The 119,399-nt window shown below is 29.7% G+C and overlaps 8 protein-coding genes and 4 pseudogenes across 22 annotated transcripts; 5 read left to right on the forward strand and 7 right to left on the reverse strand.

Moving 5' to 3' along the window:
- Window positions 1–5,190: 5,190 nt before the first annotated feature.
- Window positions 5,191–19,662, reverse strand: LOC145183817 (AT-rich interactive domain-containing protein 4B-like). Of its 3 annotated transcripts, none has more exons than XM_090074564.1 (19): window positions 19,521–19,662; window positions 18,399–18,509; window positions 12,198–12,266; window positions 11,786–11,873; window positions 11,580–11,659; window positions 11,436–11,492; window positions 11,298–11,338; window positions 10,987–11,086; window positions 10,811–10,861; window positions 10,663–10,727; window positions 10,475–10,578; window positions 9,997–10,173; window positions 8,962–9,056; window positions 8,449–8,543; window positions 7,792–8,334; window positions 7,543–7,633; window positions 6,932–7,445; window positions 6,070–6,834; window positions 5,191–5,988 (listed from the first exon to the last, which is right to left on the reverse strand). In XM_090074564.1, exons 1-19 carry the CDS (start codon window positions 19,521–19,523, stop codon window positions 5,816–5,818), a joined length of 3,222 nt encoding a protein of 1,073 aa, XP_089930690.1. In that variant the 5' UTR covers window positions 19,524–19,662; the 3' UTR covers window positions 5,191–5,815. The 3 variants fall into 3 exon arrangements, with proteins under 3 accessions (XP_089930690.1, XP_089930689.1, XP_089930691.1); XM_090074563.1 differs by having other exon boundaries at window positions 5,577–5,988; window positions 6,070–6,837; XM_090074565.1 differs by lacking the exons at window positions 9,997–10,173; window positions 10,475–10,578; window positions 10,663–10,727; ... (7 more) ...; window positions 18,399–18,509; window positions 19,521–19,662 and adding an exon at window positions 9,569–9,652 and having other exon boundaries at window positions 5,577–5,988; window positions 6,070–6,837.
- Window positions 19,663–19,733: 71 nt separating this feature from the next.
- Window positions 19,734–25,815, forward strand: LOC145183818 (DNA-directed RNA polymerases I and III subunit RPAC1-like). The gene is made up of 12 exons (XM_090074566.1): window positions 19,734–19,875; window positions 20,379–20,450; window positions 21,480–21,587; window positions 21,696–21,758; window positions 23,035–23,131; window positions 23,222–23,347; window positions 23,941–23,990; window positions 24,151–24,283; window positions 24,398–24,517; window positions 24,661–24,728; window positions 24,813–24,861; window positions 25,282–25,815. Exons 1-12 carry the CDS (start codon window positions 19,813–19,815, stop codon window positions 25,395–25,397), a joined length of 1,065 nt encoding a protein of 354 aa, XP_089930692.1. The 5' UTR covers window positions 19,734–19,812; the 3' UTR covers window positions 25,398–25,815.
- LOC149877074 (uncharacterized) lies at window positions 25,455–28,293 on the reverse strand. 3 transcript variants are annotated; one of them, XM_090074568.1, is made up of 4 exons: window positions 28,165–28,293; window positions 26,595–26,745; window positions 25,837–26,505; window positions 25,455–25,711 (listed from the first exon to the last, which is right to left on the reverse strand). In XM_090074568.1, exons 1-4 carry the CDS (start codon window positions 28,165–28,167, stop codon window positions 25,653–25,655), a joined length of 882 nt encoding a protein of 293 aa, XP_089930694.1. In that variant the 5' UTR covers window positions 28,168–28,293; the 3' UTR covers window positions 25,455–25,652. The 3 variants fall into 3 exon arrangements, with proteins under 3 accessions (XP_089930694.1, XP_089930693.1, XP_089930695.1); XM_090074567.1 differs by lacking the exon at window positions 28,165–28,293 and adding an exon at window positions 26,887–27,045; XM_090074569.1 differs by lacking the exon at window positions 26,595–26,745 and having other exon boundaries at window positions 28,165–28,284.
- Window positions 28,294–32,042: 3,749 nt separating this feature from the next.
- LOC149877075 (mitochondrial amidoxime reducing component 2-like) lies at window positions 32,043–34,142 on the reverse strand. Of its 2 annotated transcripts, none has more exons than XR_016448396.1 (7): window positions 33,825–34,142; window positions 33,542–33,721; window positions 33,209–33,393; window positions 32,617–32,757; window positions 32,460–32,521; window positions 32,308–32,382; window positions 32,043–32,217 (listed from the first exon to the last, which is right to left on the reverse strand). XR_016448396.1 is itself a non-coding variant. In XM_090074675.1 (7 exons), exons 1-7 carry the CDS (start codon window positions 34,013–34,015, stop codon window positions 32,094–32,096), a joined length of 948 nt encoding a protein of 315 aa, XP_089930801.1. In that variant the 5' UTR covers window positions 34,016–34,140; the 3' UTR covers window positions 32,043–32,093. The 2 variants fall into 2 exon arrangements, 1 of the variants encoding a protein (XP_089930801.1); XM_090074675.1 differs by having other exon boundaries at window positions 33,219–33,393; window positions 33,825–34,140.
- Window positions 34,143–34,450: 308 nt separating this feature from the next.
- LOC149877076 (serine/threonine-protein phosphatase 2A regulatory subunit B'' subunit gamma-like) lies at window positions 34,451–41,753 on the reverse strand. 2 transcript variants are annotated; one of them, XM_090074674.1, is made up of 21 exons: window positions 41,518–41,753; window positions 40,762–40,895; window positions 40,559–40,608; window positions 40,156–40,210; window positions 39,859–39,915; window positions 38,398–38,453; window positions 38,240–38,296; window positions 38,036–38,076; window positions 37,718–37,788; window positions 37,522–37,566; window positions 37,053–37,140; window positions 36,845–36,900; window positions 36,595–36,670; window positions 36,454–36,514; window positions 36,259–36,334; window positions 36,071–36,127; window positions 35,832–35,867; window positions 35,588–35,632; window positions 35,195–35,254; window positions 34,774–34,841; window positions 34,451–34,706 (listed from the first exon to the last, which is right to left on the reverse strand). In XM_090074674.1, exons 1-21 carry the CDS (start codon window positions 41,570–41,572, stop codon window positions 34,601–34,603), a joined length of 1,350 nt encoding a protein of 449 aa, XP_089930800.1. In that variant the 5' UTR covers window positions 41,573–41,753; the 3' UTR covers window positions 34,451–34,600. The 2 variants fall into 2 exon arrangements, 1 of the variants encoding a protein (XP_089930800.1); XR_016448395.1 differs by having other exon boundaries at window positions 34,581–34,706; window positions 36,267–36,334; window positions 41,518–41,705.
- An 11,624-nt stretch (window positions 41,754–53,377) lies between these two features.
- LOC149877077 (uncharacterized) lies at window positions 53,378–55,657 on the reverse strand. The gene is made up of 4 exons (XM_090074840.1): window positions 55,464–55,657; window positions 54,214–54,385; window positions 53,879–54,098; window positions 53,378–53,698 (listed from the first exon to the last, which is right to left on the reverse strand). Exons 1-4 carry the CDS (start codon window positions 55,576–55,578, stop codon window positions 53,492–53,494), a joined length of 714 nt encoding a protein of 237 aa, XP_089930966.1. The 5' UTR covers window positions 55,579–55,657; the 3' UTR covers window positions 53,378–53,491.
- Window positions 55,658–58,028: 2,371 nt separating this feature from the next.
- LOC149877078 (uncharacterized) lies at window positions 58,029–63,728 on the forward strand (annotated as a pseudogene).
- Window positions 60,058–60,602, reverse strand: LOC149877079 (E3 SUMO-protein ligase ZBED1-like; annotated as a pseudogene).
- An 8,420-nt stretch (window positions 63,729–72,148) lies between the features above and the next one.
- Window positions 72,149–76,755, forward strand: LOC149877080 (monoacylglycerol lipase ABHD6-like). Of its 5 annotated transcripts, none has more exons than XM_090074728.1 (6): window positions 72,149–72,244; window positions 73,565–73,838; window positions 74,241–74,346; window positions 74,594–74,791; window positions 74,903–75,000; window positions 75,761–76,754. In XM_090074728.1, the coding sequence occupies exons 2-6, from the start codon at window positions 73,677–73,679 to the stop codon at window positions 75,917–75,919; spliced, it is 723 nt and encodes a 240-aa protein (XP_089930854.1). In that variant the 5' UTR covers window positions 72,149–72,244; window positions 73,565–73,676; the 3' UTR covers window positions 75,920–76,754. The 5 variants fall into 5 exon arrangements, with proteins under 5 accessions (XP_089930854.1, XP_089930856.1, XP_089930853.1 ...); XM_090074730.1 differs by lacking the exon at window positions 72,149–72,244 and adding an exon at window positions 72,269–72,424 and having other exon boundaries at window positions 73,612–73,838; window positions 75,761–76,755; XM_090074727.1 differs by lacking the exon at window positions 72,149–72,244 and adding an exon at window positions 72,274–72,424.
- Window positions 76,756–79,909: 3,154 nt separating this feature from the next.
- Window positions 79,910–86,712, forward strand: LOC149877081 (monoacylglycerol lipase abhd6-A-like; annotated as a pseudogene). Its single transcript, XR_016448417.1, has 6 exons — window positions 79,910–80,201; window positions 80,547–80,820; window positions 81,218–81,323; window positions 81,511–81,708; window positions 81,863–81,960; window positions 86,112–86,712. The product of XR_016448417.1 is annotated as a monoacylglycerol lipase abhd6-A-like (transcript).
- A 3,200-nt stretch (window positions 86,713–89,912) lies between these two features.
- LOC149877082 (uncharacterized) lies at window positions 89,913–91,530 on the reverse strand (annotated as a pseudogene). Its single transcript, XR_016448438.1, has 3 exons — window positions 91,237–91,530; window positions 90,836–90,919; window positions 89,913–90,115 (listed from the first exon to the last, which is right to left on the reverse strand). The product of XR_016448438.1 is annotated as an uncharacterized LOC149877082 (transcript).
- An 11,245-nt stretch (window positions 91,531–102,775) lies between these two features.
- Window positions 102,776–110,002, forward strand: LOC149877083 (monoacylglycerol lipase abhd6-A-like). 3 transcript variants are annotated; one of them, XM_090074829.1, is made up of 7 exons: window positions 102,776–102,996; window positions 103,355–103,628; window positions 104,112–104,217; window positions 104,411–104,611; window positions 108,053–108,150; window positions 108,891–109,040; window positions 109,636–110,002. In XM_090074829.1, the coding sequence occupies exons 1-7, from the start codon at window positions 102,911–102,913 to the stop codon at window positions 109,714–109,716; spliced, it is 996 nt and encodes a 331-aa protein (XP_089930955.1). In that variant the 5' UTR covers window positions 102,776–102,910; the 3' UTR covers window positions 109,717–110,002. The 3 variants fall into 3 exon arrangements, with proteins under 3 accessions (XP_089930955.1, XP_089930956.1, XP_089930958.1); XM_090074830.1 differs by lacking the exon at window positions 109,636–110,002 and having other exon boundaries at window positions 108,891–109,271; XM_090074832.1 differs by lacking the exons at window positions 104,411–104,611; window positions 108,053–108,150; window positions 109,636–110,002 and having other exon boundaries at window positions 108,891–109,271.
- Window positions 110,003–119,399: the final 9,397 nt, after the last annotated feature.

A 119,399-nucleotide genomic window follows, 5' to 3' on the forward strand; every position in this document is an offset into this window, starting at 1 on the left:
ACTGCAGTTAATTTGAGATAATCAAGTTTAGTTAGTTATTATATTAAAATTATATTATTATATTATTTAGTTAGTACTATATATTAAAATTCCATTTATCGAGATATCGATGTGATATCTCTTGATAAAATACTACTATTTCGGATTGGTTTACGCACTTTGTGACTTTTTCTTGCAATATGTTGTTAATATTTGGGTATCATAGTGTATAAAAGTCAATTTCCCATAAAACTGTACTTAATGAGTTTTACTTGTCAACCGACGATATAAAACTAGCAATTGGTTCAAAAAATACAAAATGCTGTTAGCGTTTTAAGAACGATTAATGAAAGGTCTATTGCATTTAAACTAAAAGTATTTGATTCGATTGTAAGTGCTTCAAATACTTTTAGATTAAGCGCAAAAGGTCTTCCCCTATCAAATTTGTCTTTAACAATATATATATATATATATATATATATATATATATATATATATATATATATATATATATATATATATATATATATATTAATCTGAAAAGTAATAATTGTTAAGAATAATAGTAAGTAAAAATGACTAGTAATAAAAGTTTATTAGTAAAAATAGTCATTAGAACACCAGCAAAGTGTTACTATAGTAACCTAGTTAGTAAATGATGAGAACCGTCAAGATCATGGTAGTCTCAATATCAAAATGGCTATGTAGGTATGCTTCTTGCTTGATTAGTGACGAGGAAACCATAAGAAAGGAAGACACTTGTCATTGTTTTTCAAGAATTTTCTTTTTCATTTATTTTAAATATCTTATTAAACTTAAAATTTTTTGATAAATATTTATCGATTTACCGAATTATCGATCAACCGATTATTCGATATATTAGCTTATATTCATGATAAAATAAAGTTGGAGATTTTTCAAACCAAGTTCTGTTTTTTTTTTAGAAAAAAAAAAAAAGAGGGTGAACCAGTAACAAAAAAACGAAGGTTGTTTTTCCATCGTTTCTTATTGTATTCAATAAAATTTTTTTATAAGGATTAGTTATATTTGTATCTAAAGAAGAAATTGTCATCAAAAGAAGAGATTTTATGTTCTTTTTTTCCTCAAAATTTGGCTGATACCTTTTTTGTAAAGATTGGTAGCGTCTCATTGTTGAGAAAAAACAAGCGCTGGCATTCGTGACGATCGCATCAAAAAACTGATTGATTTTCTCGTGTTTTAAAGGAGTAATTAATTCTACTGACGTATTCTCTGTAGTAATGATTATGATAAATATTCGGTATGAAAACAAGCATTTATTATTCCGCATTTATCATATTTTAAGCAGTGGTCCAAAACGGCTATCAATTCATTGAAAAAGTCTCTTCAAATTTTTTTTTGTTTTCAAAAACTTTCTTAAGTAAAACTTTTTTTTCCAGCGATCTTTCAAAAATTTCTTTCGAGTTTTGATTTTTCTAATCTTTTCTGGTTTCTAACTAAAGTTACGTTAAAGATTGAGATCTAAAGCCAGTTTCTTTTTTAACTTGAGCTTACAAATTTAGAAAAAGGGTTCAAATAAAAATTTGTTAAGATGAGAGCGTAAATGCAAATGAAAAGTTAGCTAAATATGGCTTTCTTTCTTACCTTGAATTTAACCTTGCCTTGAAACCCCATCCCGTCCCCTTTTTTTTAAAGTAAACCTTAAAGCAGGGGAAGGGGGAAGGTTGAGGACTTCAGCATCACATGGGAAGTTGGGAGAAGGGGTTCAAACTATCTTTTACAAAAAATATCTGTTATGAAAAATATTTTTACCAAACAATATTGGTAACAAAAGTATCAGTAATTTCAATTATTGTTGTTTTTTCTTGCTCAATTTTGGTGACAAAACGACTAGCAAGTGCAGATCATGTTGTGCAATCATGTTGAACATTCATGTTGTGCATTCATGTTGAACAATCATTCTTCTTTTTATTGTCCATTAAAAAAAAATTAAATTTAGAAGAAAAAATTTTCAAATGTTACTGCGCAAATATAATCAACTAAGGCAACAGTACAATAGTTACATGAATAGTTATTAAAATTTCACTAAGATAGTCCAGCGATATAAAACCTTTAAGCGATTTTGCCTGTGTATAATTGGGTGTATTCTTTTCGTAAGTTTAAAAATAATAATAAAAGTCGACCCAACCATTTTTTCACATTTAAATATAAGGAATGTGAGAAATTTTTTTTTAATCCTAATGAAATTAGGTTTAGACTGATGATAAATAACGTCTTCTGTACTAGTATCTTTGTTTTCCTTCTACGCATACAGCTGTATGTTTTCTTTTAGTTAACCTCATTTGGCTTTAAGTATGGTTATAAATCTCAACAGTTTTTGTTACATACAGTGATGATTTTAATGGCATTTCTAATGATAACTTGCAAGTTGAAACTTGCATTATTACTTGGACGTAAATACGTGACGTGAATATAAAAAACTTTATTGTTACATTTCGTTGAGTGAGTGTGTTCAATTAAGTAGCACATAATGCTATCGAATGGATTAAACATACCTCAAATTTCGCTTCAACTAGGGTGTTCTAGAAAATTAATTCAGAACTGTTGTAAACATATTGAAAAATACAATACCACTGATGATCAAACTCGAAAGCTACCACCAAGAGAAACTTCAAGCATTTTTTATGGATTGTCAAGTTATTGGCATGTCTAAAAAAGATCATTTTTTTTACATTTAATAAAATAAAAACCCCATTCTGTAATATTTTGGCTTTAGGAAAATAATATTCTAGAATGACCACTCCAAAGTTCCATTTGAGACCAGTCGAGAACTTATGGAACGATAAAGGGTTAGCTTTACGAGATAAATGAGTTTTGGTGGAAAATTCAAGAAGTCTGAAATGCCACCACTATTGAACGATGTTAATGGCTTGTTAACAGTATGCCATCAAGATGTGCTGAAATGATAAAAAATAAAGACTTAACAAAGTATTAATCTTAGTTTTAATGCTTTGATGTGGACTTTAATACAGCACTATTTGCTATGATGTATATTTGTTTGATGTGCTATTCCTTTAATAACATTTCGTTGTACTATATGAAATTTTCAACAATTATAGTTATACTTCAGCTAAAGATGATTTTTTTTCTTATGACTAATGGAAATTAGCCCACAGTATCGGACAAAACATGGTGGACAAACTCAAATTTAGAACAAAAGTTGATCAAAAACTAAAAAAAACTAGTAAAACAATTGAACATTTTATTTTTCATGTAGTTTATTATGTTGTTAACAAAACTTAAAACTTTTGAATCATACTAAAAATCGCTAAAAAAATTTAAAACACGTTTTCCCTAACAAACTACATTTTTCTTTGGACAAAACAAGGTGGACATTCAAAAAATCGACTGAAAATTCAAAAAAATTCAAAAATTAACTTATTATTTTTCAAAAAACTTTAAAAGTTAACTTAATATTTGGTTGGACCTCCTTTATTTTTAATTAATTCTTTCATTCTTCGGGGCATAAACGCAATTAATGAGTCAACAATTTTCATATCAATCTCTCGCCAGGCCTTCTCGATTTGTTTAAATAGTTCCTCACTGGTCTTCACATTTGCACGCTCAATCTTATTGTCAATTATTTCCCACAAATATTCTATGGGATTCAAGTCAGGGCTTTGTGCAGGCCACTCCATTATGGTGATATTCTTGTCCTTGAACCATTGTTTTACAATTTTTGACGTATCTTTGGGATCATTGTGCTGTTGAAAAATCCATTTTATGGGCATCTCCCATTCAGCATGTAATAACATAACATCATCATTATATCTTTGTAAACAAAGCGGTCCATAATTCCATTAATTTTGTAAATAGGACCAGTTCCTAGTGCTGTGAAACATCCCCAAACCATAGCAGACGTTCCATGCTTAACACCCTTCTTGGTATATTTAGTATTATATCTGGTGTTCTTTGGTCTCCAGACTCGCTTCTTGCCGTCGCTTCCAAAAAGGTTATATTTTGATTCATCACTAAAAAGTATGTTTTTCCACTGGTCTACAGTCCAATTTTGGTGTGCTTTGGCAAACGCAAATCTTAGCTTTCCATTTTTAAAGGAAGTTATCGGTTTCTTGGCAGGCATTCGAGAAAATTTTGCTTCGTTAGCTCTTCGTCGCACAGTGCGATTAGAGATTTGTAGTTCAAGTTTTTCGGTTAATTTTGTGGATGACAAAAATGGATCTTTTTTTAAGCTCTTTAACAATTATTCGATCTAGTCTTCGTGATGTTTTTCTTGGACGTCCGCCCCGATGGTTTGTTTTATAGCAGCCACGAGATCCAAATGATTTGACAGTTTTGTTTACAGTCGATTTAGCTATATTATATTTTCTACAAATTTCAGCTTGACGTTTTCCGCTTTTAAAATCTTTAATAATATTTTCACGTAAAACACTTCCTAATTTGTCGTAAGCCATTTTAAGTAGCAATTTACCCCATATATCACGAGTTAAATCTATTTTTAGTTTAATTGAAAAAATAATTGGCCAGACATTCCAAAATCTATTTTATTATTTTAGAGTAATGTTATGATACGAGTGAAAACAAAAGAATGCGGTAAATTAAACAATTATTAATTATTAATATATTAGACAATTAAATCTTATAAAAAAAGCTTCATTTTGATTTGTCCACCTTGTTTTGTCCAAGGAAAAATGTAGTTTGTTGAGAAAAATGTTATAAATTATTTTTGTGATTCTTAGCATGATTCAAACGTTTTAAATTTTGTTAAGAACATAATAAACTATTTAAAAATTAATATGTACAATTGTTTTACTAGTTCTTTTTAGTTTTTTGATCAACTTTTGTTCTAAATTTGAGTTTGTCCACCATGTTTTGTCCGATACTGTAGCTCTTTTTTAAACTTCCCTAAAATAAAGAAATTATGTTAAATCTAATGAAGAAATTGTTAGGTGTGCTATTTCAGTGATCACCACCGTATGTGCTGAGTTATAGTTAACATAGTGCCTTGAGCTAAATGATATCTGGTAATTATATAAGCATAGGGTATCAGATACGTTAATTTCATAACTGCCCCATTTTAAAATCAAGGTCATATTGTGAAAGAGCTGTATGAAGCGTAGGCAATTAAAACACATTTTAAATAAACTTTTTATCAAATCTTCCGCAAGGGTTTACGACTCCGTCAGATTAACCATTCAAAATAAAGAAGACTAATTTAGGGCGCTGCTCGATCGTTTACATGTTACCATTTTATAAATACATTTCTCACATTTTATAAATAAATTATTTATTAAAAAGAAAGGAAAAAAGAAAAAAAAAAAAAATTCAGCTACAGCAACCGGTCACCTGGTCGCGGAGATCTTTCAAAATAATTATAGTTCTACTTTAAAACTGTTAAAACATTTTTTGGTTCCAAATTATAAAAGTCGAAAAAAGTTCGTCAAAATATTTAAAGCTTCATCAATTGGAATCAACATTTCATTTACGCAGTTTAAAAAGTTTTCTTCAAAGGAAAAAGTTTCCATTTTTACGTTTTAAACAACACAACAATAAATATATCATCCTGCCCTTCTTATAAACAGCCGGAATAATTTATAAATTTAAAAACATGGTAAAAATTTTCGAGTCGCAAAATAATTCCGCCAATAAAGAAAAAATAAAGAAATTTCCTAATGACGCAAACTTCATAAAAATAATATTTTGACCATTTCAAAACTTGATATGATAATATATTTATATTTATACAATTTTATTCACCATTATAATAACTTTTTCTAATAAACTGCTCCAAGTCGGATATTTACAAGAATTAAAAAAGAAGTCTTAACGAATATAGACTTCATACATTGTTCGAACGTCTACTGTCGATTTGACTCCGTAGTTTTCGTTTGGTTTTTCGGTCAATACTCGCGACCTCTGAACGCAGTTTGCAGTAAAGTTTACTCATTTCGTTTAAGCGGAACTGCATTAATGCGATCCTTTCAACAGAATCTTTCTTTTCTAACGCAAATGCTAAAAAAAAAAAAATTCGATTTAAAAAAAAAATGTTTGTTGACAAAACGAAGCTTTCTTATTAATATTTCGGAAACTTACCCAGATCAGACATAAAATCAATTTTATATTCAAGAACCGGTGTTCTTTTTTCCCTTTTTTCTTTAGTGGGGCTTTTTATGGAATCCTCAAAGCCTACAGAATGATTTCTTTTTCTCTTATGTCTAGATTCAACAAGTTTTTTTTTACGAAGTTTATCGCATTCTTTAGATGGCGAAGAATCTGCGAGCTTTGTCGGAGTTTCGATAGTTTCTGTTGGTGTTTCCAATTTCGGTGCATGTTCCACAATACTACAAAAGTCGTTAAGAGCGTGCGTTTCGGCCGTTCTGTCTTTTTCGGTTTCTGTATTGTTATTTTTCTTATCGATTGAAGTTTGATCATTTTGAGTAATTTCGTCCTTAACTGTTTCTTTCTTAACAAACTTTCCTTCTGGCGTTAAAGATTTTCCGCTTGAGTTGTAAGAAAGCTCAAGCGTTTCAATTATGTTAACTTTTATAACTTTATTTGAATCTTCGATCCATTTCTTTACAGAATCATCTTTCGAGGAGCCTTCTTGGTGATTGAACCGTTTAGCTTCTAATCTTTTATCAATTGGAAAACTTTTATCATATATATCCATTTCATTTGTAAGTCTATATTCTCCTTCATCAAGTTCTTCTTTTAAAGAGTCATCGTTTTTCACAGTATATTCTTCTTTTTCCCCATCTTTGCTACTAATATCACTCTCTGGACTTTGATTAGGAAATTCTTGATTCATAGCCTGTTGTCGACTGGACCGCCTACGTGTCTCAGATTTCAAAGAATTATCTACTAAAGAAAAATACTTTATTAAAGCAACCTTGAAAAAAATTAAAACAATATTTCCTTAAAGTCGCATCAATTTACAAACCGGGTGAGCACGTACCTGTCTGAAAACTTACAGCACTTTGATTTGGTTTACCGATACTCTCTTCTAAAGCATTTAACAAGATGGTGTCTTGCATCGAGTTTCTTGTCATTCTGGGTTTAACAGGACTAGGTTTAATGTCTGGTATAAAAAGCGTGTCAGACACTGGTTTTGGTCGATGTATTGATTTGATCTGATTGCCATTGATCCCCTTTTCTGGAATGCTTGTGTTGTCGTTAGACTTTTGTCGATGTGTAGACTTAGAGCTTGCACATACAGGCTTTGGAGACTCAGTATCAACAAACTGAGCTTCACTGTTATACAAAGGAGATTTTATTGAAGCACCACTGCATAGAGAGGACTTTGAGGAATCATTGGAGTAGACTGGAGACTGTTGAGGCGATTGAGGTTGCTCGAAACTTTGAGACGGTGATTTGCTAAATTTATTGATTTCAGAAAGAGGATGTTTTGCATCATTATCATTATTTAACGAAGATCGTTGCTTATACCTCAGTGGTGGCTCTTTTGCAATCTGGAAAGTACAAACATGAAAGTGAACAAGTGACAAAGAAACAAACTCCGCCTCTAGAACACAGAAATAAAAAAAGGACGAAATAGCAAATACTAACTTTTGATAGTGGTGCAGGGGGTGTTGCATGGCGCTTTTTACTAGGTGCACTCAAACCAGCAATTCTTTCATCTTTTACCCATTCATCATACCTAAGTTTAAAATAACTTCAGATCTTAACACGTTTTACAATTAAATAACAATGTAACTCAAATGGTTTATTCAAAAAAAGAACTTTGACAATTATCTTTGCTTAAAAAATTTAGTACAAAATGCAGCTTCTACTTATAAATTATTTGAAAATCTTTACCTATGATTCCAATTGTTATAATGAATGTAATAAACTACTTCATCATTTTCTTCTTTATCAACTTCCAAAATTTTAGCATTATACAGGCGTTGATTTTTCCCACTACCATAATGGACAGAAATTCTTGTCCCAGCCTTATACTTGCTATTGATTCCATTGCAATGCCTACTTTCAGTTTCCTCACTCGTAATAGAACTGTCAGGGCTATTTACAACATCCACATCTTCACCTTCAAGTTTTATATCAAGTTCATTTTGAGATGATATAGTTCTGTTGCCTGCATCTATATCATCAACAACTGAATCAGTTGGCATTGTTTTCTTTGTTTCAGATGAGAGTTCTGGTGGCTTTTCAAGAATGCGACATAAACGACTTGATCTTCTTCTATCTGGTTCAGAATCGCTCTCTGAAATTATTGATGGATTGTCCGCTTCATCTTTCACAGGACTTGAGCGTTTTAATCGAGACTTTGACTGTTTTGGTGAGCTACAGGGAGAGGACTTTGGAAATACATTTAAATGCTCTTCATATGCTCGCAAGTATCTAAAAAAAAAAATCCCTCAAATAATGAGCTTCGTTTATCTGACACTTATAAAATTGGTTATTAAAATAACTATAAACAAACAGAAATCTAACAGATTAAAGAAACCACATTACTTTTTGTACAAATTTTTCATATTAATACAGGTTGTTGCATTAAAATTTCTTAAACCAAGCTTAGAATAAATAATTTTCCATTGTTGGTTAGCTATCTATAAAAAAAATAAAAAATATTTGAAACAAAAATTGATAATGAAATATACAAACATTGTAGATCAAAGTAAAAAAATACTTTTTCACAGATTGTTTACCTACTTTATATAAAAATTTTTTAGTTTTTTTATATAAAAATATATAATAATTATGTTTTTTTGTTATGAGGATAAAAACATGTTAAATGCTCTATATTTAAATAGAAAACTGTGAATAAAAAAACCATTTCTTTTAGTTAAAAGTTGTGGTTTGAAGTGCACACCCTGTCACTATAAAAGTAGTTGTTTGAGTCTATAGAGACAAATTCACCATTAGCCACCTCAGAAAAGTAATTTAGGTACAAACTTAAAGATTTCGCTTTAAAGTAATCAACTTTAAGAAAAACAACTGAAGAACAAAGAAAAAATCACTTCCTACTTCTTCCAAACTACCATGTTGTGTTACTAATTCGAACATCTTGTGTAAATCTACAACCTGACTGTTCAGAGTCGGCTGTTTTATGATTGGTGTACCTAAATATTGCAATAAAATCCAAATTTAGTCAAAAGTTATCTCTAAAAGAAAAACAAACAAAAAAATATCTTCATAGCTAAACAGTAATAACATAGAAATAGTATTCAAACTTTATAAGTTTTTTTTCAGTTATAGGGTACAAAGTAAATCTTAAGGGTAGCTTATATGATGCAAGATATTACTAAAAAAAGCTAAACTTCATAACTTAAAGATAATCTAACTGCAGTAATAAAAAAAAAAGCAAATATTTGCCTACTGAAAATTTTTTTTTTTAAAAAAAAAAGAAAAAAAAAAGGATTTAATGTCAAGGTATTTTCTAGCATTTGTAATTAATTATTACAGAATTAACTCATTGGAGCAACAATTGGTATTATAACAACAGCTGCTGGCACTAAATTCTCTTATTCAGAAATAAACAGTAAAACTTCTGCCATAGGAAACACTCTCAGAACAAAATAATGTAATACTTTCTTTTAACAACTATTTCAGAATGTTGCATTGCTTAACCTACCCCTTTAAAATTTTATTTAAATTTGAACCAATCAACCAATTTATTTGTTCAGCTACCAATATTGCCTGAAAGATCATTGAAAGATTATTTTATGAAAATCAGTTGTTGGTCCTAACCCCAAACTCTTGGGAAACCACCAGCTCTTGTTGTCAAGTTGCCCAAATGTTAACTAATATTGAAAAAAAGCTCAGTATGAACTTCCTTGAAATTGAGATTTTGAGTTGAAGTATACGAAAAATCAGGCATTATATGTCCAGGGCTTGTTTAAGAGCTTAACAAATAAATATTTTATGACCTTTATTTTGCATTAAACACTCTTGTTACAAATAAAAATGCTTATTAATAATAAGTAATCTAAGGGAGTAATTAAAACTAAGACCCTTCAATTACAAACAAGCAAAGAAAAAATATTAACATTAAAAAAATACCATTTCGTTCCATGAATGAGTACAAGTTCTCTAAAAAAACCTTTGTCTCTGATGACACTGTCTGAGGCAAAGAAATTTCATCATCAGAACTCTCTTCCTTTTCATCAATAGTATCTAAAACATTCCAACCTTTTGGTAGCTCCCCAAGATCATGGTATGAAAGAGCCTTCTCAATTGCTATTATCAAAGTTTAAAAACTTTCTTTGATTAAAATGTCAATCAACACAGATACTAAATATTATTGATGCAATTGAGCTTTTTGATTAGTGTCTTTATGACATTTTGCTAACTTCATAAACTAGCATAATATAACAAAATTACCAATCAAAAAACTAAAACTCAAAACAACTTTTCTGAAAAAGAAAGAAAAAAAAAAAAATTAAAAAAAGATGTGAATGGATATGAGGATTTATATGTTTAACAAAGTCTCTATGACCTTTGAAAGTGCAAAACTACTTTTGGCATCAATTTAACATACCTGATCGAAGAATAGGATCAACTTTAGTATCTCCTTTTAAAAAACTATAAAGAGGATCTTTTTCTTTGGAGAACTCAACAATGTCTTCTTTTTTAACATGAAATCTAAAACAGTTAAAAGTTTTTTTTATTTACTATTTACTTGATTATTAAAATCAAAAAGTGTTTTATTACAAAAGTAGAACTTACTTTTTGCCATCTTTGAATGATTGAACATACACTTGATTTTCTGTGTTATTATAATGCTTCAAACCCTACAACACAATAATATTTGTCACAATTTTTTAGCAAAGTATATGTTTATAATTAGAACCAAACAAATTGTTTTCATTCTCACCAATGCCGGAAACCAACTCTTCTTTCTTTCACCTTGTTCAATGCATACAACCTAAATTACCCAATTAAAAACAATGTTAGGAGCAGACGGCCTTAAAGAAAACGGATTGAAAAATTCTGCAGAATAATTGCTAAAAATCAAAACTTTAAAAAAAAAAACAACCAAAAAACCTTCACCTTTCCCAGAAACACTTTATTATTTTCATTTACTTTTTTATCGTGGCACCATTTTATCTTTAACTCATCACTCTCTGAGTCTTCTTCATCAATACTGCAACTAAAGGATTCATTAAGTTACTTGAAATTGTTTTGTTGCCATGGAACAAATATTACATTGCAATAACAACAAAAAACGAAACAACTGATATAGTTTATTTTTTGCATTCTCCAGAATGCAAAAAACACAAATAAAATTGGTTAAACAGTTTACTGCTCATTTTAAAATCTTTTTTTTAAGCTAAAGTACTGAAGAGTAAAAATCTGCTTACTTGAGTTGAGATCTCCTCCGTTTTCTTCTTTTATCTGCTGACTAAAATATAGAAAGTGATACCATTAAATAATTGTTTGTAATCTTTCACTTTTTTAAATTTAAAATTCTATAAATTAAAAGCAAAGGACTATATTACCATGACTACCATTGAAGAGAAGTTTTCTGGGTCAGTTAAAGGCAAATTATCCAAGTTCTAGTTAAAAAAAATTTCATCATAACATTAATTATTGAAGAGAAAAAAAAAAAAAAAAAAAAAATTAAAAGTTTTACAAACAGGAACCTCATGTTCATTGAAATGTTTCTCTCCCATGACACAAACATTAGTTCTTCGAAGAGTTCGTTCATCTCCATCATCGAATACTAAGAAAATTCAAACAACAAAAATTTTTTTTACAAATGTAGATAGATGCATATTGACTACTTTCCTGACATTTTAAAGCACGCTTTTAAAATGAAAAAGACAAATGTGAAGATAAAATAACTTACCAACAGTATACCAACTGTGATCATTTATTTTCTGTATAGTAGCTTCTTTCTTCTCATCGCCAACCAGAATTTGGACAACAGCATTTAACTACATCAAACAAAGATGTTAGTTATGATATTATTTTATCAGATCTATTTTAAAATGTATATGATGTATAATATTTAATTTACTTAATTGGACTTCTAAAACTGTCTTCAACAGTAATTATGCTAAGTTATTCATTTCCTTATAAATTATACATAATTTATCATTAAGTTAGTAACATAATAAATTTAAAACTGAAAATCAAACAGAAATGAGATTTATCTACATGTGATCTTAAAAGATCCCCTTCAAAATAAAATCCCCTTCATAAAAAAAATAATAGTTTTAAAATAAATAATAAAACTAATAGTTTGAAAAAGATATTACCTTCAATGGGCCATTGATAGCATCATCATGAACAATTGCAGAGCTCAATCCGAGATCTTTAAACTGAACCTAAAACAAAATTCATACTTTGTTTTAAAAATGTATAGCAAATTTTGAGCTTTTTACAAAGTGATTTTATACATCAAATATGGCTGCCTGCAATATGTAATAAATATGGATTAAATTAGTGGTTTTATGAAAAAAGTAAAATTTTAAAGTTTGATGGAGTAGGAGGGTCATTTCAGCAATTTGTTTGGAACAGCGTAAAATCTTGTGAACTAGTCATCTTAAATGCTAAAAACTTTCTCTTAGCATCAAATGGGTGCAAAACTTATGTTAGACTTATCAACACAGATGATATTAATCTAAGGTGGGCCTTAATAGCTGATAAAATAGAAGAAGCAAAAGCCATTGCAAATATTACCAAAATGCATTTCTAGCAAATATGTTAATGCATATCTAGCAAGTATGTTAATACATTTCTGGCAAGTATTTCTGGCAAGTAATGGAAAGTGTTTGGTTTTAAAATTCTCTAATATTTTGTAATGGGGTCGCAGAACAATTTTAAAATTTATATATTAGTAAGAAAAATTTACTTATCTAAGATATTTTTTTCCTATATTAAACTCCCGGCTCCTCAAAACATTTGCGAGGAATATGAAAGTACATACTCCTAGATATTGAGTTGTATTAAATAGAGTTAATAAAACAAAAGCTTTGACCATATTTTATTTTTTTAGTTTAACTTTTTATCAAAAAATGTAAGATATAAAAATTTTAAATTTGTTTAAAGTTTTTAATAGTTATTCTACCTCTGATTGCTGTTCAGTGTGCAATTGCTGAAAATGAGCACTTTAACAGATTTTGGAGTCAAGAAACCCTATGAAATCATTTAGAGAAGAGGCTAAGTAGCCCCAGATACTTAACATATAACTGAAACCAAGGAAGTTATTTAATCTTAAGTACCACAAAAACATTGATTTAACAAAGCTATGGCATATGCAAAATATTTGTCCCAATGCACCAAAAAAATTTGTTGGGAGTGCAAAATATTGTTTAGTACCATCAGAAGTACTATGTATCATCATTATGTTTGATTCACATGATACTGTATCTAATTTTTATTTATACTTTTAATGTTTTATTAATTTGTGATCAAATTCAATTTACAACAATCATTAAAAATTATTTTCTTTGTTATTGCTTTAATACTTTTACTTAAACAGTTATTTGTAAATGAGGTATGATCAGGTAGTACCGGAGATATGTTTGAAGGGTACCTCCAGATAACTTTTCACATAATGAAAACTTACAACTTTTCACATTAAGAAATTTATAAAGTGATGAAGCATAGTTTTATAAGTGAACAATTTATATGTATGGCTAAGACTACATTCAACTTGAATATTGTGTTTTGTCATTTTTTTAAAATTTAGTTAACTTAGAAAGCGGCATTCACTTATAAACAACAAAATTTCATGTTTGCTATTTTTCAATTTGTTTTCAATTAGTAAATGGCTAATATATCTATATTACTCTAAACGATGAGAGTTTGAAAATGCATCCCTAGATAATATGCTGACCTTGCATAACAGAAAACTGAGTGGGGACCTTTTTGAAAGGAAAAAAAAAAAAAAAAAGGTCAAAAACCTAATTCTTAAAATTTTGAACACAGATTACATTACATTTGACAAAGATTAAACTTAATGTTTCGCATATTCATGACTTTTATAGTCCTGCAACCCTGAATCTGAAAATATTACCATAGTCCTGAGGGATTAGGCACAAAAACTGTGTTAAAATTATTTGTATCACAGATTATGATCACTGGAATGTCTGTGTGGCTTTATGTAAATTACATTATTATTGAAATATGTACCCATTGGTAAAAGAAAGAATTGAAATTATGTATAAAGATTGTGTCCAGGGCAACCCTTAAATTTTGAAAGTTGTTGATTTTCTTACATAAACTATTTTAAGTTTTGTACTTTTGTTAAATACCTATCATTGTTTATTTGTTTTTAATTCAATAAATGTGTATTTCAACTTTCATTAAAACAGCTTTTTCACTTTATTTTCTGTTTGAATATGGGTAATAGCTCAATTATTTTTAAGTGTTTGGGGCTACCCACCTCTCCCCTAAAATATTTCAAATTAAACAGAAATCCTTGAGTTTAAAAGTTTATCATAAACTCACTGAACTAAATTAGATAGAAAACTTCTGATGTAGCAATCATTCTTATTTTCATTAACCAAAAACGAAAAAAAAAATCAAGCATTTTCATTTAACAAAAATTAAATAAAAACATTTTTAAAGGCATTTTTAAAAAATGGAAATGAAGTAACAACTTATATTTAATGCAAAAAAACGAAATAAAAATGAAAAAGTTTTTTTTTTTCAAAAATTTAGGAACAATAGTTAAAGATTATCTTCATACTATTTGGGATACCGCATGTAGTACTTACAAATAAGCAAGAGGTCCAAAGTATTATTTTCAAACTTACTTTGCGGTAATTTTAGCTAAACCTAAACAAAACATTTCAAAGACATAAGTAGGGCCAGAAAATGACGGTAAAAAAAAAAAAGAAAAAGAAAATCACAAATAGCACAGCAACAAAATGCTACAGTCTTATTAAGAATTCTTAAGAATGTGGTTTTCTTTTTTTTTTACCACAATTTTCTATTAAAGTCATACTTGAAATACTTGCTAAATCAATATTCATTTGTTATATTAGGTTTTAAGCCTTGCTGTAAAAATTTTTGATACATACTAATTATGTCTCTTTACATCTGCTCTGCTTAGAGTAACACTGTATTCAGTTGCTTAGTTTTTTAACGCGTACGAGTCAGTGACTGCACTGCTCTAAAACTGTATAGTAGCTTCAGTATGTGAAACGAAATAAAAACAAAATAAAAATGATATCTTTTTTTGAGACTGAAACAAAATAGAAATTGAAACTAAAATTCAAAAATGAAATAAAAATGAAAACTAAAATTAGCTACAAAATGAAAATGAAACTAAAACTAAAATGAGATAAGCAAAAGCACAATAAAAACAAAACTGATTGAAAATCATAAAAGAAAGTTATCACTTGTAGCAATTGTAGTAATTATTTTCTCCATTTTTTTTTAAAGAAGTCTTAAATAGTTAAGATAAACTCACAAAAAAAAAGAATTTGAAAGCGATCTTTTTGTATTATATAATGATGTAACTTAGGTTTTAAATTAAAAATATTTATATATAAATAACTACTTTATAAAAATATTAACTTATACATAACTTTTAACATGAAAAAATGTTACAATTTTACAACACTTCCACACATTGGTGCTACATGACCCAGATATTTGGAACCAGGGTTGACTATGAATACAATATACTCCTCTTTTCTTGTAATATATTGTGGATTTTTTCTCTTGCCAAATGGTTTTATCCTTCCTTCCGACAAAACAAAGTCCTTCAACTGCTGATGATCCTTTTCCTGAATTTTGCTTCTATCCACCATTTTTGATGAATTTTCTTTAGTTATGAGTCTTGGAGAACTGTGTTTACAAGTAAAGAGGCTGATTGATCTGAAAGCCTAGCTCCATCACATGCTTGAACTAGATTGAGTAAATGAATTTGTTATCCAGAGCTTGATGTTAATGGTTCAGAAATTTCTGAAGTAGCAGATTCCTGTACAGCAGTTATGATACTTAAGTTCACAAAAATTCATCCTTGGTTTTCAATTTCACTAAATGTCACCAGAAACAAATATCTTTTCAAGTGTCTTAATAGCTTAACCTTTTTGATAATCTGGACATTTCTTTTGGTTTTTCTTAAAAAATTCTTAAAGGATTAAGGTAACATTACTTATTTAGGACATGTACAAACATGACCTGAAACTACTTCTAAGTGTTGTAGGTCAAAACTATTATACATAATGACTTGATCAAAAAAATCCAAAGAGAAACTTCTAGATCTACTCAAAAATGTTTTAATTTTTGGTTGCCATCTATTTCCTCAAAAAACATCTTTTGGTACTACAAGCATTTTTGATTTTGAAAAAAAAAAATTTCACTCCACCCTATTGCGCAGCACCAATAGGAAGAGCCTACAAAAAAATAATCTTGGTGATAGCCCATCAAACGCTTCCAATCAATGAGAGAAAAGCAAACAATTTTGATTAACAATTTTAATGAAAGAAAACATAAAGTTGAAACAATCAAAAGTAAAAAAACTGTGACATTCCTGTAAATTTAAGAATGAATAAGGTATTCTGGTGATACTTGATAATAAAATGAGAGGAAATGGCAAAAGTAGCATGCAGTACAAACAATGAGTGTATTATGTAAAGATGCGCAGAATATCCAAGTACTAATAATTCAAAGACATTTTTTAGGTAAAGAATTAAATGAGATCAATAAAGAAAGGTTTAATGATGGGTTTATGACAATGAAATTATTAATTTTAACATTTTAATTGATATTTAAAGAGTTTTTTTTTAAAAAAAAAAACAATGTTTTTATATAGAACTACTCCAGTGCAAAATATTATTTCTTATCATATAGATATCACGTAACATGAGAAATACATAGCAATATTAAAACAATTAATAATACAACAGAAATCCCTTGAATATCCAAACTTCAAAAAAATTATCGCATTAAGCCATATATTAGTGCTAAGCACTTATCACATTAGCGCAAGCACTTATCGCATTAAGCCATATATTAGAGCTAACTGATTAATGGCACTTAACTATGATTTTTCAAATGTTCATTTTGATTCAATTACTTAAGTGATGTTTCTGAGGTGGAAAACTTTTTATTTGATAAATATGTGATATTTTTCAAAAAGAATGCAATAATTTATTAACTATACAATAAATATTGCATGGGCTCATAAGCAATATGCAAAATCCAAGCAATTAAAATCTTACATGATAGGATACTCATGAAATTATTTACTGAGCAATGTCTTTTTTTTTTTTTTTAAATAATTCAATTGCTATGTGATATCCATAGGATTATTAGGTGTAATACCCCATTCACACCAAAAATAAAACTTGTTTTAATCGTGGTTATTTAAACTTGTGACGCCTTTTTCCGTTCACACTGCTTTTTAAAACCATGTTTCAAATAAATGAGTTTAAAAAAACGGTAGCTAAATAAAACACCGTTCTAAAAGCCACTGTAATTAAAACTTGGTTTTGTTGGTGTGAATGGGGTATAAGATAGCAATAGGAAGTCGATTGTCTGATCTCTACATCTGATGAGTGGCTCCATATACCCATAAAGTTGAATTTGTTTATAAATTATGACAAAACAGATAAGCCAATTACTATGGATAAGAATTACAAAACTTAAACTTTAACGTTTTGTTCCTATAATGTCTTTGCCACCAATTGACTCAGTTATTCATGCAAATAATTCAAAAAAAGATGTAAAATTTTTTTTTGGCAAAAAAAAGATTTAATTTTTTTTTTTAAACTGTGTTAAATTCTTCCCATTCAAACTTTTAAAATTTATTTAAATTTGAATTTTGAATTAGAGTATAAAAAAATTTCAAATGAAAATAATTTCATGTTTGACATGAAATTTCAAATGCTCGACATGAAATTTCTAATGTTTGACATAAAATATAAAAATGAAAACTTAAATTTCAACTTCAGATTTTTTTTATAGAAAAAAGAAAGAAAAAAGATAAACATTCATATACCACACTTTAGGAAACAGGCAAAGACTTCACTCATAGGCAAATAAAAACACTTAAAATAGGTTTTTTTTTAGTTCATTTGGTTTTATGCAAATAAAAACTATTATTTCTGGTATTTTTTCTTAACTAAGGATTAGTTACCTACTTGTTCTAAGATAACAAACTTTTTTCCTGACAGTAGTGTAGGTTAAGTTATTTTGAGTACTTATTTAAAATTCAAACTTTCAAATTCAGTAAAGCTAAAAAATTGCTAAACTTTAGGGTAAGTTTTAACCAAAGACTACACGGTATACAAAAAAATTCTTTAAGCAGCTTCAAAATTTATAGTAAAATTACAGTAAAAAAAATTAGTTCTAATGTAAATACACAGATACATACATAAATTTCACTTGAAAACCTAAAAAAGTGGTATATTTTAACAAAATACATTAACAAGAAAAAAAATGACAAAAGCATTATAAAAAAACAGAAAATTTTACAACTAAAATCAAAAACTCCTTACTTTGCACTTGACATTTTTCTTCATTGATTTGATGGTTGCTTCACAAAAAGCACCTTTAAATTTTGCACTTACAGGAGTACCTACTTCCAAAAATGCTGGAACATCATTTGCCTAAAGATTTTTGAAAGCTTCTTTAATGAGTTATTAACTGATTTTAGTTTTTCAATAAATCCAAATATTTCAATAACTATATGCACAGTATGATTTGGTATACAAATGTGAGTATTTTTTAATATACAAATTTAAGCAAAATAAAATATTGGAAGCACAAATACTGAAAGTTGGCAATATTAAATTTTTTTTTGTTTAAATGTTATTAAAACCTGGTCTTTCTTCTTAATTGCAACCTTAAACTGAAACTGAAAAATAATTTTGAAAATTTCCTGAAAAAACCACACTTTTAAATGACTACAGTATGTTAAACCTTATATTACTTTAAAAATTACCATATTTTTAGAAACAATAAATGACTTTTTGATTTAATAAAATTTCATTTTTTATGTCACATTTATATTAAATGTAATAAAATTGTTACTAGCAAATTTAAAAGAAAACCATAAAATTATTAATACACATTAACACACATGCAGCCTACTTTCTGAGACCTAAGAAGTAATGATTTAAATAATTAGTAATAGAACAATCATAAATATGAGTTGAACATCTCATGTTGATTGATTTATATGTGCATATCTATGTATTTATGTATGTATGTATGTATGTATGTATGTATGTATGTATGTATGTATGTATGTATATATGTATGTATGTATGTATGTATGTATGTATGTATGTATGTATGTATGTATGTATGTATGTATGTATGTATGTATGTATGTATGTATGTATGTATGTATGTATGTACTATCTTTTTAGCAAAATAACTTTTTAAACTAAATATATTCATGAAGGCTTCTTTAATATTTTGATTTTAAGAAGAATAAGTGTGCCTTTTACTTTATTCTATTTTAAATTATAAAAGAAATTGCATAAATATACATAAAAAAAGTACTTAAAAAAAGTTATTAATTCAATAGTGATAATGAATTAACACATTAACAAAATGTATGTCAATTTAAATCGAAATACTAATAATAAACTATTTCTAAACGTTTAACATACCATTTTAACGAACAAGTATACTCTTTTTAAACAAAGAAATAGCTAATAACAATAAATATATATTATAATTTGTTTACAAGCTAATTTTCCAGATCATGTTTTTTTAGTCTGATCCATCAACAACTACCTTTTCTATCCTCTTGTTTTACTTCTGAAGCAAAGTTATGATTGGCTGAGTTAACTTAGTGTCCATTTCTGAGGAATAAATTTGGTGAACTGAGTACTAATATAATCGCCACAATCTTGGATTAAAACGGCACTAATTAAATGCATAAATCTACAGAAAACCAAAATGAATCCCCTAATTGAAGATATTAGAAATAAAGTTAAATTAGAAGAATTTTCCGTCATTAACGTAATAGGTTTTTTTGATTTTGATCTCTATGATAATTATACTAATTTATTGTACTAATTTATTGGTGTTTACTAAAGTTTTTTTTATTATAAATTAAACTTAAAAAACTGCACTCAAAAAGTTAGCTAAGTACATCATTTTTAATACATGCAGAAGTTAACCATAAACCTAGCAAATTATGAATTTAAAATAATGATATGAACGGCTATACTAAAATAACGCTAAAGAACTTATCTCTTGATAATTTCTCAAAAATTCTCACTAGTAACTATCCACACCAACTAGAGACTTGGTAAAAAAGCATCTAAAATAATAATAAAAAAACAACATCTTTAGATTTGCTAGATTTAATTAAGCTAAAATAATTTGTTTTTATTTTTAAATGCTAATACTACTTTATTAATTATTTAAATATAATTAATGTTTTAAATTTATTGTTCAAATTATGATGGACATTTCATACTTTACACAAAAATATTCATTTGAATGCATCATTTTTTTAGACAGCTGGTTCTGCTTTTCCTGGAAACTATTCTGAATATGATGACTCATGGAATTTTGATAAATTCAAAAAGGTATTTTTTTAGTAATTGTCAAATTTTATTTTTTCAATAATTCATTTTGTATTAGTGTTAAAAACTGTCCATCATGTAGGGACCCATTTAAAACCAGCAGGTTTTATGTATGAAAGTAATCAAAGTATTTGTATTATTAATATTGTGCAAAAGCCAATCTGTCTTAGTGGTTTGTGTAACAGTATCTGCTGTCCCACAAGCAAAGAAAACACCAATACTTTGTGTAACCCAGCTCATGACCAATCAAGATTACAATGACTTTTTAATTTGCACAGATGGCTCAACTGTTCTCATTGTAAAGAGTGCATTTCATATTTCTCTTTATGTTTTTGTATTTTTCTTGCATTAATGCAGAATAAGCAACAGGTACTGATGGAAAAGCATTGCAATTTTGAAGAAGTACAGCCTTGATGCAGGACATAGATGTATTATGTTTGTCTGCAGCACATAAGAAGAACCCATGAATGTTTTTCTGATGAATGACTATGTTGTTTTTCTCATATCATCAGGAGTTTATGCCTACTTTAATTCCATTCATAAAGCTCATTTATTACTTTATTGAAATTGCTCTAAAATAAATTTGAGTATAAAAACTTCAAAATAATAACAATCAAAAGAGAATACAAGTAGTCATAGTCATAGCAGTTAAAAATTAATACTAATTAAATGCATTTTGAACTTTAGTGCTGATTTTGAATCTGATATTTGTTTTTTGTTTTTTTTTGATAAGTGCCAGCCAAAAATGAACGTTAGATTTAGAATCAGTGTTATCAATTCATTTCAGAACAGCTAATGGCTTTTTTGGATTTTTTTTTTAAGTGTTCCACTGTATTATCATTATATGATACTATCATGTATAGTCATCTTAAAAGCCTATTATTTTGTTAATATCTTCATATTAAACTTCATTTTGATCAATTATCTGACACTTTTTTTTCCTCACTAAATTATGCAGAAATGTATTCATATTATTTAACTAAGTCTAATAATAGTTTAGTTGTCATTTTCTAATTTGTTCCTTTTAAATAGAACTTTAGAGTGGAAGTTGTTAAACTTAACCAAAATGAAATGGAGTTTGATATGATTGGAATTGATGCCTCAATTGCAAATGCATTTAGAAGAATACTGATTGCTGAGGTTCTATGATCTTTTTTTCTTTGTAAAACATTTAGAATGTTTGTGATTCCCCTGAGAATTTTTCACTCTTTTTGTTATGCTACACAATGGAAGCCTTTTTTTGTAAAGGTTCCAACAATGGCGATTGAAAAGGTTTTTATATTCAACAATACTACCATTGTTCAAGATGAGGTATGTTAATTTTTATTCTCTTAAATATTTTGATTTTAATGCATCAAGTATCAGGTATCAAAAATTACAATACATTGTAGTACTTGTGACTTAATAAAGTAATTTTAATAAAACCATTAAAAATATTTTATAATCTTTAGAACAAGTTTCTCATTTTATTTAAGTTGTTGGCTTTATTTTGATATGATAACAGCTTTTTTGTTATTCAATTTCTCTTTGTTAGCACATGAGCATTGACCTTCCTTCATATAGATTTTCTTATTTAATTTCTAAAAACATTTTTTTTTTGTGTTCTTTTTTTGTGTTATTAAACAAAATAATAGCGGTTTATTTTTATATACAGTTTGTACTTCATGTATTGGTTCTATATTTTCATGTTAATCATGTTTGTCCTTTTTTTTTCTCTATTATTTATTTTCTCTACAAAAAACTTTGTTTTTTGTCTTAATTATACAGTTCTATTCACTTTTATATACTTTTTTTTTGTTTTATTTTGTTATCCACACTTTATTTTAATTTTTTTCTGTCATCCACACTAATCTATGTTTTTAATATTAATCTTATGTTTGCTATTTTTTTATCTTTATTTTTTTTGGTTGATTTTTTTGTCTTTGCATTATATTGGATGAGTTAAGTTTTTAAATTTCAAGCAAGCAGAGTAAATTTTAACTGCTTTAATCATATGCCATTTAGAAGCATGTGAGAGGTGAGCCATATAGAAACAGGTGAGAGAGGTTACAAGTGTTAAGTACAGTTACCTTTAAAGAAATTGAAAAAATGTATTTAAGAACCAACATCTATCAGATGATGTAAATATCATGGTGGTCAACTTTTAAAAAAAAGTATTTAAGAACCATCATCTTTCAGATGTGGTAAATATCATGGTGGTCAACTTTTAAAAAATTTAAGAAACAAAATCTATCAAATTTTTTTAACTTTTATGGTGGTCAACTTTACAAAACATTTTTTCTGAATTTGACCAATATCTAGCTAGAATCTTAGTCAGAAGATACCATCCTGTAATTAAATTTCTTTAGTTATTTCAAAACCTGCGTATTTTAGAGGATACACAGCTGGTTCTCACACACCTTAGTAATAGTTTATCTTAAAACTGTGAAGTTTTTCTTAAAACTGTTTCACATTATTCAATTTAAAAAGTTGTTGGCATTTGTAACAGGGTAATAAAATGTGATAGCAAAGTTTGATAAAATGATAACAAAACTTTATACTTTAAAGTTTTTGATTTTTTCAATAAAAACATTCTCTGTATTTGTAGATTTTGGCACATAGGCTTGGTTTAATTCCAATATTTGCTGATCCACGTGAATTCAACTTCCCTCCAGCTAAGCTTGAAGATGAATCTAAACTCACAGGTTGAAATTTATTGTTTTTATGATCATAATAAAATTTGAATGTCAAGGGTTACAGTTATCATTTATAATTATCAATTATAATTTCTGTAGATGAAGAACGATTAGCTGCAGATGAGAATCTTCACCTTGTTTTTGAACTTAAGATAAAATGTTCTAAAAATCCGAAAGCACCAATTGAAGCCACAGATCCTGATGTTCTCTACCTAAATAATAAAGGTATATCTCAACTTGACCTCATTTTAATCAAGTATTAGAATTTTTTTTTTAAACTGCTGAGTAGTACCAAAAAAAATTTTAAAAATCATTAGCATCATAAAGTGTAACCTCAATGTGTAACTATGTATATTTGTGTATATTTATGCATATTTATGCATATTTATGCATATTTATGTATATTATGTCTATTTATGTGTACTTATGTGTATTTATGTGTATTTATGTATATTTTTGTATATTTAAGTGTGAATCCTTTAAGGGTACTTATTAGTACCAAAAGTGTTTTTGTTTTTATTTCCATAAATTTTTTATGATTTCTTTTTGTTAGTCCATTGACGGACATTGCGTCTATAGTCGTCAAAGCAAAGTTCATTATGTGGCATGACGGCAATAGCCGCAACCTAATTAAAGGTGCTGAATTAATCAAAATTAAGTTTAAGCAGAAAAAGTAAAACTATACTTCTAATATTCTAAAAATTACAAAAATATATAGTGTTAATTTCCGAACTTCGTTTGTTCCTACTGTCCGTCAATGTGTTAAAATAATTCATTAAATTTTCTACCTATATAGTTGTTTTATTTTCCATGTTTAGTAATGACCAAGCACATGAAATGGATTCCTATTGGTAAACAAGCAGAAAAAGTACAAGCCATTGTTTAGTTTCCCATTTTACTTTTGTTATGAGCAATACAGTTTTAGTTTTTCTACTAATAATTTATTTGTATAGGTATATACTTACAGATAGAATTTGTTCACATTTTTTAATTTTTTTTTTTTTTTTTAATTTTTATTTTAAATTCAGTTTGGTTCAAACATTGTTCGTCCGGTATTTGATGATATCTTAATAGCTAAGCTACGTCCTGGGCAAGAGCTTGATATTCGAATGCATTGTGTTAAAGGTATTGGTAAAGACCATGCAAAGTTCAGTCCGGTTGGTACGTGCGCAACCCATTCTATGACCATTGATTTTCACATTCCTTTATTTTCTTTTCAAATAAAAATAATAAGAATATTTTTTGAAACAAAAAAAAATGTCAATCTTTTCTTAGCTACTGCTTCGTATCGCTTATTACCACAAATCACGATTCTTCAACCTGTGATTGGTGAATTGGCTGAAACTCTCGCTAAATGCTTTTCTAAAGGAGTTATCAAAACTATCAATGATAATGGTATTTTAGTAATTTTATTTGTTTTTAACGGTAAGTTATTGTCATTTTCATTTCTGGACTGTAAACTGGATCCTTTTCAATAAAAAGCTTATGCTTGTATAACGTAGACTTTTACTTAAGGAACTTTTGAATGCGCTCTTTAGGAATTATAAAAGCCATTGTTGCTAACCCCAGAAAAGATTCAGGAATGCGGGAAATATATCGAAATGAAGTGAGTTTTTTGATTAATTGACTTTTTCATTTTTAGCGGAATTTTTTTAAAATTTTGGGTCATAAATTTTGAATAACATTTTAGACTTTGAAAAAAATCGTGAAGCTGGAAAAAGTTCGCAACCATTTTATTTGTAAGTCTTTTTACGTACTCTTCTATCCTAAACAATTGAATAAATTTCAAATGAATTTGCTATTAAAAATTTTCACGTATATTTTAAAAAAATAAGATTTCTGACGTAATTTTTAGCTCAGAATTTAACAAAATACTTCAGCTTTATTCCTTAATCATTGTTTTGACAATTCAGAAGAAAAATTCAGATTTCTTACTATTTCTTACTATTTCTTACTATTCAGATTTCTTACTATTTCTTACTATTTCTTACTATTCAGATTTCTTACTATTTCTTACTATTTCTTACTATTCAGATTTCTTACTAGTCTTTTAGAAGCATGTAACAGTAAAAATGTAAGAGGATATCGATTTCTGGGAAGAAAATATCATACATTTAAAAAATTCCACTTTTTAAAATATTTTTTGATTGTGCTATTAGATTCCGTTGAATCCACCGGCGCCCTACCTCCCGATATATTAGTTGAAGAAGCTATAAAAATACTACACGCCAAGTGTCGACTATATATTCAGCAGTTGAGAAAAAGCCACCAATAAAATTTGATGAAAGATTTGAAATCACCAATAAGGTTTGACGAAAGCTTTAAAAAACGCTTTTGATTTTTAAAAGAATTATATTCTTGATACAAATAAGTTTTAACAGTTTTAATGAGATGTCCTAATCGCTTCATGCAATAACTCAGATCAAACGATCTACAACGAGTTTTTGATGTTTTAACGCAGTTTTTCTTCGACAGAAGGCATTTGGATTTTTTCTTTGAGATATGACGCTCGTGTTACAAAACAGACATTTTAGACTTCCCAGAGATTTTTCGCGGAGATTTGCGTTCGTTGAATACGCGGAGATTCATCTAAAAGAAATAATTGGAAAAGAGCTTTTTTACGTTTCTGTATTATTGCTTTAAAGTAAAGTTTTTTTTCAGTTATATTTGCTTTCGTAAGTAGCCTATTAAAATGGGTACAATTTTATTTTTACCTTTGACTTGAGAATCAGAGTGAATTGTGTTATATTGGTACTGTTTTGCCGTTTGATCAAATCGTACAAGTTGAGGTGATTTTAAAGTGTGCGTCAAATTATTAGGAGAGGAATTTATTGACTCTAAATCGTTTTCTGTCGACACTGCGCTTTTTTTACCGTTTGTTGTAATTGTTACATCTACATTAGAAAACGTTGGCCCTGTTTCATTTCTTTTATGTTGTGAGTTTTGGGTCTCATTTAATATCGTGAGTGATTGATTTTCTGTTGAGGTTTTTTTTAGTTCCAACTCTTTACTCGTAGCATCCGGACTTATTGAACGTTTTTCTATTTCTGTGTAGCTTTTCATTAAGTTGACAATATCCTCTACAGGGTTCTTAAGTAAACTACTGCTTAACGAGTCTTCTGCTAGTTTTTCTTTTAAGGTCTCAAACTTAGATTTTATATACGCTGTAATTTTTTGATGTTGTAACAGAGAGTCTTCGAGATGCTTATTGTCAGCTTTCCAAATCTTGGCTTGCTTTTCATACAGTTTAATGCTATCATTTAAGTGCATGTTTTCAACTTCCAACCTATGAAGTTCTCCTCTTAAAATGGCGTTTGCGTGTTGGCACGCATGAAGTTCATCAGTAACGTTCATGTTCAACTCTTGTGAGCGGCTCAATTCACCTAAAAATAAAAAAAAGAAGCGTTTTATACAATTCTTAACTAAGAAAGTAAAATACTCAAGAGAAAAGGGTTTTTTTTTATAAAAAAACCTGTTAAAACGTAGTTAGACTGCTGGCATTGTCTTAGATCAGCAACTAAGTTTGAATACGAATCTTCTAAAAACCTAAGTTCCTCTTGAAATAAATTGTCCGTGTGCGGCTTTGGACTCCCCGGCTGAGGGCTTAATCTTGGACTCGATACCTACAGGATGCAAGGTGATCGGAACAATAAATTTTGTCAAAGAAAACTTACTGAAACATGATTACATTTTTGTAAGGAATTTTTCTTTACACAACAAAATCGCAATATGAAACAAGATTTTACTTAATGAAAATTTCGTACCTTTTTGAAGGAGAACATCTTCGAGCTCTTGTTTGCTGGCAATTTTTGTCTGAATTTTGGCAGAAATTATTTTTACTCGAGGTAAAATTTCTTATCGATTTTTTTTTTTCTTTTTTTTTTTTTAAAGTAACTTGATGTTCAAGAAATATGACAGATTTAAGTAAATACAACATCGCATCTAAGCAATGTAATATATAAGCCTCATGCTAACTTTGTAATCTGTACAAAAACTAAACTATAAATAAATAAGGTATTTATTAAAGTATTCGAAGAATGTTCAGAGAAGGTCTACATTCTCAATATCCTGTAAAAGATTTTAAAATTTCTTTTTAAAATTCACTCGCTTTAAATTTATATTCTTTAAAAACTTTAGATTCGTTAGATTTTTTTATATAAAACGTCTTTAGTTACTACAAAATATAATGCTTTGCTTAAGGTTTTTCGAAGTAAAATTCTGTGTTGGCGTTTTTTATTACAATTCATTTTTTTTAATAACTAATTAATACAGCCTACAATAATATGATCATCGCATCCTTACACCATCGCAATATTCCAACGCAAATAACATTTCAGAAATATTTGACTTTGTACTAAATTTAATAGATTTTCCCAGAAAGTTCGAACCTTGAATTTTATTGAATTAACAAAGAAAACTTGGATATTTGACGCGTAGAAAAAACAAAAACTTTGTCAAAAATAGGAAGTTTGTGTTGATTTTACTTTAACCTCTTCTTTTTTTTTTTTTTTTTTTTTTTTTTTACTCATTCCTAGCCAAAAAAAAAAAATATTGCGTTACTCATACCCTTTTGTCAAATTTACACATTTTTTTAAGCTAGGGATTTTCTTTTATATAGCTTCGTTTAGGTTCTTCAGAAACTCGTACGAAACAGGTTTGTACCTAAAACTCAATAAAATTTAAGGAGCCTTAAAGATAACTAAAAAAAAGCTAGGAAATAACATGTAAAAATAGTTTCCGATTGATTGCCTTTTCGGTTAAAATCAGCATTATTATACATATATACAGAAGGTGTATAAATCATGAATTTCTACAAGCTGCATCGCAATCTGGATCAAATTAGACAAAAAAAGTAGGTGCTACAAGGTGCTAGGTAAGGTGCTACAAGGTGCCAGGTAAGGCTGAAAGGTTAAATAAATTTCTTGGTTCTTCTTTTAAGTATTTTTTTTCATTTTCAATTTCTTTTCCGGCAATGAAAATAGCGTATAGTTATTGATTTTTTTAATTTCTCTCAAAAGTAGAAGTAACATTTAAATTCTCACCATATATGAAGGACTCTGATTTTTCTCTGGAATAACTTTGAAGTGTTTGGTTGATGTCGTTTGATTAGCCGAAATGTTTGAATTTTGTCAACAAAATACAAACATCTCGGCTAATCAAACAGCATTAATGATGAAATAAGAAAATTTGAACTTAAAACTTTGTTTAGTAACGGAAAATACTCTTAAAAGAGCCAATTTATAAATATTTAATCCCAAGAGAATTTGCAAAAAGCTATACTCCATTAATAACACTTCCTCAAAGATAAATGTCCTAAGAAATATCGAGTACTTTTGCATTCACAAAACAAATTTGGATATTTTGTGATGTTTTAGAACACAGTTTTAATCCAGGCATTGGCATTGTTCGGATCGATCGTTGTTTAAATACTTTGGTGTTGCATTATTTCTAAACGCAAAAGATCTTATTTAATATTTTATCACATTTTGCCAGATTTAAAGTTAATTTTCTTGAAGATGTCAATAACAACAAAACCAAGTTTTAATATTCAAGTAAATTATATTTTGTTCAGAAAACTGTGGTAAAATGTTAAGAATTTTTCCATTGACAAGAAATGGAGTGCCAAAGTATTCAAAACAGTTTCCTCAATCTAAAAATTTAGCATCAACGCTTTGTTTTTCCGTTTTTAACGAATATTAACTAACTTCAATATCAGTATTGCTTAAGATATTCTGAAGTTTACTAAGATTACTTTGTGCGTTTAAAGCAGCGAAGTTCCTGTCTCGACAGGTTTATATTAATTCATAAACTTTTAACTTTAAACTTGTTATAAAAATAAGTTTAACAGTTTTGATCGAATAGCAATTCTGTGGAATGTCTTAAAAGATTGAAAAAAAAAAACAAAAAAAAAAAAATATTAGGCATGTGAGGAATAGAAATTTTTTTTCTGGAATCTTGTCGCTTTGTAGATATAGTAAGCTATATACATAGTTAATTTGTTTCAAATGACTGATGTAGAAGCTTGTACGATATTAGCCGCTATTCGTTCAAAATAGTAAAAACCAAACGCCACCGTGATTCATGATGATTAAAAAACGGTAAAAACTCAACAAAGTTTGACAAACTTCATAGATAACCGTATTATATGTTGAAATAATATTTTTTTTGGGTCAAATAATTCAAATTTGTTAATTACAATATTTTTATGCGCACTTTTAACGCGTATATTGTGCACATACGTTATTATGCGCGCGTTAAGTTAGGCGCGTAAAAAATAATTTTTAGTTAAAGTTTTAGAATACTTAAGTCAAAACACAAAATTTTTGATAAATTTGATACATTACTCTGCTTTATATTGTATAACGATGGCTGTTAAAGGGTGTTGTTATATAGAAAAAAGCTTTAAGATTTTTTGTTTGTTTCAATCGTTAAATTATAATAATTTAGTAACTTCATCTGATAATGGTTTTCCTTGAAATTTTCTTATACCTTCTAAAAATTACGCTTGATACTTTTGGATCTGACCATACAAGAAGGTTATGCATTTGATTCATCAGTGTTTAGCAATGATATTTTTACTGTGTATTGAATTTCTTATCTGTTTATTACCTTATCTGTTTATTTTATTTCTCTAAAGCATACTCCAAGTATATCCCAGTTGGCGAAATTAATTTATGTGATATGGAAGAACTATGTAGTAGCAGCATGCGTAGAGTAGGAGGCATAGCATATCAGTCTTATAAACTCACTATAAATTTAGCTGTTACAGTAGCAGTATAAACCAAAATGATTGTTATTAATGGTATATCTATAAGATATGGTCATGAGAATGTTATGCAAACTTTTAATTATATCACAACAACTTTAGTAATTTCAGAAAAAAACTTCATAATTTTTATATGCTTTTCTGGCAGTATTATCATAATTGCTATTGCCTAACCCAACTTTAGGCATGTCAACAGATAGGCTTAACCGTCCTCTGAAGTTCAACTAAAACTCTTTTTTTTTTATAAGTTTACAAATAGCTTCTCCTCAATTGTTTTTACCTTAAACGTTTTAATTTTCATTTTGTAACTCAAATGAAGAATAAACTCCAAGCACTTTATCCAGTAGTGCAAACCTAAAATTACAAGTGGCAAGGCAAGAAAAAACAAAACATACATAAAAAGATGCTTACATATCCAATTCCAAGGCTCATTTTCCGCTTTTAATTTTACTGAATCATTATTGTTCATTTGATTGGGTTTGGGATTGGCACACATTGCAGGATTGAATGGATTTTATGTCTGTAAGTGTGTTATTGTAAAATCAATCTTATAGCTGAAAATAAAGGTCACCATTCTTTTTGCAATATTCATAACTCTGCAAAATGCCTGTAATATAGTTATTTGATTTTTTTGACTCTTTTTTACATAGCAGTAGAGAGGTCTACAAAAGTGACAACTTGAAGATTTTTTGTTTATCCAAGTTTTAGCATTTCCTACCTTAAGCAATTAAGGCACGAGAGTGGTGCTGAAAAGACTTTCTTTATACTTAAGTTTTTTAATTGTGTTTTGTTTGTGTCATACTTCACCTCATTAATACTTTGCCTCGATTAACCACCAAACCGATCTTTGCATATAGAACTCCAAATATTTTGTCATCTTGACCACATTCTGGTATATCAGTTATTTCAGAAACTTGATTAACAGTGTAGGATAACATATTTTGAAGAGTACACTTTTGAGAAATCTCAAAAAAAGTAGCATTAAAATCTTTCCACTAAATTAATGTGCAAGATGAGACAAATGTGTATATTGTGTACAAGAGTTTCTCTCATTCAATATTTTCTATCGCTGAGATCAGTGTTATTTTTAATGCAATAGCTTCCTCTACACTCATTTTAAGGGGAAGATTTTATCCACAGTCTTTTTAACTTTTTTGATCTTTAAAGCATTAAACATATTTTTTTAAAAAAAATTTAAACTTTATCATTTTAGTTTGCAACATTTGCACTTCTTGTAAAAGCTAAACATAGAGCTTCATGATCTAAACCAGCTGTTTGTTTTTTTTTTCTCTTTTTCTTCAGTCACCAAGGGACCCCCCCCCTCCTTTCCAATGTTTTTGGGGACTTCCAAATCCAAAATCATAACTTTTAATGGTCTAAGATTTTTTTTGAAACCGTTGATATTTTTTTTCTATAAATGTATCATAACTTCTATTGCATTACTTTAGTACTTCTTTACCTTCGGAATAAATATAGTTAAAATAAAATAACCTATACTTTATTCAAGTTTTCTTTGCTAATTTCTTAAGTTTTTTTCATTTCCTTAAGTGAATCCTTACACAATCTTTACTTATCCCCTCCTTATTCATGTATATTCGAGATAAGATCTAATTTTTTTGTCATTGTTTTTAAGAATCATCAATATATAAAATGTTTAATATCAGAAACAATCTTTTAATTTTGCATATTTTTTTTGCTACACAGTTTAATGTTTTATTTTCTTATTGCTTTGACACAATTATCGCGTTAGGTTTCTTGTAATAATATTATATTAATGTTCTATTTTATTTTAGAAAATTCTTTAAATTTAAACAAAAATTCAGCTCTCCTTTTTTAAATATATTTGAAATACAGCCAAATGATTATATTCAAATTAAAAATAGACTTTTACTTAAATTATATTTTAACTAAATAAAAATACAAAGAAGTTGTGAGGGTTTTTTCTTGTCATTTTTTTCTTATTTTGAGCCACTGTCCGCCGATACTTACTAAAAATGTTAATTTCACGGATATCACGCTTTAAAACTTGACATTTTAAATTTACGGTTCATACACTTAAACTTAACACATATTTTAAAGCCCTCCTCCCCTTGGTTTTTTCTTTAATCCTTAGATTGCTTGTTTAACGGGAAAGAAGTTGAAAGATCACAAATATTTGTTTTAATAACAATTCTTAACTTAAGTTTACAAAAATATTTGAAATTTCTATGAGACTCTGTACACAGGATCTCCAACTTTGATTTTCCCTTCTTTTCTTACGCCATAGTTAAAACCAAATACAGGCTTCCCAACAAAATCTGGATATTTTTCTTTCGAGGCGGCATTTATCCTAAAAAAAAAAAAAAAAACCTTAAAAAAACAATTCTAATAGGTTTAAAAACAACAACAACAACAAAAAACAATTCCATAGAACTAAGACCTTTCTATTGTTTTTAACGGTTCACGGTCGGGGTTCAAAGTGCCAGAGCATGGATTTACTGTAGTTGCAACACACCTTTAAAAAAAAAAACGCAATAACTTTCATATTTCTGAAACAGAAGCAAAATTTTTAAAGTAATAAAGGAATTTTACCTCGTGCACGGATACAAATTTTTTAACAGACTAGTTCCTATTTGAATCATGTCCCAATCGCCCTAAAAAAAACAGAGATCAATTCATTCAAAGGGATTTTGAAAAAGTTTTCTCGTTAAAAAAAAATTAGTTGTTATTAAATTCGAAATTCTCTTACTTCGCTCTGAGGTTTGCATCCAGTAACCACAATGTTAGGCCGAAAGTTATCTATAGTGACTGGCTCGTTCAAACTTTCATTTAACCATTCTACAGTAGACTCAGACAGCACTAGAAGTGGACAGCCATCAGCAAACATCAACTAAAAGTTAACATTTCATTTCATTTTTTTGTGCATCAGAATAACTGTATAAAACATAACATGAGAAATTCATATAAATCACTTTATGTTATAACAGTTAATATAAAATGATAAATACGAAGTTAATAATATAAAAAGTGAAGAAAATATGAAGTTGATAGGGTCAATTACAAAACTTTTATATCCATTATAACTTTTAGAGACGATGAATTAATCAAAGGTAACTCTAAATGATTTAATGATGAATTAATCAAAGGTAACTTTAAATGATCTTTAAAAAAATAAAAAGTCAGTAAAATTTTTTTTTTGACTTCCATCAAACGGCAGACCAGATTGAAAGACCCTCTTTATTCTCGTAATTTTTTTCCTCTAGGTTATTCATAAAATAGAAACTTAATTTAGGTAACTTTTTAAGGAATAAATTTCTAAACTTATAATTTAATATTTTTACCAATGCTCACCGTGTCTTGCTCATTAGAGAAATTCTTCTGAGGAGCACCTTTATCTTGAGTGAAACGAGGTCGCCCATCTTTTGGAAAGCAATATAATTTGCAACCGTCGAGTTGAAAAAATTTTTGGAACCAAATATCAGCATCCTCAGAAACGTGGACACCTTCAGTCGATATACCAAACACCCTTTAAAAAAGTTGATTGTTTATTTTGCAGGTAATTGGCCAATAATTTAAAAATGCGTAAAAAAAACCAGTACTTTAGTAGAGGACATTATAGCAAATATCTTAACTTAAGAACCTTTAAATGAACTTTGACTAATTTATTGCCTTACTTGATACTAGTAGTATGATCGCCATCGGATTTTAGCATGTGTAAAGGAAGTCTAAGATTTTCCATACCATCTGCTTCAAGAACAATAGCATCATTAGTTATCGTTTGTCTTATCAGGACAAATGTTGGAAACTTACGCAGCGTCATCATTGTATCATATTCGTTAAGAATAATGAATTGCCTAGTAACAAATTTTACAAGTTAAAAAACTGCTAACTAAAAAAATGAGTAAAAAAAAAAAAACCCGGAAGAAAACATACAAAAACTAGTGAAAACAAATACACCTGTCAAACTCGATTCCAAGGTTAGTAACGGTAGCATGCTGGAGTTTTATCGGTTTAGCTGATTTCAACGGATGGGTTCGTATACTAGAAACATATCCAACTATTTCGTATTTTTTGCGATTAACAAGTACAAAGGCAACCACAAAAGCAACCACAACAGCAATCACAGTAATAGCAACAAGCTCCAGCATCTTAATTACTGTGAAAAATTCTTTAATTAAATGAAATATTATAACCAAGATTTAATTCATTAGAATGGTTGTTAAGTAATTTACTTGAGTATTTTCTGGAATATACAGAGCATGTAAACTGAAGTGATAATTTGTGAAAATAAATTTAAAATTCTGTAGAAGATTCCAAGCAGATCCTTCCTTAATCATTATTTAAGCATAATTTAACAAAGCAATTCAAGCATATATAAAATGTAACAGTTTAAAACATTACATTCACATCCTCTGGGTAAATGAGCCCAAAGCTTTTTAACCCAAAGTAAAAACCACTTCCAAAATTTGAAAAAAGACTAATATTTTTTTTTGAAAGAGCGAATTTCATTTTATATAACATAATTATACATATGTATTTTTAACAATCTAAATATTTATAAATATTTAGTTTGAAAATATTTTCTACCAATACTTTGTAAAATAATTTAAAAAATTTTAACTGAAATAACATTTTAAAATAAATATATCCTATAAATTATGTCTAACAGAATTATTAATAAAAATCTGCTTTGATTCATAAAAAGGCCGTTACTAAGTGCAGCTGCAAATCGTTTAAATGATTTCATCCTTCTCTTCCATAACAAGCAACTCTCTGTTTTCATAGGTCAAGAAACCGTTTACATCGATCAAAATATTGACAACTGTGTCACCTTGAGAACTAATGATAAAATATATTCAGTAAAATAATTTAAACACAGGTCAAGGAAGTAAAAACAACAACTAACCTATTTATGAGGTCTTGGAGTGTTATTTTGATATCATCAACTGGCTTTACCATATCAAATATTTCATCCTAATAAAAAGACATTAATATTGAGATAATATATTATTACCAAACTTTCTTTTTGGGTCAAATTCAACTGAAGCATGCTTATTTCTTTCATTGGATTAAGGTAGAAGAAATCTTTTTATTTTGAATCATAAAAACAATTATAAACTTAAAACTTCTAAGACGGTCAAATAGTAGTAAATAAGCAATACCATTATAACTGACTACGACAATGGAAATTTAAAATTTCCATTTCCAGACAATCAGCTTTGATGGCAAAGCCCACAAAAGTTGGCCTTGACTTCAAAACTGTTATGTTAGTTTAAAATTTTTATTTGATATTTAGTTGTTTTTTTTAAACTAAAAAAATCACTAACCTTAAGATCATGCAGTGACACTTTCTCATGCCCATGCCTCTCCATTTCCTTCTGGATGGCCTGATGAAAATCAAGTATTAAATATATTAACAAGATGATCAAAAAATATACATTATAATTTCAATGCACACTTTCATAGGCATTTATAACCTACATAACCTTGATTTAGGCCATAAATTTGTATTTTTAAAGCTCTTATACTCAAATTAACTTAAGCATTTTATTTTTTTGTGCATTTTTATCAAAATGTAAATGCTTGAAATAATTTGGACCGTTTATAAAAAGTGAAAAACTTTAACTTGATGTGTTTAATATATTTACATTTTCATTTTCAATTTCTATACTTTATTTTCAATTGGTACTTATAAAAAAATGCAATAAAATTTAACTTACTCGAAAGAAATAGTTTATTGCAAAAGTGTTCAAGTAACCATTGTGCTAAAAAAAAAAAAAAAGCAATAAGACAATTAAAAAAAAACAAAAAACAGGAACTTAGTGAATAAAATATAACAAAATATAATAAGATATAACAAATATAACAAAGTATAATAAAAATAATATTATAAATATATCAAAATATAACAAAATATATCAAAATATAATGAAATATAATAAATCTTTGTCAAATATAACAAACCTGGACATCAAGGATCTTGAACAAATATTGCAAAGACTAGTTAAAAAAACAAAATATTATACTGACTGTTTGTATTTACTATAATTTTTATTATTTCATTTTATAAATTTAATAAACAAAGAAACAAGTAGATGGAAATTTTATTCTAAACTTTTTACATGCAGTTAGTAAGATATGAGATAATGATTTTTTAAAAGGGAAAAAAAAAAAAAGGAAAAATTTAATGACATTATAACAACCTGAGGTTCTTTTTTATTTTCCAATGCAAGAACAAAGTCCAAGTATGTTTTATAATCCTAAGAATAAAACAAAATTCCAAATCAGAACTTGACAAAAGAACAAAGTTTAAAGAAAATTATAATCAGAAGAAAAAACAAAAAAAGTTACAAGAAATAACTTTAAAAACTAAAAAAAAAATTGTTCATACCATCTCACCTTCATATGTCAGACACTCTTGAAACACTCTATCTAAGAATGCATTAGTAAGTGTACCAGTGCCATATCTATCAAATAAAAAAATTATGTTTGATTTTTCTAACACTGAAACTTGAGAAATTTTCAAATCAAACAATATTTAAAATTTCAATTTTAAAGTTTCAAATGAAAAAAAAAAAAAAAACACCTTTTGAGTTCTTCTTTGCTTAACATGCCATTATGATCATTATCAAGATTCAAGTATTGACCTATAATTTCTTAGACATTAACAGTTTGTTCATGTTAAATTTTTGAATTATATGTACTTACTAAAGCAAAAAAAACTAACCATACACCCTTAAAGCAGATGGAGCAGAAAACCAATTTGACTCCTGTTTGTCTTTAGATAAAACATCATCTCTGAGCTAAAGCAATATAAATTATATACAAGAAGCTCAAAGTTTTATTATGAAATTTTCAGTAAATCATATTTAGAGATTTTCAGTTAATTATATTAAGATTTCAGAATCATGTGTTTAATGCAGCAATTATTTGTAACTAAGTTAATCATCTCTTTCATAAGTAAAATAAAAATCAACCTCAAGTAGGTCATCTAGAAAACTGCACGATAAAACATCTTGAATCTTTATTTTACCTTCAATAATACAAAAAGAAAACTTTAACTACATGAGAAGAATAATTTTAACCAAACACAAGTAAAAATGAAAACTTTAATTAATGTAGAAAGGAAAGTTTAGCAAAACACAAGCAGAAAACAGTATAAATAAAAACAAACTAATAACTAACCTGTTCGCATAGGGTCAAGGAAAAAGAAGAATTTTCGAACAGCAGTACATACGTAGAAAGAATAGAAGTTCTTCTCCAACCCATCTAACTAAAAATACACCTTAAAGAACTGAAAGCCTTAACAAGATCATACTTTGGAGTTGTTTCATAAAAATGATCAGCTTGATAAATATCAGCAATCCCTAATCTTAACATTTTTAAATTCAAAATTATAAGTTATTTTCTTGATACACCAAATTGTTACTGATTTAATTACTCATGCACTAATTTTCATCATAGATATTGATGATCATTTTATGAAACCTGATTTCTTATACTGATAATTAAAACTGACAAATAACAGACAAAATTTTCATGAAACAGACCACATTACTCTTGAAATCGACTGATCTTAGCTGGTCACATCTATTTTTTTATTACAAGTTATTTCAGTTAGCTTACCTGAGGGAGAGTAGGAATCAGTTCTTACCTGAGGGAGAGTAGGGATCAGTTCTAGAATGTAATTTTCTAAATCCTAATTAAAACAAATGAACTAAAACTTTACAAATTAAAAAAAAATTTCAACAAAAAAAGTGAAAAAAATAAAACTGAAGAAGTTGAGAGAAAAAAAATACAATAACATTTCAAAATAAACAAAATCATTAAAAGTTTGAAAACAAACTTACAGATTCTCTTAAAAAACCTTGTCCAGCAACATCATACAGACTTAAACCAATACGGGTTTGATACAACCACACTTGATATATGAAAAAATTTAATTTAGTAACTTTTTTCCTAATTTTAAAGTTAAAACATTTCAATATTGCAATATTACCTTTCATATAATTATACTTTCATATCATTATAAATAAATAAGTTTTAAAATGTTAAATAAATCGTTTAAAAATCAGGTAACCATTTGACATTCAAAAATATAAAAAACTTACCTAAAAAAAAAAAAAAAAAACAAAAAAAAAAAAAAAAGAATTTTAGTTTTTAACTACCTTTCCTCATGACATAATTGAAAAACTGCATGATGGATATTCTAAAAAAAAAATAAAAGTAAAACCTTCGTAAACCGATAGTTAACAGTAGGAAATCCATTTATTGCCTTAAACTTAAGTAATAGGTGGTAAGAATAATGTTATCTGGTTGTGATATGAAAACTTGTTAACAGAAGGTAAAACATAAGGACACTTTTAAATTACCTTCCATATTGGTCTTTTTGAAACAGTTTTGCATATGTGACTGGTTTAAAGAACTGACTAAAAAAATGTTTGGCATGTTAAGAAATGATTGTTAACAACAAATTACAGAAAGGATTATTATAATGAAACATCAAAGAGACCATGAAATTGAAGCTTACCTACACTTAGGCCCAGCCTCTTCTTTAACTTTTAAAAAACCTTCGTAATTGATCATCTAAAAAAGAATTCATTTACCTCATGTCTGCAGTGCCAATTTTGATTGAATGACAACATTCATTGCAATTGTTATTCATTGAATCTACTAAATTTAAGGCTTGTGAAAATTATGTTTGGAAATTAAGAAAAAAAGAAAAATGGGTTTCTTGAGAGCAATATCTAATCTGGGAAAATGTGAAAAGCCCTCTAAAAATATTGAAAACATTAGAGGAAATAATTTAAACAGGATAACAAGTAGATGGCAGTGCATTTGTGCTATTGTTCTGATGTGACCAGCACAGCAATAACTACCACAAAAGCAAACAATTTTTGTTCACTTGTATATTAGTTATACTACAGATGCACTGGCATATACTTTCCAATTATCTGATAAACACAAGATTTTCTATCACTATTAGTAGGTTACTAAGGCATAAAAACTTTCAATGTCACTTTGTAAGATTGATTCTTTGAAATTCTGACTAATCAAATGATTAATGAGAAATTCAAATGATGAACTATGCTTTAACACCTCATTGTTATGGTTGTGACCTTAAAGATAATCTGTTAGTTACAACTACTAATTTGCCTGCTCCAATAGCAATTGATTGATTTAGTATTTGTGGGTTTAAGTTTGATTGTATCATGAGTCAATACAAATGCTGAAAAAGTGGATTTTCTTATGATAAAAAAGATTACAACTAAATTTAGGGTTAGAAAAAAATAATGAGATTTTGTATCTGTTTCTATTTGTATCCATTTGAACTAAGCATCTTATTAATTTGTTTTATAAAAAACCATAAAACAAATTAATAAAATGCTCAGTTCAAATGGATACAAATAGAAACTGTAACACACAAAAAAGTATTACATAACAAATCTGTTTTTTTTTGGCTGAATAAGGTAAATATTATATACAATACCCCCTCCAAATTTAAAACTTAAATTGCCCATAACATAAATTTTTAAGGAATAATATTTTAGTCTTTTTTAAATTATCTTTTAGTAGGCAGTATATTCCACTGTTTTTTGAAGCAATATGTTAAAATATCATGCAATGTGACCAAGATGCAACCAAGTTTGTCAACTTTTTTTTTTTTTAAGTTTTCCTCAAGGCTCCATTAAAATAATAAATTTGCATCCACCAAATTTTAAACATCCATTAAAAGAAAATATTTTTGAATATGGATAGTATCAGAGTTCTCTCTATAATATTTTAATGCAGAAAAAAAGACATTTTATATTTTCACTTAAGTAAGTATTACAACATAATAGATCTTATTTCTCCCTTTAAAATATAGTTTCATTTTTGGTAAACATGGCAGAATTATTTTAACTCTGAAACATTTTTATTAAACATTTTTTATAAACTCAGAAACATTTTCAATTAATTTACTTTTACAATTATAATTTTAAAAATTTACCTGCTCATCACCATTAGGTGGAAGTGCACTGTGTTTTTCTAAAAGATTCCAAAGTTCCTAAATATAAAAAAATCAAAGTCTTGGATATAAATGTCTGTCTTTTTTCAATAGTAATAATAATAATTAAAAGACATTTTTTCAATAACATAAGTCTTAAAAACAGAAAAAATTTTTATTTATAACTTTTCTAAAAATTGCTAAATAATAATCACCTCCCCAATACATAATAATAATATAAAACATCAAAGATAAGGAAAAAAAAGACAAGTTTAAATGAATTAAATTAAATTTTTATACATGTAGCTCATCATTATCAAGAAGCTCTTTACTCTTCCTTTGGAGAAACACAGCTCTAAAATAAAGCTGAAAAGTCACTAAATAAAATTTTTAAAACTTAAAGTACCTTTTTAATGAGACACTTTATATTAAACTTTAAAAACTTAGTACTATACTATTTCATGATTATGTATTGTGTTATTATATATTTAACAAAAAATAAATATTTCATTTCTACACCAATAAATCTGACTGGCTGGATTTTACAGAGAAAAATAATTCTTAACATATGTTCATGAAAATTTAAAAAGACATTCAAAGTTTATTGTTCTTTTCTTGCCATTTGACTTTCTCTAAAACTACATTAACTACATACAGTTAACTCTTTATAAATAGAGCATTGTTTAAAAAAATGTAAACAAACCTTGACTCTTCTCGTAACTTTTGTTGCAAAACATCATCATCTGTTGGTAACTTTAAAATTAAAAAAACTTTTTGTTGTTGTGGAACTTTATGTTTTTAAATTCAAAGTTATGAAGTTTTACTTTTTAAAAAAAAAATATCATTAAAAAAAAAAACAAAAAAAACAAAAACAAAAAAAAACTGCATAAAACAATTTTACAGCACCTTAAAATAAAACCTTGGAATTCCAGAAGATTTGTTTCCATCATTATTTGAGCACAATTTTAGTTTATATTCATTGTAATACATCAACATAAGTTCATTCTCATGTTTTTTTTGCTCATCAATTGAACTTTCTCCTGGGAACCAAATAAAATTAAGTTCATATTTGTAAGTCATTAAACTATTTAAAGGAGCTATGAAAATAAATAAACGTAGAAAAGCATTTTGAGTGTAAACAAAGTACACACACACACACACACACACACACACACACACACACACACACACACACACACACACACACACACACACACACACACACACACACACACACACACACCCACACATACACATGCTTTGTTTAACAAAATAATTACAGTTATTTAAACAAAATAATTACAATTATTTATGATTAGTATCCTTATTTTTGGCAATGCTTAAAAAAGCTACTATTTAAAATTTAATTAAAAGTTTATATTTAAAAATTTATATAGAAATATATTTAAAAAATTATATAGAAAAAAAAAAAAAAAAGAAAGTATTAAAAAACCAACCGAACTTTCAGAAAACAAGTTTTTTTTTACATTTTGTTAACTTTTCACTAGTTCACTAGAACATACTTTGCAAAATTTACATAAATTTGATAAATATTTTACCAGAATAGCTTCTTCTTCTATAGAAATTTAGTTTTTGAGATGGACTTATATTTTATCACTGACACAGAAGTTTGTGCATATACAGACACCATTAGAAAATTACCTTTCTGTAACTTAATTCTAACATTTCGTTCATGAAGAACTTTTTTCCAATCCATTTAGCATAGTGAATAAATATTTTCTAGAGTAACAAGAACCTGAATTTAAAAAACTCAGTATATTTTATATCACAACATGTTATTATATTTCGTTATTGGAGTTGTATACTTATTTCAATTTAATTAAAAGTTGATAAAGTAGTTGCGCATTTTCATCCGCGATTCGTGCTGTACCGTATTCATTGGTATTAACCATAAAAAGTAACCTGACAGAAAATAAATTAACATAAATATTAAAAAATTTTTAATATTTTTTTGAGACAGTTCACTTATGAATCGTATAGTACTTTTAAATATACAGAGAGCTTTTGATAAAAAAAACTTTTTTTCCAGCTAAATCAGTAATGTAATTAGCAGCATACGTGAGTCAGTGACGTAAAACGGTTATTGACTCACAAGTAGAAAAAGATTGATAAGGCCGAGAGAGTATGAAGGCTAAAGGGTGGGCCTTACCAGCCTCGTTATAGCAGTAGTAACCGTTGAACTAATAATCAGCTACATGAATATATAACTATTTGGTGACAATCTTGCTTAAGCTGTCTTATTTTTGTGTCAGGATCATTCAGTAACGATGTTGCTATAACCAGAACTCTCGGCCTTAAATGGCTCAGTTCAAAAATCTCGCAAGAACTGGTTGTAACAAAAGGGTGAGAGCCACTAGGTACATCTAGACACAATTGGATAAATTTTATCCCCTCGTAAGCGAGATAAAAAATAAAATATATAGTAAGTACAATCTAGGTTACCATTATCTTGTGCGTAATCAAAAGAATGTCAAAAAAGACGGTTTCGATTTCCAGGTTTTGAACATTTAGGACATCCATCCAAATGTTTACAGTTTTCTCAGTTTTTATAACTTTGCATTTAAATTTGACTGTTTTACTAGATATTCAAGAGCAGTGGAACGACATTTGACCGAATCTTGCTGTTAGTTTATCTATCATACGATCAATGAGATCATAATTGTTGTATAAAAGCTCTGATCTAAAGACTTCATTTCCCTTTTTTTATGGTTTAACGCTTCAGCGAACCGTATTTATTAATTATGTTTATTCCTTGCGTTTTTAACTTACTTAGTTGTCGTTATTGTAGTGGCTCTCAATGTCGTTATTGTAGTGACTATCAACGGCTATCATGATGCGTCACAAACTTCGATCGTTTAAACAACACGAGGGCGAACCAGTCGAAAACTTTATGTGCAACCTAAAGCAGTTTGCCAGAAAGTGTCCTACACAGTCTCTCACCGCCGATCAACATAGAAACCTATTGATATGTGATACTTTTATTGCAGGAATTTACTAACCAACTATTCGACAGCGACTACTAGAATCTACAGAAGATAATCTAGATGTACTTTATAAAACAGCACTTACTATGGAACTGGCAGCCGAAGATGCTCTCAATTTAACAACTACAACGGCTTCCACCGTACTACCAAATTTTGCAGCTACGAAAAATCAAGCAATTAACAAACCTTGTTTTTGGTGCGGTGGTTAGTTACACCCGAAAGCAAAATGCCCAGCACGAAACTCTACCTGTACAAACTGTCAAAGAAAAGGTCACTGGTCAACCGTCTGTCTGTCAAAAACAAAAAAAAAATTACGCTAAAACAGATGCAATTAACGAATTATGCACAGACGACGAGGATGAGAGTACACTACTATCTTCAGCCATAGCCGCAATGCTCACCAAGTAGATTAATTGACGTCACCATAAACAAAAATAAGGCTCAAGCATTATTGGATACCGGCTCAGACAAATCATTCATTACCTCCAAACTTCTTATGCAATAGAACCTTGTCTACGACACTCGGTGCACTTCACAGGTTTCACTGGCAGATCACTCCACTATAAAATTAAAAGGAAGTTTCCGAGGTTCATTACTAATATTTCGCGAAAAACTAAAAGCACAGTTTCTTGTCGTTGACAACTTGGTGGCGCCTGTAATTATTGGAATGGACGTTCTGTCACAACATTCTTCCGTAACTATCAGCTTTAAATGAAATAAAAAACCACTCAAATTTTGTCTTGCTACAAATAGCATGAAATCTAACACATTTGCATTAATACCTGGAGTAGATGTCAATAAAATTAAGCCTATCTCAACGAAATCACGACGGAGCAAAAGTATCCCATTTTTAACTGAAGAAATCAATCGCATGCTGAAACAAAATATTATTCAAGTAAACCGCAGGCCTTGGCGTGCTAAATGCTTTGTGGTATCTTCAGGGCACAAAAATCGCTTAGTACTCGATTATTCAAATACAATCAACTTACACACGCCATTAGATTCATACCCAACACCACGAATTGACAATATGTTACTTAAAATAGCAGCCAATAAAATTTTAAGTACTATTGACCTCAAATCCGCATACCATCACGTAAAAATACGACCAGAAGACTATAAACTAACTGCATTTGAAGCTAATGGTAGACCTTACGAGTTCAAAAGATTACCTTTTGGTTGCATTAATGCTGTGCCAATCTTTCAACGAGTAATGGAAGAATTTATCCAGACCAAAGAGCTGGAAAACACCTATGGTTACCTTGATGATTTGATTATTAGGGGAAAGATGACCATGAGCATGACATAAACCTAAAGAGGTTCCTAAACGCGGCTAAAGATGTCAATATAGAGATAAACATGGAAAAGAGTAATTTCAAAAAAACTCAAATAGAATTTTTAGGCCATGTTATTGAGAACGGTACCATAAAATCCGACCTTTAGAGATACGAAGCCTTAATGAATATGCCAGATCCACGAACTTTACGAGAACTAAATAGAATGATTGGATTTTTTGCATATTACGCCAAATGGATTCAAAATTGCACCGAACTAACTCTGCCACTTATTGAAGCAAAGAAAGATTTTTCATCCCGGGGCCAAACCACACATGCCAAAGTAGCAATCAAAACGCTTAAAAATAAACTAGTTGAAGCATGCCTGGCCTTCCCTGACTTTAAATTCCCGCTAACTATAGAAACAGACGCTTCCGACAAAGCCCTTGGAGGAACATTACAGCTAGGCAGGCCAGTGGCTTTCTTTTCAAGGACACTTACAAATGCTGAAAAGAAGCATGCAATTGTTGAGAAAGAAGCTGCAGCTATAGTGGAATGCTGCAGAAGATGGAAACATCTAATCAACTAACATTCGTTAACATCGTAAAGATCAATATCGCTTATTTTTAATAAACAGGGGTCAGCGAAAATCAAAAAAGATAAATTTACTCGCTGGCGCTTAGAACTGGTAGACGTCAACTATACAATCTCATATAGACCGGGCCACAAAATTACTGCTGCTGACGCCCTCTCCCGATGTTGTTCATTACAAAGTACCTCAAGAACATTACACTATATCCACTCCCAACTATGTCACCCGGGAGTTAAAAGAATGCTACATTATTGCAAAAGCCGAAACTTACCTCACTCAATCACAGAAATTAAGCAACTAACTAAGAACTGTACCACGTGCAACGAAATTAAACCACGTTTCTACAAGCCTCCAACGTTTATCCATGGACTTTTTTAGTCCCCTACAATCCACTACAGCAAATAAATGCATGCTCGTGGTAGTTGACAAATACTCACGATACCCATTTGCGTTTCCGTGTTACAATATAACTGCAGATACTGTTATACGTCATCTCCTCAGCCTGTTCTCATTATTTGGTTCACCATCTTCAATACACAAAGATTGGGGGACACAATTTGAAAGCGTAAAACTTCAAAAATTCCTTGAAAGAAATGGTGTCATTAAAACTAGAACTATTCCCTATCACCCACAAGGCAATGGGCAATGTGAAAGGACAAACGGTACTATATTAAAAGCAATTAGTCTAGCCCTAAAAACATTAAATCTGGGAAAATAAAAGTGGGAAGTAGTCTTACAAATGGCTCTATCTTCAGTAAGAGGACTACTTTGTACAGCCACCAATGAAACACCACATCAAATGATGATGAACTTCCATTGTTTATCCATTGTAGGTACCGTACAACCGGATTTTCTAGCTGAGCAGGACTCTGTAATCCTTTACAGACGACAAATCAGACAGAAGGGAGATCCACTCGTTGACAAAGTCCAGCTGATAGAAACAATATCTCCCTATTTTGCACGCGTCAGATTTCAAAGTGGTAAGATTGACACAGTATAGACCAGAGATCTTGCTCCACTTCAGGAGAACGACTCATCAGTAGAATCTAGTAGTTATGCAGAGCCGGTCCAACAACAATCCGGTGAATTATGTAAAGACCAAATATCTATTGACACTGATACCTACAATCAGGAAAATCAAGGGTGGCACGCATTAACCGAAACCAGTAAAATTGTATTAACCCCACATAATGATCTTAAGAATTCTTCGATGGATGGCACCACAAATATCAATGCACTAGAAATAGGCACACCCGACGTCATTTCCATTTCTTTATGGTTTAACGCTTCAGCGAACCGTATTTATTAATTATGCTTATTCCTTGCGTTTTTAACTTACTTAGTTGTCGTTATTGTAGTGACTTTATATATTTGATTAAAGCCTTATATTTAATATTGTATTATGTTGCAGGCTCAAAACAATAATAAAAAATATTTCTAAGACGCTTAACGTCAGTTAGTGCATAAATTCAGTTTACTTGTTCCGATCAATTTTCTATATCAACATTAAATTCAACGTCAATTATTTACTATATCAACATTAAATTCAGAAAATATCAACATTAAATTCAAAGTTGTCGATTTAAATCGACAACATTGAATTTAATGTTAATATTTCCATAGCAACGGTTGTTATGGAAACTCAGAAACCCTAGCAACCGTGTAATTTTAGTCAATATCAGTGTCAATCCTCAAAAAGACCTATTGAACGGCATTTTTACTCCATGAAATAAGCACTAATAATGTCATATTTTTGGAAATAAGAAAAATATTACCACATATTTAAAACATATAATAAGAAAATCAGCAAAATATATTTGATTAGTTCAGCAGAAAATGTAATCTTTGTAAACTATTGTTACACGACAACAAGTAAACTGAAACATGTTAAATGGTAATATTAGAAAGCGTCCAAATCAAGTAAATGTAAAGTTTCTAGATCTCACTTGTGCATTTTTATGTACATCTAAAATAACTTAATTAAGGGTAAGATGATGAAAGTAACTTGTACACCAGATCGTGTTTTTGATTATTTCTTCTGTTCTATTGTTTCTAAAAATTTTTAATCCTTACATTTAGTTTCTTAGACTTCTTTTGATTCTTCTCCAAGAGATAAGATCTTGTTCTTAATAATTTGTTCGCCATGGTGTAATATCTTGTTAAGTGTACTTGACATTGGCTTCTAACTGTTATAAGTTTTGTATAACTCGCAGTTTGGTGTGAATATTCTGCAAACTTAATTGAGTTTACTTTATTCCCACTTAATAAGATGGTGAGGATGGTTTTGCATTTCTTAATAAATTTTAAATTGACTTTTGTGAAATCAGCAGTTAGCTTATCATCAAAAAACTTGCGACCTGTTTTTCCATCATTTGTATTTCCACAGCTTTGTTTTGAAGTATCAATAAAAAGTCCTAACCTTTCTCTGAACTCTCTTTGAATTCTTTTTCATCTTGTAGCATTTTTTTCGATTGCGAATTATTTCTGATTGAAGTTATTGCTCCAATGCTAATATCATAGGCAATGTGCAAAATATGTTCCATGATCCTGATTCTCGCGTGAAATGGAGAAATACCAAATTTTAGGGCTTCTTCATTGATTTCTGTCTCAAAATCTGTATCAAAATCACTCAAGTGTGAAGCAGTAACTTTACATTTTTATTTTACCGCATGTACCTTATTTTCATATTGATATTATAATATTTTTTAACAAATGATATTTTCTACTGATTAACATCATATTATTGGTATGTTATCTTCAGTATTTTGGTACATTTGACTTGTTATAGTTTTCACATCTTTGCCACAAGTGTTCCTAATTGGGAAATGGAGAAAAAAATGTGAAAAACCACGAAGTATGACAATGTTATTTAATGGTCCCAAATCATCGAACTGTAACGAGAAAATTAATTTCATTTCAGAATGAAATTAATTTTCTGAATTGAAATCTTCCACATTTTTCACGAACATATGATTTTGCGTAATTCTCTATAAACATTATTACGACAAAACTTTAGTTGCTCCTGTAATAGTCTAAGTTACCTAAAAAGTCAACTCAGCAGCAATTGCAGCATATTTTTTATTAATATATTAACACAAAACATAATTATTTAAACACACACATACAATTTTTTTAACATATTTTATCAACTCCTGCGCACAAATCGCATGATTCGCAATTTAAGCATTAAATCATCTTTTCCTCCCGATCTTCTTCACAATTAAAACAAAGCCAATCCCGTTTCTTTTATTGGACGCATTATTTATGTTTTCTTTATTCTGCGTTGATATTATTTTTATGAACGGCGTAGTGCGCCCACAAAATGCCTTTGTTTGATTTATAATTGGAATGTGAGATAAAACATTTAATAGCTGCTTGGTTTATAGACACGTCCGCTCGTTCATCATAGATTTCTTGACTTTCTTGTGTAATCACTGCAGGAATCTTTTGTTAATTATCGATGCTTAACGTAAGAGTGTGTAAAGAGTCTAAATCATCATCAAGCTAAAGCCTGCTGCCTGGTCAAAACCCGGTAGATTTAAAACCGTTCAAAGCAAAATCCACTCGAGCTAATTTTGAGTATGCAATTCCAAACAGTTGTGACACAGTAGTTTGTTTATTTGTGTTCTAAACCAAGATGATTTAAAAAAAGATCTTTCCAAAGGTTGGAGGGGGTAGGATATATGGGAGCATGAAAAGATTACATTAAAATACCATACTCGCAAGCTCGCTCTATAGCTTTAATAAATTTTTGTTTGGTAAGTATATCCATCCCAAAAAGTGTTAGTGCTCATTTCTTTAATTGTTCATCCAACAACTTTAAATATTATCAGAGGAGGTGTAAACTCTCTTGTGATTGTCTAACTTCTTTTACCACTTGTAAGTGGCCTAAATATATTTGCCTTTCCAAGCAATTTTTTTGGATGTTTTGTGATCAACGGACAAACTTATTTTGCCAACATTAAAAATCTTATTAGCAATGAAATTTTATTCATCTTATATGGATTCATATTTATCAAAAAATCCATAAACACATTCTTTACTGAATACCCAGAGCCTCGCCATTGATGTTGCCTCTGGAGTTCTCAAAGATGAACAAGAATTATCTTTTATGAATTTATAGTACCAATTTTTCCCTGCAATTTCTTTTTTCTATTGAAAATGATGTTTTTAAATTTTTCTGCCAATTGATAAGCAAGTCTTCATAGCTCAGTTACCCAAAAAAGTTTGATTTTAAATTGAGAACATCTTCAACCAGCTCCTTCCATAGGTTCAGTGATAATCTTAGGCCTTCTAAGTTTGATATTCTTATTTCACTCTTTAAAATGAAAAATTTTCTTAAAAAGTTAAGTCGTTTATAAATTTTATTAAATCTAATAATTCCTTTATTTTTGCGGAACCGATTTTATTTTTGCGGATTCAGAATAAGGAATGGTTTTGAAATAAGATTTTTCTATTTATTTCTAATATTCAAATATATAATGAAATGGAATAATTTGCATGTTAAGAAATAAAAAAAAAGATATCAAATCACACTGAAAGTTTATCATTTTCCAAATTTATTTCCTGGCCACACCAGGATTTTGTATTTACTGGAAGTGATTTTGCATTCAAATACCTCTCAATTTCAGCTGAAATGGCTTTCTTGGTGCTTGTTTCATCTCCAGGATTAATGTAAACTGCACCAAACACTTTTTTTCCTCAGTTGTTCTGTGAAATCAAAGTTGTCATCATCCTCATTTCAACATCGAAGGGGAAGGAGTGCTTTGGCTAGCCAAATTTTTTTTTCTGACAGTTCTTACATAGCTTTCTTTACTTCAGTTTTGACTACTTCAAATCTTTCCCCCTCATCAACAAAGGATATGCCCTTGCTGTTAGGGTTTAAAAAATGAGCAATGGATAATTCAATATTCCTCAGTTTCTCTTCGAATCTTTTGTTTAGATCTTCATTGAAGTAGTGAGCAAACTCTGATGATGTCTCGGTTTTCGGCATTGATCATTTCCCTTGAAAATCTTCCTCTGATGTTGTATAAGCAACTAATAACAGAAAACATTCTTTTCACTGATGCATTTCTCGGAGAACTCTGAGAAGCATTTCAGAAGCCGGATGACACATTGAATAGATTCCGCTTCATCTTCTGTTGGTAAAAGATCTCTCAACTTACAATCTCCAGAAACAGTGAGATTCGGCTTCTTTAAAGAATGCACTGCCAGAAGAAGATCCACCACAGACTCCATTTGCGGTCAAATGGTCTGTAGTGGATCTTCTTCTGGCAGTGCATACGTACCAACGGTTTGGTAACTCATAAAGTGGTATGTATACTGGGCGAAAACATTACCAAACCGGGCGAAACGTTGCTATGTATCTTAAGCTAGGAAGTTAACTTGTTAATTGCTCTATGTATTTTATCATGAAGACAAAAGTAATATTCAAAAATATTTACCTTGCATAAACTCCATTGTCACTTGAGCCTACAACACGTACAACATACGCATACAACATACACGTTTTACATGCGGAAATAGAGACATATTATAAATATGATAATGAGTGGCAAATAAAATTTTTCAGTAAAGTTAAGTTAGTTGTGCAACGTAACTTTTTTCAAGTATTGTTGTTAAGTTTTTTTTGTCAAAAATTTAATTTTATAAAATTTTAATTAAAAAAAAAAAAATTAAATCTTTGTTGGTTCTTTCATTTTACAATAGCAAAGTTCGATAAAATTAAAAATGAGTTGCACAAGTTTTATCAAAGTAGTTTTCATTTTTCTAAAAAGAAAATTTGTGGCCATTTTGTAGCAATGGATTACAATAAAAGATTTGTATTTTGTTGAATTCTAAGACAAAAATGATAATCTTCAGTGGAAACCTAGAAGCGGTAGACTGTAAGCGTCTGCGTCTCGTTATTTTTTTTATTCGAGACGAGACGATCCTATAAGCTTTGTCCCGATTAGCGATAAATATTGAGACAATTTTCAATTTTCACTCGAAATCCGGGAAGATACCGAGACGAGACGAGATATCCCGGACAAAATAGGAGCTTTACAGTTTCCCGAAATTTACATCTTTTTAACGGATAAAACGAGACATAACGAGACATACTAGTTAATCCTAAATGTGAAATTTAAATAATGAATTTCTGGCACAATTACCATTATTTATTTCAGCTGCTATTATTAATATTGTTATACCATCTATATAAATACAGCTTTATAAAAATTAATGGTAGCAAAATTAGGGGGGAAAAAATATTTTTGGATAGTATTTAACTCTTTCCACTTAAATATATTGGAAGAAGGGGATAAATATGTGTCCAAGGGCTAAGTTTCTGATCATTTAATATTGTTTACCGCTGAGGTCAGTATTCACTTCTAATGCAAGAGTTTGTTTTACACTCATATTTAAGGGAAAGGTTTTATCCAAAGTTTCTTTAACTTTTTTGATCAATAAAACATTTGACTTTTTTTAAAAAGTGTAATTCTTGCAGAGACTAACAATAGAGCATGATGTTCAATACCTAGTTCTTTTATTTTTTCTCTTTTCCTTTGCTCTCTAAGGACCACCCATTGTTTATGGGGTTTTCCAGAACAAAAATGGCTACTTTTATTGGTCATAAGATTTTCTTGAAGCTATTGGTCTTCTTTTTCTATAAAAGAATCATAACTTCTACCACATTGTTTTAGTTTTTTTCTTCAGTTTTGAAATAAATTTATTTAAAGTAGTCTTTACTTATGTTCTCTTTGCTAATTTCTTCAGTTTTATTTGATTTCGTTAAGTAAATCCTTCAAAAATCGTAATTTATCCACTCCTAATTCACATATATTCGGGAAAAGATCTAATCTTTTTGTTGTTGTTGTTTTTAAAATCATTAATATATATCAAAAACATTTTTGAGTACTTTATATCATTTTTCACTTTACACTGTTTAACATTTTATGTTATAACTTCTTTGACAATTATCACATTACGTTCCCTATGTTTAAGTAAATAACGTTACTTGTATATTACAGGAAATACTGAAGTTGTTAAGTAACGATATTTCAAATATCAAGTACTTCTTAAATAGTAAATCATTATTCAAATAAAAACGTTTTAACAAATTTCTAAGTAGCATATGATGAAAAAAATATGTTTCTTGAAAATATATTTGATATGTTGAAACAAGTTATACAAGAAAAAAATCTCAAATTCAAGAAATACAAATGTCAATGAGTCAATAAAAACCTTGTATTCCGCCATTTTCATTTATTTTAACATAATAAACGACTTTTAAAAAATGGCGGAAGACAAGGTTTTTATGGGTTCATTGACATTTGTATTTCTTCAAAAAATATATAAAGTTAAAAGACTATCTTAAAAGTAAATAAGACTTTAATTTAGATTAAAAGTTCTCTAGTTTTACTAAATAAAAATCTCTCATTTTTTAGATTTCTTTGAAAATAATATTAAAATTTTTAATTTCTTTTAACCATAAAATGTAAAATAAAAGTTTTATGAAAAAACTGTTTTTACTTTTTAAATAAATGATCATTCTAATTTAATATTATTTAAAAAAGGGCACTATATTTACAAAAAGTTGTGAGGGGTTTAGTGCCATTTTTTTTGTTGTTTTGGGTCACTGTGCGTCATTTCTGGATGGCAAAACAAACTTGGTTGGCAAAAAAATATCTTCACTGCGAAAGCGCGAGTTAGTTAATATAATTGATCTGTCTCGTAACGCTTCGTAATTATCCGGGACATAGTTTTTAAATTCCGAGAAAAAATTTATGTCCCGATTTATAACTTTATTCCGGGACAATCGTTTCCTTTGTCTCGTCATTTTTTTCCGGGAAATTTCTCGTCTTGTTACGCTTTTCCCGGTTCATTTCGAGAATACGATTCCGAGACGCAGACCCTTAGTAGACAGGTTTAAGAAGCGACAAAATGGTCGAATCATCGAAGATTGAAAAAACGTTTAATCCATGTTCCTGTTGTTCTCAAAGATACGTCGCCATATCATTTGCTTGCACTCATCAATACATCAGCGCCATTTTAAAAAAATATAACAACATTACATGTTACAAACAAACTAAGAGACCTTTGTTATTCAAACTGCAGAAAAGAGCAGCCCGACAAAAGAGAGAGGGGCTTCTTGAGAACTATTGAAATTTTGATTTCGTTCTTGATGACGAATCCTATATTAAGTTACCTCATTCTGGTCAGTCTGGAAACAATCAATTTTACTCCAATGACAAAAATAATACACCAAATGTTAAATTTAATTTTCAGTTGAAATTCGAAAAAATGTCTTTTTGTACTTAGGGCATTTTGTAAAGGGTATCTCGCGTACATTTTTTTTTTCGATTAGGTTAGCAGTGAATCAAAATGTCTACTTAAAATGTTGCATACAAAAGATTTTGAAGCCTTTTATTAAACAGCACTATTCTACCGGTGGCTACGTGTTTTTGCCAGGCTTGTCGAGTTTTCATAACGCTCGGCAAGTCCAGGAGTACCCCAAGAACCAATAAATCATTTTTGTTCTAAAAAAATGTAAATCCAACTAATTTGCCGGAGGCAGGAAAACTTTTGGAGAAATTTGAAAGAAAAAGTGTATGAGGGTAATTGGAAAGCCAAAGATTTTGAGGGATTAAAAAATAAAATAATTTCGTGCATCAATAAAATCGATTTAAGTGTATTTCTAAGTTAAATTGTTGCAATCATAAAAATACAAGGCTAAACTCAGCTCAAAACTCATTTGGTTTGACTTTTCTTTTCTTTTAAATGATTTATTGATTTGATGTTAAATCTAAGTAATATGAGCTGCCGCTCTCTGCTCCCAAATCCTTTCCCTCGAATATCTTTTTGCCGTCAATTTCAAAACTATTCCACAATCTGGTCTTTATTTTCTGAAAACCCAATTTACTTACGATCTTCACAGTAAAAATGTTTGATGGAAAAAGAATTGAAAATTGACAACCAACATTTCGAGAAATCTGAAAGAAAAACAAAGATAGGCTTTCAAATAATTTAACACTTGGTTTTCTAGCAATTATTAGTTTCCAGATCTCATATAGAAAAGTAAATTTTTATTTTTAGAAAACGGAAAAAGCGTAATTTCCGGAAATTTGCATTAATTTTACGTAAAAATCAACAGAATAAATATTGAGCACAACCTTCAAAGAGAGTTCCATTAGATTAAATCCGATCGACCTCCCCCTGAACTTTTCCGATACACAAAGAGCGTAACAGTAAGTTATCTTTTGAACAGATGGCAACTTTTCACGTAGTAGATCATGTACATCAATCATCTCCAAACAAACAGAATTAATAATTTCATATACATCAAGCTGTTTTTCATCTAATGCTGTTTGGTGACTAGAGTCTTCAGTAGCGCTAAAAAAAATATGGGCTCGTTATAACTTTTATAATTCATATTGTTAATAATGGCAATATTCTAACTTTTAAAAATTTTATTTTATATTTATGATAATTAGTCTTCGACATTTACTTCTGTAAGTCAATGACAGAACATATATTGAATCCAACCACACTGTTTGTTTCTTTTTCGACTGCAATGATACTGTATCCCTTTTTAATGTAATCTGTGACCTCCTTTTCCCAAACAGGAGTTTTTACTTTCCCATCAAATTGACCTGATATTGATTTATTCATCGGTTCACCTGCAAGAAAATGTTTCAAATTATTACCTTGTGATTTTTAATTTTTCTATTACAATTTAACATGAATAAAACGACTTTTTGTAAACGACAAAAAAAAAAAACGACAAAAAGAAAAATGACAAAAAGAAAAACACGACATTTTAAAATTACTTTTACTTTTAGTAATAAAAATTGTTAAAAACGACATAAACGACATTTTACTTTTTCGTTTTTTAAGAGAGAAAAAAAAAAATTGAAAAAACTCATGATTCAAAATGTTGAAAGTTTCAAAAAGTCAATTTTAATTTTGTTACAACTTTCATATATTTTACTTTTTTTTTTATTTTTTATATAGAACTAAACAATTCATAAAGTTGCATTTTTTAAATTTTACTCTGACTTAATAAAATTTACAAAAATGCCTTTTGCTCTAAAATGAGCAATAGTTAAATTTTTCTTTGCACTGAAATTACATGTGGTGTAAACAGTGCACTAAATATTTGTCAAAAAATCTATTAAAAACTTTAAAAAAGCTGCTTTAAAAAAGCAAAATTCTTCATTTTATTGAAATGTTGATGAAACAGTTTACACATGGAAAACTTAAATTGAATTTTGAAAAAAGATTTTAGATATTGCATTATTGAAAATTGCCACTTTAAGTTGAAGTTTTTAAAATTTTTAACCTTCAAGCTTATGACAAAAGTTCAATCAGAAATAAGTCAACCCCCTGGATAAGTCATATCGACTTATCCAAGGGGTTGACTTATACTCGAATATATAGATCAGATAAATATACCTCTTTTTTTCACTGGAAGGTACTTTAACAGTGTTATTATCTGAAATAAAGAAATTTTCGAGACGTTTTTTGATCTAAAGAGCCGGTACAAATTTAGGCTGCTGTCATGACGAAGAATATTTTTTTGAGGTTTTTTTGATAGGTTTTGTCTAAAGCTTAAAGCTAAATACTATGATTGTAATATGGTATAAGGTTTATATGTAATATTAAAAATTTCCAATTAATAAAACCTAAATATCAAAAACGCATTTAGAAAAGTCATTTATTTTTAAATACAGTTTATGCAAAGCATTAAAAAATCACCTTTAACAAAATCTTCAAAAAACAGGTTGGTGACAGCGACCATTTCTGCTTCGGATTCAATGTTTTTATAAACAATCCCATCCCTTGTTTCTTCCAAAGGCGAAGCTACCAGCATCTTCTACTTTTCTCAAAAAAATGTTTTTGATTTTAAACGTGCACTTCAGATTACTTTTTAAAATACTTCTAAATAAGCGAATTGCATAATACGTGCCTGGTTTCTTTTATCTTAGTTTACGCTGAGATGTTAATATCTGTTACAGAAAACGTATCTAACGTAACCCTCAGAAATCTATAAAGTTTGTAGATGGATAGAAATCCATCAAAGATTAAATTTCTTTGTATTTTTATTTATTTATTTTTTGTATTGCTTTATTATTGGGGTGCTTTTGTGCTTGTGTTTCCAATAAAAGGTCATTTCCAATAAAAGATCACTTGAACTTCAAAACTGATATCCTACAAATCCAAAACCAAAGAAATACTAAAGGCATACAAATTTATTCAAAATTGAAGAAAAGCCTAGTTTTAAAAGATTTTAGATTTAAAAAGAACTTTGATTTATCCTTAAAGATTTCAGAAAAGTAAAATAAAAAATTAGTGGCTATTTTTTGTTAAGTTTATTTTAAATGGAAACCTTCCATAATCCGATGTAAAGTGAGAGTTCTAAAGTTATGAGATAAACAAACTGACTCAGCGAGAAAAGCGTAGAGAGAGAGAGATTATATACAGATGGTTAGAGCATCCGAGATCTGTATCCAGATGCTCTTGCATTTATTGATGAATACGAATCTGAATGATCTTAATATTTTTCGCGGACAAAGGATTCTCAGTTCCTGGTTTATATATTTTATCACAAATTTATTGAAGAACTGGATCCAGTCCCAAGTTTTAACTGTTTTTCAATTTAAAATTTAAAGAAAAACTTTTTAACAGTTGAACCGTTAAATAACCGTTTTAAATGTCGAAATATCAGGGTCAATAAATATTTTATTTTACTTTTTAAATTATTTAAAAAACAAACGAGTTACATAATATGCAAATATTACTTTCTTATAATAATATCCCAGATGACACATAAAGGTCGGCTCAATGTCTTGCAGACATAATTTATATCAGGTTTAGACATCTACTATGTTGATGTTTACACAGAAAAAATTGTTTTTAACCTAACTTGGATAATTTACTTGTGATTAACAAGGGTTTTGCATACTTTTGTTTTTTTCTTTCTTGTTTAGTGCTTGCACTTTGGTGAAAGTGTTTTTGGCAGAATAAAAATTAAACATTTTGGTGCTACACACCTATTTTTTATAAAAATAAAGAGAAGCCATGGGTCAAACATTTTTTTCTGTTATATTTAAGGTCAATAAGTAAAAAAAAAAAAATTTGGGTCTAATAGGCAAAAAAAATTCTGTTTTAAAGACCTCAAAAGGGTTACAGTTTTCATTACCAATATTTTGAAATTTCCAGCTGAAGTAAAATTTAGACTTTAGTGAAACTAGTATTTGAGACTTGAGTTTTCTATCAAAGTTTATCTTTATAATAAATTAAAAGGCAAGTTTTTTTTAACTATTAAATTTATTTTGTAGACTTATTTTTTAAACCAAAAATGAAATAAAACTGCTAGAAATTTACAAAACATGTATTTTATTATATATATATATATATATATATATATATATATATATATATATATATATATATATATATATATATAATAAAATACATGTTTTGTAAATTTCTAGCAGTTTTATATATATATATATATATATATATATATATATATATATATATATATATATGTATATATATATATATATATATATATATATATATATATATATATATATATATATATAATAAAATACATGTTTTGTAAATTTCTAGCAGTTTTATATATATATATATATATATATATATATATATATATATATATATATATATATATATATATATATATATACTGAAGAAGCCACATCGATTTTTTTTAAATCAAAAATTATGTTATGCAAAGAAGTGAAAGTATAGAATTCTTAGCTACCCAATTTAAATAGATTGTATCACGAGAAGAAGTGGGTTTGACCTATTTGAAAAAAAATTCAATCAAGAGAAGAAGTGGGTTTCACCTTATTCAAATACGCAAAGAAGTGGTAGAAATATTGGTATTTCAAAGTATTATAGATTTAAGCAGTAATTTTTTTTACACGAATTTTCTTAAAAGTTGTTGTTTATGTAAAAAAAAGTCTTTCGTTAATAGATATTCATTAATGAAGTAATTATTCCTAATAATTTATCTGTTACCCATTTTATGATCATTTACTCAATTTTTTAAACATTCTTTTAAAAATAGAAGATAAAAATAAATCTAGCGCCGTGGACAGCCTTCCGAAAGTCGCTAGCCAAAAATAAATTCTTATCCTACCGAAAGTCCGTTTCATTGGCTAAGAATTTCACGTGTCAAATCAACCAATAAAACACGCTTTTGGTAGAATAAATAATTTTAAGAAATTTCGGTAAAAAATAATTTCACGTGTGAAAACAAGTCAAAGTGTTATACATCATATAGTGAAAATGGCAATCGCTTTTACTTCCTCTGAATCTTTTTCATCATTTGTATTGTTAAAAGAAGTTATTAAAAAATTATGAAGATACTAATTTTGTTAAGTTATGGATTAGAGATGCTAGAACAATTGAGGCTGCTAGAAAATCTGTTCCAAAGAAAGCTGCTGTTATAGCACCTCAGATTAAATACTATTTCAACAAGTATTGTTGTATACATGGTGGTCAAAAATTTAAATATAGTGGCGAGGGAAAACGTAAAAGTTTGTAAGTTATTGTTTGTTTTTTTACAGGTTAATGTCAAAAAAATCAATCACAATTTTTTTGAACCAATTTAGAGACATCATTTATGAACACCGAAATAATATTATTTACAGAACCAATTACAGGACCCTGAGGAACACTACTTAACAGGTCTACCCAGTCTGAATAGAATTCACCGACTACTATACACTGATTTCTATTACTTATAAAATCCAATATTAGATGTGGCAAGCAATCATCACTTAGTGCTTTAGCAAAAATATATAATACTTCAAGTATAGTTACATACAACTAGTTTCTAATACCTCAAGTTTAGTAACATAAAACCCCTACGTTAGTTACATACAACTTGAAACAAACAAAGCTATGAATGGCTGTTTCAAGATGAGCTTTATGGTTTCTTTTTTTTTTTTTTTTGAAAATATTCACTCAAGAGGGTGTTACTAAAACTCTTACAACTTTTGAAATATTAGAGATAACTTTGTTCTGTAAAAAACTTAAAAACACCAATAAAATTTCACTTCAAAAATCTCACATTTAAGGTGGCTTTATTTGCTGATGATTTTATTTCAATGAAAATTATATATCTAAAATAGACCATATTTTGGATTCTGATTATAAATATTGTTATAGAACTTTTAAAGAAAGCTGTCCTTTCTACCTGCATTTTAAAGTGTCAGAAGATGGACAATCTTTAATTTTACAAGATATGGATAAAACACATAACCATGAAGTATCTAAAGTAAGTGACACATTTATTTCTTTTCTCAAAATCCCCTTTGTTACCCAATTGTTTTTTCACAGATTGATCTTTATTTTTAAATTCAGATTCTCTATAAGCACCTGCCTAATCAAAAAAGACTTCTTGACTTTGCTATTCAAAAAGCAACAGAGTTAATTCATTTAAAATCTAACAAAAAGCTGCTGCAAAAAGAGTTGATAAACTCCACAGGCAAATTAATAGCTCTTAGAGGTATATCTAATATTGCTGCTTTATCTCACAAAATTGACACCTGGAATGATATTGGAACCTTTGTTACAACGTTAAAAGAAAAGTATAGTAAGTAGTCTCTGAAATAATTTTGTACTTTTACGTTTACTGTTTTATTGAATTTATATAAAACATAATTACATTATTTTTAGATGCTAATGTTGAAGTTTTAACAGACTCTGAAGGTAATTTAAAGGGATTATTTTCCAAGACACATTTATACATAGTGCATACAATGCATATCTGGGGCAGTCTGGCTTCGGTACACTACTGCTATCTGTTATACTACAAATCTTTGTGAATAAAAGTTAGTTCAGCCACATGCTCAGAGAGCAGATTACATCGCCTTCTTGTAACTATGTTACCAGACGTTGAGTTCAATCTCTCCGAATTTACCGAGGTTGCTGGAATAGCCAATAATGCCCTCGCTATTCTTGAGAGTTTTGGTAGACGGTGATGATTAACTTTCCACCAATCAAGTACATTGGCATTCCTTCCAATAGGAGGTTCAATCATATTTATTCTGACCTCTTCTTGCACAGAAGCTGCATCATCAACTGGCAGCATCCTATTCGCAGTTGCTGTTGTAAGCATGCAGCAATTATTATATAACAAAATATTATATAATATAAATAGCTGTAAAACTAAAATAGCAAGCAGAAATGAAAACCTATGCATTATTGTTTTATTATTCATCTGTAATTAAATTAAACCACAATGCAGTAAATCTGAAAGTTAAATCTGAACAGCAGGCAAATTACCATTACCATCAAGTCTTAATCTGTGTTAATCACGTAACATAAAGTGTAATAGTTTTGAAATTGTACCTTGAATTATGATCGTGTCATGGTCGCTCAAGGCAACATGTCCACCTTCACCAACACCAGTACCGCCACAAGATAGGAATTCCTTAGAGTACTGATGAAGACTGTCTACAAACGGTAGCTTGCTGTTGTTCAGAGAAGAAGATGGATTTGTAGCGTGGATCAAGAAATGTACACTGCATCAGGCAAAGCTGATATGAATTGCGGAAATTGTCGGTCTAGTTTTGACTTTAATTTTCGAGCAATAAGTACACCACAACCCTTATGTGAAGGATCATTGATAAATAGCTGCAATTGCTGATTTAAGCCATGCAAAGCCGGAATTTTCATAGATAACGTTGGGTAGTTCTTTCCACATAATTCTTTACTTACTTGTTCATATGGAGCAAGAATTGTGTGATAGGCTTCATCAAGCTTCCATTCTGCATTAGTCAAATTATCAATTTTTTCACTTATTGCTGGCTCTGCAGATATAGCATCTTTTTCTTCGCATAATCTATTCAGCATAAAGTAATCCGAGTTGTTCTACCTAGTAGTAACATTGATTATCAGCTCTCGTTCTGCTTTTCCGAATCACTTCTGCTCTCTGTGCGAATTCTGTGTAGCCTGGCTGTGGTGATAATGTGACATAATACGACGGCTTTTGGAAAGGAAAGTCTGCATTCCATCAAATTCACTCACGGCATCATTGACGGTTAATTGTAAAGTGTGATCAAAACAAGAAAGATCATAAAATGATTGTGAGAGAATCATGGCGCTCTTCATATTACTGCCATTAAACCCAACGTATAAATTGGAACAGTCCGAGGAAGTTCCCAATTATCAAAAGTCTTGTCTAAAGATTCAAGAATGCTTTCGCCAGTATGTTCTCCTGGAAACGGCTTGTTTTCTAATGCAAATGTCTTTAGCTCAAATTCAGGACTTATATATGATAGACAGAAAGAAATAAATGGATCTTGCGCCCTCGAAGTCCACAGGTCAGTCGTGAATGAATTTGAAATATCTTCAAAACTCGATATATTTTATTAGCGGTTTTCTATTTTACACTACAATATAACTCAGGTACAACTGATCTTGAAAAGATAGTTATGCTTGGCACCAGATATTGTGGTTCCATTAATTTCATCAGTTCTTTGAATCCTCTGCCTTCTACAAAGTCGTATGGCAACTTGTCTTGAGCAAGCATGCAACCAACCGAATTCGTTATAGTGATCGCAATTGAATGACGTCTAGACCAATGTGCTTTCTTATTAAAAAAATCATCAACTATACTTTGCTTCTTATTTTCATTTTTCAGTTCTTGTTCTGCAAGTTTTCTTTTACAATTCTCTTCATTTCTCGCTACAAACACTTTATGCGCTTTCTGATGAGCAGCACGTAAATGAACATAAAGACCTGTTGTTGCTCCAGTTGGACACTGAACAGGAAACTTGCATGTTCCTATATTGCAAATGTCTATAATTCTATTGCCATTCGTTTTTTGCCTACTAAAAAATTCCTAGACAATACTTCGACAATTACCATCGTTACTATCCGCCATTGTGACACTATATGACTTTTTTCTTTCACTTTTAAACGATAAAATTCGATTAACCTTGGGTTCGCTTCGAAACAAAGATACTATACTTCGAAAATTCGAAGGGTTCAAAACTAAAAAAAAGTTCGATTCGAAACGAAACTAAAAGTCAGTTTCGAATTCGCAATCGAAGTTTCGAATTTCGCACACCACTATTCATGACAGACAAAGAATTGACAGCGAGGCATGTTTTACGTGCTGCTTTTCCCGATGCATCTCTGTTACTTTGCTTATTTCACACTCTTAGGTAACTTGAGCTAATAAATGTATTGTAAAATTGCACAACTAACACAGTTAGATCACTAATATGTCGTCACTTGTTTTTGTGGGGATCGCAGATATCTCTGTACATACATCCACTGATTAAGGGAAGAGGCCGCAAAAGAGTTGCTGCCACATCAACTGTTGATGAAGTGTATAATGGAGAAACTACAATATGAGAAATGTCCAACTCATGCAAACGTTTTATATGTAATGATTTGTATAAAACTCAAGTGATACAAATTTATGTATTTTGTAAATAACAATCTAATTTTTATTTTAAGAACTTTCAATCGTGAAATTTCTACAGTCAAGCTTGGGGTCGCAAATGGATAACGAACATCATGTCTTGGGCTCATTCAGAAATTAGCTACATCAGAGTACTAATACAATGATTTTTATGGGATATTTATTTCTTCAGCACCTACCACAGTTCTGAAATATTTTAATGATAACTGGCACAACATTCGTAATGAGTTGGTTTTTGGTTTAAATTATGCTTTTACAAATTTTATGAACACCACTGATAACCGTTGAGGGAATTTTAATGGAAAACTAAAAGAAGTTATTGACTTTAATAGTGCTTTGGAAAACTTCCGTGATAAATTCTGTTTTATTAACCTCAATGCGGAATGAAAAAGACCACCAAACTAGCAAATGCAAAAAACATATGTTGATATGTTTGAACCTAATTCCGCTGAGGCAAATTTTAAGAAAATTCTGACATCATATGCGTTTCGGCTAGTGTTAAAACAAATGACCTTGCGTTATGAAGTCAAATTTTTATCTGCTGAAAATAATAATTATATAGTCAAAAGCAGTGAAGGTCAGCTTAAAGTTACTTCTTTTTCATGTGCTTGTATGTTTTGCAATTCCATGAGTCTACCTTGTCACCATATCTTTGCTCTTCACCAGTTACAAGGAATGAATCTGTTTGATGCTGAGCTATGTACAAAAAAAATGGACCAGGGAGTATTATTGTCAGCATCAGAGTATACTGGACATACTTTTGAGCAACGAATGAATCTTCTTCAGGCATTGCAAAAGGGTTAGGAATATGGAAAGGTTATGGTTGTAAATGAACTTGTTGAGAAAGATTCTATATTCTTAACACCGGATTTTTCGATTGCAGGAGTACAAAGGAGGTAAATCAACATCAACTGTTGAAGAATCATTTCACAGCGAACCGGAGAAATTAGCAGACCTGAATGGAAACCCTCAGAACAAAGATAAAATTATAAGAAAGGTGCTGTCAGAACAATCTGTTGTGGATAGCACAAAACCACACCAAGAAGAATGTTTAGTTGTAGAAAATAAAGGAGGTATTACAGTTAAATATAAATTTAGCAATTGTTATCTGCTATTGAAGATAAAATACGTAAAGTATGAGTCATATAAGAATAAGAAGAATAAGAATTATAGAACCTTATACATTTATGTTAGTTTCTGGCTTAAAGAAGATTCATTTGCCTCAATGTGTTGTCCAATGTGGGCGCCCAAAAGGTACAACACTTACAACTATAGGTCTGCCTAAAAAAATAGCTGACAGTCTTCTGATGTCCCAGTTCGTTTTGTGAAACTTGATTCTGTTAAAAGACATGCTAGTATGTTAAAAATTGTATTACATGTTATAAACACCTGTATACGGTTTTGTATAATTTTATGTTTAATAGCATTAAGATATTGGTATTGTTGTTCCTGTTATGTAAGGTAATACCTATTTTAGCGAACTTTTTATGCAGCATGTATTATATAGATTATATGGATTAGATACAAGTGTTGATAGTATTATCTAGATTGTATAGATTTTATGGATAATATTTATTTAGGGATTTTATATATTATTAGATTTTTTCAACTCTTTAATGTACTTTTGTATTTTTCTTTAATCAAACGATATGAAATGCAAAGTCCTATGGTTTACCTTCTCGTGGTGCATTTCGTTAAATAAGTTACATAAGTTTGAATCTTATGTAATTTATGAACTAAAAACCAAGGCAATTTTTGTAGTAAAGTTATTTGCAATAAGCTATTTAAAGTATGAATAAATTCGTATAATAGACGTTTTTGGTAAGATGATTAGTTAAATGGTCAGTATAAAAATAATCAAGTAGTCAGTATTTTAAATAATGTGTATATACATCTACTAATTTAGGGGTAGGCGAATTGAATGTACATACATCGATTGCTTTAGGGACAGGTGCGGTGGATATACATACATCAACTGAATTTTTTTTGTTTGTGCAGGCATTCTTGTGGGCAATAATCACAGTATACTGACCATATGACTAAAACAGATCATTTATTCAAAATAATACTGACCATTTAATTAAATCTACTTACCACTTAAATACAAGCCTAATACATTATCCACTTAGGGCCTGTTTATATGGAAAGCGGGCTGGCTCGGCAAACGAGCCAGCCCGTTTACCGAGGTATTGACGTTATCAATATTTCAACTTAATTTTATTTTGCGTTTATATGAATAAACGAGCTAGCCCGGATAGTGAGGTCTCACTGTTTTTTGCCGAGATCTCGGCAAACGGGCCAGTTAATTTCGTATATAAATTTGTGCGCATGCGTATAAACTCTTACATTTTTTAAATTTGAAAGCTTCTGCATAAAATAACAAATTTAATAATAAAACTGGCAACTTCCGTGTACTTAAAATTTTAGTTGTTTTGCTTTTATAATTTACCAAAGGTCCAGTATCTTTTAAGTAATATAAAGTAATAGCGACTTTTTTATCTGCTGATAGAGCTTTAGAGTTTGGCGAAAAAGGGTCAGGAGATAAATAAGGGCTTAGCTCTGAAACCAAATTCATGAAAAGAAACCGTGAAAGGCTAAAGTTTGTTTTCCATACATTACTGGGAGCTACACCAGTTATTATATTATGCCACCATAAATCAGTTCTTCCAGTTTTAAACCAGCAACTACGATTTTTTCTTTTAAGGCATCTCTCTCTCTTGCTTGTTTCATCTTTTGAAGGGATTATGATCGTTTTCGTAAAAGAATAATATTTAAAAAATTATCAAATCTAAATTTGTAAAGCTTATATAATACAATTAGGCTTTTAAGAAGAATTATTTGTGTTATAATACCAGTTAAACATATTGTTAAAATGCAATGTGTTTTTTTGTCGCTATCTTTAAGTTATGTCGCTATCTTTAAGTTTGCCGCTATCTTTAAGTCGCCATCTTTAAAGTTATTACTTTACCGATAAAGAGGCCAGCCCTGCTAGAAAAAGCCAGGCTGACCTCGATATCATTTTTTATTTTTTTGGCAAAAATTCATATAAACGCAATTTTAAAACTGGCTCGCTTTCCGGGCTAGCTCGGCAAACGGGCTAGCCCTTGTCCATATAAACAGGCCCTTAAATACAAGCCTCATTGTTATTAGCTTCAGTTTAAGAAAAATTTACAAACAGGAGAAACATATTGTAGGTTTTATTGTTTTAACTAAAGCTGTATTTCAAATGTGCCTTTTTTCCTTTTCAATAGTTTCAATATTTTATATTGATTTTAAAATCAATAAAAAATTTGAACATTGTTGTTAAAAATAAAAAAGAAAAATCATTTTGTTAATCAAAATACGAAGACTTAATTTACAGAAAACTGTGAATTAAATGTTTATGTTATACATAAGAACATTTACGGAAATAGCATCACCCACTTAGCTGAGGGCCTAACATCCCCTTGTAAGTGCAAAACCTATATTTCTTTAAAAGTTTCAAAAATATAATTTTTTTAAAAGTTTTCAAAGGCTTTAATTTTTAACATTTTACAAATATATATCATACACTAGAAAAGTTCATTCTGCAAAGTTTATCACTTAAACTTTGTAGAAAAAAGTTAATAAAAATATTTATTAACATTACCTTCTCTGCTTACATTTATTTATACTACCGAATGCGCGTTTTATTGATTAAAAAATTCGTTTTGACATGTGACATTTTTAGCCAATTAAACGGACTTTTGGTAGGATAAGATTTTTTTTTTGCTACCGACAGTCGACAGTCTATTTAAAATTATTTATTCTACCGAAAGCGTGTTTTATTGGTTGATTTGACACGTGAAATTCTTAGCCAATGAAACGGTAGGATAAGAATTTATTTTTGGCTACCGACTTTCGGTAGGCTGTCCACGGCGAAAGTTTACTTCAGCTGAAAATTTCAAAAAATTAGTAATGAAAACTGTTAGACAATTTTCGCATGTTGACGCATTACTTAAGTAATGCCTTAATTTGCGCACGCTTAGTATCATTACGCTTGAGCATTGTAAACATTCACAGAACAAGTCATTTTATGGTGCGTTCCGCAGACATCAAGTCTATGATATTTTCCGATGGAACATAAGTTAGTTTCTTTTATTTGTCGGACCGATATCGAGCCGATGAAGTAAAACGATGTCGATTTTATACTGATATAAAATATGTCGGCAAGACGTCGGGCCGACGCACAGTGACTCAGAACGATCAAAAAACGGTAAAAATTAAATAAAATTTGACATAAATCCTAAATCAATAATGTTATATATCAATGTAATAATTTTTGAGTCAAAGATTTTAAATTTATTAATAATTTTTTTTTTTTATGCGTAGCTTCGACGCGTATAACGCGCGCTTATGCGCGTGTACGCGCGTTTAAGGTGACTATACGCGTACAAAAATTTTTTTTTTCAAGTTTTAGAATCTTCAAGACAAACACATTATCTTGATATATTACACTACTTGATATTTTTATAAAAATGTTTTTTAAAGGAGGTTGATACATAGAGAAAAAAAAACTGTATTTATTACATTCATTTTATTATTTACATTACAATTAATTTAATAACTTCATCTGGTAACGGTTTTCCTCGATAGCTCTTATGTTTTCTAAAAAATATGCTTGATACTTTTGGATCTGATCTTACTAGAATGTAGTGCATCTGATTCATCATTGTGTTTAACCTTGATATTTTTGCCATGTGCTTATGTCTAAAATTTCTTATCTGTTTATTTAAACTCTCCAGTGCATCTTCCGAATATACCCCGATTGGCAAAGGTAATTTATGCAATATGGAAGAACTATGAAGCAGCAGTTTATGTACAGTGGGAGGCATAACATACCAGTTGTACAAACTCACTAAACGTTTAGCTGTTTCAGTGCAGTATAAATCTAATTCATTGATACTAATAGGATATCCACAAGATATGGTTATGAGAATATTATGCAATCTTTCAATTATATCACAATCAACTTTAGTAATTTCAGAAAAAACTTTACTATTTTTAAATGCTCTTCTGACAGTATTGCCGTCATTGGTATTTCCAGACCCAGTTTTAGGCATGTCAACATATAAGCTTAACCGTTCTCTGAAGAGTACCTGAATCTGTTTTTTTTTTAAGTCTACAGATAATTTTTCCTCAATTGTTTTTGGCTTATACTTTTTAATTTCAATTTTATAACTCAAATAAAGAATAAATTCCAAGCATTTTATCCAGCAATCCAAAGCTGAAATTCCAAGCCCCTAGGCTGACTCATTCTCAGTTTTTGCTTTTAATAAATCAATATTGTTCATTTCGTTGGGTTTAGCATTGCAAACATTTCGTTGGGTTTAGCATTGAAAACATTGCAGGATTGAGTGGATTTTGTCTCTGTAAGTGCATTAACTACTTTATTATCAAACATTGTAAAATCAACTCTATAGCTGATATTAAAGGTCACCTTTCTTCCAGCAATATCAAAAACTTTGCAAAACGTCTTTAAGGTATTTATTTGATTTTTTAGATTTGATTCTTCTTCTCTAGATAAAATTGGACTCTCTTTTTTATATTGTAGATGAAGAGGTCTACAAAAGTGACAACTTGAAGGATTTCCATTTTTCCAAATTTCGCCATCTTTTACTCTGAGCAATAAAGGCACAAAAGCTGTACTAAAAAGATTTTCTTCACTTTTAAGTTCTATACTTGTAATGCTTGTCTCAAAGTATTTCTGTTTATAAATACTTTGGCTTGATGCTCCATCAAAACCAATCTTTCCATATAAAACTCCAAATATTTTGTTACCTTGACCACAATTAGGCATATCAATCATTTCAGTTATTCTACTCACAGTGTGATCTAACATGCTTTGAAGAGTACACTTTGCAGAAACTTCAGAAAAATCTATATTCTCAGGATAACATTTCAATTTTTCCACTAAAATATCGTGCAAGGTAGGATAAATATGTACATTGTGTACAAGAGCTGAGTTTCTGATCATTTGATAATGTTTATCGCTGAGATCAGTGTTCATTTTTAATGCAAGAGCTTCCTCTACACTCATATTAATGGGAAAGATTTTATCAAAAGTTTTATCAACTTTTTCTATCTCTAAAACATTAGACATATTGTTTTTTAAAAAAGAAGCTTTTTTTTTTCTCCAGCAGCATTTGCACTTTTTGCAGAAGCTAAAAATAGAGCTTCATGATGTTCAGTGGCAAGTTCTTTTCTTTTTTTTCTTTTGCTTTGCTCTCCAAGAACATTCCATTGCTTATGGGGCCTTCCAGAACCAAAATGACTATTTTTATTGTTAATAAGATTTCTTTGAAACCAACGATTTTCTTTTTGTTTAAATGTATCATAATTTCGTCCGCATTGTTTTAGTTTTTTCTTCACCTTTGAAATAAATATAACAAAAGCAACCTTTACTTTATTTAAGTTTTCTTTGTGAATTTCTACAGTATTTTTCATTTCATTAAGTAAATCTTTCCATAATCTTATTTTATCCACTCCTAATTCACATATATTTGGGATAAGATCTAATCTTTTCATTATTATTGTTTTTAAGAACCATCAATATAATAAAACTAATAAATCAGAAACATTTTAAATTACATTATATATTTTTTTACTTTACACTGTTTAAAATTTTAGTTTACACTGTTTAAAATTTTAATTTGTAATGGCTTTAACAATTCGTCGGCTTACTATCAATACCTTCTATGTCCTTTTTTACAAATTTTATAGGAGACACAAAAAACTAATAATAAATACAATAGACCCACCAAAATGGTTTTTTTAAATTGACATAGTAAGTTTAATAGTTTTTTTTATTAATTTACAAAATTCAACATAATAAATTAACTTTTACAAGTTTAAGTTACCAATAAACAAGAAATACATAAACGTAATTAAAAAGTTTAATTAAAAAAGTTTAATTAAAAAAGTTTAATTAAAAAAGTTTAATTAAAAAAGTTTAATCAAAATAAAGAATAACGTTGCACTTAAGTATTTGGTAAAAATTAAGACTAAAATTGCACTTTTTTTTTTAATGTAAAAAATTTTTTTTTAATGTAAAAAATTATTAATCTTCACAAGATTTTTTTTTTCCTTGCGTTATTCGGTCTTTCTCTCTCAACTTGTCCTCCTTCTTTTTCTTCAGTACACTCCTTGTTAGTATCACTACGAATTACACTACTACTCGGCAAGTCATTTTCATTTTCATTTTCTGGTCCATAATAACCGTTATCAACAAAATTTTCTGTACCTACAATATTTGTTTTATTTGAACAAATTTCAGGGGTAATTTCAGCACAGGAAACAGCCTGAATTTCTTCAATAGAATCAAGACTTTCTGCAAGTACAAAGTAACTACAGTTGTTCTTATCCAAATTCTCCTTTACTTGAAAGTACTGTGATAGAGATTCATTTACACTAAAATTTTCAGTGTTCGCAAAAATATTCTCTGCACAATCAACATATGCGGAACGGAAAAAGTTTTCATTGTCATTTATATCTGAATTTTCTGAATTTCTCAAAGTAATAACAGCTAATTCTATTTCGTTATTAAGGTTTTCTATACAGTCAGTCTCATTATTCAGTCTATCAGTTACGATATTGTTGCTATTAATATCGGTCATCGACAAAATACAACGAGATCTGGAGTAGTAACCAGACTAGTCTATGGATAGACTTACAACACAGACATAGACAATTCTGTATGTTGTAATGGACACAACAAATGTTTAATTTTTTGTCCTTGTTGTGTCTATCAAATTTTTGATGGTGTCCTAAGATTGCTCAGTTAAAAAATAATTTTCACTTCATAAGTCTACAAAGCATAATTTTTTGTCTATTTGGTGTCTATGACTGTCTAAATTTACTTGATTTCATAAAACCAGAAATATTGATTTTTGCCAATAAAATCTAAATTACCCAAAAAATCCCTTAGAAACAAAAAAGAAAATATACGATACATTATATTTGAATTTTATTTCATGGTAAAAATGACTTTTATGGTGACAAATTTAAAGTGGTGACAAATTTTAGGACGGAATATGACAATAATGTTTACACAAATAGTTGATTTTCCAAAATTTAGATCCAATCATAGTCAGATTCACAGTCTGAGGATAGAATGTTAAGAAAAATCCCAAACTGGAGAGGGCATTTTAAAAATAAATTTTCACGCACATTCACTGAGAATTGAAAAACAACTGAACTGAGTAATTAATGAACTTCAATTGAGCACAAAATAGTCCATTTTGAGGTTTTTAAATAGACATTAACTTTTTAATCAACAGCACACGCTGGACAAAAAATTAAAAAATGAACTTCTGTTAGAAAAATTGTATTTTTAATTTTGTGCTCGTTTTCAGTTTTTGAAACGATGCTGCAGTGAAAATTTAATTACTCGTTATAAGTCCAAATTATATATGAAATAGATCTTCTATACCTCATTAAAAAATCGAGATTGTTCATTTAGTGTCCGTTTTTAAAATGATTGTCTAGAAAGACAAACATTTTTTATAGACAATTCATTTTTGATAGTTGTAATTAAAATTGTTGCAATTAGTGCTTTGTCGAAGTCTATTTTTGTCCTTTTATAATAAGGCCATTAGAGATTGTCTGGTTGCTAATCTGGAGTTGGGATAGATAAACTGAAAATAAAAATGGAATGTGTAAGCAATTTTTTAATACAAAATGAATTATCAAACTAATTTAGTACTTCAAGTAATTCAAAAAATAATTCTGATCAAAACTTCTATGTGTCTCTTTTAAAATGAACAAATTAATACTCAAAAGCTCCAATGCCTCGTTTAAGTAATATTAAGATTAAGATTGCAATTAATAACTATAACTAGTTTAAAAATTCAATAAAGATGCATTTCTTACCTCCATTTTGATAGTTATCCATCTTGCACTTTAAAATCACAGCCAACACACTCAAAATACAATAAATTTGTATGATCTAAATTTCTAACCTATGATTTTGACATATATTTTAGACAATCACATGCCTGTGGGTTAGAAGGTTTTGACCATAAAAAGTAGATGGTAGTTCAATAAATTTCTGAGGCAATTAGATTTATGTGGTTTTGCATAGAGCTGTGCATCAAGAAAACTAACCAATTTAAGTCAAAACCTCAAAAATGAAAAAAATTGGACTTAGGAGGTTTTGATAGTAATCCGACGAATTGTCACATTGTTACATCCTGTAATAGCACTATATTACTAAGTTAACTTTATATTACAAAAATGTTGTACTTATTAAATAATAAATACTTTCAAAAATGGTGGAAAACAAGATTTTTAAGTGTCAATCAACATTTGTATTTCTTTAATAGCTTCCAATACCGCAGGAGACCGCAGTAACCTTTTATAATTTAAAAGTAGAAATGTTAATTAACTAGAAAAAATGTATATATTTTTGGAACTCGGTGGAACATTTTTTTAGCTGATATATAAACCAAAAAAATACAATTACTTGCGACCTTTTTTTATAAAAAGTCTTTAAATTTAAACAAAAAAATCAGACTTTTTTTTTTTCTTTTTAGTAAATTTGAAATATATAAAGCCAAAAGATTATCTTCAAAATAAATATACACTTTTATTTAAGTTAAAAATACTCTTTTTTAGTTAAATAAAAATCTCACATTTTTCAGATTTCTTTGAAAATAATATCAAATTTTTTTACTTCTTTTAACTATAAAATACAAAAAAAAATTTTTAAGAAGCAATTATTTATACTTTTGAAATAAAAAATTATTGCAATTTAATATTATTTAAAAAAGGGCACTTAATTTATAGAAAAGTTGTGAGGGGTTTATTACGATTTTTTTGTTGTTTTGAGTCACTGTGCGCTGCTTGAAATTGTCGGTTGTCCTACGGTTAATCTATTTTAGTCTGAAACGCCGCGCTGGTGAAAAATTAAAAATTTAACACGATTTGCTTCGACCATAAATTATTCGACCTGTCCTGGAACGGAATCAAATTTTTGCAGCAAAGAATTATTTTCTATTTCTTCGTGTTGTAGACGATAAGATCATAGAAGTTTATGCTGTAAATGGTTCGACCCTTTAAAAGTTCTACTTTTCTTTCTACTTAACTTAATTTCTTATGTGGCCCTGGACGCCGTATAATAAAAACCACATTCAGTAATAAAAATTAAGTTTGAGATTGTTTTTACATTCAAATGAGGGGAAATCGAAACTTTTATTCTACACTTCGAATCAAACTAAAATGCCCTGTAAGTAAGATAATTTATATTTAAACAAAATTTTTTTAAAAAAAATTAAAAAGTAAAGTGTATTTTAAAAGTAATCATTACTTGCTGAAATTAATAACTCATTTTCTCCCAACGTTTAAAATCGGAGATAAAAAAATAATTCAAACCTCGCGAAATTTCTCAGACATAAAGTAATGTCAAAGTACGTGGATAGAAAATATATCAGCTGATATATTTTCTATCCACGTAAAATATATCTGATCAGATATATTTTATGTCGGCAGAAAATAATTCAGACATAAACTTGTGTCAAAATATGTAGACAGAAAATTATTTCTAGCATATTTTACGTCGGCAGAAAATATCTCAGACATATTGGACAGATAACAACTCTAATTCAATTCCTAAGGGTAAATTTCTACTCATTCGTTTTAGCTACGGGAAAGTGAAAGGGAAAGGGATGGGGAAATTTATCACATTTGCGATCACATGCGCAATTTCATTTTGAAAATTAATCATTTCGTAAGTTCACGTAATTAATTTTCCCATCCCTTTCCTTTTCCCGTAACTAAAACGGATGAGTAAAATTTGACCCTAATTTACAAGAGTGAAAAAGAACAGAGTTAGTGTTGAATTAGTGTTACGCTTATGAAAATCCTGGATATGTGTTTTAATTTTGATTTTCTAATTTGAAGTATTTTACTTTTAAAAGTTAAAAATGTATTACTTGTTGTTAGCTGTAATTGTGGTGTTGCTGTCAATATTGTGGATGTTTCCGATAACTATATTTCATGTTTTGATGAGGTAAAAATCAATAAATGCTGGTGTAGGGGGAGGCACATTTAATGTATTTCTTTAATTACAAATTTAACTGTTTACATTGGCTGATATTCTTTATGGTTTTGTTTAGGTTTTTTTTTTTTTTCAGCCACCTTATTTTAATAGACAGTCATGTCTTAATAAAATATTTTTGAAATATTTTCTTTTGAAAAAAATATTTCATAATTTCAAAGAAAGCTTAAATTTTTTATTTGATTAGAACACTGAATAAAAAAATACGAGTTAAAATTTTTGTGACTCTTTTTCATGCTTGATAAATTTCACTTTTTTTGACTTTGAAGATTGCTTGTTCTATTTTCTCTATATTTCTTAATTTTCAAGGTTGCTTGTTCTATTTTCTCCCTTTAAATCCAAATCACTAACTCTAGAAAATGGTCAACGCTGTGCTTATATTGAGAAAGGGAGTTTAAAGAATAGTAAAGTAACCGTGTTAATGTTACATGGGTTTACAGCATCAAAAGTTAACTATATTCAACTGGGGAAAAAGTTTGACAGATCATATCACTTGATAGCCATCGATTGGCTTAACCATGGAGGTTCTACTCAAATAAAAGAATTAGTCAAGGTTGAAGATGTAGTCAACTTTATGCATATGGTAAGTTCAGTGATGTTTTATAACATTTAATTTGCAAATATGATCATTTTATAAAGCTAATGCTTGATGATAGATCAGGACCACTTTAGATAAACACAAAAGGGAATTATTTCAACAATCAGTACTGACACTCTTCACTTTAGTTCCATTTAGATTTTTGTCAAAATATTTGTTTTGACTAAAGTTATCAAAGAAAGTTTGTTCTTTCATCTTTTTTTTTCCAATGAGTTTCATCATAAGCAGGATTTTTTAACTTCTAATAGTTTATACCATTTAGTTGTTTTTTCACAGTTGCAAAACTTTAAGCAGTTATGTAACAAAGTTATAATTGGTTTTTGTAATTCTTCCATTTTCAATACTATCATTTTCTAAAAACAAAGGCTTTTTGTTTTATCCTCATAGTTTGTTGAAAAAGCTTGTCTTACTGGTCGAAAGTTTCATGTTGTTGGACATTCAACTGGTGGATTTATTGCAGTTCATTATGCTATTAGGCACCCACAGCAATGTGGTATTTTGTTATTTTTTTGTTTGAATATTTCAGAAGTTATAGTTTGTAGTTTTTCAGTTATATAGTTTGTAGTTATATAGTTCAGTTTGTAGTTGTTGTTATATAGTTTGTAGTTTTCAGTTTCAATTTTTGTTAGTTTTAATAAAATATTTTTATTTTTGGCTCATTTTTAACCACTTGCTAGATAATATGCAGTAACTAAGTAAAACAATAATGCATTTACAGACCTTTATCATTTTTTGTATAGCATCCCTGTCGCTGTTGTCTCCTTTGGGTGTTTTAACAAGTGAATTAGATGTAAACCTTGCTCTTTCACCGAAAAATAATGAAGAGTTTAAAAAGTTTTTAATGTTAGCTTCCAGTGGAAAAGGTAAACTGCTTCCTCCTTTTGTGATGAATGCAGCAAGACTTCAAAGATGTTCAATGTCTGATGTTTACCTTCAAGGTTCTTTACAATTGATATTTTTATCTTTATATTACATTATTATACTATTTTAACAGTATGTTGTTTTGAACTTTTGAATTTTTAAAATCAACATCTTTATAAATATTTTAGTGTATAATGGTATTGTCAAAAATGCAAAGTTTACAGTAAATGACATGAAGAAAATATCAAATATACCATCTATGTTAGTTTGGGGTGATGAGGATGCTGTAAGACTTTTTTTTTTTTGAGTTTTGTTGAATTTGTCTGTGAAATGCAACAGTTCTGTATTCCATTTATGTTTAACTTGACCATTTATTCTTTTCCTCTAATTAGGGCATTACTAACTTTTTGTTATACATTTTTACTATCAAGTAGGTTTATATTCTTCTAAGTTTTTCATTTATTACTGAAAAGAACAGGATGCACATATGATAATAAATAATATTTGGTTGTGTGTTTTTTTGAAGAACAATTTTTCTTAAGTATATTTGGTTTTGGCTTTCAAATGAAAATGAAAATCATGGAGGATTTCTTATAATTTACTTTGGTATTTTTCATCGCTTTAAGAACTGAAACTTGCAACTGGATTTTCTTACTCATCTTGCTCATAAGTGAGACAACCCTTTCTATGGCTGTTTTAGTGCCTGCTTTACCGGCTGACATAAAATATGTTAGTATGAAAGTTATTAACTTTCATAATTTATAATTTATAATATAATTATATAATTTATTTAGTTAATTTTTTAGTGTTAAAAGTATTTGAATACTTACACCCAAGAACTTTCAGTTGTAACATTCCCAGTTTTATAATGCTTAGAATGGGAATTAAAAAGGTCAAAAAGTTGTGATTTTAATTCATTTATTTAATTGAAAACTATTTGCCATCAGCTGCTTGAGTTCCTCTGCTCTTATTTTCTTAGAAATCTTGGCATCAAATTTATCCATAATACAATGTTTGTAACAATTTGTTTTTTAATTACTTTTCAGCTGCTTCCTACAATTCCCGGTGTTGAATTTTTCAAAGCACACTCTCCAAATACAGAAGTTCATGTTCTGAAAGGCTCTGGACATATGATACCAGAAGTGGATGCTAAGGAAGTTTATCATTTAATGGACAGTTGGTTTGTAAGGAATCCTGTAATCTAAACTAATTTGAAATTTTTTTTATATTAAAAAAAAATATATAAATTAAAATAGTTTTTAGTTTTCAATGTAAAAAGTTTTTATTTGTTGTTGGTTTATAATTTTAAAAAATTTATAATTTATTTAATGATTTATAATCCATTATTCGTTGTTAACTTTTATATACGTTTGTTATTTTTTACTCAACAATGTATTTTTTAACTCTACTGAGAAATTTGATACAGAAAAGTATATAATTTGATCAATCTGCAATACCTTAGGCCTAATATGTTACGTAGTGTCCAGGGTGCTATTTTACTTGGGAGGAAAAAAAGGCAAGTTTTATACTTGTTTCATTAGATTCCTCAAGAAAAACTTTTAATATTTGGCTTTAAAACTGTCGTTAAGCTAAAATTATGCTTTTATTTATGTGCATATTTTATTTATGCTTTTATTTATTCTCATATTTTATGCTCATATTTCTGCATGAGTAAAATAACAATTGTTTTGCTATTAAATTTCAGATAAAAAAAAAATTTGATGAAAAATAAGCTGGAAGTTGTTTTCGACGATGAGCAACAAGTTGTGGATAAATGCAGAGTTGTTATCTGTCAAATATGTCTGAGACATTTTCTGTCAATAAAAAATATGTCAAACATATATTCTATTGACATTTTGATATAATTTTATGTCTGAGGCATTTTCTGAAGACAAATCCTACATGTTTACAATCGTAATATTTTGACATAAATTTATGTTTGAGACATTTTCTGCCAATGTAAAATATGTCTGAAATATATTTTATATTGACATATTTTCACAATTTTATAAAAACATATTTAAATTCGGATATAACCCGAACTCAAATATATAAGATAATTACCTGAAAGTTATAAAATACCCAATCTTTTTTTAATCGGATAATACCCGATTGTTTTTAATAACCGATATTGATACTTGTAGAATACCCGTAGTAATATCCGAAGAAGATTCAATTCATTTATTATATTGAATAGCAAATGACAAAAAAAAAAAAAAAAAAAGAAATGAATACTTGCACTGATGAAGTTCAAATATCAGCATTAACAAAATTAGGAGTTTTAAAATTACCTAATGTCCTGGTTATTGTAAATCTGAAACTTCATCTAGTAATTTACTGTGTTCTTTCATGAACACTAGCTGTTCCATTTTGCTAACGTTTAAATTTGTGCTCTTTACTGCACAATTGTTCCCTGCGCTTGAAAACACTCTTTCAAAAGTGGCAAATGAGTTTGGGATAGCCAGAATCTGCCTAGCAACCCTTGCAAGCAGTCAAATATAGTCAAATACCCTATATATTTGTCTGCATAGATCCTTCAAAAGTCCAATATGTCCACTGTTTTTTTTTTATTGGTGCATCACCAAGGTATTTGTCTACCTCCTTTTGTAGACAAAATTTAGGAAATTATTACCAATTAAATTTTTATATAGTTTTAAATTGTTAAAGTAGTAGTGAATAATAAAGATAATAGAAGTTCTTCTTGTTTTTATTATTGCAATTATTACATGTTATTGTTGTAATTAAAATATTAATACACCAAAATGTTTATAATTTACATATTTTTTGGAAATTGCAGTTGTTAATAAAAAAAATTTGGTAACATCAAGTTAATATTTACATTTTCAAATGCAAATGTTAACTTGGTGTTATTTAATTTCGGATATTACCCGAACTCATAAATAACGGCTAATTACTCGAAAGTTATGAAATATGGTGCACCCAAAATTTTATAATTGTTGCATTTTTTATAGAAAAAAAATTTAAAATGTTGTTGATGAATCTTGGTTGAGGTCCTATCACTTTGAGGTTAGTTAATAGTTGACTATAATTCAACTTTATATTCAGAATGTAATACTATATAGTTTTATAATACTGTATAGTTTTAATATTGTCTATAAAAGATAACCATAGTTTTCTTGTGCAGCTGATTTCCCTCCTTTATTTGTATATGTTGCTCCATACCTTTGTGTGTGATGATTTTCCAACAAAGTAGCCATCAAATTGTCTGCATCCAAAAAGTCCGCGTCCTCTATGTTTTGGTATGGGTTTCAGGGGGTGTGGGTTGGAATGTAGGGTCTTTGTCAACAAAGTCTTTTTGTGAGGTCACAAGGGTATTCTTCACAAGGTCAAAACAGTTCAGTTTTTCTGTCATTGCTCCTTTAGCTTGGGGATCCAAGAAGTGGGCCACAGTGTGGAAATCTTCTATCAATCTTTAGCAAAAATTATTTGTCACTTCTTGGATTAAGAGATCCTTTATCAATTTTTGAGTTGTCTCAAGTCCTAACTTTATTGTAGCAAGAATGGGTACAACCTTATGGATGGTCGCTGTCTTGTCGGCAGAAACAGAGTTTAAAAACTCTTCAAATAGCGTCAAATTTCTAATGATGGATTTTACTTAGCTATTCCCAGATTCGTCTGGCATCAATACTTTCAATTCTGAGCCAAATGTGTCACCATCTGGCCGAACTATCTGCTCCATGGTTAGAAGAAGCGCAACTATTGATTGCAGTTGGGCTAGGTCTAAACTCCACCGCGTCGGACAGTTCTGTACCGATGGAGTTGTTGTCTTTTTAAGGGCATTTGCTTTGTTTCCATGATTAATTGTTCTTTTCCGAGTTGTTAAAATAGTTTACCAAACCTGTCATCTTTTTGTGAAATTGCGTTTGCGTCTTCTGTAACAATAGTGATCCAACTCACTGTTTTGGGATTCAACTCTATTTCGTGAACCGTATCTGTTATCTTGATACTAATGTTATTTGCCGCATTGTCCTCTGGAAAATACTTCATTGCGAAAAGGAACCTCAGGCGGAAGTTTTTGTCTAGGAAGTGTCTTGTCAAGCTAATTTAAGATTGTTCTGGCATTCCAGACATCTGATATTAAGGCAATTCCTTCAAGTCCATCTTTTTTTGTATTCAATAAGTCAATAATTGTTTTTTTCATGAATTTATAAATTTTTGGAATTGCTTTGCAACTCAGTGTATGTGCTGAAATTTCATTGTATTGGCCTAAGGTCGCACTTTTGAGCATGCAAACGAATGCTCCTGCCTACACTACTGAAAATGGTTTTATCACTTCTATCATCCACCTACTGATGTCTGTGATTAGCCCTCGTTCATGTTTGTCTTTGAGGTGTTTGTGCAAAACGCTTTGTTTGTGCAAAACGCTGTGCAAAATTCTTTAATGACACTCATCGCAGGTGGCTTTGTCATCATCGGCCTTAATGAAAGTTTCCCATATGTTTGATGCTTTGGTCATCTGAAAAGAAAAAGAAAAAAATTAGTACCGTATTTTGGGTAGTTCCGATGATTGGGAAAAAAAAAACGGGAAGCGTATTGAACAAAAAAATAAAAAAGAAATAAGTTAAAAAGAAAAAAATTTTTTTTTGTTAAAGTTTGTAATTTTTACAAAATTAAAAAAAAACGTTTGAGAATTAAGTATTAGTCCCACCTTATTAACTTTTAATTAATTGATATTTAAATAAAAAATGATAAACAAAAAAAAATTTGTTAACTATTAATATATAAAAGTTAATTAAATAAAAATTAATTTAAAATTACTTACATGGAGCAGTTTCACTTTACTTCATGTAAGAATTAATTTTTAGTTAATCAAAAATTGATACTTATATGGAGTTAGTGAAACAATGAAACAGAAGTAAAACTGATGTTAAAAGAATTGAAATAAAATTAAATTTAAAAAACTGTAATAAAAAGAAGAAAAAAAATTAACGTAATTAGCCGATTGTGCAAAACTTTTGGTCCGCTGATCGCGTAAATAAATCTTTCCGGTGTAGCGTTTTTAATTTACTGCCATTAAAATTTTACTGCGCAGCAAAATTCCAACGTAAAAATTTTACTGCGCAGTAAAATTTCAACGGAGTAAAATATTAACATGACACCGGTACATTACGGGTGGTACTTAGGGTAGTTTTTTATCGGGTAATACCCGACCCGAAAGCAACGATAACGGGTACCTAGGCTTATTAAAATTGTCCGTCTACGGGTTCATTCGGGTTGGGTTTTCGTACACTTCTAATTTACAACAAAAGTGAAAAAGAACAGAATTTGTGTCACGTCTATGAAAATCCTAGATATATCGATTGATTTTAATTGATTATATTGATTTTCTAATTTGAAGTATTTTACTTTTAAAATTTAAAAATGTACTACTTGTTGTTAGCTGTAATTGTGGTGTTATGTGTTAGCTGTAATTGTGGTGTCAATATCGTGGATGTTTCCGATAACTGTATTTCATGTTTTGATGAGGTAAAAATCAATAAATGCTGGTGTAGGGGGAGGCACATTTAACGTATTTCTTTAATTACATATTTAACTATTTGCATTGGCTGATATTCTTTATGGTTTTGTTTAGGTTTTTTTTTTTTTCAACCACCTTATTTTATAGACTGTCATGTCTTGATGAAATATTTTCTTTTGAAAAAAGTATTTCAAAATTTCTTATATAAGCTTAAATTTTTAATTTGATTAGAACACTGAATAAAAAAATACGAGTTGAAATTTTTGTGACTCTTTTTCATGCTTGATAACTTTCACTTTTTTTGACTTTGAAGATTGCTTGTTCTATTTTCTCTATATTTCTTAATTTTCAAGGTTGCTTGTTCTATTTTCTCCCTTTAAATCCAAATCACTAACTCTAGAAAACGGTCAACACTGTGCTTATATTGAGAAAGGTAGTCTAAAGAATAGTAAAGTAACTGTGTTAATGTTACATGGGTTTACAGCATCAAAAGTTAACTATATTCAACTGGGGAAAAAGTTTGACAAATCATGTCACTTGATAGCCATCGATTGGCTTAACCATGGAGGTTCTACTCAAATAAAAGAATTAGTCAAGGTTGAAGATGTAGTCAACTTTGTGCATATGGTAAGTTCAATGATAATGTTTTATAACATTTAATTTGCAAATATGATCATTTTATAAAACTAATGCTTAATGATAGATCAGGACCACTTTCGATAAACACAAAAGGGAAATATTTCCACAACTTGTTTTAAGCTGTTAAATTGTTATTGCTTTTTGTTTTCTTTTATAAAAATGGAATTAATCATAAGGCTGTGTAAGTCATCAGTGCTGACACTCTTCATTTTGAATCCATTTAAATTTTTTTCAAATTTTTTGTTCTGACTACAGTTATCAAAAAAGTTGTTTTTTCACAGTTGCAAAACTTTAAGCAGTTATGTAACAAAGTTATAATTGGGTTTTGTAAGAAAGGGGACTTTTCATTTTCTCAAAAGAAGGACTTTTTGTTCTATCTTTATAGTTTGTTGAAAAAGCTTGTCTTACTGGTCGAAAGTTTCATGTTGTTGGACATTCAGCTGGTGGATTTATTGCAGTTCATTATGCTATTAGGCACCCACAGCAATGTGGTATTTTGTTATTTTTTTGTTTGAATATTTCTGAAGTTGTAGTTTGTAGTTTTTCAGTTAAATTTTTGTTGGTTGGAACAAAAAAAATTTTTTTTTTGTGGCTCATTTTTAACCACTTAATAGATGATTGCAATACCTAAATAAAACAATATGGCATTTACCAATCTTTATGTCATTTTTTGCATAGCATCCGTGTCGCTGTTGTCTCCTTTGGGTGTTTTAACAAGCGATATTGATGTAAACCTTTTTGTTTCACCCAAAAGTAATGAAGAGTTTAAAAAGTTTTTAATGTTAGTTTCCAGTGGAAAAGGTAAACTGCTTCCTCCATTTTTGATGAATGCAGCAAGACTTCATAGATGTTCAATGTCTGATGTTTACCTTCAAGGTTCTTTACAATTGATATTTTTATCTTTATATTACATTATATATTACATTATATCTCCATTATATTAGACATTATATCTCCATTATATTTTTTTAAGAGTATGTTATTTTGAGCTTTTGAATTTTTAAAATTAGCATATTTATAAATATTTTAGCGTATAATGGTTTTATCAAAAGTGGAAAGTTTACAGTAAATGACATGAAAAAGCTATCAAATATTCCATCTATGTTAGTTTGGGGTGATGAGGATACTGTAAGATTTTCTTTTTTTGGAGTTTTGTTGAATTCATCTGTGAAATACAACTTGAATTACAGTTTTGTATTCCATTACTAACTTTTAGGTATACATATGTATATTCAAGACGGTTTATACTTCTTCTTAGCTTTTATTTATTATGATATGACATCAAATAAATAATGTGGTCTTGTATTTTTTTGAAGAGCATTTTTGCTTAAGTATATTTGGTTTTCCTTTTAAATAAATAAAAAATGGAGTTCATAGAGGGTTTCTTAAACTCTACCTGGGTAATTATTATAAGGATCCAGTGCATTTTTGTTAAAGTTTGAATCACAAAGTTTACTGAAAAGTGTAGTAGACTAAGGTTTTGGCTTTGGTGCCAAACTTTAAATAGAAATTTGGTTTTCAGTTAAATTTGGTAAAAATTGCAAAATTTGATTTAACTTGAAAGTTATTATCTTTTATCAATTAAGAAAGAAATTAATTTTAAAATATATTATATATTAAAAATAAAAGAGTCTAACAGAGTCATTAACCAAAAAGTCTTCTTTAAGTCTTATTCATCACTTATTAAATCATATTTATCACTTTAAAAAAAAAATCTCAAAGGTAAAAATTACTTGAATTTTTAACATCTTTATGATCTTTTTCTCGAATGTTGTTAAAATGTGCTTTTGTTAAAGTTCATTTACAATTTTTAATAGTTTTTAAGATTGCATGACTTGATTTCTCCTTATTGCTGGATTTTTAGATTTTAGACTTGTTTTAGACACAGATTGTTGTTTTTTCTAAATGTTTCTACTTTTTGTAAGTTAAATGTATGTTTTAATAAATTGACAGCTATGTAATTAAAATTGCAAATATGTTTTAGTAAATAAAAAAATACTTTTTTTTTGACTTGTTTTTTGTCATGTTTTGAAATATGGCTAACTACGAATAAATATGCTTTTTTTAAAAAAACACTTTTGGTTTATAAAAAATAATTATTTGAAAATCTACTTTCATTGTTTTTACATAAGTAATAATGTTTATATATAATGTTATGTATAATGTTTTTGTTCACAAATAAGTTTGTTGTCCATGTGTTCTTTTTTTTTTTTTTTTTTTTTTAAAAAAAAAAATGTTTTTTAATTTTTGTTAATTAATGAAAAATTTTATTGATAATATTGTAAACATAACTAATGCTTATATTATGTATATATTATAAATCAAAATTTCAAAAAATAAAAATGATCTCTAATTAGAAATCAATTTTAATAAATATTTCCTAGAGCTTTTTCATTTAATTTTAAATATTCAGAGATCAAAAGAAAAAATAATTGATTTTTTATGTTGACTGCTTTAAAATTCAAGTTCTACTTCAATTAAATTTGGTATAAAGGTCAGGTTTTAAAAAGTCAACTTTGTTGGTCCTTAATTAACCCTTTCGAGACTCTCAGTACACATATGTACCACTAAATTACATATCTGATCTAGATGCCTTTTGTGAGTAAAATTCGCTTAAAATGCATATATTTTTATTTGTTGATGACACTTTAGGAACATGCAACAAAAATAGAAAATTTTTACTTAAAATCAATAAAGAGCTGAAAAGAGGCGAATATATGTTTCAGTGCAGTAAAGATAGGCTGCTATTTGTAAAATGGCAAGACACAAAAGAAGTCCTTATGTTGAGTAATTCTCATGAAGTTGATGTTACAGAAGTGACGAAAACTTTGAAAGACTGCTCAAAATGTAGTGTTTCTTGCCCAGAGATGATTGTGTTTTATCTCGAAATTATGGGAGGGGTGGATTTAGCGGACCAAATGATAGGACTATATGAACTGGATCGTAAATCGAACAAATGGTGGAAGAAAGTGTTTTATTGCTTACTTATGATGTCCCTTGTAAATGGTTGGATAAAACATAAGGAGGCCACAAAGAACAAAATTCCTTTTAAGCAATTTTTGGTTCTCCTGGCAGAGGAAATGATAAATGAGGGAAGAAAAACTGCAGCTGTACAATTTTCATTGTCGAGAGGGAGACCATCTATGAAAAAACTCCACATCTTCCTGTGGAAGGAACACCAAGACTTAGATGTAGAAGATGTGCAGAAAACCAAACACAAAAACGAACAAAAACAATTTGTCTGGAATACGACCTTCCACTATGTTCAAAATATTTTGCAGCCTATCATACATAAAATATTTTATAATATGCATGTGTGTTCATTTTTGTTTATATCAATTAGTTATGCTATGCTCAAAATATACAATATTCATTGAGCAAAAATACTCTACAGAGTGTTCGTAAAATCTGTTTAAGTCTTTGATTAAAATTTTCTCCTCATAATAATTTATCCATTTAAATAGTAATATATGTTTTAAAGCTTGATTCTAGGAAATTGAATTTCAGAAAAAAAAAGAGCTAACAACTATCTCTTGAAGAGAGAATTAAAGGTGTTCTTCTCTATGCTTAATTTGAGAGTTCTGAGCAAGTTCAATGAGAGTGGAGAAAACAGCTTGGCACCCAGCCACCCTCCGAGCCGGCGATTCTAAAGTTGGTTGAAAAGTTCAAAGAGACAAGCAGTGTTCATGATCAAGAGAGATCGAGCCAGTCTTGCTCAGCTGTGACAGAAGAGACAGTTGAAAGTGTGACTGAGTAACTCGTGAAAATAAGTGATCTCTCAATTCGAAAGGCTACTGCAGCTCTGGGGATGAAACAGACCAGCTATTACATTGCCGTTAAAGAGTCAGGCCTTTGACCCTTTAGACCAAGCAAAGTCCGAGAGCTTAGTGAAGCTGACTTTGATAGATGCAGTTTTGTGAAACACTATTAGACAATTTTTCCAAAAACCCAGGTATGATTGACAAGATTTTGTGGTCAGATGATTCAGTTTACTTTGAATGGAGTTATAAATTGTCACAATAGCTGCTACTGGGCCTACTCTAACCCGCATCAAATATTCCAGGTCAGCACATCAAAAGAAGGACTTATGGTGTGGTGCGAAATGACTTGAAGTGGACTTATTGGACCATACTTTTTTGATAGTTCTGTCACTGGCAATTTCTATCTAGAAATGTTTAAGACAAATGTATTGTCTAAAGTTAAACAGCGCTGTCTCTACTTTTAACAGGATGGAGTGCCTTCCCACTATTCACTTTTAGTGAGAGAGTAACTCGATCAAAAGTTCCCTGGTCATTGGATTGACAGATGAGGCCCTATTGAGTGGCCTGCATGTTCTCCTGACCTAACTCTACCAGATTTTTTCCTCTGGGGCTACTTAAAGGATATAGTATACAGGGACAAACCCTCTATACTTGTTGAATTATGCAGTCAAATCAACTAAGCCTGTGCAGAGCTACAGCCATCGGTGTATGAGAAAGTATGTAGAAGTGTACCTGATCAATTGAAACTCTGCATAACGGCAGAAGGAGCTCATTTTGAAAATTTTCTCTTATTATATATACTATTGATTATTCTACTTTAAAATAAATACATATAAACTGATTATCTTATTTCTTTAACTATATTTCATCAAAGGCTTAAACCGACTTTACAAGCACCCTGTATTATACAAAAATAAAGAGTACAACTTTTTTCAAGAACAATATTTGTATGGTACACATATGAACCACTATAGAAGACTGATGGTACATGTATGAACCACCACCCCCGCCAACCCGTTGATGTTTTATTTGAACTTTTCCAATAGATTAGGTACTATTGACTAACAAAATTATAAAAACGTAAAAAAAAACATATTCCTACTTTTAAAAAAAAAACCGTCTTGAAAGGGTTAAAATTGCTTCAAGAATAAAAAACCTGTTGCTGGATTTTTTCACTTGTCTAGAGCTTACTCATTAAAGAACCCTTTCTATGGCTGCATTAGTGCCAGACTTACATAAAATATTTTTTACAATACTACGAAATTTCATATAATTTTTCAAAGCACACTCTTTTAGTTCCATTTCATAAGGGATACTGTACTAAAAATTAATGCTGATTTGTATAAGAAGAAGATTTTAAAAAGGTCCAAAAGTTGTGATTTTAATTCATTTATTTTATTGAAAATCTTTTGTCATCAGCTGCTTGAGTTCCTCTGCTCTTATTTTCTTAGGATTGTCTGCCATAAATTTATCCATAAAACAATGTTTGTAACTATTTGTTTTTTTATTACTTTTCAGCTGCTTCCTACAATTCCTGGTGTTGAATTTTTCAAAGCACACTCTCCTAATACAGAAATTCACGTTCTGAAAGGCTCTGGACATATGATACCAGAAGTGGATGCTAAGGAAGTTTATCATTTAATGGACAGTTGGTTTGTAAGGAATCCTGTAATCTAAACTAATTTGGAATTTTTTTTATATTTAAAAAAAATAAAATAAAATAGTTTTTAGTTTTCAATGTAAAAAGTTTTTATTTGTTGTTGGTTTATAATTTTAAAAAAATTTAATTCATTTACTGATTTATAATTGATTGTTCGTTGTTAATTTTTGTATATGTTTGTTATTTTTTACTCAACAATGTATTTTTTAACTCTACTGAGAAATTTGATACAGAAAAGTGTATAATTTGATCAATCTGCAATACCTTAGGCCTAATATATTACATAGTGTCCAGGGTGCTATTTTACTTGGGAGGCAAAAAATGCAAGCTTTATAATGTACTTATTTCATTAGATTCTTCAAAAAAATAAGTTTAATATTTGACTTTAAAACAGTCATTAAGCTAAAGCTATGCTTTTATTTATTCTCATATTTTGTTTATGCTTTTATTTATTCTCATATTTTATTTATGCTCATATTTCTGCATGAGTAAAATGTCAATAGAATATATGTCTTACATATTTTTTTGCTACTAATACTAATAACAATTGTTTTGCTACTAAATTTCAGATAAAAAAAAATTTGATGAAAAATCAGCTGAAAGTTGTTTTCGACGATGAGGAGCAAGTTGTGGATAAATGCAGATTTGTTATCTGTCAAATATGTCTGATTCATATTTTCTGTCAATAAAAAATATGTAAGACATATATTCTATTGACATTTTGACATAATTTTATGTCTGAGGCATTTTCTGAAGAAATAAGATATATCCTACATATTTACAATCGTAATATTTTGACAACTTTATGTTTGAGACATTTTCTGCCGACATTAAATATATCCGAAATATTTTTTATCCACATATTTTGATTAAACTTTATGTATGAGACATTTTCTGCCAACATAAAATGTCTGAAATATATTTTATATCGACATATTTTGACATAATTTTATGTCTAAATTATTTTCTGCCGAAATAAAATGTCTGAAATATTTTCTAATCACAACTAGGACGTATTAATAGATGGATGTTCAACGCATTGTTTCAAAAAAAAATATGCGTGTTACGGTATTGTTTAGATAACAATAGCAAAACAATAGGTGATAATTGCCTGAACTGGGGAGTATTTTTATTTTATTCGACATCGGGAAAAGATGGTCTCGACTATCCATTGAAAATATTTTTAAAAGTATTTTTTTGAGCAGCGATACATAAAATGAGTATGACAGAAAACTTAGCTTTTAATCAAGAAGATTATTCTTTTTAGCTTGAAAGTATTGATAACGAAATTAAAATAGTTCTGGATGATTTTATTGAGATAGATCTTGAAGAGTAAGCGGACTTGTTATCGGAGGATTTTGAATTAGAGCTCATACCAACAGCAAATCATAAAGAGAAGCTGATTACAGAAGAATAAACCAAAATGCTGAAAAAAAAACAGAAGAACACTTAATAACTAAATTTACCTGTCCGAAATGTCACAACAAATATCTTAGAGAATCGAATTTTAAAAAGCATGAAAAGAAATGTTACAATGGTACTAAAGGTGTGTTTATACTCGCAAGTTGTGGAACTTAATGTCTAAACTGGTGCTATTTTATATTTGCAAATACTCCCAGATTATGAAAATATTGTAAAAATTCTTAATTTTGATTTTAGAAATATTTCAAAACTATAAGTTGTTATAATGTACTATTGAACTTCCGTATTGAAGAATGCAAGTTGTCTTTATTACATTTATTACATATACTGGTGTAAGAAAATGTACACAGTTAAAAAATGGCCGGTTAAAGGTAATAGATGATTGACTTTCGTTACTCTTTAATTTGGATTCCATTACAGGCAAGTTAGTACGGTAGATGGTACAAAAATCACAACAGACTTCTGACCATATTAATAAACAATCTTTATGTCTAATAACTTTAAAGTTTTCAACTGTATTGCCCTCTTTCGTTTCAATTATTCCAACATCCTCATTTGATGTACTTCGGAAATTTTTAAAATCAGAAAATTTATTTCTGATTAGAAAAAAAGATAGTGGAAGGCATTATTATCTTTACAGATGTTTATGCATAAAATGTTGGAGAATATAATATCAGCAGATTGAAGATTTAGTTGATCTGGAAGAGATTTGTTAATATTAATGGATAATGGCACTTCACAATTTAAAATAATTATTCTCCACATGCTATTTGATTGGTAATAACTATTGATTTTAACTATTAATTAATATAACATGATTTGCATAAATATTTAGGATGAACTTTTTGATTGTCTGAGGTTATATCCAGCTTGTAAAAACTAAAAGTTGCTTTTTTAAAAATAACAACAGCTTTTAACTGGTAGTGGCTATCCTGTTTTACTATGCAGCCACACTTTCTACATAAATGTTTTAAATATTCCTCATGAAGACTCATTATTTATCCAGTAATGAGATAATAGATAGGAATGTAAGATTATTTCTTTTAATATATCTGGAAAAGGTTAAAAAATAAGGCTGTACATCACTTGTAGAAGGCTCAAGAATATGCAAAGGTATGGTCTTATTATTTTTATTATCATATGTTGTTACTATTAGTAACAACAATAATAATAAAAATAATAAGATCATTATAAGTTAAAGTAGCTTTACATGAACTGACTGTTTAAAAATGCTTTATCAAAAATGCTCATTAAAAATACATACTTAATATTTCTTTCCAACTTCTGTAATCAATAGTTTTTTATGAACTTTAAGATGCTTTTAGTTATAATACCTTTAGACAAAATGCGATTAGATATCGAAAATAAGAAAATTTATAACTAGGTTGTTCGCGGAAAAAAAAATCACAAATTCAAGAAAAAATAAAGTGCGGCAAATAAGTTCGAGATTTCCGACAAAAATAATAAAAAATAAAGAGTGGTGTGAAAAGAACACTAAAAATCTCTTATTCGACCTTTAAACTATATCATAGCAATTTCAATTTAACAAGGAAAATTTGTTTCAGTTTACTCTATCCATTCAAGTAAACTATACATAGTCTTCTTGCAAAAGCCTAGTTTTAGACCTCAAAGTTTAAGTACAGTTAAATTTTTAACAAGCAAAGTTCATAGCTCAAATCAACCATTTCAGATTTGTGAGCTATTCTTGAATTAATTTTTTTGTCTTTTATAACCACCCAGATAGCACATAGACGTTGGCCCAACGTTGGATCAACGTCGAAAAATTCGTTGGCCGATGGTCGGCAACCGACATCGAGCCAACGTGGATTTGATAGTCGGCGCGACGTCGCAACCAACCGTTGGGTTAACGTTGGCCCAACGTCGGATATCGACGTTGGGCGAGCGTCGCATTCTGACGTTGGTCCAACGTATAATTCAAATAATATTAGTTTTACTTGTTTGCAAAAACTTTAATTTTGATTCAAAAGGTGTGCCCATCTTTTCAATCAAAAACAAAGTTTTTGCAATCAAATTAAAACTATTTATTTGACTAAAGTGTAACTTTTTTCAACTAAAGGGTAACTGTTTCTTTAAGTAAAGCGTAACTACTTCTTTGTAATGTTGAATAAAATGTAATGTCCAAATAAGTTTGAATAAAATTTGACGCTGATGAACGAAAATAAAACATTGATTAATGAACCAACTTAAATTAAACAATTACTAAGAGAAAATCAATATTTGTTGTAATAAACATTACAATTATGTTAAAATATTTGTACAAATGTTCAAACAAAATAACGTTCTTCTCGACTGCTAAGCATCCTTACGAATCTTGTATCCTTACTTCACTTGAGACTACAACAACGTTCGAATGTTCCTCGTTATACAATTTGATATAAATCTTTCGTTTTATGAGCTTTAGGCATTGCCAAAGCTACTGCTAAAATTATAGGTGTTCATATATTTTTGTGTTTATATATATTATTAGCAAACACTTATCAGTTTCAATTTTTTTACACAAAGTTTCGTCAATAAAGACTTTTCAGAAATCTGGAGGGAGAGGGGAGGACTAATCGCTAATTGGATTTTTGAAAAGTCTTTAAAAGTGATTTCTAATAATTTATTATTGCTTTGTTTTTGTAATAATAGAGGGGGTGTAACCTCTTCAAATTATCAAAATATCATTTTTTTTTTTTCGTTTAAATTTTGATTTTCCCCCCTTAACTTTTGTTTTAGTTCCCCCCCCCCCCACAACTTTTATGATCTTCCTATGCCACTGCATATATGTATGTATGTATCTATGTATGTATGTATGTATGTATGTATGTATGTATGTATGTATGTATGTATGAACATATATATATATATATATATATATATATATATATATATATATATGTATATGTATATGTATATGTATATACATATACACACACACACACACACACACACACACACACACACACACACACACACACACACACACACACACACACACACACACACACACACACACACACACACACACACACACACACATCAAATACAAAATCTATATTTAAATAATAAAATAGTTAATAACAAACATATGTAAGATATAAGCACTATATACAAATAAAATTTCCGTAAATAAAAACATAAAATATTTTTGATGTATTACCTGCATAAACATGGCGACAAAATATTTTTTTAAAAATAATTAGTACATTTGTTGATATTTCACTTTCATTTTTCAATGCCACATCTAAACAGAAAATTATTGAAAAATAGTTTCAGTATTTTACTGCAAAAACTAGAAGTAAAATGCTTCAAAATTCTCTTATACAAATAATATATGAATTCCAATCACCATTAAAATGCTGCAAATGCATATAAAATACATTACCGTATCCCTCTTTAACAGCTGTTAAAGAGGGATATGGTAACAAATGACAAATTACAAAACAAATGCTTCACTAGACATAACTGAAAAAAAAAAATTTAACAAAAGTTTCATTCAGTAAATAATGAAACAAAGAAATTTTAAATTAACACAACACTCAGCTAAAGATGCGATAATACCTTTTTCATCAGGATTGCTATCCAGATCACTTTAATTTTCTGAGTCTGATGTGAAATAGCGTTCATCCTGATCATCGTCATAGTGATTATTAAGAATTTGAAAAGGAAAATTATCTTCATCATTGTCAATATCAATCTCATATGAATTGTCATCATAACAAACATTTTCACAATCATTAGAAATACTGCAGGTAGACACATTACTTTTCTGATAACTTTCACCATAAATTCCTTATATATCTTATCAACTTGCTCTTTCACTCTTCTTCTGTTTGTTGCATATGAAGCAGCCATCTAAACTATTAGTATCAGTTAAATTATATTGTATAATATTAGTAGCCTAATATTATAAACCATTATTAATACAAAAAAACAAAATTTTAAAAAAGATTTAACTTGACTACTTTAAAAATAAGAAGAGCAAGAGGCGATTTAATTCAATTTTATTTTATAAAATAAGTAAAAATATGGATAAAGTTAAATGGAATCATTCTCCTAAAATAATTAAATATGCAATAAAAAGAGGTCTTACTCAGAAAATGCAAAAGCAGTTCACACATTCTACCACAAGATTTAATGTCTTCACAAACCTAACAGTTAACAATTGGAATAATTAAACAGGAGAGATAATCAACTCTGATAATGTGAATGTCTTCAAAAACAAGTTTGATTGTTTCAAAAACAAACAAAAGAAAATAGAAATATAAAAAAAATGAAAAATAAAATGAACACTTTTCCAAAGCTGTCAAAGTTTAACATCTACAGATGTTAGACTCACCACATTGTATGTGTAGAGCAAAAAATTTATTATTATTACTATTATTACATTCTAGCATTTTATATCTTTTACAAATTTTACATCCTATCATAAATATATAAACAGTAAATTACTTATAGTTTTTTTAGAACATTAAGAAATTTACTATCAATATTGATTAGTCCAAATATTGATTCGTCAATTCAATTTTTATTAAGAAACATATATCTTTTGAATAAAATACAAGTATAAGAACATAAAATGTAGTCTTAATGCATGATATGGTAGCCTAATAGAAGCTTTATAGCACAATTTTGTAGATTCTCCTGCAATCAGTGCTGCTCTGAGGAGAATTTGGTAAAGCAGCACAAACTTACTTCAGGCCATGATAATAAACAGGGTACTCAAGTTCTTGATACAAAATTAAAAAATTCTACTATCTCTAATGTAATATAGAAAAAGTTTATTTACAAATTATGTAGCTACATAATTAGTAAACTAATAGTTTAAAGTTAAATAAACACAAAAATGGAAATAAAGTACCTTTATCTCTCTAACAAACTGGATTCTAACAAAGGGGATTTCTTTTCACAACCACTTCTTCGCGTGATTCAATCTTTTTTGATTCTTTTAATACCACTTCTTCTCGTGGTTCAACCTTTCTGAGTTCTTTAACGACTACATTTCCTCATGATTCAACCTTTCTGAGTTCTATAACGACCACTTCTTCTCGTGATTCAATCTCTTTGTTTTAGAATAATTTCTTTACAACTTCTTTGCATAACCAACAGCTAACTAAAAAAGGGATTTTTTTAAGAATGGCGGAAAACTTAACACTAAAACCTGTAACACACTGAACGAATTCAAAAAAGCAAAAATTCAGTCGTATTCTGACGTTGGCCCGACTTTGGTTCGACGTTATCACTAAAGTGATAAAATAAAGCAACGCTTCCGACGTTGTGCCAACGTTGGCCCAATGTATGTGTGCTAGCTGGGCATAAGCTTCAGTAAATGCATAATTATAATGGGTTTACTGAGGGAGGTTTTTTGAAACAAATTTGACGGTTAGAAGTCGGAATATCTGTATAATGAATTTAGAAAATTGACGGTAACACGCTTAGTTTTTGGCTAATTGGCGGCACCTTTGATCTATAACAATTCGTTGAACGTCCATCTATTAATGCGTCGTTGATCACACACAGTGGGTTGTCTAAATATAGTCTCAACTTTTTTTATGCGAAATATTTTGTTTTTTTCAAAATTATCTTTGAAACCAACTAATTAAAGCGATTAAAAGCGTATTAAATTTGTTAATTGAATCTCCATCGAATGGTATAGAACTCGAACTCGTTAGATTTGCCAGTCTTGAAAAATATTAATCCAATCAGAACATACCTGTATTTTTAATGCAACAAAAATGTAGAGTCAGTTAAAATTTAACGACTTAAGTTGAAATATCTCAACGAAGTGCTGTCCGAACGGACTAAACTTTGGTGGTTGGTTTCTTTCGAACGATACGAATAACGATAACGTTTCGAACGATACGAAAAACGATTACGTTCTTGCGAAAGTAAAAGTTAATTTTTCATTTTTATATCTTGAGTTATTCACATTGGTAATTGTTTGGTAAAGTAAAAAGACAAAAATGGGTAGACAACATTCGATGGCAAATTGTAGGTCTGCTAAAAGATAAAACAAAAAGTCAGCGATATTTATCTCGAATGTGAGATGCTTCGCTTAAATGTGTACAAACAAGATTGAAAAACCAAGAGCTATATAATGGTGTCAACGATTTACCAAAGCTTGGTAGGCCTTTAAAGCTAACTTCAAGAGACCAAAGTTATCTCTGTCGAAAATTCAGACAAGACCCTGAAATTTCTGACCGCAAACTTGCTGAAGGGTTCACAAGTACACCTGGCAACATTAGTGTTAGTAGGTGGACTGTACGAAGATGTCTAAATAAGAAAGGTTTAGATTGCTATGTCTCTGCTCAAAAACCACTTTTGTGTGTCCCAGATTGCCTAAAAAGATTAAAGTGGTGTGGAGAAAGACTTCACTGGTCTGTAGAAAGACCGTGTCACATGATAGAGCCGAAAATATTTATCCTCGAAAATATCACCGAAATATTTCATAACCGAACAATTTAGAACCGAAAAGTAGGCGTCCTATGATTCAACCGAATCCTAAATTTCAATTTAGAACCGAATATGAGAAATTTATTACACAACCGAAAATATTCACGAAAAAAATTAGAACCGAAATAATTTCAATCGAATTTTCGATCGAAATGTCATTAATGTATTTAGAACCGAAAAAACTTCGATCGAAAGTCATAATCACCAATTAGATATAATATATATATGTATATATATGATCTATATATAATTTACAATAGTAAATAATCAAACAGTTCCTCCAACTAAGACACAAAAACATTTAAAAAGTATTCAATTTCTGAACGACAAATTGGACATCTTTTGTTTCTGTCATTTGCAAGGATATCTGAACACCGAAGACAGATACAAAAGTGTCTACATCTAGTCTCAAGTAAATCACTTCCTTAGCGTATTTTTGCAGTTCCAACACACAATTGATAGTTTTTGCATTTTAAATAAATGTAACCGTTGTGATTCTTGTTTTTTACATAGCAATTATTCCCAGCTATGTAGAGGAATAAATTTCTTCTTTCACCTTCATCTTTTTGATATTCCATTCTGTTGTTATTATTCCACCAACTACGAGATATTTTTGAAAATAAACAAAGTTATTTTACAATTTGTTATGTTAGACTGTATTTCAAACAGCAAGCGCTTTAAACTTATATTACAAAAGTATAAAAGTATAAAACTTATAAAATTTATAAACGCTAAAATAATTCGGTGCTAGAACTTTCGATTGTAAACCTTTTCAATGAATTTCGGTTCTAAAATCATTAATGACTTTCGATCGAAAATTCGATCGAAATTTTTTCGGTTCTAAAATCATTAATGACTTTCGATCGAAAATTCGATTGAAATTATTTCGGTTCTAATTTTTTTCGTGAATATTTTCGGTTGCGTAATAAATATTCGGTTCTAAATTGAAATTTAGGATTCGGTTGAATCATAGGACGCCGTAGAAGACTAGGCCTAAAATTTTTAAACAATGAATCTCGGTTAAAGAGTGGCTTGATTGAAAAAACATTAAAGGCCGACATAAAATATGTCCGAAATATATTTTATATTGACATATTGTGACACTTATAAAAACATATTTAAATTCGGATATTACCCGAACTTAAATATGCCGGGTAATTACCCGAAAGTTATAAAATACTCAATTTTTTTTAATCGGATAATACCCGATTGTTTTTAATAACCGATATTTGATACTTGTAGAAATATCCGAAGAAGATTCAATTCATTTATTACATTGAATAGTAAATTTTTGCAATATTTGCACTGATGGAGTTCAAATATCAGCATTAGCAAAATTAGATGTAGGCTGGCCATTTGAAACTTCATCTAGTAATTTACTGCTCTCTTTTATGAACACTAGCTTTTGCTAGCACAAATTTTGCTAACGCTTAAATTTGTGCTCCTTAAAGCACAATTGTTCCCTGCGCTTGAAAACATTCTTTCAGAAGTGGCAAATGAGTTTGGGATAGCCAGAATCTGCATAACAACCCTTGCAAGCAGTCAAATGCAGACAAAATATCTTATATACTTGTCTGCAAAGATCCTTCAAAAGTCCAATTTGTCCACTGTTTTTTTGGCTGGTGCATCACCGAGGTATTTGTTTACCTCCTTTATTACGTTTCCTTTTGTAGCTGAATTTTCTCCTTTATTTGTATATGTTGCTCCATACCTTTGTGTGTGATGATTTTCCAACAAAGTAGCCATCAAATTGTCTGCATCCAAAAAGTCCGCGTCCTTTATGTTTTGGTATGAGGTTTCAGGGGGTGTGGGTTGGAATGTGGAGTCTCTGTCAACAAGGTCTTTTAGTGAGGTCACAAGGGTGTTCTTCGCAAGGTCAAAACAGATCAGTCTTTCTGTCATTGCTCCTTTAGCTTGGGGATCTGAAATGAGCCACAGTGTACTTCATCTGTACACTTCCACAATGTGGGAATCTTCCATCAATCTTCAGCAAAATTATTTGTTACTTCTTGGATTAAGAGATCCTTTATCAATTTTTGAGTTGTCTCAAGTCCTAACTTTATTGTAGCAAGAATGGGTACAACTTTATGGATGGTCACTGTCTTGTCGGCAGAAACAGAGTTTAAAAATGCTTTAAATGGCTTCAAATTTCTAATGATGGATTTTACTTAGCTATTCCCAGATTCGTCTGGCATCAATACTTTCAATTCTGAGCCAGATGTGTCACCATCTGGCCGAACTATCTGCTCCATGGTTGGAAGAAGCGCAACTATTGATTGCAGCTGGGCTAGGTCTGAACTCCACCGCGTCGGACAGTTCTGTACCGATGGAGTTGTTGTCTTTTTAAGGGCATTTGCTTTGTTTCCATGATTAATTGTTCTTTTCCGAGTTGTTAAAATAGTTTACCAAACCTGTCATCTTTTTTTGAAATTGCGTTTGCGTCTTCTATAACAATAGTGATCCAACTCACTGTTTTGGGATTCAACTCTATTTCGTGAACCGTATCTGTTATCTTGATACTAATGTTATTTGCCGCATTGTCCTCTGGAAAATACTTCATTGCGAAAAGGAACCTTCTCAGGCGGAAGTTTTTGTCTAGGAAGTGTCTTGTCAAGCTAATTTAAGATTGTTCTGGCATTCCAGACATCTGATATTAAGGCAATTCCTTCAAGTTCATCTTTTTTTGTATTCAATAAGTCAATAATTGTTTTTTTCATGAATTTATAAATTTTTGGAATTGCTTTGCAACTCAGTGTATGTGCTGAAATTTCATTGTATTGGCCTAAGGTCGCACTTTTGAGCATGCAAACGAATGCTTTAGCCTCCACTACTGAAAATGGTTATATCACTTCTACCACCCACCTAGTGATGTCTGTGATTAGCCTTACTTGATGAGTATTATCCTCATCCTAAATCTTTTTGGTCTGGGCCTTCCTCTTTTCCGGTTTTTCTCTTAGCCTTTTGGTGGGTAGTTTTTGTGGTTCAGATGCTCCAATTAGTGATTGCGATTCTGAATCACCAAGATCAACCTAAAAAGTGTCATTAGCCCTCGTTCTATTTGCATTCTTTATTTCCAATTCTGTGAACAGATCTGCATGTTTGTCTTTGAGGTGTTTGCGCAAAACACTTTAACAGTGATGTTAAAGTGTTTTGCGCTTTGCTGTGAATTCTTTATGAAACTCATCGCAGGTGGCTTTGACATAATTGGCCTAAATGAAAACCCATATGTTTGATGCTTTGGTCATCTGATTAACTAAAAATTAATACTTATGTATTGTTTACATGATGATAAAGAATAACTTTGGGTTTAGGGTTAGGGTTAGGGTTTACATTTTATTGCGATGAAGAATATTTATTTATTTTTACAGAATATTTTTTTATTGCGATAAAGAGTAAAATAGGAGTGAAATGAAATGAAAAAGTTTAAAAATTTTTATTAATTTTTTTTTTTTATGGGAAAAAGTTTTTTAACTTTTTATTTAAAAAAGTTATTGAGAACTTTAAGCTGTATATTTAAATACCTTTCTTGGTTTGAAAGAGTTGTAAAGGCTCATTCTTTAAAAATAATAGTTATAGAGACCTCTGGTCAGCACCATAAAAATATTAAAGATTGATAAAATTAAATGAAGTGAAAAAATAGAAGTAAGAATATTAGAATGATTACTCAACTAAACCGAATTTTTAGTTGATCACAAGGAAACCCAAGGTCGCTTAAATTGACAATTCGATTTTTCAAAGTCGACTGATTTTCATACTTGCATGGAGAAGTTTCACCTACTCTATGCAAGTGAAAGACTTTAAATTAGAAAATCAATATTATTTCAAAAAAATTTGAAGCCAAAATTGGCCTCCCAAGATGGCGGCAATCGGAGCTCTTAGCAGTGACCGATGTACATTTTATAAGGCTTTTTACAGAAATATGAAAGAAAATAATTAAACAGAGTTTTGAAAGAAAAACTAGACTATGAAATAAAGTTTTAAAAATTTTAAAGAAATGAAAAGGTTTCAAAAAAAAATCAGACAATTAAAGAAATTATTTAAATATTTAGGTAAAAAATATTCGATACACTTTTTAAGTGCAATTTACGATTAAATAATATTTATGCATAATTTATGTACCTTTTAGTTCTTTGTTACCCAATGCAGTGTGCTAGAAGGTATGTATGGTAAGCGGCAGTGGCGTCTACTTACAACTTTGACAAGTTTTATATTTTCAATCTTTGTAGCAAGATACCAGAGATGTACATGCTGCATGAACTATTAGCTGAGTGCTGTGAGTACGCACATATCAGGGGTTCCTTATAGGATTATTTAATATATTAATGTAATTCATGGATATAGTATTTAATAAGAATATCAAATGCAAAATATTTTTTTTTAATATATATTATTTCACTTATATATTATTCTTTGTAATATTCCAGCTTACAATGATTGAGTCAATTGCTTTTGACTTGTTATTCAAAACGACTTATTAAGGGAATTTTTTATAACATATATTTTGTATGTTATCAAACATTATCAACATTATGTATCTTATCAAAAAATGTATGATACATAAATTTACAATAAACTATCTGCATTAAATGTCGGAATGCATTTGTACTTTCTTATCATTTCGAACAAATCAGTTTTTTAAAATTCAAAGACAGAGAAAATTCAAAATGCCATTTCTAGTGCTGTTTTGAGATCAGTTGATTACTCAAAAATATTTAATGAACAAACTTCTCATATGTTTGACTTAGCTATAACTGATAACCATTTATTTGCACTAAAACTAAACTTATTTCAGAAAACTATGCAAAAATACGTCTTTATCACCTGGGTAAAGAACAAACTGCCAAAATAGCTGGAAAAAAGCTTAGGAAACAATTAACAAAACTTATCCTATTCAAAAACCAATCAAAAATATTTTTATGATATGATATGATATATGATATATATATATATATATATATTAGGGATATGACTTTTTAATTTTTTTTCAAATAAAATGTTTCCTGTATCATAAATCGATGAACTTTTACCTAAAATCATGAAAAAAGGCCCAAATAGCTTTCTGCAACAAAAAAAGGTCACCCCCAAAATAAAAATTTGATTTACCATTTTTATACATTCATTTTTGACCGATGTTTTAATCTTAAGCTTAATTCTCAGCTTAATTCTCAGTGTTGCTAATGTGAGCTCAGTGTTGATAATGTGAATAGTTCTATGAAGTACTCTGCGTGTAACTGAGCTAATAAGGAACTACTGTAGCGAACTAAAGACGCTGTAAGTGTACGAAGTATAAGTAGTTGTAGCATTATCGTTAGGATACGGACTGGATTATCGAACTGTTATCAACATTGACTGGATTATCGAACTATAATTGGATTACTATACAGTTAAAGTATTTTATTAATTAAACGACTTTATTAAACGGATATTTACGCTCAGCTATCCGTAAAGTCGTAACAATATTATATGATGTCTCACAAGAAAAGTCATACCACAGTAACAAAGAACAAGAAGACTTGGACTAAAAATTTGGTGAGATTTCAAGAGTCACACAGAAGAAGAGGAAGCGTGGCTGTAGAAGAACATTCACTCGATGAAAAATCCAGAATACCACTTCAATTGCAGATCGTAGGAAGATACCAGTTTCTCGGAGCATATGTTAAAGGAAGAAAAGAACGAATAGACCAAATTTCTAAGGAAATTACAAAATTGTGGGACAATAAACTGAATTTTCCACATGTGTCTGATCAAGTGATAAGAGCAAAGCTTATGAAGGTGCTGAAGGTCTATGATGAATGTGTCAAGCGTGGAAAATATGATGTTCTCAATGCATTATTTGACATCACGAAAGTGAATGGCCAGTGGTTATCCTCGGAAGATAAACGTCTATACCACCTACAAAAAGAAAGTAAAGGACAGGTGGGGTACTCAACAGGACAAGTGGCAAGTAAAGAAACCATTCACCCTTCCAAGAGAAGGAAAGTCCAGTCTGGAACAGCAATACCTTCCACATCACAAGTCCTGTCTACCACAGACAGTGGTACTGAATCTGAAAACTGCAAAAGTAAGAGTGAAGATGATGAAGACGACGACGGTGATAAAGACGATGATGAGGACACTCAGAAAAAAACTAGAAAGCACTACAAAAGTAAATTTGCTGTAAGTATGGTTACATCAAGTGGAGTTTCCACAAAGAAAGCTGCTAAAATATGCAATGTATTATCACAACAAGGTATTGATATTCCAACTCCAAGTCAATCAGCAATTTACAAGTCCACATTCAAAGAGGCAGGTAAATTAAAAAAAGAAATGATACAACAACTTAAAATGGAACAGTGGTCCTTACACTTTGACGGCAAACGAATAGATGATAAGGAATATCAGGTAGTTGTACTTCAGAATGAAAGAACTGACGTGAAACTTGATGCAGTGCGTTTAAAAGATGGCAAAGCTGAAACTGTTGCTGAAAAAATTGCCAAACTTATTGATGAATACAATTTGTGGAATTCAATTAAGATGATCATTACTGATACAACAAACGTCAATACTGGGAAGAGAAATGGAGTTGTTGTGAAGTTGCAACGTATGTTTAAATTAAAGGGTGTCACAATACCACAATTTATCGGTTGTCAGCATCACGTACTAAACAGGATTCTCCGTCTGGTGATGGACGAAGAACTTGGGGGTGATACCAAATCTCCAAACATTGAATACCCATTTGTGTCTGAACTGTTGAATAAGTATGATGAACTGAAGGATAAGTTTGTGAATGGAACTGTAGAAATTCTTGATAAATCAGGGTGGAGAGACGATATGAAGTTTTTGTACCATTTAACAAGAGTGTTTAGGTTCTATGAAGAACAAAGAAACTTCCCTCTGATTCACTTTCAGAACATTCCTAATATGAGCAATGCCAGATGGAACTCAAGAGCCATTCTCGCCATTCTGGCGTTCATTCTTATGCCTGAAGCGAGAAAGAATTTGGAGAAGGTTTGCAGGTTCATTTCATATGAGTGGGCAGAACATTGGTTTAGTAGTCAAAAGTACAATGACAATGACTTCAAGAATTTATCTGATGTATTGAAGCCTTACAAAAAGGCATTGCAGTCATTCAAAAATCACTGGAAGAAAGAGCCATCCGTCATCGACATACCACGAAGTAATCAGATAGCTGAACGTGCAATCAAGGTGATGCAAGACCTGTATGCTTCCTGCAGAAAGAAAGACAAACTGCAACTTCGATTCATTCTAAGTAATAAGCGCTAGACTCTTTATGAGACGTGAGCATCATGTGACCCCTGTACTAAACACAGTAGGCCTATAGACACAGACAGTTATGTATATTGTTGTACTAGACGCTTTGATACTGTTAATTTTGTAATACATGTATAATTATATATCACATAATGTTTTTTGTTATATCACAGTACATGTTGCATAAATAAATAAAATAACAACAGGAGTATGACTCTTACAACATCTTCAGCCTTTAATATTCATTTACTGTACAAAAGTGTACCTATTGAAAATTCGATTTTTTGGTTTTGGGGTGACCTTTTTTCAAAATATGTCAAAATGAAACATCTATTCGTTCTTTTTACATAAAAGTTCATTGAATTACGATACAGGCCTAGTAGGTTGCAAAAAAGTCATATCCCTAATATATATATATATATATATATAAACTCTAGAAGGAACCTCTGAGTTGTGTGTAATCACAGTGCTCAGCTAATAGTTCATGCAGCATTTATAATTTTGTAGTACCTATCTGATAAACTAATGGCTAAAACTAATTATTGGAAATTTGAGATTTCTGCACAAGCAAACAAATAAAAGTAAACTAAATTAAAGTAAATTAAAATTAAATTTTTTACTTAGTTTTACTAAGAATTTTTATTTTATTATATTTATTCTAAAAAACGAAAAACAAAAAGTCAATATAGAACAACTTATTGTAAGAATATGTTTTGTTAAATAAAAAAATATTTATATTTGAAACTTATGTAAATATGTAATATTCCGTTATTTTTATAAAAAATATCTTATGTTAAACAGAAAAACTAGATTTTTATTAGAAAATATATATTTATCAATATTTGAGCTTAAGATATAAAACTTGATTATCATCAATTTCTTAATTTTCATATCACCATTCGTTAATTCCGCCACCATCTTGGGAGGCAAAAACTGGCTTCAAAAAATTTCTCGTTTACGCTATCCAGTTATATTTTACGAAGTGTCTTCGTAGAGCGCAATGCGCTCTACATAGCCATAAGCTGTTCAGAGCGCAATATTGTACACGCATGCGCAATTACTTTATTATAACAGTGCGATTTATATTTCACAATAAAGCTGGTTAGATAGGCGCTTAGGGTAAGAGTTAGGGTTAGGGATAGGGATAGGGATAGGGATAGGGTTAACATCAACAAGATTTTTTTTAAAAAATTTAGCGCATGCGTACAAAGTATTGAGCTCCGAGCAGCATATAGCTTCATAGAGCGCATTCCGGTTCAAGTTGCAACGGCCTATATTTAAAGATAAGTGGTAATTACCCGATTGCGCAAAAGTTTTAGTCCGGTGATCGAGTAAATATATCGGGTATTTTATTACCCAATTTTCCGGTACTTTACGGGTAGATTCGGGTTGGGTTTTCGTTCACAACAAATTTACGAGTTAAAAAGAACAGAATTTGTGTTACGCCTATAAAAATCCTAGATATATTGATTGATTTTAATTGATAATATTGATTTTCTAATTTGAAGTCTTTTACTTCGAAAGTTAAAAAATGTACTACTTGGTGTTAGCTGTAATTGTGGTGTTGCTGTCAATATCGTGGATGTTTCCGATAACTATATTTCATGTTTTGATGAGGTAAAAATCAATAAATGCTGGTGTAGGGGGAGGCACATTTAACGTATTTCTTTAATTACATATTTAACTATTTGCATTGGCTGATATTCTTTATGGTTTTGTTTAGGTTTTTTTTTTTTTTTCAACCACCTTATTTTAATAGACTGTCATGTCTTAATAAAATATTTTTGAAACATTTTCTTTTGAAAAAAATATTTCATAATTTCAAAGAAAGCTTAAATTTTTTATTTGATTAGAATACTGAATACAAGAGTACGAGTCGAAATTTTTGTGACTCTTTTTCATGCTTGATAAATTTCACTTTTTTTGACTTTGAAGATTGCTTGTTCTATTTTCTCTATATTTCTTAATTTTCAAGGTTGCTTGTTCTATTTTCTCCCTTTAAGTCCAAATCACTAACTCTAGAAAATGGTCAATGCTGTGCTTATATTGAGAAAGGGAGTTTAAAGAATAGTAAAGTAACTGTGTTAATGTTACATGGGTTTACAGCATCAAAAGTTAACTATATTCAACTGGGGAAAAAGTTTGACAAATCATATCACTTGATAGCCATCGATTGGCTTAACCATGGAGGTTCTACTCAAATAAAAGAATTAGTCAAGGTTGAAGATGTAGTCAACTTTGTGCATATGGTAAGTTCAATGATAATGTTTTATAACATTTAATTTGCAAATATGATCATTTTATAAAACTAATGCTTAATGATAGATCAGGACCACTTTCGATAAACACAAAAGGGAAATATTTCCACAACTTGTTTTAAGCTGTTAAATTGTTATTGCTTTTTGTTTTCTTTTATAAAAATGGAATTAATCATAAGGCTGTGTAAGTCATCAGTGCTGACACTCTTCATTTTGAATCCATTAAAATTTTTTTCAAAATTTTTGTTCTGACTAAAGTTATCAAAAAAGTTTGTTCTTTTTTTTTTTTTTTCCAATGAGTTTCATCATAAGCAGGATTTTTTATTTTTTAATAGTTTATACCATTTAGTTGTTTTTTCACAGTTGCAAAACTTTAAGCAGTTATGTAACAAAGTTATAATTGGTTTTTGTAATTCTTCCATTTTCAATATTATCATTTTCTAAAAACAAAGGCTTTTTGTTTTATCCTCATAGTTTGTTGAAAAAGCTTGTCTTACTGGTCGAAAGTTTCATGTTGTTGGACATTCAACTGGTGGATTTATTGCAGTTCATTATGCTATTAGGCACCCACAGCAATGTGGTATTTTGTTATTTTTTTGTTTGAATATTTCAGAAGTTAAAGTTTGTAGGTTTTCAGTTAAATTTTTGTTTTTTAAAATAGAATGTTGCTTTTTTTGCCTTAAATTTAATATCTTGTTAGATATTTAAAGGATATGCAGTAACTAAATAAAAGTTTATTACATTTGTAAAGCTTTACATCTTTTTCTGTGTAGCATCCCTGTCACTTTTATCTCCTTTGGGTGTTTTAACAAGTGAATTTATTGATGAAGACTTCTTTCTTTCACCAAAAAATAATGAAGAGTTTAAAAAGCTTATAATGTTAGCTTCCAGTGGAAAAGGTAATCCGCTTCCTCCATTTTTGATGAATGCAGCAAGACTTCAAAGATGTTCAATGTCTGAAGTTTACCTTCAAGGTTTTTTACAGTTGATATTTTTATCTTTATATTACATTATTATACTTTTTTAACAGTATGTTATATTAAGCTTTTGAATTTTTAAAATCAACATCTTTGGGTCAAATCATTATATTTCAACCAATGGCCTGTGGGGTACCATCTCTGATTTTCCTGATTTTTACATATCATTATCTACACAATGTAAATAGGTTAAATGTGCAATTTCAGAGTTCCAAGTGCAGCGGTTTAGAAATTATAGCCTTACAAACACTCTCAGGTAGCCCCCCTCGGTTCCTCGAATGGTAAAAACAGACAACTTTAAGGCCTTATAACTTTTTTCTAACTTTCAACAAGTGGCTCGTTTTTTCTAGAACTATTTTCTAGATATTTCTGTCTTAAAAATAGTGATTTTCATTAGCTTGTGCCATGTTAGAAAAAAACTACAGCCTCCTCAACTTTGGAAAAATTCTGAAAAATCCTAAAAAAAGGCAAAATGAAGTTAACCGTAGTATTTTTCTATTCATCAACAAGTCCTTACATGTAAGTTTTCTGATTAGCTACAATTGTCTGCAACAAATGGGCAAAATATAAGCAGCTTGTTACATTTTAGAAATCAGTTTTATCTAAAAATATATAGCCCACTTGACTAAAAAGTCCCATTTTCAGCCATTTGGGGATAGCTCGTAAATTTTTCTAACACTTTGTATTGATCTGATATTAACAGCAAATAAGGCCATTAGATCTAACTTTATAAAAACGTAAACATTACAAACTTGTCATGTTCACAACAAAAATGGCAGCATTTTTTAATAACCCTATTTTTCAATTATCAGGGTTGAAAAGCGTTATTGGAAACCAGTGCCCCTCCAACCTGCCTCCTGGCCCATATGAGAGATATAACCTATCATAAGTCATTTCTTAAAAAAAAACGATATGGTTGGTTACTTTCTCCCTGATCTGGACTTTATACTGGATAGGAGCACAACTAAAGGGGTAATAACTATATAGAGCCTGCATTATTGTTCAAAGGTGATACTCAAAAAAAAATTTAGTTAATCATAAAATTGCAATTTAATCTTTATTATGTTGATTTTTTTATAGTTGATTGAATTGCTAATAATTCAAGGCAAAAGCAGGACAGTGGGTTCATACATTACTGGCAATAAGAAGTAGAACAAGACTAATCAAACCATTATAATATTAATTTGATGTTTTGTTTAAATAAATAAATTTTTTTTACAAAGTATGAGTTTCAATTTTATTAGTTAATTTTAACTATTTATCTAAAAATCCAATGATTCTATATACTATAACTTTTTGCAAATGTAAATATATAAGCATTTATAACTCAAAATAACTTACCTTGATATTTTTCTGTTTAATAAACTTTGTTATTAATTGTTGGATCTTATGTATGTATGTATGTATGTATGTATGTATGTATGTATGTATGTATGTATGTATGTATGTATGTATGTATGTATGTATGTATGTATGTATGTATGTATGTATGTATGTATGTATGTATGTATTTATGTATGTATGTATGTAGAATCAAATCATTACTGAACCTACTTCTCCTACATAACTTCACATAAATTTATACAGAAGAAGGTTCAATAATATTTCATCTTGATTAAATTTATTAGATAAACATGAATACTTGTTCTATTGGTATTGAACTAAAGTTAGATTGTCATAAAAATACATACTGCAGTCAGTCTGAAATTTCAGAAATATTAAATGAAGATAAATAACTGGAATAAAAAATATTCATCTGCATACAATTTGCACTCACCACAGGTTTCAATTTAATAATTACTATTCAATATACCATAAATCATGTTGTGACCCTTTCTCAATTCATTCAAAGATTGTTAAAGGAGACCTGACAACTGTCACTCTGGAGCATAATCAACTGAACTCTAATTTAATTCCTAGGAAAAAGATATGTTTTGGTTGTGTAAGAAAAATCAAGAGCATTGAAGAAGTTGACAAGAGACATGACCCAGATTATATACCACCTGATAACTCTGTCATCCAAATTGATAATATAAATCCTTGTCTTATTAAATTTGGTGTGTCTCCTGTTAAAAGATCATCCAGCATGAGTATGCTACAAATAGACAATAAAATAAAAAAGAAAGTTAAGTTGCTAAATGAATCTTTGAATGCATCTGATTGAGATGAGCTACAAATTAGTATGCTCAAAAGTTCCTCCTTAGATTTTATATGTGTATAGTATATAGAATCATTGGATTTTTAGATAAATAGTTAAAATTAACTAATAAAATTGAAACTCATACTTTGTAAAAAAAATTTATTTATTTAAACAAAACATCAAATTAATATTATAATGGTTTGATTAGTCTTGTTCTACTTCTTATTGCCAGTAATGTATGAACCCACTGTCCTGCTTTTGCCTTGAATTATTAGCAATTCAATCAACTATAAAAAAATCAACATAATAAAGATTAAATTGCAATTTTATGATTAACTAAATTTTTTTTTGAGTATCACCTTTGAACAATAATGCAGGCTCTATATAGTTATTACCCCTTTAGTTGTGCTCCTATCCAGTATAAAGTCCAGATCAGGGAGAAAGTAACCAACCATATCGTTTTTTTTTAAGAAATGACTTATGATAGGTTATATCTCTCATATGGGCCAGGAGGCAGGTTGGAGGGGCACTGGTTTCCAATAACGCTTTTCAACCCTGATAATTGAAAAATAGGGTTATTAAAAAATGCTGCCATTTTTGTTGTGAACATGACAAGTTTGTAATGTTTACGTTTTTATAAAGTTAGATCTAATGGCCTTATTTGCTGTTAATATCAGATCAATACAAAGTGTTAGAAAAATTTACGAGCTATCCCCAAATGGCTGAAAATGGGACTTTTTAGTCAAGTGGGCTATATATTTTTAGATAAAACTGATTTCTAAAATGTAACAAGCTGCTTATATTTTGCCCATTTGTTGCAGACAATTGTAGCTAATCAGAAAACTTACATGTAAGGACTTGTTGATGAATAGAAAAATACTACGGTTAACTTCATTTTGCCTTTTTTTAGGATTTTTCAGAATTTTTCCAAAGTTGAGGAGGCTGTAGTTTTTTTCTAACATGGCACAAGCTAATGAAAATCACTATTTTTAAGACAGAAATATCTAGAAAATAGTTCTAGAAAAAACGAGCCACTTGTTGAAAGTTAGAAAAAAGTTATAAGGCCTTAAAGTTGTCTGTTTTTACCATTCGAGGAACCGAGGGGGGCTACCTGAGAGTGTTTGTAAGGCTATAATTTCTAAACCGCTGCACTTGGAACTCTGAAATTGCACATTTAACCTATTTACATTGTGTAGATAATGATATGTAAAAATCAGGAAAATCAGAGATGGTGCCCCACAAAGTTTTCTTGAAATTGGTTGAAATATAATGATCTGACCCCTTTATAAATATTTCAGTGTATAATGGTATTGTCAAAAATGCAAAGTTTACAGTAAACGACATGAAGAGAATATCAAATATACCATCTTTGTTAGTTTGGGGTGATGAGGATGCTGTAAGAGTTTTTTTTTTTTTTTTTTTTAGTTTAATTGAAATTGTCTGTGAAATGCAACAGTTCTGTATTCCATTTATGTTTAACTTGACCATTTATTCTTTTCCTCTAATTAGGCCATTACTAACTTTTTGTTATACATATTAATTATCAAGATTTAAATTCTTCTAAGTTTTTCTTTGTTAATGAAAAGAACAGCATGCACATCTGATAATAAATAAAATTTGGTTGTGATTTTTTCTGAAGAACAACTTTGCTTAAGTATATTTGGTTTTGGCTTTCAAATGAAAATGAAAATCATGGAGGATTTCTTATAATTTACTTTGGTATTTTTCATCGCTTTAAGAACTGAAACTTGCAACTGGGTTTTTTTTACTCATCTTGCTCATAAGTGAGAAAACCCTTTCTATAGCTGTTTTAGTACCAGGCTGACATAAAATATCTTTTATGTTCATATGAAAGCTGATTTTATATTTATATAATTTATTTAGATAATATTTTAGTGTAAAAGTATTTGAATAATTACACCCAACGACTTTCAGTTGTAACATTCCCAGTTTTGTAATGCTTAGAAGAAAATTTTAAAAAGGTCCAAAAGTTGTGATTTTAATTCATTTGTTTAATTGAAAACCTTTTTCCATCAGCTGCTTGAGTTCCTCTGCTCTTATTTTCTTAGAAATCTTGGCATCAAATTTATCCATAATACAATGTTTGTAATAATTTGTTTTTTTATTACTTTTCAGCTGCTTCCTACAATTCCCGGTGTTGAATTTTTCAAAGCACACTCTCCAAATACAGAAGTTCATGTTCTGAAAGGCTCTGGACATATGATACCAGAAGTGGATGCTAAGGAAGTTTATCATTTAATGGACAGTTGGTTTGTAAGGAATCCTGTAATCTAAACTAATTTGAATTTTTTTTATATTTAAAAAAGTTAAAGTAAAATAACTTTTAGTTTTCAATGTAAAAAGTTTTTATTTGTTGTTGGTTTATATTTTTAAAACATTTATAATTTATTTAATGATTTATAATCCATTTTTTGTTGTTAATTTTTATATACATTTGTTTTTTTCTTTACTCAACAATGTATTTTTGAACTCTACTGAGAAATTTGATACAGAAAAGTGTATAATTTGATCAATCTGCAATACCTTAGGCCTAATATATTACGTAGCGTCCAGGGTGCTACTTTACTTTACTTGGGAGGAAAAAAAAGTACAAGTTTTATACTTGTTTCACTAGATTAAATGTAAATTTAATCTAGTGAAATTAAGTGAAGATTAAGTGTAAATACTTGTTTCATTAGATTCATCAAAAAAAAAAAGTTTAATATTTGACTTTAAAACTATCGTCAATTTAAAACTATGCTTTTATTTATCTGCATATTTTATTTGTGTATTTATTTATGCTTTTATTTATTCTCACATTTTATCTATGCTCATATTTCTGCACGAGTAAAATAACAATTGTTTTGCTATTAAATTTCAGATAAAAAAAAGTTTGATGAAAAATCAGCTGAAAGTTGTTTTCGATGATGAGGAGCAAGTTGTGAATAAAGGTTCTAACTGAAACAGATTCAGATTTGTCTGACACTTTGCGAAAATTAGGTGCAAGACTAATCTGCTCTGCTTAGAAAATAATCAGTAACTTATAAAAAGCCATCCATTGATATTTATAAAAAACTACTTTTGATAAGGCCGACCATTTAAATTTTAGATAAAGAAAATCTCCTTGCATTATCTGATGAAAAAATATTAGTAAATGTTAATGTAAATTTTTTTTTTTTTATGAGTTTTTTATGAATTATTTTATGTACACGAAAGCAATTTAGTTATCGTGTTCTTTTAATAATAAATGTGTCTTGATGCCTAACAAAAACAGTTCTGGAAGGTATATCACAAAAGTTTTTATACCCAAAACTTTGCTATGGAATTTGTTACCATATTCCGTATCATTTTACTTTCCCCAACTTGGTATAAGTAAAATGATATGGGATATGGTCACAAGTTTTTAGGTCCAAAATCTTAGTTTTTTTTCTAATATTTTGCTTCAGTTGATCCTTAAAAAGATGGAGGAGGAGGAGGAGGAGGCAACTCTAGCTTTAGCTTAAAAACAAAAGAAACTTTCTAATGAGTGAGAATTAAAGATTTGGAAAAGGGAATTTCACCTACTTGCAAGGGCTAAAAAATGATTTTTCTAGCGGAGGCCCTTGTTTACACCTTAATTTAAGGTTCGTTTAGCGCTGTATTACTATTTTTGAAGAAAACTAACTCTCAATATACCGAATTAAGATAGAGAATTGTAAAAGCAATTTTAATGAATGTAATGTGTCGTGTGTTTAGATGAATGTAATATTCCTAGTTTTTTCTAATGTATCTTCTTACCTACCAATACCAAAGCCAGTTCCTAACCAGTCTAACCTGAAGAAAAAAGTTATTTTCTGGAAAAAGTGAAATAACTCCTTTCTGACTTATCCGAGCAAAAAGCTGCTTAAAATTTTTTAAAACATGGTAATATCTTGACAACAAGATCAAATTTTATGCATTATTTTTTTTTTCTACATGACAATAGTTGTTTATAATAAATGTACCTTGTGTTCACCACTAAATCTTCCCGCGTTTACAGAGTAAAATATCGAATCCAAACTACGGCTTAATCATTTTACCCCAGTTCTTTGAGGCTGTAAATTTATATTTTATTGTGATCTTTATGTGAATTGTGCTGTAAAGATCATGATTTTTCAAGACAACTCTCTGATTATTTCTTTGCCATTGATTTGTTTTTCTAGTACTTCCGATGGTCTATCATTTCTGAGTAAAACTTTAACAAAAATATCATCCACTTATAACTTCTGGGTGCTATTCTACTTTCTATTGTATGTTTATCTTCATTAATATGCTGGTGTTAAGAGAATTATTTTTAGCTTAATCTAACACTTTACTTCCCATGTTTGTTTTAATAGTTTTTTGGTAAATTTTTATTCACTTTTCGACTCGTTTCATTCCTTGCCATACTTGCTTTATAGTTTGTTAAATTGCCTTTCAAAACACGGATAAGTTTTACTTGTAAAAAAGACTGCGATTCTTTTTTTTGCAAAACGGATGCATATTTTAGCGATAAGATTCAATCCTCGAGACTGTGTGACGAATATTAAATCATCTGTAGGGCAAACAACCACGCGACCGTAGCTGTAAGATATTTTGAAAGAAACCATTTTAAAAACGTCTGGTATACCGAGTAAAGATGAGGTAAGGGTCTTAAGCTGGTCGCTATAACAAATCCCAGTTTAGTTTTCAATAAAAAGAGGACTATTTTTTTCGATTAATCAAACTTTTTTCACAAAATTTTTATGAGCGTGTTTTTGTCCGTCTTTTTAACTTGCCAACATCGAGATCAATACAGAATGTGTATCAAATGTTATCTTCCTTTTCATTAGCCGTATACAACTCCTAAAACGGCGTTCAATATTTTTTTTGCAAACATTTCGAATTTTGTTGACTGTAGAGAATCTCTCGCTTCACAGAGCATACGACACCGTAATTTTGTAACTGTTTTATTATTCTTGTTTTGTATTTCATGGCTAATGATTGTTGAAAAGCATGAAATTTAAGTACAATAAATAGTATTGATTTCTTCGTTTTGTGTGAGTATGTGTGTGTGTGTGTGTGTGCGCGCGCGCGCGTGTGTGTGTGTGTGTGTGTGTGTGTGTGTGTGTGTGTGTGTATATATATATATATATTAGGGTGTCCCAGAAATGCACGGAAAATTTTTTTTTTTTAAATAGTTGATGTCTCACCCTCTGAAAAGTGTCTCTTGAAAATAAAATTTTACTATCGAGTTAGTTCAAAATCCATATCAATAATCTTAAACAATATGCACAAAATGAGTGAAATAAAGCTAGTAATGCAAACTAGTTTAATTATCTCACTGCTGACATAGAGTTTAAAATATTGTTAACAATTACCTATAGAATGACAATCTTTATTAGAGAATGCAAAAAATGTATATTTTTGACCAGTCAGCTCGCTATTTTAAACAAAAGTTTAGAAACAAATTTTACTTTTACTTATTATTATTTGCTGCAGTGCTATTGTCACATGACCAAGTGGCCATTTTGTTTTCTTTTTTTTTTAGTAAACACAATTTGCTCATGTTTTATTGTATATAAGTTGGTGAAAAAAACAAGAAATACAGCAACAATTTTTAAGTTTGTTAACTATTGTACTAATAATATAACAATTATGTAATCATTTTTTAGTTGTATTCTCCAAACATTTCTAAAATATATTAAAATATTTAAATACAATATTAAACTAGTTATACTTAACAAAACATATACTGTTATTGGTACTTGTATTATTTTTTTAGGGTATGGCTAAATCTACAGTAACCAAAAGCAATAACAACATATGGCTTATCGGCTTTCCAAAAGAAACCATCTCAGGTGCTCGCCTCCCTTCAGGCCAAGATGTTATGAAAAATTTTGTATTCTATCACCGTGTACAGAAGCTAAACATTAATAAAGCTGCACAACAAGTGCACGAGCAACTGCTCCCATTTTGGGTAAAATCAAGACTGCCTGTACGACAAAAACATCACATAATACAGAAAATTAAAGATCTGTATGCTGACCAAGTTCGTTTGATGAAGCATCGTAAGAGAAATAACTCTACTGATCAAATGAATCAAAAAGAATACACAAATAAGTTGAGTCAACTTTTTAACAGCAGCCATGCCAACTCTGAATAGTTGATAAAAACTGATGAAGACAGACAGTTTTTGAAATTACAACAACAATCAAGAACGGGATCGATTGGGCCTGTGGACAAAAAACTTATGGTTAAAGAAAAACGAGTTGCTAAACGTCAAAAACAATTTATCAGGGATGTCGATAATGCAGCAAAAGATGCTGTATCAAAAATTGTTTACCGCGGACGGAGTGGGTTCATCATCAACAGCAGAGTCAGCTGCAGACCAACAACTGGACAGTGCAACACATTCAACAACATCATCCGTTTGCCATGATTCTAATGAAGATGATAAATCTGATGAAGAATTTCTTGTACAATCAGCATGCTCAAGTAAAACAAATTCTACAACACAACGCAGACATCGCAGAGACATTATATCTCCCAAAGTTGCAGCTGTGCTGGATAGGAAAAATACCAGCATTAGAAACTCAACTATGATTCTTGCATCGGCCTTCAACAAAGCTGGTGTTCCGATATCAGAGACAATATTTTCCAAGAGTATAATGCATAGACATCGTCAGCGCCGTCGTCAACAAGCTCCAGCTCTTATAAAAGAAAATTATGTTCCCTCAAAATCCATTGTTCATTGGGATGGGAAACTTTTGACCGATGTTACTGGTGTGGTCAACGTAGATCGGTTACCTGTCCTGCTCTCATCACTTGTCGATGTCACTACAAAACTTCTTGGAGTTCCAAAGTTAGCATCTGGATCAGGACGAGCAGCTGCTGATGCAGTTCATGAACATATAAAAACTTGGAAGTGTGAATCAATGGTTATTGGCATGTGCTTTGACACGACAGCTTCCAATACTGGAAAACTCAATGGAGCTTGCACTCTTCTAGAAAAAGTCATGGGACGTAATTTATTATGGATGGCTTGCCGTCATCATATGTTTGAAGTGCTGCTTGCCGATGTATTCAATGTTTGTCTTGGACCATCCACTGGACCAGAAATTTTATTTTTCAAAAGGTTTCGTGAAAAATGGACAGAAATGAACCACACACCAGAAGCCAGATCAACCCCTTTGATAATTGTTTCAGATGCAATTAAAGTATTCATCAAATGTCAACTTGAGGTCAGACATTCATGAGATGACTATTTAGAGTTTCTACTTCTTGCTGCGCAAATGGTTGGGCTGCAAGTTGATGTAGCCATTCGCAAACCTGGTGCACTGCACAGGACACGATGGATGCCATCTACGCATTAAAAATTGAACTATTATTCACCGTAAATAAAACCATTTTTAACTTAACAGCTCGAGAATTACAAGGTATTCAACGTTTGAATCGGTTTATCATTCGTGTTTATCTTCAGTCATGGTTTTCATGCAGGCTCACTGCTGATGCACCTGTGAATGATATTTTGTTGATACAGCGTTTGCATGACTACGGCGATACAGTTCTTGGTTCGACTGGATTAAAAATGATGCTGCGTCATTCTTGGTACATGAGTCCAGAATTGGCAACTCTTGCTCTTTTTTCATCTCTCCTGTCTGACAAATAAAAGACTGCTCTTGTCCGCAAAATACAAGCAGATCGAGGCCCACATCTGATGAAAACACTACCACAAAGTTTTGACAATTTGCGTACGTCTAAAACATTTTTTGAAACATCCAACATTGATGCCAGTTTTCTTGATGTACCTATTGAAAACTGGTCAGATACTCCTTCTTTCCAAGTTGCAGCAGTGTTTGTAAGAAATCTGGTTTGCATCAATGACTCTGCAGAACGGGGAGTAGTGTTGGTACAACACTTCAATGAAACCATCACCAAAGACGAAGAGCAGAAACAATTTTTGCTTCAAGTAGTTGAACAGCATAGGAAAAACTTTGCAGAATATAATCGTGAACTGCTAGCTAAAATTTGAATTATTTGCATAATCTACATAAATGCTTAGTAATTAATATTCAAGCGAACTGAAATTCAATAAAATCTTGTTTTTTCAATCATTTTTGACCTAATTTTTGAAATTAAAAAGTAAAAGGCATTGCAGATTTATATATTTTTTCACAATTATATATTTTGTTTCATTTGTATAAACAAATCATAAAACATTTATAATCATATCATATAACACTGTATCAAAAGTTGGTAGCGAACGATCAAACACCAAAATCGGAAACTTTCGACCCCTTGGGGGACCTCTAAACATTGTCCAAATGGGCTAAAATTTGGCAGGTAAACTACTGTTACCATACAGACATATTTAATGGGGTGAGACATCAATATTTTAAAACTTCATATTTTTGGGACACCCTACTACATAGCTGTCTGTTGACACACAACTTTCCATTCACTCAAATGCCAACAGCTAGAAAGTTAAACACTCTCTCATTTGCTAATACAATCGACACTATCTCTGGTGGCAGTCACACTTGTGTGGAAAGAGGTGCGTACAGTTCAAGTAGATCAATATAATATATGCAACTTTTATTTCATTTTGTTTTATCATGTTTTTTTTTAGTTGTCAAAGCTTGTAACTATTCCTTCTTAGTGTTTTATTTACATAGGAATGTATCTCTTTTGTTTCAGATCATGTCTTCTCTTGATACTTTTCTTTGTAAGTGTCTAAACAGCCCCTGACTCCTTTTGCTATCTATCTTTTGTGGTAATTTCACCCATCCAAGTTAGAGGAAAAACAATGGATTTGTGAAGCAAGAATGTTTTGCATATTTTAAAGTGAAACTTGGTGGTTAAGACAAGCCATGGATCCCTAACAAAGTGTGTAAGGAACATGTTGAGAGTTTACTGATGTGGACTAAAACAACAACTGAAAAGTTTGCAAATAGTATACCCATGTTTCGGCGAGAGCAAAGAGATTATAACAGAGACTTTTGTTTAGTGTAATTCAGGATTTAACAAGAAAAGTAAAAGTAGGAGTAAAGGTTTCGAAAATCTGTCAACTTTCAAAAACACAGTACAATTCTCGCAGTACTTAGAAAGTGACAGTGGCTTTGTGTTTTACCTTCCTGGCTTACTGAACAAATAAGGTCTTTCAATCTACAATCCATATAAATGGCGAATGTTTATTGATAGCTCAAAGCAGAGCTTAAGTGTGTTCTTTTACACAATGGCAAACGAAAATTTTTACCTTAACTACTTGCTCACAATTATTATTACAAAAGCTACATCCATTTTAAAAACACCTGGAACATTGTAGTTATCCTTGTTTTGTTTTTTTAATATTTTTATTGTATTTCAATAACTGTAAATTTTTATAAAACAAGTACACATCTACTAAGCAAAATACTCTTAAAATTTCTTCAAAAAAGGGGGATTCTATGGTTCAAAAATGTGACGTGACAGAGTAAAGCAATGCTGACCAGTATTCAGATTTATGTTTCCTAGAATTTTTAAATAATAGAATTATTATAGTAAAACAGGGTAGAATAAAATAGTTATGACTATGCTTATTCTTTTGTTCTTAATTAATTATTGAATAAACTTTTTGCAAATATTTTTTGATCATGTTGTAGAGGATTTTTTCTGAATAAGATGATATCAAATTTTAATTTAAAAAAAAAAAGTTTTTTTGATAATTTGCTAAGTTTTCGAATGCATGATGATATTTTTTTTCTTTTTTTGAAAAATGGACATATAACTCTCGGAAATTAAATTTTATATTAATGTACTTAATAAGTACACTGGTAGAACTTTTTACGCTGGTCAAGAATCTTTTTTCAAAATTAAATTTGCTATTCATGGAAAAAAGTTATTAGATAAAAACGGAAATGGAGATTTTGTGGGGTTGAATGAAATACACTAATTGCTCACTTGTTAAATGCGGCTTTTATTAATTAAATCTCAAGTGACCAATCAATCTTTATGAATTTTTTGTATAAATTTTAAATCAATTTGTGTTAAATCTATTCTAATATAAAATATGCCTCGAAACAAGTTGCTCTAAAAGAAAAAAGAAAAACCATACACCGAAGAGCAAGTTGCGCTTGCAGTGGCCAAAGTACAAAGCGGTGAATTTTCACTTAACAAAACTGCTCAATCATTCAGCATACCAGTAGCAACTCTTCACAGGCGTGTCCACGGTATAGGTGAAACAATTGGGAGTGGTTCAAACACGAGATTGTCGCAACAACTTGAATCAGCTTTGGTAGATATCCTAATCAAATTATCCTATTGGGGCTTTGGTAGAACTTGCAATGACATCATCACACTAGTTACCAACTATTTGCAAACCAAGGTCAATCTCATTTGTTTCCTAATGGTACACCAGGGAGAGATTGGTATAAGCTTTTGATAAACCGGTGGAGTCATAAGTTAAGCATCAGGGCCATAGGCAATATTTCATCATTCAGAGCCGCTTCTTGTACACAAGAAATAGTTGCAAAGTATTTCAACGCACTGCAAAAAGAATTCAACGAAGCAGTAATCAATGAAAGTACTTCATGTCATTTGTGGAGTTTTAATGAAATTTGATTTTCTGGTGATCAAGGCAAGCAACATATAGTTTGCCGGCGTGGTGCAAAACGACCATTGAAATTGGTTGGCAACAATGAAAAAATTTTTATACAGTTGGAAATTGCATCAATGTTGCTGGTAATCGTCTTGCTCCATATATTATTTTTAAATCAAAAAAACGCCTGTACAGAAATTGGTGCTTTAGTGGTCCAGACGATAATGTTTACGCCATATCTTTATCCGAATGGATAAATGATAAGCAATTTGTGAATTGGCTCACTGGCGTGTATGTTCCTGCCATTAAAAAAATTCCAGGTAGTTAGTTTAATCTTTACTTTAATCAATTAATTACTTAATTAAATAAATCTAATTATAGTTATCCAATTATAGGCATTCATATTTTAGTTGTAGATGGAAATGTGAGTCATATCACCTATCGGCTTGTACTTATTTGCAGGGCTGTGGAGTCGGAGTCGGAGTCGTGGAGTCGGAGTCGGAGCTCATTTTGGCTGGAGTCGGAGTCGGAGTCGGAGTCGGAAAAATTGTACCGACTCCGACTCCGGTTTAAAAAAAATCTTTCAAAGTTTCATAATTTTCATATGGTTTTTATAGATGTTATTCATTAAAATATTTTATGTTCAATCAGTCTAAAGCACAAGTATCAAACTCTAGCCCTCTAGTTGTTACAAAACTACAAATCCCAGGATGCTCTGAAAGCTGACATAATTGGAATTGTATATAATAGTTTGCAACAACTGGAGGACAAGGAGTTTGACATATTATTTTAAGGCCTTTAAAACAGGGGTAAGCAATAGGATATTTTGCTGCTTATCACTGAGAATCATAAATCACCTCCCTTGCGCTCTCCTCTCCCTTCCCTTTAACTAGATAACTTCATGATCCCCCAACTTCCGACTTAAATAGTCTGGCACTGTGCTACATATTTTTAGTAGATAGCTAGGCGTGCCACCACCAAGCACCAAAGAGCTGCTCCACAAACAGAAAGACTGTAAATATTCAATTAACTTTGCATTAGAAAGACTGTAAGTATTCAATTAACTTTGTTTCTCTGGAGAGAGAGAATATTAGAAAATTAGTCATTGAAGAAGCTGTTAAACAAAAAGAAGAACTTAATGAATCTCTCAAGGGACACTTTGTGTTTCTTAACATAGTGAACTATTTTGCAATCAATGTTTAATTCTTTTTTGAAAAAATGAAGTAGTTACCAAGACATTGGCAGTAAAAGACACCAAAACTAATCACATCAATGAATTTTTCCAGGTCTTAGTAGAAAAGGTTCTTAAAGAGTATGAACCTAAAGAAGAAAAAGTTCTTTCTGTCCAATTGACAGTATTTTAAACATGATTTTGACAAATTCATAATGTTATTAGTGACTGCATAAGAGTTTATTGCATAACAAGAGTTAAGAAAGGTTTTTTGTTTAGAAACTGTTTTTTAACAAGTATTGTTTAAAGCACTTAGTGGTTGGATTATTTGTATCATAGTGATGAAATAGCCAATGATAACATTTTACTACAGTATATTTGTTGTTACAAATTGGTTACTTATGAAGGAGTCGGAGTCGGTCCATGATAAAATCAAGGAGTCGGAGTCGAAGTCGGAACAGCAGCTTACCGACTCCACAGCCCTGCTTATTTGTATCAAAAACAATATCTTGTTAATTTGCTTACCAGCTCATTTGTCACACATTCTGCAGCCACTAGATGGCGGTGTTTATTGTCATATCAAAAGAGTTTGGGGCAAACTACTTCAACAGTTTTATGCAGAGACAAAGTTAAGCAACTTATCAAAAAAATGTTTTAGCCAACTGCAAGCAAAACTTTTTAGCTCTGGTGAAGTTTTTACACGCACCCAAATAGTTCGTGGATTTCAGAATACTGGCTTGTTTCCACTCGACATCAGTAAAATCGATCAGTTAAAATTGCTAATTGCTAATACGTTTGAAACACCGTCATCTCAACCTGAGCCTTCGTCATTTCAACCACCAGAATCTATGAAAGTACCACAAGGAAATTCAAAAAGAGGTTGAAAAACAATTGCAATCGGCCCAATCGCTTGCAGCAG

The sequence above is a fragment of the Hydra viridissima genome, unplaced genomic scaffold (assembly GCF_058129835.1).
Source record: "Hydra viridissima isolate aposymbiotic clone 2 unplaced genomic scaffold, HvirCarnegie_v1 scaffold_17, whole genome shotgun sequence".
Classification (NCBI taxonomy): Eukaryota; Metazoa; Cnidaria; class Hydrozoa; order Anthoathecata; family Hydridae; genus Hydra; species Hydra viridissima.

Excerpts from the sequence above, each read along its gene's own strand:
- LOC149877080 (XM_090074726.1), top strand. The coding sequence starts at position 73,122 with ATGTATTACTTGTTGTTAGCTGTAATTGTGGTGTTGCTGTCAATATTG. Across the intron at positions 73,208-73,564 it reads ATATTTCATGTTTTGATGAG|GTTGCTTGTTCTATTTTCTC; the intron begins GTAAAAATCAAT and ends TTAATTTTCAAG. Across the intron at positions 75,001-75,760 it reads TTTGGGGTGATGAGGATGCT|CTGCTTCCTACAATTCCCGG; the intron begins GTAAGACTTTTT and ends ATTACTTTTCAG.
- LOC149877075 (XM_090074675.1), bottom strand. The coding sequence starts at position 34,015 with ATGCTGGAGCTTGTTGCTATTACTGTGATTGCTGTTGTGGTTGCTTTT. Across the intron at positions 32,758-33,218 it reads TCTCTAATGAGCAAGACACG|TTGATGTTTGCTGATGGCTG; the intron begins GTGAGCATTGGT and ends GTTAACTTTTAG. Across the intron at positions 32,218-32,307 it reads CCGTTAAAAACAATAGAAAG|GATAAATGCCGCCTCGAAAG; the intron begins GTCTTAGTTCTA and ends TTTTTTTTTTAG.
- LOC145183817 (XM_090074563.1), bottom strand. Across the intron at positions 10,579-10,662 it reads TCATTCAAAGATGGCAAAAA|ATTTCATGTTAAAAAAGAAG; the intron begins GTAAGTTCTACT and ends TAACTGTTTTAG. Across the intron at positions 7,634-7,791 it reads TATAACAATTGGAATCATAG|GTATGATGAATGGGTAAAAG; the intron begins GTAAAGATTTTC and ends TTTTAAACTTAG.
- LOC149877077 (XM_090074840.1), bottom strand. The coding sequence starts at position 55,578 with ATGCTGGTAGCTTCGCCTTTGGAAGAAACAAGGGATGGGATTGTTTAT. Across the intron at positions 54,099-54,213 it reads TCTGTCATTGACTTACAGAA|CGCTACTGAAGACTCTAGTC; the intron begins GTAAATGTCGAA and ends TATTTTTTTTAG. Across the intron at positions 53,699-53,878 it reads TAATGGAACTCTCTTTGAAG|ATTTCTCGAAATGTTGGTTG; the intron begins GTTGTGCTCAAT and ends TTTTTCTTTCAG.
- LOC145183818 (XM_090074566.1), top strand. The coding sequence starts at position 19,813 with ATGAATCCCCTAATTGAAGATATTAGAAATAAAGTTAAATTAGAAGAA. Across the intron at positions 19,876-20,378 it reads AAGAATTTTCCGTCATTAAC|ACAGCTGGTTCTGCTTTTCC; the intron begins GTAATAGGTTTT and ends TCATTTTTTTAG. Across the intron at positions 23,991-24,150 it reads TTGGTAAACAAGCAGAAAAA|TTTGGTTCAAACATTGTTCG; the intron begins GTACAAGCCATT and ends TTTTAAATTCAG.
- LOC149877076 (XM_090074674.1), bottom strand. The coding sequence starts at position 41,572 with ATGGATTGGAAAAAAGTTCTTCATGAACGAAATGTTAGAATTAAGTTA. Across the intron at positions 35,633-35,831 it reads TCAAGATCCTTGATGTCCAG|CACAATGGTTACTTGAACAC; the intron begins GTTTGTTATATT and ends TTTTTTTTTTAG. Across the intron at positions 34,842-35,194 it reads TGTCACTGCATGATCTTAAG|GATGAAATATTTGATATGGT; the intron begins GTTAGTGATTTT and ends TCTTTTTATTAG.
- LOC149877074 (XM_090074567.1), bottom strand. Across the intron at positions 26,506-26,594 it reads GTCTAACTACGTTTTAACAG|GTGAATTGAGCCGCTCACAA; the intron begins GTTTTTTTATAA and ends TTTTATTTTTAG. Across the intron at positions 25,712-25,836 it reads CTCTGATTCTCAAGTCAAAG|ATGAATCTCCGCGTATTCAA; the intron begins GTAAAAATAAAA and ends TATTTCTTTTAG.
- LOC149877083 (XM_090074829.1), top strand. The coding sequence starts at position 102,911 with ATGTACTACTTGGTGTTAGCTGTAATTGTGGTGTTGCTGTCAATATCG. Across the intron at positions 104,612-108,052 it reads GTCTGAAGTTTACCTTCAAG|TGTATAATGGTATTGTCAAA; the intron begins GTTTTTTACAGT and ends TAAATATTTCAG. Across the intron at positions 109,041-109,635 it reads GTTGGTTTGTAAGGAATCCT|ATAAAAAAAAGTTTGATGAA; the intron begins GTAATCTAAACT and ends ATTAAATTTCAG.